The sequence below is a fragment of the Dendronephthya gigantea genome, unplaced genomic scaffold (genome assembly GCF_004324835.1).
Source record: "Dendronephthya gigantea isolate DGI-Jeju-01 unplaced genomic scaffold, DenGig_1.0 000058F, whole genome shotgun sequence".
In the NCBI taxonomy this organism is placed as follows: Eukaryota; Metazoa; Cnidaria; class Anthozoa; order Malacalcyonacea; family Nephtheidae; genus Dendronephthya; species Dendronephthya gigantea.
This window is the reverse complement of record NW_021163068.1, coordinates 558,909-677,936: the sequence shown is the minus strand read 5'-3', so window position 1 is coordinate 677,936 and position 119,028 is coordinate 558,909. Positions and strand designations below refer to the sequence as shown.

Sequence of the window (119,028 nt, the reverse complement as noted above, 5' to 3'; positions counted from 1 at the left end):
CATTATATTACTGTACCCATGCGTGAGTGAATCGCAATTTTTCCCCAACTTTCTAAACGCTTATTTCTGGCTTCAAGGCGGCACTTGACTTGAGGTAGTAATTATTACCTATAGAGAATCTACTTCTCTGCAAACTACATTATCTGGGTACTGTAGTTTTCGACTAAATTTTGGGTGAATATGAATTTTCATGCGGCTGATAAGATTAAATCTGTTTTACAATTTCTACCAATAATTTCGAAAATAAAAGCCTTCCGACGAAAAAAGCACTAAAAATAACGAATTGAAGTTAATAAGTTCATCGCAACGTGGTTTAATTAATGAAAGTAATCACCACACAAAGATTAAATTCACATCCCAATGTTTCGACACTCAGGTCTAGTGTCTTCATCAGGGGTGATCTGATGTTGAAACCTTAGTCTAGATGTCAGATCCTTATATGCTCTCAACATGACGTCATCTATCAATCAGATGTAAAATGGCAAATAGTTTCCTTCATCCCTATTTTGGGCACAAAGACTCGAATTAATATGCCTGGCTTCCAAACAACGCATTTGTCCATAACGATCCTTAGTGATAACGACTTTAGAATCGTCCACGCAATGTTATGGTTTGTTTGACACACATGTTTCACCAAGGCTAATTTTGAAATTTCTAAGGCCTTTTGATGTTCTTTCAAACGTGTGCCGAACTGACGTTTTGTTTCACCTAGATATTCCTTCTCGCAATCACCACATGGAATAGAGTATACAGCATGAGTTTTCTGCGATAAATTTCGAGTTATAATTTATAAATTCATTGTTTTCACAGTCAATGAACACAAAATATTAGCATGCATAGCGGGACAAATCGTAAGGCTGGCTAAGCTACTGCACGCGATCCTTGGGTTTGGTGAAACTATGTAAAATCGTGGTTCGTGTAAAGCGAAATTTAGTAAACACGAAGTGACCATTTTCACGGCGTCTTAGGCGTGACATCGTGTTTGCTCGATTTCTCTAATGTAATCTTTGTGTGGTGATTGCTTTCATTAATTAAACCAGAGCAGGGATAATTGCGTTGGAACAGTAAAAATAGTCTGAATACTTCATGGCAAACTCTTCTAAACCTTACGTTTAACATGAATAATATATGGTATAGAGCAGACTCGATACCGAGCAGATACGATACCCATGAAAGGACACGGAGTTGAAATATTTTATAACTTCATACCTGTCGTGCTGCATTCTACACCAGCGTCTAGAGAATGATCACAATAAGAAATCCCCCAACCACGATGAAAACAGCTTGTGATTTTGTTCTTCGCCAGTACAAGTGACGTTAAATAACCATATCTGCCCTGAACCAGAAGGAACTTCGCTCCTCTGAAGAATTCTTGCAGCATCTTTATAACCAAGTTGACGACATACAACCCTAGCATCTCTCATATCCCATCCAGAATCACAAATTGTCCCCCAATATCCATGATACGACAATTCAACACGACCAATACCTTTCGTGCTTAATGGACCTTGTAATCTTAGACCGACAGGTGTAGCTGATAAATCTGAAAAGAACAACGAAATTTATCATACAATGTAAGATAAAATTGGAATGAAGAGTTGCAACTCTTAAATGTATCCAATTATTGAATGTAATTATTCTGTAATCTTATATACCTGTTGTACTACATATTACGCCAGCGTCTTCACGATGAGAGCAAGGATCAACACCCCAACCACTGTGAGAGCAACTTGTGATATTTTGTTCTTTCCAGTGCAAGCGAGGCGAGCTAACCATACCTGCCCAGAACCTGATGTAACCTCGTCTCTTCGAAGAATTCCAGCAACATCTTGGTAACCAAGCTGACGACATACAACCCGGCATCTCTCATATCCCATGTATAATCGCAGATTGTCCCCCAATATCCATGATAGAATACTTCAACACGACCAGTACCGTTTCTACTCGAAGGCCCTTGTAATCTGATCGATACAGGCGTTCTGTAAAGTCCTTAGATAATATAAAATATTCGTGTTGTCAATCAGAGAGTGAGGCATTATAACTCCAACAGTGGAGATAAATTTCAATACGGCAATCGGTGCTTTTTCAAACTTACTTTGCCGTTTTTTTGGTCTTAACTATTTTTTGTTTGCGACGCCAGAAGATCTTGAAACGCCAGCGAAATAAGTTGTTACTTTATGGTGAATCAAATTGATTGCTGCCCATATCCATTGCAAGTCAACGGACTATAAAAGATTCATCTGAACTCTGAAGTAAATAGGCGCCGGCACCGAAAATTGGATCGTGTGGCATGAAGACCTTAACAATGCGAAAGAATACATCTTAAAATTTTTTATTTTAAATTCGACAGATTCGAAAATTCAGTTGCCAAAACGTTTTTTAAAAAGAAGCTGGAATTAGAGGTCAATATGTTGACGCTTTTACGTTTTATATTTTATGTAATATACACGCGTGAAAGCTATATTGTCATCAATTTCTTGTAATGCTAGGTCCTTTCAGTCATTCTATTCCTGCCGCAAAAATTGTATTGAAAACATATTTCAAACATCAAGAATTCAACTATAACTCCAATCGTTATTTTCTTTCACCTGAAATTTTTCGTAACTTTTTAGCCAAATGGAATATCGATCTGTATTCAGCTGCTTACCTTTTGTTGTACATTCCACCCCGACGTCACTGCGATGAGAGCAACGATGAGAGCCCCAACCATTGTGAGAGCAAGTTGCTATACTTTTTTCTTCACCTTTGCAATCTACGTCAGACAACCATATTTGCCCAGAACCAGAAGGTACCTGACCAGCAAGAAGTACCCTTGCAGCATCTTTATAACCAAGCTGACGACAAACAACCCGAGCATCTCTCAAATCCCATCCCTCTTCGCAAATAGTTCCCCAATGTCCATTGTAGAATACATCAACACGTCCTGTGCCCTTTGAACTTAACGGCCCTTGTAACAACTGCAAAATCGTAAAGGAATATCTTATAATGGTCATATGAGGGTATTTGATGGTCAAAAACTGTTATTCCAGAGGTAGGATGCAATCGCTAAGCAAATGTAAACTAACGCCTTGTTTATATTTAATTAATTTCAGTCACGATATTTCTAAAAATATCAACAACAGTCCGAATGTGCTGCTATTTTGGTTCGTTATATGGTTATAAATCTAAATAAGCATAAGCTGTAAGAAAAGTAATGAATATGATAAATTTCAGATATTTTAAAACGTAAATATTTTAAAATGTTTTTGTCCCTATAGAACAACGCGCTTCTACACTAAAATAGAAAACATTTTCCGTGTCTTTATACAGCTATAGAATGACCCGTGGGATCTTGGGAGAACAAGAAATACTGTAATCATAATAACGAGTGTGTAAACGTGTTGCTTAAGGAATTTTTGTTCTTTAACAAGCCTTTTTTAACAAGCCATGTTTCCGTTTTCACGGCTATAAATATGGAAATATCTACCAGCGAAATTTCGCCCCAAAATCTTAGTCGAGAAGTGCCAGGAAATGTATATTTTACCTATTGTAGAACATTCAACTCCAGCATCTTCGTCATGTACGCAATTATGAACCCCCCAACCATAATGAGGACAACTTGTTATGTTTTCCTCTTTCCCAGTACAAGAAACTTCATTTAACCATATCTGACCAGAACCGGAAGGAACCTGTTGACTATGGAGTGCCCTGACAGCACCTGGATAACCAAGTTGACGACAAACAACTCTAGCATCTCTCATATCCCATCCATGATCACAGATTGTTCCCCAAAATCCATGATATAATACTTCAACCCGACCAGAGCCATTGGCACTTAATGGTCCTTGTAATCTGAGTTTGACAGGTACACCAGTGAAGTCTAAGAAGATTAGTGGAATGTGTGAGATCGGCAATCCGAAAATTGTAAATAAAATTATAAGCAATACAAAACTACTTGAGCAAGTTGTTTTTTTCCATTGAAACCGAATGGCCACTCTATGCATGAGATTACTGCTTGTCTTTTCTTTATCGTGCATCCAGCAAATTAAAGCGCTTCACACCAATAATATATGGCGTAGAGTTTCGAAATAATGTCTAATCGTTTGAAACAACACTAAAGGGGCTGTTCACGTAAAATGACTTGAACGCATTGAAATGAGTGAATAACCTGATCCCTGTAATCGTGTAGTAATCCTAACAACAGCGTGTGCTTGTTTGGTTTCAAAAAGACTTTTTAGTGCCCCATAATCATCTCACGCTTCGTTGAATCTCGGGTAATTGGGCTCAAGCGAACATCCCTAACTCACACCTTTTTAGTTTTTTTATGATGAAAAATCCATGTAGACCAGGTATGAGAACTCCAATAAATGTGCTAAATTTATCATTTCTTTGCTCATATGAATGATGATTAACGCACTGTAGACCGACGAATTAGAAGTTGTTTCTCAAACTTGAAATTGAGCCAGTATCGTGCGTTATGATTGGACTATCCAGCAACGTTGGTATTCACGACAATCGGTTTAATCCCTAAATTTTTACCTGTATTTGTGCAATGAACTCCCGCGTCTTCATTATGTGAACAACGATGACTCCCCCAACCATCGTGGGAACAACTTGATATATTTTGCTCATTTCCCGTGCAATAGAGGTCGGATAACCAAATTAGGCCTGAACCAGAAGGAACATCGTTTCTCTGAAGAGTTCGAACGACATATCGATAACCAAGTTGACGACAAACAACCCGGGCATCATTTATATCCCATCTACGATCACAGATTGTCCCCCAATATCCATGATATAATACTTCAACACGACCAGCGCCATTCGTACCTAATGGTCCCTGTAATCTGAGTCTGACAGCTACACCTGTGAAGTCTAAAAAGAATAGTTGAGTGAGAGCATGAGATCAATCCGATAATTGTAAATTAAATAACAAGCAATACAAACTACACAGCAAGATCTTTACTTATTTTGAGCAAAATTTTGCTTAAAATAAGACTTTTTCAAGAACATTATTCTAGGTAAGAATTTTCGATTTTTTTTCTCTGGACTTGAATACGTTTAAACTGAATGGCCAAGTTGCAACCCCTGTCTTACAAGTATAGCGGGTACATTCTTAGAAAGTTGGTCGAATCTATGAGATTAGTGCTTGTTTTTGTACATCCAGCAACCTAAAGCCCTTGATATAAATAATATATGGCGTGGAGTTTCGAAGCAATGATCCTGGTAATCGTGTAGTCGTACTCAAAACAGCGTGTGCTTGTTTGGTTTCAAAAGGACATTTTAGTACTTCAAAATCATCTCACGTTCGCTATAACTCGAGTACTTGGGCTCATGCGAACAGCTCCTAACTCATTCCTTTTATGATGAAAATTTCTATATGTAGCGCAGGTATGAGAACTCCGTTAAATGTATTAAATTTATCATTTCCTTGCATATATGAATAATAATTAACGCACTGTAGACCGACGAGTTCGGTGTTATTTCTTAAATTTAGTTGAGATTATACCTTTATCGTGCGATATTATCTATCCAGGAACTATCCAGGAACGTTGGTATATTTTATAACTTACCTATCGTGTAGCAATGTACACCTGCCACTCCATCGGAGGAGCAAGATGTAAACCCCCAACCATCATAAGAACAACTTGTAATATTCTGTTCATTTCCAATACAACGGACATTCTTTAACCATAACGGTCCAGGGGCAGGAGCGACTAGGTTCCACTGAAAAGTCTTTGCACCGTCTGGATCATAACCAAGTTGACGACATACAACCCTAGCATTTTCTCTGTCCCATCCACGAGCACATATTGCACCCCAATATCCATGATGGAGTACTTCAACGTGACCAGTACCATTTGCACTTAATGGGCCTTGCAATCTTAGTCTCACAGGCGTAGCTGTAAATTCTTAAAGAAATAACGGAGTGTGTAAAACAAATGTAGCTGCTGTAGTTGTAGTTTTGGCTTTTCTGGTTGTAGCGTTTGTTGTCATTGTAGTTGTTGTTGTCGTTGTAGTGGTTGTTGACGTTGTAGTGGTTGTTGTCGTTGAAGTGGTTGTTGTCGTTGTAGTGGTTGTTTGTCGTTGTAGTGGTTGTTGTCGTTGAAGTGGTTGTTGTCGTTGTAGTGGTTGTTGTCGTTGTAGTGGTTGTTGTCGTTGAAGTGGTTGTTGCCGTTGAAGTGGTTGTTGCCGTTGAAGTGGTTGTTGTCGTTGAAGTGGTTGTTGTCGTTGTAGTGGTTGTTGTCGTTGTAGTGGTTGTTGTCGTTGAAGTGGTTGTTGTCGTTGAAGTGGTTGTTGCCGTTGGAGTGGTTGTTGTCGTTGAAGTGGTTGTTGTCGTTGTAGTGGTTGTTGACGTTGTAGTGGTTGTTGTCGTTGAAGTGGTTGTTGTCGTTGTAGTGGTTGCTGTCGTTGTAGTGGTTGTTGTCGTTGAAGTGGTTGTTGTCGTTGTAGTGGTTGTTGACGTTGTAGTGGTTGTTGTCGTTGTAGTGGTTGTTGTCGTTGAAGTGGTTGTTGTCGTTGAAGTGGTTGTTGTCGTTGTAGTGGTTGCTGTCGTTGTAGTGGTTGTTGCCGTTGTAGTGGTGGTTGTAGAGTTTAAACGAGTGCAGACAACTGAGTCGCTCGGTTAATAAGGCTACTCGTTAAATTGTGCATGCTCACTAATATTACAAAACTTTCCTTCAGCTTCGATGAATACTTTTACACAAAGTAATGATGCTATTTTGATATTAGTTGGGTATATGATGGCCTTAATGCATGATATAACTGAATCCCTTTTTCTATTTTTTTTATCCCCATGCCAGAAATTCTTGTGGTATATCTGAGTCTAACGATACTTCTGTTGTTTTTCAATTTAGTAGCAGGAATGATTTAGAACAGTATTTACACACTTTGTCAAGTAATATACTTATTTATTTGAAATTCTCCCTGACCAATTAAGAGAAATCAGTGTTCAATGCAATCAAATCCCCAAACCTATAATTTTTTATATAGGCTTAAAAAATCCAGGGCATGTGTCGGGCAAAAACATTCTAAAGAAAGGGCTTCAACGTATCAAGAGAACCAAATGACAACAGAGACTGGAAGTGAAAAGCAATTTAGACTGGAAAATACTAAAAACTACATGAAAAGAAAACAAAGTAGTACTTCCGTTAAAAATCATATTAGATGTGAATATAAAAATAAGAAACGAAAATGTTGAGACATAACTAGCAAGGATGATTACTTGATTAAAAAATTTTTACATAACAAATGGTAGCATTATATTCATGAACAAACTTAAATCCAATATTAATTTTATAGATTTTATAAATCTATTATATATTTCATTACTTGATGCACAATTTGTCAAGAGGCATGACCCTTAAAAACTAAACCTAAATCACCTAATATTTATGTATGTTCACAGTGTTGTAAAGATAAAAAGTCTCGTAAAAAGTTCTCATGTGAAAATTCAATGACTCCTTCACCTCTCCCGCATGAATTACAAGGTTTAAGTCGAGGAAGTATTGAGTGCTCGTGCTCTCCCTATTATGAGAGTATATATTCACCTGGGCCTTGAGGGCAAAGAGGTTACTTGGGTCATTGGATTAAAAACATTCCACAAACTCTTTTTGTTGTTCATATTGTTGTTCATATTGTCGTTCGTCGATCATTCTGTGTTTTATTTCATTAACCTCAAAACATGCCATAACTATAGCCACTTCAAAATTTTAACATTGTATTACTGTACCCATGCGTGAGTGGATCGCAATTTTCCCCAACTTTCTAAACGTTTATTTCTGGCTTTGAGGCAGCACTTCACTTGCGGTAGTAATTATTACTTTATAGAATCTACTTCTCTGCAAACTACATTATCTGGGTACTGTATTTTTCGACTAAAGTTTGGGTGAATATGAATTCTTAATGCGGCTGATAAGAATAAATCTGTTTTACAATTTCTACCAATAATTTCGAAAATGAAAGACTTCCCACGAAAACAGCATTAAAAATAACGAATTGAACTTAATAAGTTCATCGCAACCTGGTTTAATTAATGAAAGTAATCACTACACAGAGATTACATTCACAACCCAGTGTTTCGACACTCAGGTCTAGTGTCTTCATCAGGGGTGATCTGATGTTGAAACCTTAGTCTAGATGTCAGATCCTTATATGCTCTCAACATGACGTCATCTATCAATCAGATGTAAAATGGCAAATAGTTTCCTTCATCCCTATTTTGGGCACAAAGACTCGAATTAATATGCCTGGCTTCCAAACAACGCATTTGTCCATAACGATCCTTAGTGATAACGACTTTAGAATCGTCCACGCAATGTTATGGTTTGTTTGACACACATGTTTCGCCAAGGCTAATTTTGAAATTTCTAAGGCCTTTTGATGTTCTTTCAAACGTGTGCCGAACTGACGTTTTGTTTCACCTAGATATTCCTTCTCGCAATCACCACATGGAATAGAGTATACAGCATGAGTTTTCTGCGATAAATTTCGAGTTATAATTTATAAATTCATTGTTTTCACAGTCAATGAACACAAAAATATTAGCATGCATAGCGGGACAAATCGTAAGGCTGGCTACGCTACTGCACGCGATCCTTGGGTTTGGTGAAACTATGTAAAATCGTGGTTCGTGTAAAGCGAAATTTAGTAAACACGAAGTGACCATTTTCACGGCGTCTTAGGCGTGACATCGTGTTTGCTCGATTTCTCTAATGTAATCTTTGTGTGGTGATTGCTTTCATTAATTAAACCAGAGCAGGGATAATTGCGTTGGAACAGTAAAAATAGTCTGAATACTTCATGGCAAACTCTTCTAAACCTTACGTTTAACATGAATAATATATGGTATAGAGCAGACTCGATACCGAGCAGATACGATACCCATGAAAGGACACGGAGTTGAAATATTTTATAACTTCATACCTGTCGTGCTGCATTCTACACCAGCGTCTAGAGAATGATCACAATAAGAAATCCCCCAACCACGATGAGAACAGCTTGAGATATTTTGTTCTTCGCCAGTACAAGTGACGTTAAATAACCATATCTGCCCTGAACCAGAAGGAACTTCGCTCCTCTGAAGAATTCTTGCAGCATCTTTATAACCAAGTTGACGACATACAACCCTAGCATCCCTCATATCCCATCCAGAATCACAAATTGTCCCCCAATATCCACGATACGACAATTCAACACGACCAATACCTTTCGTGCTTAATGGACCTTGTAATCTTAGACCGACAGGTGTAGCTGATAAATCTGAAAAGAACAACGAAATTTATCAGACAATGTAAGCTAAAATTAGAATGAAGAGTTGCAACTCTTAAATGTATCCAATTATTTAATGTAATTATTCTGTAATCTTATATATACCTGTTGTACTACATATTACGCCAGCGTCTTCACGATGAGAGCAAGGATCAACACCCCAACCACTATGAGAGCAACTTGTAATATTTTGTTCTTTTCCAGTGCAAGCGAGGCGAGCTAACCATACCTGCCCAGAACCTGATGGAACCTCGCCTCTTCGAAGAACTCCAGCAACATCTTGGTAACCAAGCTGACGACATACAACCCTGGCATCTCTCATATCCCATGTATAATCACAGATTGTTCCCCAATATCCATGATAGAATACTTCAACTCGACCAGTACCATTTCTACTCGAAGGCCCTTGTAATCTGATCGATACAGGCGTATCTGTAAAGTCTTAGATAATATAAAATATTCGTGTTGTCAATCAGCAGAGTGATGAATTATAATTCCAACAGGGGATATAAGTTTCAATACGGGATTCGGTGCTTTTTCAAACTTACTTCGTCGTTTTTTGGTCTTAACTATTTTTGTTTGCGACGGCAGAAGATACTAAAACGCCCGGGAAATAAATTATTATTTATGGTGAATCAAATTGATTGCCGCCCATTTACATTGCAAGTCAACGGACTATAAAAGATTCATCTGAACTCTGAAGTAAATTGGCTTCGACAATGAAAATTGGATCGTGTGGGCATGCAGACCTTAAAGTGCCTATATCACTCGTGGGATCTTTATGCATTTGAAAAAAAACGTAAAAAGTTAGTTAATATATTAAAAAACGTTTTTTGATTTAGTGCAATAATTTCGAAGATACAAGCCTCTAAACTACCTGCGGTTCCTGAGTCCCAACCTCCTGGGTTTAAACACGGCTATTCAATTTGAAACTGCCTATTGTTTGCAGGAGCCTGGGACACAGGAACAGCAGGTAGTTTAAAGGCTAGTACCTTCAAAATTGTTGCACTTAATCAAAAAAAATTTTTAATACGTTAACTAACTTTTTACATTCTTTTCAAATGCATAAAGATTCCACAAGTGATATACGCACTTTAACGAATGCGAAAGATTCCATCTTGAAAAAATCTTTTTTTTAAATTCGACAGATTCGAAGATTCAGTTGTCAAAAAGTTTTTTGAAAAGAAGCTTGAACTAGAGGTCAATATGTTGACGCTTTTGCGTTTTATATTTTATGTAATATCCACGCGTGAAAGCTATATTGTCATTAATTTCTTGTAATGCTAGGTCCTTTCATTCTTTCTATTCCTGCCGCAAAAATTGTATTGGAAACATATTTCAAACATCAAGAGTTCAACTATAACTCTGGTCCTTATTTTCTTTCACTTGAAATTTTCGTAACTTTTAACCAAATGCAATATCGATCTGTATTCAGCTGTTTACCTTTTGTTGTACATTCCACCCCGACGTCCCTGCGACGAGAGCAATGATTAGAGCCCCAACCTTTGTGAGAGCAAGTTGCTATACTTTTTTCTTCACCTTTGCAATCTACGTCAGACAACCATATTGGGCCAGAACCTGAAGGCACCTGGCCATCGTGAAGTACCCTTGCAGCATCTTTATATCCAAGCTGACGACAAACAACACGAGCATCTTTCAAATCCCATCCCTCTTCGCAAATAGTTCCCCAACGTCCATTGTAGAATACTTCAACGCGACCTGTGCCCGTTGAACTTAACGGCCCTTGTAATACAACTGCAAAATCGTAAAGGAATATCTTATAATGGTCATATGAGGGTATTTAATGGTCAAAAACTGTTACTCCAAAGGTAGGATGCAATCGCTAAGCAAATGTAAGCTAACGCCTTTTTTAGATTTAAATAATTTTGAATCACGATAGTTCTAAAAATATCAACTACAGTCCGAATGTACTACTATTTTGGTTCTTTATATGGTTATATTTCTAAATAAGTATAAGCTGTAAGAAAAGTAATAAATGTGATAAATTTCAGATATTTTAAAACGTAAATATTTGAAAATGTTTTTGTCCCTATAGAACAGGAGGCTTAACGTACACTACCCTAGTACACTAAAATAGAAAATATTTTCCGCGTTTCTATACAGCTATAGAAAGACCCGTGGGATTTTGGGAGAACGAGAAATAATCATAATAACAAGTGTGCAAACGTGTTGCTTAAGGAATTTTTGTTCTTTAACAAGCCTCTTTTTTTACCAAACCATGTTTCCGTTTTCACGGCCATAAATATGGAAATATCTACCAGCGAAATCTCGCCCCAAAACTTAGTCGAGGAGTGCCAAGAAATGTATATTTTACCTATTGTAGTACATTCAACTCCAGCATCTTCGTCATGTACGCAATTATGAATCCCCCAACCACCATGAGAACAACTTGTTATGTTTTCCTCTTTCCCAGTACAATCAACATCATCTAACCATATCTGTCCAGAACCGGAAGGAACCCGTCCACTATAGAGTGCCCTGACAGCACCTGGATAACCAAGTTGACGACAAACAACCCTAGCATCTCTCATATCCCATCTATCATCACAGATTGTTCCCCAATATCCATGATATAATACTTCAACACGACCAGTGCCACTGGCACTTAATGGTCCTTGTAATCTGAGTTTGACAGGTACACCAGTGAAGTCTAAGTAGAATAGTGGAGTGTGTGAGATCATTCTGAAAATTGTAAATCAAACTACAAGCAATACAAAACTACTTGAGTAAGTTTTTGTTTTTCCATTGAAACCGAATGGCCATGTTGTAAACTCTTAGCGGACTCTGTGCATGAGATTACTGCTTGTCCTTTCTTTATCGTACATCCAGCAAATTAAAGCGCTTCACACCAATATATGGCGTAGAGTTTCGAAATAATGTCTAATCGTTTGAAACAACACTAAAGGGGCTGTTCACGTAAAATGACTTGAACGCATTGAAATGAGTGAATAATCGTGTTAATCCTAATCCTAGTAATCGTGTAGTAATCCTAACAATAGCGTGTGCTTGTTTGGTTTCAAAAAGACTTTTTAGTGCCCCAAAATCATCTCACGCTTCGTTGAATCTCGGGTAATTGGGCTCAAGCGAACATCCCTAACTCACATCTTTTTAGTTTTTTTATGATGAAAAATCCATGTAGACCAGGTATGAGAACTCCAATAAATGTGCTAAATTTATCATTTCTTTGCTCATATGAATGATGATTAACGCACTGTAGACCGACGAATTAGAAGTTGTTTCTCAAACTTGAAATTGAGCCAGTATCGTGCGTTATGATTGGACTATCCAGCAACGTTGGTATTCACGACAATCGGTTTAATCCCTAAATTTTTACCTGTATTTGTGCAATGAACTCCCGCGTCTTCATTATGTGAACAACGATGACTCCCCCAACCATCGTGGGAACAACTTGATATATTTTGCTCATTTCCCGTGCAATAGAGGTCGGATAACCAAATTAGGCCTGAACCAGAAGGAACATCGTTTCTCTGAAGAGTTCGAACGACATATCGATAACCAAGTTGACGACAAACAACCCGGGCATCATTTATATCCCATCTACGATCACAGATTGTCCCCCAATATCCATGATATAATACTTCAACACGACCAGCGCCATTCGTACCTAATGGTCCCTGTAATCTGAGTCTGACAGCTACACCTGTGAAGTCTAAAAAGAATAGTTGAGTGAGAGCATGAGATCAATCCGATAATTGTAAATTAAATAACAAGCAATACAAACTACACAGCAAGATCTTTACTTATTTTGAGCAAAATTTTGCTTAAAATAAGACTTTTTCAAGAACATTATTCTAGGTAAGAATTTTCGATTTTTTTTCTCTGGACTTGAATACGTTTAAACTGAATGGCCAAGTTGCAACCCCTGTCTTACAAGTATAGCGGGTACATTCTTAGAAAGTTGGTCGAATCTATGAGATTAGTGCTTGTTTTTGTACATCCAGCAACCTAAAGCCCTTGATATAAATAATATATGGCGTGGAGTTTCGAAGCAATGATCCTGGTAATCGTGTAGTCGTACTCAAAACAGCGTGTGCTTGTTTGGTTTCAAAAGGACATTTTAGTACTTCAAAATCATCTCACGTTCGCTATAACTCGAGTACTTGGGCTCATGCGAACAGCTCCTAACTCATTCCTTTTTATGATGAAAATTTCTATATGTAGCGCAGGTATGAGAACTCCGTTAAATGTATTAAATTTATCATTTCCTTGCATATATGAATAATAATTAACGCACTGTAGACCGACGAGTTCGGTGTTATTTCTTAAATTTAGTTGAGATTATACCTTTATCGTGCGATATTATCTATCCAGGAACTATCCAGGAACGTTGGTATATTTTATAACTTACCTATCGTGTAGCAATGTACACCTGCCACTCCATCGGAGGAGCAAGATGTAAACCCCCAACCATCATAAGAACAACTTGTAATATTCTGTTCATTTCCAATACAACGGACATTCTTTAACCATAACGGTCCAGGGGCAGGAGCGACTAGGTTCCACTGAAAAGTCTTTGCACCGTCTGGATCATAACCAAGTTGACGACATACAACCCTAGCATTTTCTCTGTCCCATCCACGAGCACATATTGCACCCCAATATCCATGATGGAGTACTTCAACGTGACCAGTACCATTTGCACTTAATGGGCCTTGCAATCTTAGTCTCACAGGCGTAGCTGTAAATTCTTAAAGAAATAACGGAGTGTGTAAAACAAATGTAGCTGCTGTAGTTGTAGTTTTGGCTTTTCTGGTTGTAGCGTTTGTTGTCATTGTAGTTGTTGTTGTCGTTGTAGTGGTTGTTGACGTTGTAGTGGTTGTTGTCGTTGAAGTGGTTGTTGTCGTTGTAGTGGTTGTTTGTCGTTGTAGTGGTTGTTGTCGTTGAAGTGGTTGTTGTCGTTGTAGTGGTTGTTGTCGTTGTAGTGGTTGTTGTCGTTGAAGTGGTTGTTGCCGTTGAAGTGGTTGTTGCCGTTGAAGTGGTTGTTGTCGTTGAAGTGGTTGTTGTCGTTGTAGTGGTTGTTGTCGTGTGTAGTGTTGTTGTCGTTGAGTGGTTGTTGTCGTTGAAGTGGTTGTTGCCGTTGAAGTGGTTGTTGTCGTTGAAGTGGTTGTTGTCGTTGTAGTGGTTGTTGACGTTGTAGTGGTTGTTGTCGTTGAAGTGGTTGTTGTCGTTGTAGTGGTTGCTGTCGTTGTAGTGGTTGTTGTCGTTGAAGTGGTTGTTGTCGTTGTAGTGGTTGTTGACGTTGTAGTGGTTGTTGTCGTTGTAGTGGTTGTTGTCGTTGAAGTGGTTGTTGTCGTTGAAGTGGTTGTTGTCGTTGTAGTGGTTGCTGTCGTTGTAGTGGTTGTTGCCGTTGTAGTGGTGGTTGTAGAGTTTAAACGAGTGCAGACAACTGAGTCGCTCGGTTAATAAGGCTACTCGTTAAATTGTGCATGCTCACTAATATTACAAAACTTTCCTTCAGCTTCGATGAATACTTTTACACAAAGTAATGATGCTATTTTGATATTAGTTGGGTATATGATGGCCTTAATGCATGATATAACTGAATCCCTTTTTCTATTTTTTTTATCCCCATGCCAGAAATTCTTGTGGTATATCTGAGTCTAACGATACTTCTGTTGTTTTTCAATTTAGTAGCAGGAATGATTTAGAACAGTATTTACACATTTGTCAAGTAATATACTTATTTATTTGAAATTCTCCCTGACCAATTAAGAGAAATCAGTGTTCAATGCAATCAAATCCCCAAACCTATAATTTTTTATATAGGCTTAAAAAATCCAGGGCATGTGTCGGGCAAAAACATTCTAAAGAAAGGGCTTCAACGTATCAAGAGAACCAAATGACAACAGAGACTGGAAGTGAAAAGCAATTTAGACTGGAAAATACTAAAAACTACATGAAAAGAAAACAAAGTAGTACTTCCGTTAAAAATCATATTAGATGTGAATATAAAAATAAGAAACGAAAATGTTGAGACATAACTAGCAAGGATGATTACTTGATTAAAAAATTTTTACATAACAAATGGTAGCATTACATTCATGAACAAACTTAAATCCAATATTTATAGATTTCATAAATTTATTATATATTTCCTTACTTTATGCAGTTAATTTGTCAAGAGGCATGGCCATTAAAAACTAAACCTAAATCACCTAATATTTATGTATGTTCACAGTGTTGTAAAGATAAAAATCTCCTAAAAAGTTCTCATGTGAAAATTCAATGACTCCTTCACCTCTCCCGCATTAATTACAAGGTTTAAGTCAAGTAGAGGAAACATTGAAATATCGTGCTTTCCCCTATTATGAGAGTATATATTCACCTGGGCCTTGAGGGCAAAGAGGTAATTACTCGGGTCATTGGATTAAAAACATTCCACAAACTCTTTTTGTTGTTCATATTGTTGTTCATACCGTCGTTTATAATTCATTAACATCAAAACATACCATAACTATAGCCACTTCAAAATTTCAACATTATATTACTGTACCCATGCGTGAGTGGATCGCAATTTTTCCCCAACTTTCTAAACGCTTATTTCTGGCTTCGAGGCAGCACTTGACTTGCGGCAGTAATTATTACCTTAGAGAATCTACTTCTTAGCAAACTACATTATCTGGGTACTGTATTATTCGACTAAAGTTTGGGTGAATATGAATTTTTAATGCGGCTGATAAGAATAAATCTGTTTTACAATTTCTACCAATAATTTCGAAAATGAAAGCCTTCCGACGAAAAAAGCATTAAAAGAACGAATTGAATTTAATAAGTTCATCGCAACCTGGTTTAATTAATGAGAGTAATCACTACACAAAGATTGCATTCACAACCCAACGTTTCGACACTCCGGTCTATATTGTCTTCATCAGGGGTGATCTGATTTTGAAACTCAGATCCTTACATGCTCTCAACATGACGTCATCTATCAAACAGATGTAAAATGGCAAATAGACCCTGCAAAAGTTGCTGCATTGTGTGGTTAGTAGCTTTAGTCCTAATTTCTCTCAATTCATTCCATTTAAATACACAATATCAGGCCAAAACAATAAATTAAAGTATGTCCAATTGCTGAGTTTTAAACATTTTTTGCCAACAAAATTGTGGACCTGCATCAGATTTAACTTAAATTTAAATGTGTTACCATATGATCAGCTTTGAACTGAATTGCTTCCTTGTGTTTTAGACCTGGTTGTAAAGAGATTTCGCCTGCCAGATGACAAGCCTGTGAAAAGTTACATAAAAGCGAAGCTGAACAATACAGAGAAGTGCCAAAAAACAAAAAATGAGTAACTGTTTTCCCTCATTGTATTTGTATATATTAGCAGATTGTTGTGTGATTAGTTTGTCTGTAAATTATTAATATATTTTATAGTGCCTGTAGATTTATATGTAGATTTACATTAATAAATTATATTGGAAATCTCAAAACATTTTCATATTCATTAAAGTCTCCAACATATTCTTAACTAGAGGATTCCTTTAGGAACTTGTAAGAATTCCAATAGGAACTTGTAGAAATTCTTATAGGATCTTATAGAAATCGATCGATATACGATCTTTTAGGAATTCCTATAGGATCTTGTAGGATTTCCTTTAAGATCTTATAGGAATTCCTATAAGATCTTATAGGAATTCCTATAAGATCTTATAGGAATTCCTATAGGATCTTGTAGGAATTTCTATAAGATCTTGTAGGAATTCCTATAGGATCTTGTAGGAATTTCTATAAGATCTTGTAGGAATTTCTATAGGATCTTGTAGGAATTTCTATAAGATCTTGTAGGAATTCCTATAGGATCTTGTAGGAATTCCTATAAGAACTTATAGGAATTCCTATAGGATCCTATAGGCTCATGGGCCAATTTCCAATAGGATCCTATAGGATATTTGAAATAATTTCCTATAGAAATTCCTATTGGGAATTTTCGTAAGGGTTCCTTCATCCCTATTTAGGGCACAAAGACTCGAATTAATATGCCAGGCTTCCAAACAACGCATTTGTCCATAACGATCCTTAGTGATAACGACTTTAGAATCGTTCCACGCAATGTTATGGTTTGTTTGACACACATGTTTCGCCAAGGCTAATTTTGAAATCTCTAAGCCCTTTTGATGTTCTTTCAAACGTGTGCCGAATTGACGATTTGTTTCACCTAGATATTCCTTCTCGCAATCACCACATGGAATAGAGTATACAGCATGAGTTTTCTTCGAAAAATTTCGAGTTATAATTTATAAATTCATTGTTTTCACAGTCAATGAACACAAAAATATTAGCATGCACAGCGGGCCAAATCGTCAGGCTGGCTACGCTACTGCACACGATCCTTGGATTTGGCGAAATTATGTAAAATCGTGGTTCGTGTATAGCGAAATTTAGTAAACACGAAGTGACCATTTTCACGGCGTCTTAGGCGTGACATCGTGTTTGCTCGATTTCTCTAATGTAATCTTTGTGTGGTGATTGCTTTCATTAATTAAACCAGAGCAGGGATAATTGCGTTGGAACAGTAAAAATAGTCTGAATATTTCATGGCACACTCTTCTAAACCTTACGTTTAACATGAATATGGTATAGAGCAGATACGATACCGAGTAGATACAATACCAATGAAACGACACGGAGTTAAAATATTTTATAACTTCATACCTGTCGTGCTGCATTCTACACCAGCGTCTAGAGAATGATCACAATAAGAAATCCCCCAACCACGATGAGAACAGCTTGTGATATTTTGTTCTTCGCCAGTACAAGTGACGTTAAATAACCATATCTGCCCTGAACCAGAAGGAACTTCGCTCCTCTGAAGAATTCTTCCAGCATCTTTATAACCAAGTTGACGACATACAACCCTAGCATCCCTCATATCCCATCCAGAATCACAAATTGTCCCCCAATATCCACGATACGACAATTCAACACGACCAATACCTTTCGTGCTTAATGGACCTTGTAATCTTAGACCGACAGGTGCTGCTGATAAATCTGAAAAGAACAACGAAATTTATCATACAATGTGAGATAAAATTGGAATGAAGAGTTGCAACTGTTAAATGCGCCAGCGTCTTCACGATGAGAGCAAGGATCAACACCCCAACCACTATGAGAGCAACTTGTAATATTTTGTTCTTTTCCAGTGCAAGCGAGGCGAGCTAACCATACCTGCCCAGAACCTGATGGAACCTCGCCTCTTCGAAGAACTCCAGCAACATCTTGGTAACCAAGCTGACGACATACAACCCTGGCATCTCTCATATCCCATGTATAATCGCAGATTGTCCCCCAATATCCATGATAGAATACTTCAACTCGACCAGTACCATTTCTACTCGAAAGCCCTTGTAATCTGATCGATACAGGCGTATCTGTAAAGTCTTAGATAATATAAAATATTCGTGTTGTCAATCAGCAGATTGATGTCAATCAGCATTATAATTCCACCAGTGGAGATAAATTTCAATACGGCATTCTGTGCTTTTTCAAACTTACTTTGTCGTTTTTTTGGTCTTAACTATTTTTTGTTTGCGACGGCAGAAGATACTGAAACGTCTGGGAAATAAGTTGTTATTTATCGTGAATCAAATTGATTGCTGCCCATATTCATTGCAAGTCAACGGACTATAAAAGATTCATCTGAACTAAATTGGCTCCGACACTGAAAATTGGATGTTGTGAGCATGCAGACCTTAACGAATGCGAAAGATTACATCTTGAAAATTTTTTTTTTTTAAATTCGACTGATTCGAAAATTTAGTTGTCAAAAAGTTTTTTTCAAAAGAAGCTTGAACTAGAGGTCAATATGTTGACGCTTTTGCGTTTTATATTTTATGTAATATACACGCGTGACAGCTATATTGTCATTAATTTCTTGTAATGCTAGGTCCTTTCAGTCATTCTATTCCTCCGCAAATATTGTATTGGAAACATATTTCAAACATCAAGAGTTCAGCTATAACTCCAGTCGTTATTTTCTTTCACCTGAAATTTTCGTAACTTTTTAGCCAAATGGAATATCGATCTGTATTCAGCTGTTTACCTTTTGTTGTACATTCCACCCCGACGTCCCTGCGACGAGAGCAATGATGAGAGCCCCAACCATTGTGAGAGCAAGTTGCTATATTTTTTTCTTCACCTTTGCAATGTACGTCAGACAACCATATTGGGCCAGAACCTGAAGGCACCTGACCAGCAAAAAGTGCCCTTGCAGCGTCTTTATAACCAAGCTGACGACAAACAACCCGAGCATCTCTCAAATCCCATCCTACTTCGCAAATAGTTCCCCAACGTCCATTGTGGAATACTTCAACACGTCCTGTGCCGTTTGAACCAAACGGCCCTTGTAACCTTAGTATAACTGCAAAATCGTAAAAGAATATCATTATAATGGTCATATGAGGGTATTTGATGGCCAAAAACTGTTATTCCAAAGGTAGGATGCAATCGCTAAGCAAATGTAAACTAACGCCTTGTTTACATTTCATTAATTTTCAATCACGATATTTCTAAAAAATATATCAGCAACAGTCCAAATGTGCTACTATTTTGGTTCGTTATATGGTTATAGTTCTAAATAAGTGGTAAGCTGTCAGAAAAATAATGAATATGATAAATTTCAGATATTTTAAAACGTAAATATTTTAAAATGTTTTTGTCTCTATACCACAAGACGCTTAATGTACACCACCCTATCTACACTAAAATAGAAAACATTTTCCGTGTTTCTATACAGCTATAGAAAGACCCGTGGGATTTTGGGAGAACGAGAAATAATCATAGCCTAATAACGAGTGTGTAAACGTGTTGCTTACGGAATTTTTGTTCTTTAACAAGCGTTTTTTTACCAAGCTATGTTTCCGTTTTCACGGCTATAGATATGATATGAAAATATCTACCAGCAAAATCTCGCCCCAAAATCTTAGTCGAGAAGTGCCGAGAAATGTATATTTTACCTATTGTAGCACATTCAACTCCAGCATCTTCGTGATGTCCGCAATCATGAACCCCCCAACCATCATGAGGGCAACTTGTTATGTTTTCCTCTTTCCCAGTACAAGAAACTTGATCTAACCATATCTGACCAGAACCAGAAGGAACCTCGCCACTACGGAGTGCCCTGACAGCACCTGGATAACCAAGTTGACGACAAACAACCCGAGCATCTTTCATATCCCATGCATCATCACAGATTGTACCCCAGATTCCATTGTAAAATACTTCAACACGACCTGTACCATTTCCACTCAGAGGCCCTTTCAATCTTAGCAATGATCCTAAAAAGTATGTATGTTTATATAAAAAAAATTGTCAAGACTAATTTCCGGTGATTTGAATTTCAAGACATTTTTACTCGTTTTGTACCCGATTGTTCAGTACACCTATAAAAATATGCTTAAACACCGCAGATGCAAAGTTGTTTAAACATCGATTTCAGTCTATTTTTGGACATTTGGGGTCAGTTGCATAAAACACTAGTTAACCTTTAACCGTAGTTAAGGACAGAATTGGCCAATCAGAGTCTTGTTTTATGCAAATGTAGTTAAAGAATTTAATACAACCGGCCCCTGGCATATCGTTTATAATTAAAACGGACTAAGTGAACTAGCACTATAACGCCTATACAGATTTTAAAAAAATTGATTTACCTTGGCAATAGTGTGATACAAAAGATAAACCAAAAAATACGCCAGTTATGACTACCAAACTCGTCATTTTGCGAACAAGTTAACTTAAAAGCAAGGAATATATAGCATTTATAATCAAAGAACGTGTCACTAGAAATACATAAAATAATAGGAAATATTGGTATACGAATAAAGATTTTATTCCTTCCTGCACTTGTGAATTATAAACAGAAACCTGCATCGATATACTTATGTAGATATACTAAGTCTTATAATTTTCTCGGGAATTAACATTGCAAATGACATTGTCATTTCTCTGGGAATTTTTGATCTCATGATACGAACGCGGGAAAGCAGAGAAGAGTGGCAATATATTTTATTATAACACCTTATCTCTTACACTATGCTCTATGTCTTGGCTATATTAAGAGCGAGAACATGGAAGCACAGATGTTGGGTATATAACTTTGATTTATCGTAGTATAACTAAAAAGGTTCCTCTTTTTAATTTTTGGTTCCAAAGCTGAAATTTTATTACATTTCAAGCAATTTTACAAGAGTTGAAAAAATCACTATCCGGTAGAAAGCGCTACCCGGCTTTCATGCAACCGCCCCAGAGCTCATTGTGACAAAAAATAGGCAAAATTATTTTTGAGTAAGTAAGGGAAGCGATAAAGGTGAACTTTGGCATTATTACGGCATAAAAGTAAACTATGGCGCTCTTGCAAATACGTTCGTGATGACAACAAGGAATTTAAATCCTATCTTAAGCGTATACGGTTTGTGAAGGCTCATAGAGTAATGCCAGGTGAACTAGGACCGCGCTATATGCTATGTTCTTCAAGAACACTCGAGAAAATCGCTTCGAAATTCGGTTTAGAAAAGCAGAATCTGATATCTCTCAGTCCAGTTAAAGCGCAATGAAGCTGACGTTGCGGTCAGAAAAGCTAAATCTATACTATAGTATTATAAAAAAATAATGAATACAAATTCGACAGGTCAGGTCAATTTATCCAACTAAAACCAGCTAGGACAAAGCATTACAAGGTCGTCCGATATTCGATATTCAACACAAACTGCAAACTTTTTGTTCATTTTCATCCAAGTATATTGCATCGTTGAAAAGAAAAGCCACTCCACTCAGTTAGAATTTCGAGTTGAAAATCAATCGCCAATGCAAATGATGACAAATTTCAAATTAAGCTTTCGTACGGTCAGACATGCAGAAATGGTGGAAAAGTTGAAATCTAATAATCACTCAAAGAGCACCGGTATTTGCAATCCTACACCCAGTATGTTAAGGGATGCTGCTTCCATTTACATGGAAATTAGCACAGTCTGGGAAGTAGGCCAGATTTTACAAATAGATTTACACAATTACTCTACCTCCCTATTTTTTTTTTACTCTGGAAGATTATCTTCAGTATAAAAATAATGGCATTTTTTTATTCTGGGAAGATTAATTATTATCTTTTTTTTTACTCCGGGAAGATTAATTATTATCTTCAGTATAAGAATAATTGCATATTTAATAGCTAAAAACAAGGCGAACATCATGGAACTAAAAGCTTTAAAATATGAAACATTTGAATCAAAATCTGGCATATTTAACCTGATTATGCTTGCGTAGATAATTATCTGCCTTTATACACGCCTCAAAACGTTATCATTTTATCCTGTGAAAAATAATCAAAATTTTCTTCTACAGTTTAATACATTTTAAATTTTTGTCGCTTGAAAATGCAAGCAAGCCAAAACGTGCTAAAAAATTATCATATGACACAGAAAGAAATACAATTCATTGATCGCACAGTCTTACGACCTGCGGCTGATATTAAATCATTGCGAGAATTTTATATATAAAATTATATTAAATGTATGCAATCACATGTTACATGGCAAAAAGTCTTATGTGAAAGCGGCTTTCATTTCTCTCTATGAGAAAGTGTTTCTTAATAAAATGTGTTCTCGTCTAATTTGAGTCAGTTCTGGACATTTAAAATTCTACGCTAAAATCGCTCTATTGCGAATGAAATCTCTCTTTGCCTTTTATCAATCAATTACTGGAAAGTAGCAAAGTACAGCCTGAACTATAAATCTAGTAGAAAGGTACATACCATGTGTTCTAAAATGCCGGTTCACGATTCCTCGATCTGTTCTCAATATGACCGTCTTGCTATATCGTTAATCACAAGCCTCTATAATTAATAAACGTAAGTAATACCAATGGTATGAAAGAAAAATATGTTCGATACGTCAGATGCGTACGGTAGATCTCGACTACGTTTTGGTTATGGATAACGCTGAATTGCATTAGATATATATAGTAAAGGTTAAAAGTAATATGATACGGAAAACTTCCTGCAAACAACGAATGTATAAAAAAACACCGTAGCAACCGCATAAGATAATCAGGCAATCCTGAAAATAAGCAGAGGAGAAAATGTTAATTACAAAAAATGATGAATGATGATCGAGTTTCAGCCCGGGTTTGTTATAAAATCCTAATAAAATCGCGCACGCCATTACATGACACGAATTTTAGCCCGGAATGAGTTTTAGCCCGGGCTGGAATTTCAGCCCTGTTTGAGTTACCACTTTCCGGGGCTGAAACTTGGTGTTGTTGTCATGTAATCGTACACAAACTTAAACCCGGACAGAAAAATTTGCCTTCACAATGCTTTTTTGTTTGTTTATTTCATTTTTATATGCAGTCATATTCCCTTAAAGGTCAAATTATTGTCATTCGGGATTTTAAAGCGCTCGAAGAATCGAAATAGGTCTACTACCAACCTTTACAAGCTCAGCCCGGGCTGAAATTTCAGCCCAGGTCTTAAAATACGATCAATGTGAGATTTGATCTCGAATGAGTCAGAATTAGTACAGTACACTAACTTCCTAACTTACAGCATGACCATGAATTTCAGTAAAAGGGAATAATCAGTAATCAAAAGTCATAGATGAAATGCGATAACACGATACTTTCATATGAATGGCATGGGTGTATCAAAAAAACTGCAAATACCATAATTTGTATGTACTTTAGAATTTCAATGACTGTGCAAATAATTACGCTACTGGGATTTGAAAATACGTATTTCTTGTTTTGAAGTACGTTCAAACTCAAATCGATACTCGTAATCTTAATTAACTTTGTGTGTTTGTTTTGATAACCCTGGGAAACGTATTTTCAAATCCCAGAAGCGTAATTAGTTGCACAGTCATTGAAATTCTAATGATGTATAATCTCGTGGATACAAATTATGATATTCGCAGTTTTTTTTATGCACCCTGTATTGTTTATTCACGGCTGTTTGTGGATTTGTTGGATTACGCTCGCTAATGGTTAAGCACACAAAGTAAAGCAAATTAATTCTTAGTTGCCAGTTTGTCATTCCTGATGACGTTAAAAAAGGGTAACTAAAAAAAAAAACCGACGCGATATTAATCATGATACCACTCTCGTTGCACAGGGAACAAGTTTCTTCCGTTAAGCTTGTTTGTACAGTGTGTCTCGTCTCTCTCAAAAAGTGGCGCTATTCATGCAGGGTGCATAAAAAACACAACAAGATCATGCATTATCATACGTACATTAGAATTTCAATAGCTGTGCAAATAATTACGCTTCTGCATGGGGTTTGAAAATACGTTACCACGCCCAATACTATGAAAACAAGACGCCTGCTTTTGCGTTAAGCCTGGTTCACACTGGCTCCTAAGAATCGTGAGTCTATTGTATTACCTACCGATGGACATAGCATTTTGTGCACAAGTGGTCTCAGGAAAAAGAATCCCAGATTCCTACGAGTTTGAACCACTGAACTTCAGTTAAGACGCTGGAAGTGATTCGGCCGTCACCCGATTCCAAGGCCGTATAATTTAATATAGATTTCTATTTGTACAGAACCGTAGTTTTTTGCTTTTTTGCCTTGTCCACTCTTCTGCCCGGGCCAATTTTACAATCACAAACATCGCAGCATACGAGAAGAAATTTGAGCAAAAAAAAATTGGAATTATTTTGGCTTCATAACGCCGCGAAAACGAAATTTACAACTTCGCTTCTTGGACATCGACTTTCGAACTTCGACATCACAGTTAATAGAAGAATATACATGGTTTGAAGACCACATAAAACTATAATACAACTCATTAACTACGTTGAGGTAGATTTATGCAAAAAATTGTTCACTTCTCATCACATGTCTATTGTATTTTGCACAGATAAACTAATAGCAATCTTATAATTGACATATTTTTCAAGTCAAGGTTGAGGAGCTTAGCAAGAAGAATGCAATTGGTAATTTGGCTATTCATCATCACATGTCTATTGTATTTTGCACAGATAAACTAATAGCAATCTTATAATTGACATATTTTTCAAGTCAAGGTTGCATGATGAGCTTAGCAACAAGAATGCCATTGGTAATTTGGCTATTTTTGGAACCATTTTTTTGTTAGAAATGAACCATTTTTTGCATAAATCTACCTCAACATAGTTAATGAGTTGTACTATAGTTTTATGTGGTCTTCAAACCATGTATATTCTTCTATTAACTGTGATTGCTCTTGATTCTAGTTTGGATGTACCAACTACAAAGTTATTCCCATTAAAAGACCAGGGCAGCCTTCTTAAACCAACACAAAGTTTCATGTTTGACACACAGGTAGAATATAATCACATCCATTCACAACCTGGTCAAACATATTGCAAGGTGTTGTTGTATTATCAGGCTATATCATCTTAGCTAGATGCCTGTGGAAACATAGGAAAGAACTGAATTGTTCTCTTTAACAATCAATAATAATTATAATAGAAGCTAGTATCCTCAGTGTTTTGAAAACTAACCTCTCGGTACACTGCTGTTTGCTATATAGCCGCTGCGTTTCTTAAGCTTTTCTGAGAATATTTGTCCAAGAGCAGAAATTCTATATCTTCATGTGGGACCGACATGATCCGACTCACCGAAAGCAGGATTTTGAAATGTATTTTGGGATTTGGAATCTGGTTCAATATTCTCTCTTCTTCTTCTCCTACGATAAGATACCGCACCAGCGCCAATGATAGTCCCAGGTATGATGACTGCTGGTGCTGCCATATATTTGGGCCATTGGGGTGCGCTCTCCGGTCCCTCACGTGACTTTTCTTCTTCTGAGAATAAAAAAACAGACTAAATGGGTGTGGTCTGTATTAAACGAAACTGAAATCTCTGAAATTCAAATTATCCATGACCTATTTTTGGAAATTTTTTGAAATCTGAAAGGAATAAAATTTCAAAAATAGTAACATCCTATGAGAAATAATTATTAAGTTACGTATAAATCACACATATTAATTTGACCCGGGACTATAGAGTTGTGAAATCACTGCTCAGCCAGTCAGTAAGACATAATCAGAAAATTCAGACATAATTAACATTCTACTCGTGATGAAATTTGCATTGTTATAAAAATCGGACATGATTAATATTTTCCTCGCGAGTTCCAAAGTTACTTACTAATATATATAATTAACTATATTACTTAAATATATCGCAAAATTAAGACCTTTTATTAATATATCAATTTACCTTTTCTTCCAAAGCATTGAACTCCTGCGTCTCCAAGATGAGAGCAAGAACGAACCTTTCCCCAACCTCCATGAGAACAATTTGATATATTTCTTTCTTTTCCGGTACAAGAAACTTGTGTTAACCATACTGGTCCAGAACGGGGAGGAAGTTTTCCACTAGAAGAAGCGTTAATAGCCTTTTTATAACCAAGCTGACGACATACAACCCTAGCATCTTTTATATCCCATCCATCACCACAAATTGTTCCCCATCGTCCGCGATAGGATATTTCGACGCGCCCAGAACCATTAGAACTCAATGATCCTTGTAACCTTAGTTCAACAGGAATACCTGTGACATCTGAAAGAGCGAATTTGAAGTCAATCCATCTGATCTGGGTATAAAAGCAACCAATCAGAAACCAGATCCTAAACAAAACTGAATTATCATTTCCTTTATTTCATATGTCTTTCAAACACGTTTGTTTTCATCCGACTGCAAATTATAATTTAAATTTTTTTTGCCCTATATAGCATTATTTGAAAGAACGAGGACAAATAACTCGACACGCGTAAAAATAATCTTTGTCGAGATGCCTAATGACGTCACCATCTAAGATTAGCTGGATAAACCTTTCCGATAATGACGTCACAACTTTATTGTTTCATATTAATGCATTTAACACGCGCGAATTTTGCAAGAGTTAAAAAAAGCCCGCAAAACACTAGTCGAAGGCGAGTTTCATTATTTCATAAAGTTCCAATTGGTCCGTTGAAAGGTCCAATTCTGGAATCCGCCAAATGTGTACCGGAATTTCGAACTTTGTTGCGAGAAAACTCACTAGTCAGTTTCTCACCTTTTGTTGCGCATTCAACACCAACAACTTCATCATCAGAGCAATGTCTATCCCCCCATCTACTAAGAGAACAACTTTCTATATTTTCTTCTTTCCCTGTACAATCGATGTATTCCAACCATATCTGCTTATAACCGGATGGAATCTCATGTCTTTGAAGAGTCCTAACAACATATTGATAATCAAGTTGACGACATACAACTTTAGCATCTTTCATATCCCATTTTCTATCATGATCACAGATTGCTCCCCATTGTCCATTGAAGAAGACTTCAACACGACCAATTCCACTTGCACTTGACGGGCCTTGTAACCTCAGTCTCAAAGCTGATTCGGAAAAGAATAGAGGAATATATCAGATGAATAATAGTTATATACTTGTAATTTAAGTAAAAAAAATAAAGCTACTTAGGATATTTAGGAAGTTACGAGGCAAAAAGCCTCGTTTCGAAAAGAAACAATAATTTATATTGCTTACGATAAAAATTTATTATAATCATCCGATATCGAAATTAGCTTTTAGATTACATCCCACTTCAAATTTCAATTGCAAAAATGTACTATCAAGGTAGTACCCACATTTTTGAGATTACATAAATATAACAACAATGAGTAAGACATAAGCAGACAATTAAAATGAATTAAAATTATTGGAATAGGGTTAACTCGAATTGGGCTATTTTGGAAGCTAAACTTCAGTTGCTCTAACTAAAAGATGCAGAACCGACATCGACTTCTACAACTCCCTTAAAAACTATTTTACCCTATGCACTTGATCACTTTTAGATGATTTACTCAATCGTTCACTTTTACTTCTATACTAAACCAGGGTTTTTTCCTGCCTGACATCAAATTTTTATACGACCATCTCTGAAGGTATCGATGTTATTGTTCCTTAAGGTATTATAGAGCATAGGTTCTTTGTGGTTAAATATATGATAAACTTTTGGCATTTCGACGCTCTTGTAAAGAGGCTGGCATTTGATACGACAGCCTCAATTTGTTCATTATTTCAAAAATAATATGTTATATAAATAATATGTTTAAAATTGAAAGTAGCTGAATACGCCAGTACGTTGATGACGTAAGAAGGAGGAACTTCGGCCCATTTGTTTCTATTTCTCAGACGAAGCCAATTAGAATGCCCACAAATGCAAAATGGCAAATATTGTACCCAAGATTTATTTGTTCTGATTGGTCTGAAACGATCGAAATGCCTCCTTAACTTGTTTGCTAACATACAAAAAGGCGCTGTTACAATGTACAATTTTCCTTACAACTTGGAATCAAAGTTGTAATTGAAATGTCCGTTTTTTAAAGACCATTCGAAATGCTAAGAAAACGTTAGCAGATAATAAGAAATGTTCGTATTTAACAACTTTAGATGCCTCACGAGTAGAATTGCATTCCGAGTTGTAAGGAAAGCTGCATAGTGTAACAGCGTCTATCTCAGTTGCACACTTCACATCATCCCAAATTTTCTACATTGAACTTGTTAAGTTTTCACTACTGAAAGGGTTGCCTGAATTGACTAAAACCCAGAGCATAGAAAATTGCTCGTCATGTGGATCACAAGGTCACAGGTCCAAGGTCAAAGCATCACAGACAACTTAAAGAGCGATAAACTGTATGATTTTGCAATAATGCAAGCAGTATACCTTAACTAAAAGTAAAACTAAAAATACAACAAACACTAGTAATAAAGCGGTAAATTTTTTTCTATTAATTTTTGGAAATCTTATATATAGACCTCATACTACAGTATAACACTGTTCACGGATGAAATATTTATTAAAGTTACTATCACTTTAATTATGCCTTTAATTTGTGTCAAAAAAATTCTGCATTTTAAAGTGAAAAAGAGAGTGATGATGACTTTCCTATAGTGTGTAGTTAAGACTTAGATCATGTTTTGTGAGACCACCTATACATAGTGGTGGAGGGTCCACAAAACATGATCTTTCCCGAGGAGATCAGTCAATAAGTGTTTTATTATATAGCAAAGTTTCAAAGGAAACAACGGGTGAGGTTCAAAGGTCAAATGTCATGTATGTGACGTACATCATGACTTCCGGTTTTATTAACCCCAGGTTGTTAAAGGTATTTACACCCGATCAAACTGGTTCAAACCTGACAATAAAGATTTTGCGGTAAACATTCGATTTTCTCGTGATGTAGTTTTTAACCAATCAGATTCTGGAAAAGATGAACTTTGAAACTTGCTATAAAATAATACAATTTTCATCCTTGCTCATCCCAAGTACTACCACCGCTTGTCATACATTAATAAACTCCGAAAAATAGCACAGGATTTCCAGTGTCTTGCATTATATAATTTAATCGTATTACACTCACGAGACAGCAGCACTAAGAACTAAAACAACATTTGTATTCACGACAATCGGTTTGATCCCTAATCTTTTACCTGCATTTTTGCATTCAACTCCCACGTCTTCACGATGTGAACAACCATGACTCCCCCAACAATCGTGAGAACAATTTGTTATAATTCGCTCATTTCCCGTGCAATTGACGTACGATAACCATATTTGACCTGAACCAGAAGGAACCTCGTTTCTCTGAAGAGTTCGAACAGCATCTCGATAACCAAGTTGACGACAAACAACCCGAGCATCATTTATATCCCATCCATCATCACAGATTGTTCCCCAATATCCATGATATAATACTTCAACACGACCAGTGCCATTGGCACTTAATGGTCCTTGTAATCTGAGTCTGACAGGTACACCAGTGAAGTCTAAGAAGAATAGAAGAATGTGTAAAATCAATCCAGAAATTGTAAATCAAATTACAAGCAATACAAAACTACTTGAAGAATTTTTGTTTCTCCCTTGGAATGGCCTAGTTGTGAGATTACTGCTTGTTTTTTCTTTATTGCACATCCAGCAAATTAAAGCGCTTGACATTAAAATATATGGCGTAGAGTTTCAAAGATATGTCTAAGATATGTCTAATCGTTTGAAACAACACTAAAGAGGCTGTTCAGGTAAAATGACTCTGACGCATTGAAATGAGTGAACAACGTAATCCAGGTAATCGTGTGGTCATCCTAACAACAGCATGTGCTTGTCTAGTTTCAAAAGGACATATTAGTGCCTCAAAATCATCTCATGCTTCGTTGAATCTTGGGTAATTGGCTCATGCGAAAACGCCACGATGCCCTGTTTTATAACTTACCAATCGTGCTGCAATGTACACCTGCCACTCTATCAGAGGAGCAAGAACTTAACCCCCAACTATCAGAAAAACAACTTGTAATATTCTGTTCATCCCCAAGACAACGGACATTTTTTAACCACAACGGTCTAGAAGCAGGAGCGAAAAGATTCCACCGAAAAGTCTTTGCATCGTCTGGATCAGTATAACCAAGTTGACGACACACAACCTTAGCATTTTCTCTCTCCCATCCACGAGCACATATTGCACCCCAATATCCATGATGGAGTACTTCAACGCGACCGGTACCATTCGCACTTAATGGGCCTTGTAATCTTAGCCTCACAGGGGTAGCTGTAAATACTTAAAGAAAAAATGGAGTGTAAAAAGCCATTGTAGCGTTTGTTCTCGTTGTAGTGGTTGTTGTCGTTGTCGTCGTCGTCGCTGTCGTTGTTATCTTCGTTGTTGTTGTTGTTGTTGCTGTTCAACATTTTGTACTCTATTAATTCAATAAATACGGTTGTTTAATTTTAAGCTATAAGAATATATATATATATATATATATATATATATATATATATATATATATATATATATATATACACCCATTTGCAAAAACGTTGGCCGCAGATAGATAGATAGATAGATACTCGAAGTCTAATTAGAATTGCATATGAATACATTTGTATGGGATTTCAATCATATTACACAACATATGCAATTCAAATTAGATTTCGGGTATCTATCTATATCTATCTGCGGCCAACGTTTTTGCAAACGGGTGTATATATATATATATATATATATATATATATATATATATATATATATATATATATATAAGAGCTGAAATAAATCATAATTCCGGGGGAAGGGCACAAACCGGTACCTGAAATGAAAGTCTTTAAAAAAATGTTAAAACTTCATATTATTCTAAGACGTTTTTAACATTTTATACCTGTTGTACTGCATTCTACGCCGGCGTCTTGAGAATGATCACAACCGTAAATCCCCCAACCTGGATGAGAACAGCTTGAGATATTTTGTTCTTCGCCAGTACAATTGACGTTATCTAACCATATCTGTTCTGAACCAGAAGGAACCTCGTTCCTCTGTAAAATCTTTGCAACATCTGGATAACCAAGTTGACGGCATACAACCTTAGCATCTTTCATATCCCATCTGTAATCACAGATTGTCCCCCAATATCCATGATAAAATACTTCAACACGACCAGTGCCGTTTTTACTCGATAGTCCTTGTAACCTCACTGTCACAGGTATACCAGTGAAATCTTAGAAGAACAGTAAAGTGTCTGAGATCTTTATAGTCATATATTCGTTTAAACATCCTTTTGATCGCTAACTTTTTACCTGTTTTTGTACATTCAACTCCTACGTCTTTTTGATGCGAACAACGATGATTTCCCCAACCACCGTGAGAACAATTTGTTATATTTTGCTCACTTCCGGCGCAAGAGACCCCAGATAACCATATTTGGCCTGAACCAGAAAGGACCTCGTTTCTCTGAAGACTTCGAACGGCGTCTTGATATCCAAGTTGACGACAAACAACCCTAGCATCTCTTATATCCCATCCATAATCACAGATTGTTCCCCAATACCCATGATATAATACTTCAACACGACCAGTGCCATTCGCACTTGATGGTCCTTGTAACCTCACTGTCACAGGTATACCAGTGAAATCTTAGAAGAATAGTGTGAGATCAATACAGTATTGTTAATGTAAATGCTTGAATGAGTTTTTTCTTTTCATTGCATGGTATTACCTTGAAAGTGAATACCGACAGCAATGTTGTAATATCTATCTAAGAGTGGATTTTCATTCAGTGCAAAATGTCGCGCGATCGTATTTTTGCGATTGCTTTCTTTTTGAATGTGCTTTGACAAGCTCATCTCTTGGTATTAGTACGGGCTGATTGTCTATTTGCAAAGGAAAGCGATCGCAAAAAGCCGATCGCGCGACATTTCGCACTGAATATAAAAATCCGCCTTCAGAAAGTTAACGTTTCAGTAATTAGCGGTAACATCTTTTGGTACTCTTTCCGGCATTCATTTTAGAGCTACATTTATAAAAATAGCCATCAAATTTGTTATTCGCGTTCGGAGAGAATATGGCGATTAGGGTTGACCATATTTATGTTCTCTTCTCCCTGAACTCTTTTTTTCAACTCGGTTTTGTTTTGGTATTATAGGATAAAGAATAAGGAAAAATCATCAGCATTCTTGAGATTAAATTATTGAACACAAATTACAACAACGTTTAACGAACATGCATTTGATTCTTATTTTTTTCACCTGTATTCGTGCATTCAACTCCTGCGTCTTGATGATGTGAACAATGAGTTTTGCCCCAGCCATTGTAAGAACAATTTGTTATATTTCGCTCATCTCCGCTACAAGAGACGTACGATAACCATATTTGACCTGAGCCAGAAGGAACATCGTTTTTCTGAAGAGTTCGAACGACATCTCGATAACCAAGTTGACGACAAACAACCGTAGCATCTCTTATATCCCATCCATCATCACAGATTGTTCCCCAATGTCCATGATATAATACTTCAACACGACCAGTGCCGTTTTCACTTGATGGTCCTTGTAACCTCACTCTCACAGGTATGTCGGTGAAATCTTAGAAGAATAATGTGAGATGAATACAGTAGTTATGTAAATACTTGAATGAGTTTTTGCTTTTCATTGGCATCAGGTTGAATCTGAATAGCCATATTGGAATATCTATCTAAGGGTGGATCGATTTCCATTCACTGCAAAATGTCGCGCGATCGGGTTTTTGCGACTGCTTCCTTTTCGATTGTGCTTAGTCAAGCTCATCTCGTGAGAGTAGTACCGCCTGATTGTCTATTTCTCAAAGGAAACGATCGCAAAAAGCCGATCGCGCGACATTCCGCACTGAATAAAAATCCGCCTTAAGAAAGTTAACGTTTCAGTAATTAGCGGTAACATATTTTAGTATACTCTTTCCCGCATTCATTTTATAGCTGCATTTATAAAAATGTCGATCAAATTTGTTATATGCGATTCGGAAAGAATATGGCGTTTAGGGGTGATCGTATTCATATTCTGTTCTCCCTGAACTCTTTTTTCAACTCCGTTTTGTTTTGGTATTATAGGATAAAGAATAAGGAGAAATCATCAGCATTCTTGACCGTAAATTATTGAACACAAATTACAACAACGTTTAACGAACATGCATTTGATTCTTATTTTTTACCTCTATTTGTGCATTCAACTCCTGCGTCTTTATAATGTGAACAATGTGTTTTGCCCCAACCATCGTAAGAACAACTTGTTATATTTCGCTCATCTCCGCTACAATAGACGTGCGATAACCATATTTGACCGGAACCAGAAGGAACCTCGCTTCTCTGAAGGGTTCGACCGGCATCTTGATACCCAAGTTGACGACAAACAACCGTAGCATCTTTTATATCCCACTTGCGATCACAGATTGTTCCCCATCGTCCATTGTAGAATACTTCAACACGCCCTGTGCCATTTGAAGCTAATGGCCCTCGCAACCTTAATGGAACAGCTGTGGAATTGTAGAAAGATCATTAAATCATGATGATGGTCCAATTTGGAATTGCTGTAATGCATTGTGTTTATTATTCAGTGGCGTAGCCAGCCTGACGATTTTGTCTCGCTATGTAAATCTCATGTTGTTGTAATTATTCATGTCTTTAGAAATTCATTGTTTTCACAATCAATGAACACCAAAATATTAGCATAGCAGGACAAATCGTCAGGCTGGCTACACTACTGTTATTATTCATAATCTTGTTTTTTAATTTCCTATCTATATTATACATCTAAGATCATATCGTTTTGATATTTCATCTTATTGACATTATGTCGTTTTGCAAAGACATAAGTAGGAAAGTAGGAAAAGTAGTCGATATCCGAGTAAGAAAAGCTATCACACTATAACTACAAATATTCGCAGCATAAATATTAGAAAAGTATCATTTCACGTTTAATCCCTTCAGCCTTTTGAATTTTTAACAGTTACTGAAGATGTAAAGTTTAGAATTTAGAAATTGTAACTGAGCCAGAGACTAATAAACTTTGTGCTTATATTGCAGCTGAAAAACTGGTGACGTGAACTTAGTGATGACTATAATTTGATTTCATGTTATAGTAAATCAGCTTTGATCTCGTTTGACTCATCTCGTAATCATTTAAAGGCTTTCATAGTGTTAGTTTTGAAACACCTACTTGTAGGCAAGTTTAGTCCTAACACCTTGACGCCACGCTATCTAACGCTTAATATCAATCAGCATGCTCGTAAAATTAAATGCCTGCGGGCAGTAGATAATAGTAAAATTGCGTGACTCAAGGAAGATCAAGGCACTATTCAACGTGTTACTCCTAGTAAGAGGACATCAAAATTTATGTCGGTGGATTTAGTATAATTTAGAAATTTCTATCCACGTTCGTTTGTGTACTTGTTTCGGTTTCACGTTCTACACGAAAGCAATAAAGTCAACGTCGGTGCGCGTGGAAACCAAAGTAAGTACATATTGATCTTTCTTCAGTACTAGTACAATTGTTTGTTAGTTAGGTTACTTGTAGCTTGCGTTTTAATTTGGTATTCTGAACTGGTCAAATGATTTACCACGTACAGATTTAGACTTAATTATAGTGTATTCGATAGATTTACTTCTATTCATATAGTCGCATGTTTTTTATGATACTGCACGAACAATGAGTTATTGTGTTAATATTAAGTACTAGATAGATATTTTTTGCATTGTCATGTTATTTAGTTCGAACCGATTTCCACGATTAACAATTGCCACAATTCTGTGTCAATTCACGTCTATCAAACCCACGAACGTTTGGATTAAAGTTATAATATTTTACTTGTTCGATACTCAAATTCTGTCGAGTTCGATTTGTCTGCGCACCGTTCAACCCAAGTGTTGTCTCATTGGTTATCGCTAAGAGTTAATCGTTTCGTTCTACCATTGGGATTAACATTTAAGTTCGAATTTGTTTCACACTGAAAGAATTTGAAGAATTTACCTCTCGTTTCGTGCTCCGGGCACTGAGAAGGAATGCCAGTTATTTCCTGAGAACTTTATCTTAATTTAAAACGTCAAAATCACTCAACGCGTCTTAATGGACTCGGATATTGAACATATCATGGATCAATTAAAAAAGGCGAGAAGTATTGCAAAAGGAAACGTAACGCGAAAGGCTAATAAAGTCAATGAGATACTGACATCATGCGACAATGTCGATTCTGTAAAGGAAATTGCTAAGGAACTAGATGAAGTTTTAAAACATTTCGAAGTTGCGCATGAAGCTTACCATAATTTGCTCAAGAAGAGCATGAAGTCGAGGAATCTAAATTGTATTTTAATTCGGTTAACGAACTCGTTTCGGAGCATAGGACGAAAATTCAATCGTGGCTTGAACAACCGGCTATTCAACTTGGGCAAGAAAGCCAAAACCAAATTCAACCAGAGGATTCTATTTCCACTGCCGGATCACACAAGTCGTCGCGTTTTCAAACACGATCAATCGCTACCTCAGTTAGGAGTTCGTCCAGCGCAAGGGCAAGAGCTGCCGCAAAACAAGCCGCGCTTGAAGCGAAAGCGAATGCGCTTAACAAACTGCATGAACTTCAATTGGAAGAGCTCAAAATAAAACAGAAAAAATCCCAAGTCGAACTTCAAGCAGAAATAGCTGCCGTGGAAGCAGAGAAACATGTCTATGAACAATCTGAAGCTAGTGATGTTAACTCCAACCGATCTGCCCGTTCGCGTCACGTTGCGGCGAAGTCGATTCAGCAACACGTCCGCGCAAATAAACCGCATCTCTCAAACCACATGCTACAGAGAATAGCCTACGACAAAGGGAAGCGTTCAATAGTCAGCAGCTAAACCCGACTACTCCGGAGTGGACTCCAGCCAGTGCGCTCCCTCATGATCACTCGTTCCAGCGTCTAATGGAAACCCAAGACCGCCAGAACGTTGTTCTTCAACAGATGATTCAGCAACAGATGCAAGGTGTAACAGCGCTAACATTACCACAACCTACCATGAAGATCTTTAACGGAGATCCTATCGAATATTGTGACTTCATCCGAAGTTTCGAACATCTTGTCGAAACGAAAACGCCAAGTTCCAGCTCCCGCCTCTATTACCTAGTACAGTACACGTCTGGGCCGGCCCAGGAACTCATGAAGAGTTGTTTGTCCATGGAACCAGAGAAGGGTTACAACGAAGCAAGACGTTTACTCAAGGAAAGGTACGGACAGAGTTTTCGAATAGCTGCAGCGCATATAGGAAAACTGACAGAAGGACCACCAATCAAGGCTGAAGATGGAAATGGGCTTCTCCAGTTTTCAATCCAACTGACAAGTTGCACCAACACCTTGAAAGAAATCGGCTCTGACGAAACTGGACCATCCCGAGAACCTACGAAAGATTATTAACCGCTTGCCGTTTGGAATGAGACTGAAGTGGCGGGATGTTGTCGATGGGATCGTAGCTAAGCAAGGCCGAGATGTCACGATAAACGATGTCACAGAGTTCGTAACGGTTAAGGCAAGAGCAGCTACCCACCCAGTCTTCGGGAAGATTGTGAACGAAAACAAGGGAAGACAAGAGGAAACAAAGGGAAAGAGAACGCATGACAGGAGAGCAAACGGCTTTGCAACCCAAGGAGACCAGAAAGCGGGTGGCAAAGACCAAGACGGCAGGACATACAAGAATATGTCCCTGCAATGAAAACCACTGGCTAGCTCGTTGCGGAAAGTTCAGGAAGATGTCACTTGATCAGCGAATGGAATTCGTGAAGAACAAGAGACTTTGTTTGAATTGCTTCAACGCTGGACATTTTGTACGCTCGTGCCCTAAAGAGAGTTTCTGTAAGATAGAAGGATGCACCGGTAAACACTCAACGTTTCTACATCCCAAGTCTACACCTAATGATCACGAAGACAAAAAACCCCTTTCAAATCAAGCTACAAAGGAAGAAATTGAGGGATCAACGAATTCTGCCAACAACGGTTACGTAAGGAGATCTCCAAATAGGGAACAGTTGAAGAAGTCCTCGGTCACGGGTCTAGCTGTAGTTCCGGTTCGAGTTAGAGTGAAAGGTTGCACCGAAATGGTAGAAACCTACGCGTTCTTGGACTCTGGCTCAAACACCTCCTTTTGTACAGAAGGCCTTTTGAAGGCATTGAACAACGAAGGAAGAAAGGCGAAGTTGTCGCTGACAACGATGCTCGGCGAAGGTGCCCCAGTTGAATGTTCTCTCGTCGAATGGATGTTTTCGATCTGGATCAACGAAATCATGTCGATCTCCCTAAGGTTTATTCAACCAAGAGCCTGCCTATTCGCGCAGAATGCATTGGGAGGCAAGAAGATATCGAACGATGGCCATACCTAAAAGGCATAACAATTCGACACATTGATGCTGACATAGGCCTCCTTATCGGTAGCGACGTTCCAGAGATGCTACAGCCTGAAGAAGTACGGATGAGCGAGAATGGGGGTCCTTTTGCCACAAAAACAATATTCGGATGGGTTCTGAATGGACCGCTGGGTAGAGAAGATGTCGACGTCCCGACAGCAAATCCCGTTCAAGCAGACAGCACACTGGAGCAGCGCTTCGAAGAGTTTTGTAATATGGAGTTTAACGACGTGAACCGTGAACTCGAATCGACTATGTCACAGAATGACAAAAGGGCTTTGAACATAATGGAAGGGTCAGTAAAGTTAGTGAATGGACACTACGAGATTGGTATGCCTTGGAAAAATTTCCCACCTTACCTGCCTAATAATATGCCTCAAGCCCAACGACGTCTAGGATCTCTTAAAAGGCGACTTCAACAAGATCCATCACTTCTGGAAAAGTACAAGAAGTTTATGGACAATCTATTCTTGAACGACTATGCAAGAAAGGCTACTACACAAGATATCGGTCCGCTGAAATCATTCTGGTACCTTCCCCATCACCCGGTGTTCCACCCGCAAAAACCCGAAAAGATTCGCGTCGTGTTTGATTGCTCTGCCAAGTACCGTGACACCTCGTTGAACGACCAGCTGTTACAGGGGCCGGATCTTACGAATACGCTCGTTGGCGTGTTAACGAGGTTCAGGGAAGAACCGGTGGCGATGATGGCGGACATCGAGGCGATGTTCTATCAAGTACGCGTTCCTTCAAGTGACTGCGACGCCCTCAGGTTTCTGTGGTGGCCCGACGGCGATCTCTCCAAAGACCCAGAGGAGTATGAAATGCGAGTGCATCTTTTCGGCGGAGCGTCATCACCAAGCTGTGCCAACTTTGCACTCAAGAGGACCGCCAAAGATAACCAGGCTGAATTTGATCCTAAGGTTATTGAAACCGTAGAAAGGAACTTCTATGTCGACGATTGCCTTAAGTCAGTTAGCGAAGAAGAAGAAGCTGTTAATCTGTCACAGCAACTACGTGAGCTGCTGGCCCGAGGAGGTTTCAAGTTGACGAAATGGCTGTCGAATTCAAGAAGGGTCGTCGAAGCGATCCCCGAATCTGAAAGAGCATCTATCGTCAAGAACCTCGATTTCAACTGTTGGTCTGTCGAGCGAGCTCTGGGAACGCAATGGAATATATCATCCGATCAGTTTGGCTTCAGCATCGTTATAAAGGACCGTCCTCCCTCGAGAAGAGGCATATTGTCGATCATTAGCTCGGTGTACGATCCACTCGGGTTCGCCGCCCCGTTTGTATTCCAAGCTAAACTTATCCTTCAAGACCTTTGTCGCATGAAGCTAGGTTGGGATGAAGAAATTCCCGAAGAACATCTCAATCGCTGGCGATCGTGGCTCGAAGAACTGCCAAAGTTAGAGCAACTCGTAGTCGACCGCTGTTTTAAATCCCAAGATCACGGAGAGATTAAAACAATCCAACTACACCATTTTGCAGACGCCTCGCAACACGGTTACGGCGCTGTATCGTACCTGAGAATCGAAGACGAAGGTAATCAGGTAAAATGTTCTTTCGTGATGGGCAAGTCCAGACTTGCACCGATCAAACCACTTACTATCCCAAGAATGGAGTTATCAGCTGCAGTCGTAGCGACGAAATTAGACGGAATGTGCCGACGAGAGCTCAGCCTGCGTATCAATCAATCCTTCTTTTGGACCGACAGCACGTGCGTGTTACGGTATATCGAGAACGAAGACAAACGATTCCAAACATTTGTAGCGAACCGAGTCGCTGCTATTCACAACTCGTCTTCCCCGTCTCAGTGGCACTATGTGAACACAGAGCTCAACCCCGCGGATGATGCGTCGAGAGGAGTTCAACCGGATGCCCTCGAACGATGGATTAATGGTCCAACGTTCCTTTTAAAGCCATTCGAAAACTGGCCAACGAGACCAGCCGACTTCAATAACGCTGAAGATACAGATTTAGAAGTGAAGAAGCCTTCTGTTTGCTCGACAGTCGCCAAAGAATCCGATGAAAATCCTATCGATTCGATCATTGAACGCTTTTCATCTTGGAATCACCTCAGAAAAATCATGGCATGGATCCTTCGATACAAGACCAATTTGCAACGTCAGATCAAAAGACGAAGGGCCGGGGAGCCAGTAGCGAACGACTCCAACGGTACATATACTCCCATCGATGTAGAGGAGCTACGGAATGCTGAATCTGTGATTCTAAGGCACGTACAGAAGAAGTGTTTCGAGGAGGAACGAAAGATTCTCCGCGAAGTCAACAGCGAAACAAGTCCGAAGGACGCAAGGGCGCTAAAGAAGAGCAGCAAAATTTTCAAGCTCGACCCAATCTTGAAACATGGGCTCGTATGCGTTGGAGGTCGCCTAGATCGAGCACCGATTGGTCAACAAGCAAAGCACCCAGTTGTTTTACCGAAGAATCACCACGTCGTAACGTTGATCGTGAATCATCATCACAATCTTGCCGGGCATTCTGGTTTAGAGTATACTTTGTCTTTAATACGTCAGCGTTATTGGATCATCAACGGCAGACAGACGGTACGCCGGGTGCTCAACCGATGCATTGGATGCAAGAAACGACAAGCGCCTGTGAGTCAACAGAAAATGGCTCATCTTCCGAAGGATCGAACAACACCTTCCAACCCCCCTTTACATACACCGGAGTAGACTGTTTTGGCCCGTTCGAAGTGCGACGTGGACGAGTGACAGTGAAGCGCTATGGCGTCCTCTTCACGTGTTTGACGACCCGTGCTATCCATCTTGAAGTCTCAAGCTCTTTAGACACGTGTTCTTTTATCAATGCCCTGCGTAGATTCATCTCGAGGAGAGGCCAACCAGACGAAATTCGATCGGACAACGGAGGAAACTTTGTAAAGGGAGAGAAAGAGCTACGTGAAGCTGTGAAGAAATGGAACCAATCACAGATCAACGAATTTCTTCTACAAAAGAATGTCAAGTGGACATTTAATCCTCCCACTGGTTCCCATCATGGTGGTGTCTGGGAAAGGTGTATCAGAACCACACGAAAGGTGATCAAGGCTGTGACCAGAGAACAAATCCTGGACGACGAAGGCATTAATACATTGATGTGCGAAGTCGAGGCAATCGTAAATGGACGACCAATCACCAAGCTCTCCGATGACCCGCGCGACATGGAACCTCTGACCCCTAACCACCTGTTGTTGTTGAGAGCCGGGCCCACACTTCCCCCCACAACTACCACCAAGCAAGATGCATACAGTCGGAGATGGCGCCAAGTACAGTACTTAGCAGACGTATTCTGGCGCCGCTGGATCAGGGAATATCTTCCAACTTTGCAGGTTCGGCAGAAGTGGAATAAACGACACAGGAACTTCGCAGTCAATGACATTGTGCTGGTCCTGGATGATAAGACACCACGAAACTTCTGGCCACTTGGACGAGTTCTGGAAGTTTATACCAACCTCAACGATGGTCTCGTACGCTCCGTGAAGTTGAAGACAAGGACGAGTGAGCTCATACGACCGGTGAACAAGATTGTGTTGTTGGAGGAAGCTGATGACAACCAGAACGATAAGTAGACTCTATAACATGCATGGACCTAATAGTCACAATTAGATCAATATTGTCCAGTTTGTCTCTAGTAGATAATCTGTGTTTTGTTTCAAAACTTTATGTGTTAGAACTATAGGTAAAGGCTGCTCATGGTTCCGCCTTTAAGGGGCCGGAATGTTAGTTTTGAAACACCTACTTGTAGGCAAGTTTAGTCCTAACACCTTGACGCCACGCTATCTAACGCTTAATATCAATCAGCATGCTCGTAAAATTAAATGCCTGCGGGCAGTAGATAATAGTAAAATTGCGTGACTCAAGGAAGATCAAGGCACTATTCAACGTGTTACTCCTAGTAAGAGGACATCAAAATTTATGTCGGTGGATTTAGTATAATTTAGAAATTTCTATCCACGTTCGTTTGTGTACTTGTTTCGGTTTCACGTTCTACACGAAAGCAATAAAGTCAACGTCGGTGCGCGTGGAAACCAAAGTAAGTACATATTGATCTTTCTTCAGTACTAGTACAATTGTTTGTTAGTTAGGTTACTTGTAGCTTGCGTTTTAATTTGGTATTCTGAACTGGTCAAATGATTTACCACGTACAGATTTAGACTTAATTATAGTGTATTCGATAGATTTACTTCTATTCATATAGTCGCATGTTTTTTATGATACTGCACGAACAATGAGTTATTGTGTTAATATTAAGTACTAGATAGATATTTTTTGCATTGTCATGTTATTTAGTTCGAACCGATTTCCACGATTAACAATTGCCACAATTCTGTGTCAATTCACGTCTATCAAACCCACGAACGTTTGGATTAAAGTTATAACATTTTACTTGTTCGATACTCAAATTCTGTCGAGTTCGATTTGTCTGCGCACCGCTCAACCCAAGTGTTGTCTCATTGGTTATCGCTAAGAGTTAATCGTTTCGTTCTACCATTGGGATTAACACATAGTTTGCTAGCTCTGGAAAATGGTTGTTTACCTTAAATTTGTAAGTGGCTATTTATGCATGTAATTCTAGTATAGTTACTGACTGAATATAGCCAATTCTGATATGACTATTCAATATTTGTTTTCGTTTTATCAAATGCGTACCAGGCTACTAATACGAATTCATGCATTTCTTGTTTGTGTCAGGAGCAAACACATGCTTCATGCCTGTATATAATAAACTTTTTATTAACCTCGCTTGTTCGGTCTTTACCGAGATATATCGCACCTCGATCTTTTTGTACGAACCTCGATCTTCGAGCTCGGTCTGTTCAAGAAGACCTCGGTGCGATATTTCTCGGTAAAGACATCGTGCTCGGTTAATAAGAAGTTATTATATATCGTAGCTATGTTATAAAAGAATTATACCACTCGTTCTCGTCGTATATGACGTGATGGGGTGATTCGAAAGCCGAAAGCTAAGGCTCCTGATATTTGAAAATACGTAAGAATATCGATATATATGATGAATAAGTCCAGTTATATATACCTGCTTTTAAACATTCAACTCCGGCATCTTCATCATGAGAGCAATAACTACTGACCCCCCAACCCCTGTGAGAACAATTTGTTATGCGTTGTTCTTCACCAGTACAAGTGAGATCCGTTAACCATATCTGTCCAGAACCAGAAGGAACATCACCACCATGGAGTGCCCTGACAGCACCTTGATACCCAAGTTGACGACATGCAACCCTAGCATCTTTCAAATCCCATTCATCATCACAGATTGTACCCCAAGCTCCATTGTAAAATACTTCAACACGACCTGTACCATTTCCACCCAGAGGCCCTTTCAATCTTAGCAGTGATCCTAGAAAGTATATTTATTTATAAAAAACTGTCAACACGGGTTTCCAGTTAATTGAATTTCGAGACATTTTTACTTTACTTCACATTGTTCAGTACACCTAAAAAAATATGTTCAAACGCTGCAGTTGCAAAGTTATTCAGAGGTCGATCTCAGTCAATTTGTTTGGACATCTGAGACCAGTTGCATAAAACACTAGTTAGCCCTTAACTGTAGTAAGGACAGAATTGGCCAATCAGAGTCGTGTCTTATGCAAAATGTGGCTAAAAAGTTTAATATAACCGGCCCCTGGTATATTGTTTGTGAACTAATACTATTACGCCTATAAAGATTGTAAAAAAAATGATTTACCTTGGCAATGGTGTGATACAAAACTTACACCAAAAATTACGCCAGTTAGGACGACCAAAATCGTCATTTTGTGAACAAGTGAACTTAAAAGGAAGGAAATATATAGCATTTATAATCAAATCACGTGTCACAAGGAATACATAAAATGATAGGCACACTAAAAAAGATTTGATTGCTTCCTGCACTTGATAATTATAAATAAAAACCTGGATATGCTTATGTAGACACTAAGCCTTCCCGGGAATTAACATTGTAATTGACATTGTCATTTCCCCGGGAATTTTTGATCACATGATACGAACGCGGGAAAGCGGAGAGGAGCGGCAATATATACCACTTATCAACCGAATTTGAGGTCCGTACAAGACAAATATCAGGACGAGGTCTTGACAGTACGGACCGAGCGATAGCGAGGTCCGTACATAAAAGACCGAGGTCTGATATTTTTCCAGTACGGACCGAACGTATTCGGTTAATAAGGGATTTATTATATGGCATACAGTATTTAGTTTATTTATTTATACAATGCGCTGCAGCATTCTTGCCGGCTCTTTCGCCAGCCATTCGCCAAGCAAGCACTGAAGTGGCTTCTAACACTTTTGTTTTTTATTCGTTAAATAAGAATGATACAGTAATATAAACAAAAATCAAAGATGAATAAATATAATATTCACATGCACCAAATAATGCTGTTCTTCGTCCATTCTCCGTCGATACTTTTCGTGTCAAAAATAAAAGTGCAAGCTTGTTTTTGTTCAAAAATATGAGAGTTGGACCGTTACTACGGCAATGGTCTAATACTGGGGGATTCCAGACCGGCAAAGAACTAATCAGCGCACGCCATTTTAGTCACGAGACCGCGTGCCAATATAATGAATTTTATTATAACTTTTATTATTACAATTCTATTATATCACTTTAAAATCGCAAGATGTTGGGTATAACTTTGATTAAATCGTAGCATAACTCTAATGGAGGTTCCTCTTTAATAATTTTTGGCCCCTGAGCTCCTTGTGACAAAAAATCGGCAAAATTATTTTGAGTAAGTAAGGGAAGCGAAAAGGTGAACTTTGGCATTAATACGGCATAAAGATAAACTATGGCGTTCATGCAAATACGTTCGTAATGACAACAAGGAATTTAAATCCTATCTTAAGTTTATAAAGTTTGTGCAGGCTCATAGAATAGCGCCAAGTGAACTAGCACCGCGCTATATTATGCTATGTCCTTCAGTTTAGGAAAGCTTATACTCTGACATCTCTGAGAAGATGAAGTGCAATGAAGCTGACGTTGCGGTCAGAAAAGCTAAAACTATATACGTGTTATGAAAATTTATTCAATGCAAATTCGACAGGTGAGGTCAATTTATCCAACTAAGAACCAGGACAAAGCATTATTAACAAGGTCGTCCGATATTCGATATTCAACTCTTTTTGTTTATTTTCATCCAAGTATATTGCATCGTTGAAAAAAAAAGCCACCTCACGCCGTGATTTCAAGTGGAAAATCCATCTCCAATGCAAATGAGGACAAATTTCAAATTCAGCTTCCGTAAGGTCACACATGCAGAAGTGGTGAAAAAGTTGAAATCTAATAATCGCTCAAAGCGTACCGGTATTGGCGATCTTACACCCTTGGTATGTTGAGGGATGCTGCTTCCATTGTGATAAATCTATTTCTAAAATCTAGCCTATTCCCCAGACTTTTTTCCCTGTATCAATGTTAAATAAGTTTTATTTTTTTTCATACGCGAGGTATAGGACATCTTTTACAACAGGTTAACTAAAGTTCACTAATGTTCTCTTCTTGCTTCGTTCTTCTCTTCTCTTCAAATATTCGTTGTTGCTGTTCTTGTCTTTGGTCGTTGGTTCGGTAATGTTGAGCTTCTCCAACGTTTCATATGCTTTTTACTCCGCTAGTCCACTCTATTCGTCCACTCTATTCGTCCACTCCGTTAGTCCACTGTGTTTAGTCCACACCGTTAGTTCACTGAAAGTTCTGTTTGCTGCATGCGCGCTATAATAAAATTTGAGGGGATCTTGAAGACGCCCTATGCAAGGTGGCGTGATTCATACTATCCAATCAGCGTTGTAGGTTACAAGTGTGGGTCGCCGTTAGAAGTTCGATCCAGCTCTCATATTTTGTTTACTTAAGGGCGTTGACGCACTAGTCGAGTTGGTCTTTTGCTTAATCGATCATTGTTAAAACTTGTTCACAACTTAAAACATTTATCATTAACTTAAAGTACAATTACCAAATTATTACTTTGTGAACCGTATCTGAAACTTATAAACTATTTTACTAATAATTTTATCGAATTAAGCTTTCGTGACGTAAGACTTCAAGTGCTTAACCAAGCAAAATATAACAAAAAAATGATTCACACAAGGTGACATGAGGTGAGGGCTGTAACCTCATGATAGGAAAGGGAATTTTGTGATTCCGAAGGGTCATAATATAATTATTTACTTTACACGTCATTTTATGAGACATGTTCTCCAAGTAATTTCCTCGTCGATATTGGCCTTCTATTTTTTAACAATGTTAAATTACACTATATAATATGCGCATTTCATAACACTAATATTCTTATACCGAAGATAATAATTAATCTTCCATAGTAAACAAAATAGGGAGGTAGGGTAATTGATATATAATAGTTACAAACAAGGTGAACATGATGGAATTATAAGCTTTAAAATATTAAAGATTCGAATCAAAATCTGGCATAGTTAACCAGATGATGCTTGCGTAGATAATTATCTGCCTCTATATATATGCTCCTAACGTTATCATTTTATCCTGTCAAAACTAAACAAATACTCCGGCGTTAATCGAAATTGTCTCAATTTTCTTAGAGTTTAATACATGTTAAATTTTTGCCGCCAAAAACTGCATGCAAGCCAGCCAAAACGTGCTAAAAAATCATCATGTGACACGGAAGCAAACACAGACAATTCATGTATCGCACATGGCCTTACAATCTGCCACTGATATGAAATCATTGCAGGAATTTCATATATAAAATATTACATGCAATCACATGTTTTATGGCAAAATTGTTATGTGAAAGCGGCTTTCTTTTCTTTCTGTGTGAAAGTGCTTCTGTAAAATGAGTTCTGGTCTAATTTGCGTCACTTCTGCATGGACATTTAAAATTCTATGCAAAAATTGCGATAGTTAGATCTTATAAGAAATGTTACCGGACAATCTCTCTTTGCCTTTTATGAATCAATTACTGAACTATAAATCTAGTAGAAAGGTACATACCGTGTGTTCTAAAATGCCGGTTCACGATTCCTTGATCTGTTCTCAATATGACCTCTTCGTCGGGACCGTCTAGCTATGTCGTTAATCAGAAGCCTCTATAATTAATAAACGTAAGTAATACCAATGCCAGGAAAGAAAAATATGTAAGATACGTCGTACAGCAAATTCGTACAGTAGATCTCGACTACGTTTTGGTTATGGGATAACACTGAATTGCATTAGATATATATATAGCGACGGTTAAAAGTATGCAAATGCAAAAATTCCTGGAAACAACGAATGCATAAAAAGTTCCGTAGCAACCGCATAAGAGCATCAGGCAATCCTCAAAGGAAGCAGACGAGAAAATGTTAATTACAAAATATGATGTAGATTTCTTTTATTCTAAAATTGGTTACTAATATCCAACAAACTTAAGCCTAGTTCACACTTGTTTGAGGTCACTAGTGCGCGAATTAAATACCGATTGTTCGGAGCTAGTGTGAATCTGCGTAAAGGCTAGTTTCCACTGAGGAAAAATCTCCTTTGGATCTGAACGGACAGGAAAATTTCCTTTGTCGGTGAGTTCTCAGGCGGGGTTTATACAAAGGAAGCTTTCCCGTCCTGTCCGATGCAAAGGAGAATTTTCCTGAGTGGAAACTATAGCCAGTAATAGCCTTTAGCCGGTTTCCCACTAGCGATAATTTTCGCGCGAATCGACAGTTTATTTTTGTTCCAGAGACCAGAGCTCTCAACTGCAACCATTTGGAACAAATTGCTCAAATACAAAGGAACAAAGTCGCTTCGCGCGAAAAATATCGCTAGTGCCGTAGTGTAAAACCGCTCTACAGCTTGGCACTATACTCTACAGGTCGAGACTTTTAATTCATAAATGCTCTAGAGATCAATGTGAGATCTGATCTCGAATGAGTACAGTGCGGTAACTTCTTATTAACTTACAGCATGACAATGAATCCAGTAAAAGGGAATAATCGGTAATCAAAAGTCATAGATGAAATGCGATACTTTCATGTATGAATGGCATGCAATGTTCGTTGCGTGGTAAACACTACATATTGTTTGTTATGCGGTAACTTCCTAACTTACAACATGACAATGCATGAATTAAAGTAAAAGGGAATAATCAGTGATCAAAAGTCATAGATGAAATGCCATACTTTCATATGAATGGCATGCAATGTTCGTTGTGTGGTAAACACTATATATATATTGTTTGTTATGCAGTAACTTCCTAACTTACAGCAATTCACTGAAATTCATTGTCATGCTGTTAGAGCATGACAATGAATTTCAGTGAAAGGGTATAATCAGTAACCAAAAGTCATAGATGAAATGCGATACTTTCATATGAATGGCATAAAATGTTCGTTGTGTGATAAATACTATATATTGTTTTGTTCACAGCTGTTAAAATGAGCTTCACAGGAAGGCTAGTTTTGCCTGTAAGGGCTAGTTTTCACGTCGCATTACATGAGAAATGTCATGGGAAGTGAGAAATGTTACTGCATGGGGATGGCTTGTTCTCAAAAGCCACATTAAATAGCTTCTTTGGAAGTCGTTTACTTATTACGATGTCCAAAACCATAGTCAGACAAATTTTTCAATACTGATAATCAACAATCGAATGAGACCCTGTTTACACTAGAACCAAAGTTTCCGGATTCATCACGAAAGCGGAATGTTTTAGTACCGGATTCATGTTGCTGTTTACACACGCAGCAACGAACGCGATAGAAAATGTACTCGGTTTTAAGCCGTATCCGGAAACTTTGAATCCGTAAAAGTTTGTGGAAAATTCGTATCCAGAAACATCTGAATCCGGAAAATTTTCTTGTGTAAACGCTTTGCACGACGAATCCGAAGAAATTCAATATGACGACCAAACAATTCTCCAAGAACAAGTAATGTGAGTGTAAACGGACAAATCCGCATACAGAGACAACTAAAGTGTAGTGTAAATACCTGACGAATCCGATACATGTGTGTGACAATTAATGAATCCGGATAATTTTACAAATCCGGAAACTTTCGTTCTAGTGTGAATGGGGTCTGAATCACTGAATGTTATTGTAGAGCTACATGTAGCCCTACTTAGATATTACGCATATAATTATTTTATCATATTACGCTAGTCTTCAATGTATGACCCATGTAAACAGCCCCTGAATTGACAAATTTTGCCCAATTCTACAATTTAACTGGCAAACATAAAACATAGCCATTTTCAAAGACAATGATAATGCACCCGTATCATGATAATGATAATGTTAAAACTAATATAATAAAGGTTTACACGTGGAGCGAATCAACATTTTGCGACAGCCATTATTTTGACAGTATGTTAATTTATTGGGTAACGCTCGCTATTAATGGTTTAATAAGCATACAAAGTAAAGCAAGTTTTTTCTTCGTGGCCAGTTTGTCATATTCATGACGTTCAAATACGTAACTAAACAAAACCGACGCGATATTAATCATGATATCACTCTCATCGCACAGGGAACACGCTTCTTTACTTAAGGCCATGTTACACGGTGCAATTTTTCTTGCAACTTGCAATGCAATTCTACTTTTAGGCGATGTAAATTAGCGAAGAGTTCTCAAAATGTAAGTGTAAGAAACGCCATGGAGTGTAATAAAGACAAAAGTTTGCTAGTTGCCAAATTTACATCTCTCAAAAGATGAATTACATTGCAAGTTGCAAGAAAAATTGCACCGTGTAACAGGGCCTTTAAGGTTGTTTGTACAGCGTGTCTCATAAAAAAGTAACGTCACAAAAATTACGCTTCTGCTTGGGATTTGAAAACACGTTACCACGTGCAATACTATGAAAACAAGACGTCTGCTCTTGGGTTCTTGACAAGATTGTCAACCTAGGTTAATATCGTACAACGCACGAATCAATAATGAACAAGCATGATGAATGATGATGTATGCCTCGCTCTCTTTCTTGCCTCCAAGCTAGGTTCATGGCATGGGGATAAAGGCTGCTTTCCAGTTACGCGTTTTTTATACGTGCACGTACACGCACGTAAAAGTCTAAATCCTTATACATGTTAGCTTTGAAAAAACGAAGTGAATAAATCAAAGGAACTTAGTTTTCCGCATATTTTAGTATGCACTTGTAGACCTGGATGTTAAATAATAAAAATTTAGAAGCATTTCAAATTTTCCGTGCATGTACGTGCGTATAAAAAACGTGTAAGTGGAAAGCAGCCCTAAATACATATTTCACATAATTATTCGTATATAACTATGAATATATGCAAAACCTTTTTTAAACAAACGAAAATCACCATTCCTCGTACTTTCTTTAATGCAAAATAAGTTTACGAGTATTAAAGTTAATTCGATAAAGTATTATTATTATTATTATTCATAATGTGACAATTATAGTACGGACGTGCTGATTGGTCGAGAAGCGTATTTCCTCAACTGCATGTATAGAAACACTGGACTTTTTCCGCCGAACTTGACAAGCAAAAGAAATGTAATCAGAATTTGTTATTGAATCGAATTATAATATTCGTAGGATATCTTTTTTTGAGTTACATAATCAAAGAAATAGAAAACATTTTTCCTGTGTTCATGTGCAGTTATAGAAACGGCCACGTCTCGTTCACTTCGCTCTTATGGAGCGGAAATCCACGGTTTCGCTGTCTTATTGTTAATTATCAAAAAAATATATAACCTCAGCTCGTATCAAAACAAACTGAAAATGATTCGCACTACACTACATTTTTTAAGACAACATTAGCAAAGAATCGCAAGCGCTGATTTTAATCAATTAGTGTGACGTAACCGGCGTTATCTGCAGCTTCTCCTGACTCGTGATAGTTTTGTTTGAGACCGACATGATCCAACTCCCCGTAAACTGGATTTTTAATTGTATGTTCAGATTTGGAATCAGGTTCAATATTCCTTCTTCTTCTTAACCTTTGGCGAGGATAAAATATCGCAACACTAGCAATGATAATCCCAGCGATGATGACTGCTGGTATGATCATAAATATAGGCCATTCAGCTGCTCTCTCCTGTTCCCCACGTGACTTTTCTTTTTCTGGGAATGAAAATAGACTAAACGCGTGTGGAATTTGGTAAGTGATTTGGAGGAGGTGTGCATATATACAGGGTGTATAAAAAAAAAGTAGACAATTTTGAAATGTTTAGAAAACTATAAATTTATCAAAATATCTCATAGATTTGTGCTAGTATGGGTACTTTGGCATCTTCAGGTCATTCTAACACTAAAAACAAACAGAAAAAATAACCTCGAAAAATGGAAGAGCGGTTTCTGGAAGCATCATTTTGAATTGCTTGTGCAAACATGAATGAGAGGTTTAAAATCCAATTTGAATTCAAGGGCTGAACGTTTGGGTATTTGTTTACAAAGAATCGAAATTTCAGAAATTTTGATGAAAATTAAGTCAGCCGCGCAACTGCGTAAAAGTGGGCTTTTTTCCGTTTAACTCGCAGCTTGAGTAACTTTTTTCACAACACCATTGTTAGTTTAATCACCCGAGCAATCACTCATGCATGAAATCATTCGTGCATGAAAATTTTGATAAATTTATAGTTTTCTTAACATTTCAAAATTGTCTACTTTTTAAGATACTCCCTGTATATATATATATATATATATATATATATATATATATATATATATATATATATATATATATATACCGTATATATATATATATATATATATATATATATATATATATATATATATATATATCGTAGTCACATGACTTTAAATAAATGCAATGTTTACCGCCAGGGGAACAAGTGAAAAATTGTCGCCCCCTTCTTGTCATAACAAAGTAAAGTGAGTTTTTTTTAAATGAAATTGTTGTGTAACATGTATGTTTTTGTTCCTATATAACAAAACACTTAATGTACACTATACCTCGGGAAATAATGACTCTCGACTTCAATCTCGGGAAACATTCAAACCCTTGGGAAAACAAAACTCACTATTTCTCTCGAGAGCATACATTAAGGGTATAATATATCTCATGTATCAAACAAAATTCAAACCTCAATAATTCAAATTATCTTTTTTTTTAATTTTCACAGCTTTAATAAAGCAATATCGACTAATCTGAACGAAAAAATATTTCGAAAATATTCAAATATGCAATATTTCAAAAATCACGCATATTACAAAGTTACTTTAATAAATATATTTATAACTGTATTAATTAAATATATTGCAAAGTTAAGAATTTTTAATAATATATCAATTTTACCTGTTTTCCAAAAACATTGAACTCCAGCGTCTCCAAGATTAGAGCAAGAACGAACCTTTCCCCAACCCCTATGAGAACAATTTGCTATATTTCTTTCCTCCCCGGTACACGAAACTTGTGTTAACCATACCGGTCCAGAACGGGGTGGTAGTGTTCCACTAGAAGAAGCCTCACTAGCATCTTGATAACCAAGTTGACGACATACAACCCTAGCATCTTTCATATCCCATCCATCACCACAAATTGTTCCCCATCGTCCGCGATAGGATATTTCGACGCGCCCTGAACCATTAGAACTCAATGATCCTTTTAACCTTAGTTCAACAGGAATACCAGTGACATCTGAAAGAGCGAACTTGAATTTCAGCTGAATGTTACCAATGTGAACCAATGTTAACCAACCAGAAACCATGTATCCTCAACAAAACTAAAGCTAGATTTACCTTTTCGATATTTACGTCACAACTTTATTGTTTGAAATTTGCGATGGATTTAAAGTTATACTATCACAAGACAAATGCAAAGATGCAAATAGCCCTCTTCTATACACATAAATTAAAAAGGCAAATATGTGTTTAAATAAACAATTACTTATAATGGCTTCCGTGTTTGGATGGCCTGACCAAAACACACGGGAATGTTGCGAGAGTTAAGTTCCAAAAAGCGAATTAAATTTTGTTTTTACGTCATAGTTCCTGTTTCTGCCATTTTTTCTGTTTCTGCATTAGTTTCTGCCATACATAACTACGCGAACCAGGGTTTAAGTTAAGGCGGATTTCCACTTACAGCGAAATCGTTCGCTAGCGAAATATTTGCATATTTTCTTTTGAATTCGAAACAGTCAAGTCGAACTAATTTATTTATGCTGTTAAAATTCAAAAAAAAATATGCGAATATTTCGCTAGCGAACGATTTCGCTGTAAGTGGAAATCCGCCTTTACCCACTATAAAGTCCCGTCATTGTCGAAAATCGTTGTTGGCTGCATGTGTACATTTATCTTGGAGAAGCCGAGTGATCGGGCATTTTGATTACTGAGGGGATCTGTTTCAAGAGTTCAAAATTAATATATCACGAAAACGGCGTTCACAACTTGTTCGCTTCGTTGATGTTTCTTACTCGATTCACGGGGTTCTCAGTTTATATGCTGTTTGCTAATGACCAGAAAATTCGGAAAAAATTAACATTCTACTTCCGACGAAATTTGCATAATTATGGTGTTAAACTATATCCTCGTGAGTTTATCAATATACAAAAAATACTAAAACTCAAAAAATATAACTTTTAGCAGGTAAGTAATAATTGTTTAGGTCAGTTATAATTTCCTTGATTCCTGGTTGCAGAACAAGTTACTCCAAATATTTCGAGGTAGATTTTGGAATTTGGCGGATTGCAGAAAGGTCCAATTCTGCAATCCGCTTACTGTCCGGAGGAATTTCGCCCTAAGTCGCGAATAAACGCCCTAATCAGTTTCTCACCTTTTGTTGCGCATTCAACACCAACAACTTCATCATCAGAGCAATGTCTATCCCCCCAGCTACTAAGAGAACAACTTTCTATATTTTCTTCTTTCCCTGTACAATCGATGTATTCCAACCATACCCTTTTATAATTGGTTGGAACCTCGTGTCTTTGAAGGGTCCTAACAACATATTGATAACCAAGTTGACGACATACAACTTTAGCATCTTTCATATCCCATCTACTATCATGATCACAGATTGCTCCCCATTGTCCATAGAAGAGGACTTCGACACGACCAATTCCACTTGCATTTAACGGGCCTTGTAACCGCAGTCTCACAGGTATAGCGGAAAAATCTTGAAAGAATAGAGCAATTGATGAGATATATGATCGTAGCAAACTTTAGCAAGATCGCTTAATTTGTTGGTAGGTTTATATATTTATATCTTCATGTTTATGTATCATAGGACAATAGCGTACAAAAAAGATCAATCGGACATAAAGGCCACGTTACACGGTGCAATTTTTCTTGCAACTTGCAATGCAATTCTACTTCTAAGGCATGTAAATTAGCTTGCAGAAGTAAAGTGCATGAAGTGTAATAAACACAAAAGTTTCGTTTTTCCCAAATATACATCTCTCAAAAGTAGAATTGCATTGTAAGTTGAAAAAAAATTGCAAGATGTAACAGGACCTTAAGGACCTTAAGACAAATATATCTTTTTTTATTAGCTGTGTCGTGTATTTTGCCGGGAAAAAGTTTAAACATAAAATCTTTTCGGCGTACCACTCAAATGTCAAAAATCGTTTATTTTACCTTTATTCTTTAGATTTTTTTGTATTGTATTTGGTGATTGCAAAACAGTAAACGCCCCAATACCTCAAAGTCCGTTCTACGCTTTGTTAAATTTCAATAACCGCGCTCATGTGAACCGCCCAAAAATTAAAATTTCTAGTTAGCTAGACATTCAGCAAAACGATGTGGGTGTGACATGTATGTGGCCAAGAAAGGTCGATCCGGAAAACCGTTTGGGAAGAAAGATGACCATCCGTCTTAGAGATAATGGTATTACAAAGATATTACTATTTTTGTGATGAGCTTTTGACTTGATCAATGCACTTCGAAACACTACTTAAAAAAATTCGGTCCCAGAGCTTAAGAGCCCCCACAGACATTTTGACGGCATCCAGGGTCGGAGGTTCAATTAGCCAAGCGTAATGTAAGTGCTGATTTCTTTTGTACACAATTTTCCCCACCCTATGGAAGCATGAATATATGCATACCCTTCTCCTTTAATTTGGCGGTGCAGTAACAGCCATCGCAATGGAATTTCCCTCACGCAGGGTTTGTTGATAACAGACAGTTTGGAAAAGAATCATATTAATCATTCTTCTGCGTGGTGGTGATGCATAATTTTAAATGCATGGCATTATAAGGCAACATTATAACATAATCGATTTTATTTGCATTCTGATATAAAACAAGTAAGTTAGCTTATAGGTACACACGTAAGCCTTGCAGTATTAAATACTTAAGTGGTACTTACAAGCTAATTTACTTAATATTAGAATTGATTTTGTTGTTATTAGTCATACTTGCGGTTAAACATTCAACTCCGGCGTCTTCATCATGAGAGCATGAATGATTTCCCCAACCATCGTGTAAACATTGTGTTATGTTTTGTTCGTCCCCAGTACATTCGACGTTAGACAACCATATTTTCCCAGAACCAGAAGGAACCTGGCGACCGTCAAGGGCTCTGGATGCATCTATGTAACCAAGTTGACGACAAACAACTCTAGCATCTCTCATATCCCATTCATTATCACAGATTGTTCCCCAGGTTCCATTGTAGAATATCTCAACACGTCCAGTGCCATTAGCGCTTGAAGGACCCTGTAATCTCAGTTTGGCAGGTAAAGCGGTGAGATCTAAAAAAATCGGAATCGTGATTCATGAATAGTGATTCAAAAAAGTTTCAAAAAACATCGTACTGATTTACTTGCGTGAGAAGGCTGGGCATGACCGCAAGATTTGGCTTCAAATTTCCGGCCTTCTTTAAGTTCAATGCTGTATTATTCACGGGTGGATCCAGCACTAGTGCACTAATTTGCATTACAAAACAAGACGGTTATTTTTAGCAGTTTTCTTGTGTCATGCAAATTAGTGCACTAGTGCTGGATCCACCCCTGGTATTATTAGAATATTATTTTGTTTCGCTTAGCTTGTCATGCATCAATCAATATATAACGAAAGATAGCATAAATCTATGTCAACTGGTTTGCTATGAAAACGGCGTCGGAAAGTGTTAAACTATTCTATATATGAGACTCGCTGATAATTAGTTATATAAGAAGTAAAACAACATTTACATTCACGACAATCGATTTGATCCCAAATCTTTTACCTGCATTTGTGCATTCAACTCCCGCGTCTTTATCATGTGAACAACGATGATTTCCCCAACCACCGTGAGAACAATTTGTTATATTTTGCTCATTTCCGGTGCAATTAACGCACGATAACCATATTTGTCCTGAACCAGAAGGAACCTCGTTTCTCTGAAGAGTTCGAACGACATCTCGATAACCAAGTTGACGACAAATAACCCGGGCATTATTTATATCCCATCCATCATCACAGATTGTCCCCCAATATCCATGATATAATACTTCAACCCGACCAGTGCCATTGGCACTTAATGGTCCTTGTAATCTAAGTCTGACAGGTACACCAGTGAAGTCTAAGAAGAATAGCGGAGTGTGTGAGATCAATCAGAATTGTAAATCAAATTACAAGCAATACAAACTACTTGAACACGTGTGAAACCGATAGCCATGTTGTAACTTCTGTCTCACAGGTATGGCGAATAAATTCTTAGAAAGTATGCGAAATATATGAGATTACTGCTTGTGTTTTCTTTGTACATTCAGCAACCTAAAGCGCTTGACATATAAGGCGTAGAGTTTCGAAGAAATGAACCTGGTATTTGTGTATAGTCATTCTGAAAACAGCATGTGCTTGTTTGGTATCAAAAAGGACAACTTAGTGCCTCAAAATTATCTCACGCTTCGCTATATCTCGAGTAATTGGGTTCATGCGAACAGCCCCTAACTCATGCACCTTTTTTTAATGATGAAAAATTTCCACGTAGGCCAGGTATGAGAGCTCCATTAAATGTATTAAATTTCTCAATTCCTTGCACATATGAATAATAAATAACGTACCGTACACCGACGAATATTCGGTGTTATTTCTCTAATTTAATTGAGAATATACCTTTATCGTGCGATATTATTGGACTATCCAGGAACGTTGGTATGTTTTAAAACTTACCTATCGTGTAGCAATGTACACCTGCCACTCCATCGGAGGAGCATGAAGTAAACCCCCAACCATCATAAGAACAACTTGTAATATTCTGTTCATCTCCAATACAACGGACATTTTTTAACCATAACGGTCCAGAGGCAGGAGCGACTAGGTTCCACTGAAAAGTCTTTGCATCGTCTGGATTATAACCAAGTTGACGACATACAACCCTTGCATCTTTTCTGTCCCATCTACGAGCACATATTGCACCCCAATATCCATGATGGAGTACTTCAACGCGACCAGTACCGTTTGCACTTAATGGGCCTTGTAATCTTAGTCTCACAGGCGTAGCGGTAATTTCTTAGGGAAATAGCGGATTGTATAAAACTATACAATGTAGTTGTTGTACTTGCAGTTTTGTTGTTTTTTCTAGTTGAAGTGGTTGTTGTCGTTTTAGTGGTTGTTCTTGTTGTTATTGTTGTTGTTGTTGAGTTGGCTTATTTTAAAACTTTTTATACCTGTTGAACTGCATTCTACGCCAGCGTCCAGAGAATGATCACAACCGGAAACCCCCCAACCAGGGTGAAAACAGCTTGAGATGTTTTGTTCTTCGCCAGTACAAGCGACGTTATCTAACCATATCTGTCCTGAACCAGAAGGAACCTCGTTCCTCTGTAGCATCTTTGCAACATCAAGATAACCAAGCTGACGGCATACAACTTTAGCATCTTTCATATCCCATCCATAATCAGAGATTGTCCCCCAATATCCATGATAAAGTACTTCAACACGACCAGTGCCGTTTTCACTTGATGGTCCTTGTAACCTCACTCTCACAGGTATACCAGTGAAATCTTAAAAGAATAGTAAAGTGTCTGAGATCTATATAATCATATATTCGTTTAAACATCCTTTTGATCGTTAAATATTTACCTGTTTTTGTACAAACAACTCCTACGTCTTCATTATGCGAACAACGATGATTTCCCCAACCATGGTGAGAACAACTTGATATGTTTTGCTCACTCCCGGTACAAGAGACCTCAGATAACCATATTTGGCCTGTACCAGAAGGAACCTCGTTTCTCTGAAGACTTCGACCGGCATCTTGATAACCAAGTTGACGACAAACAACGCTAGCGTCTCTCATACTCCATCCATCATCACAGATTGTTCCCCAATATCCATGATAAAGTACTTCAACACGACCAGTGCCATTTTCACTTGAAGGTCCTTGTAACCTCACTCTCACAGGTATACCAGTGAAATCTTAGACGAATATAGTGTGAGATCAATACAGTATAGCTAATGTAAATGCCTTGAAGAGTTTTTGCTTCTCATTGGTATCACTTTGAAACTGAATAGCCATATGCAATCTCTGATCGCGCGATCGTGTTTTTGCCATTGCTTATTTTTCAAATGTGTTCAGTCAAGCTCATCTCGTGGGATTAGTACCGCCTGATTGTCTATTTTTCAAAGGAAAGCGATCGCAAAAAGCTGATCGCGCGACATTTTGCACTGAATAAAATCCGCCTAAAGAAACACCCTCCGCAAGTTAAAATGAGCTAACCACTTATATATATATATATATATAACCACTTATATATACCATATATATATATATATATATATATATATATATATATATATATATATATATATTTTTTTTTTTTTTTTTTTTTTTTTTTTCTCCCTGAACTCCTTTTTCAACTCCGCTTTGTTTTGGTATTATGATAGAAAAGGATAAGTCAGATTTACCTGTATTTGTGCATTCAACTCCTGCGTCTTCATGATGTGAACAAGAAATTTCCCCCCAGCCATCGTAAAAACAGCCTGTTATATTTCGCTCATCTCCGCTGCAAGAGACGTACGATAACCATATTTGGCCTGAACCAGAAGGAACCTCGTCTCTCTCAAGGGTTCGAACAGCATCTCGATAACCAAGTTGACGACATACAACCTTGGCAACTTTCAAATCCCATCCATCATCACAAATTGTTCCCCAGGTTCCATTGTAGAATACTTCAACACGACCAGTGCCATTTGCGCCACGAGGCCCTTTCAATCTTAGCAATGATGCTAATTTAAAATGTATATATATTTATAATATGTATTATAGATACGCGCGTGCTGATTGGTGAAAAGCGTGTTTCTATTTAACAATTAGACCACGAGTCCGAGTTGTCTATGAGCGAATAGTCAACGAAGGCGAAGCCTTCGCTAGAGGCGAGTTGTCTAAATGTTTTAGTATACACCCTGTACCTAGATATATAAATTTCGAGAAAATAATCGATACACTGCAATTACACCGAAAAATAATTTGATTAATTCAATTTTATACGGTCGCGCGAGTGAATTTTTCCCAAACGTGCACTATCACGAACAGCAGACGATGGTTGAGTAGCCAATCAGAATGTCGGATTTCTAGTAGACAATAGTCGGGTGTATATTAAAACTGTATAGACACACGGAAATTTTCCCGCCGAACTTGACAAGCGAAGCAATGTAATGAGAATTTGTAATTGAATCGAATCACAATATTTGTTCAAAATCTTTTTATTGAGTTATATAATAAAAGAAATAGAAAACATTTTTTTCTCTATTTCTATACAGTTATAGAAACACTCAGTTGCGGGAATTTGAGAGAACTGGTTATTTCGAGTTCTCCCAAACTCCCACGCGTGTTTCTGCCCTGTGTTCTAACTGTATAGAAACATGGAAAATGTTTTCTGTTTCTTTATTAGTATAAATTTCGAGGTGACTATTGATTTTCCTGCATTCTGATTGGTCAAGATTAGTCAGGATTGGTCAAAAAATTTGAAGTATTTCTATTTTTTTATGAAGTTATGGTGATTAATATTTAAACACCTCGAAATTGATATTGAACAATTATTAGTCGCCTCAGGCTCTGTGATTACAAGCTTATATTCACTTTGCTTTCCGGCGGCTCATGCAATTACCTTCGCAATGGTGTGATACAAAACTTAAACCAAAAAATACGCCAGTTATGATGGCCCAGCACCTCATTTTATCAACAGGTGAATATAAAACTAAAAAAATGAAATAGCATATGATGAAAGAACATGTCACTTGAAGTAAAAATTTGAAATTGTACATCGAATAAAGGATAAACTATGGCATTAGAGAACCATGTTTCCATGGCCTGTATTGTTTATAATGAAGAGTCAGGGGCCTGTTGTATAAAAGACTAGTTAACTTTTCACTGTAGTTAAGGACAGGCTTGGCCAATCAGGGTCGTGTATTTGTGAGTTTACTAGGATTTAACTATACAAATGTGTTAAATTAGTTATATACAACCGGCCCTGTGTATGCGAAACTTATCGAGAAAGTATGAAACAGTTAACTCAAATGCTGAGCTTTGAATTCAAACAAGACACCCTTTGAGGCACTAAAAGCTCAGATACTTAAGCTCAGATAAAAATAGGAAATATCAACCTGCATGACGTGGATGAAGAACTGATTATTGCCACAAAATGCATGCATGGGTAGATATGATTTTCGGTATTTCGCAATCACTAATTACTTTTCCTTCTAAGCTTGATAGTTTCGGCAAATAGTTAATGAAGAAATAGTTTTAGTGTCGACCATTTTGTCTAAACTGTCGTTCCTAGGTAAACAGTGGATTCAGGCAAACTTGTAAAGTTTATGTAGCATCTTATTAGCCCAAGCGAAGCCAAGTGTAACCTTAAAAACATGCAAGGCTGGTGCGAGCTCTTATTTATATATGTCAATCTACTCAACCGTCATTATAAAAGCGCCGGCACAACCTAAGCTAAAGAAGAAGTTATTATAAAATATATATTAAGGAGTAAGTTAGTACTAAGCAAGATAGTGAACGAACGGAGTAAAAGTCGTATTTAACGTTAAGAAGCTCAACAAGCCATGAACAGACAAAGAAGACACGACAGAAAACGACGAAGACGTAGGAAAGAGCAGATCAAGAAGCAAACATTTTAAGAACAGTAGCTCCAACATTGTAAAGATCCCTACCTCGCACATAAATCAAACATATTTATATAACAATTGTGTTAAAGTCATTTGTTTTGATAGTCAAGCCTTTATGCCTCAAAACGTTATGATTTTATCATGCCAGTAATCAACAAATAATCAAATACAAATCTCATACAAATCTCAACCTTCTTGCATGTTATATAAGTATTATAGTTTTTTGCAAGCTAATCCGGCAAACGTACTTGAAAAAGGATTATATAATATGACAAGGTAACAAACACACTTTATTAACTAAAAAAGCACGAGTAAGAGTCACTGTTAAAAGTCTCAAAGGGCACCTCCACAAAATCTACATAAGTCCGATGTGGATCAAATCTGGACATTTTGGATGAATAAACATACGCTGAAAGAAACCCCAGAAAAATGCGGTGCTTAGAATTAACGCACGAAAAAACCTTGATTACAGTGCTGTCCTGAAATAACCTAACAAAACCGCGGTTAGCCTAGGTCAAACCTCGGTCTGATCACGGTTGAAGCAAGGTCAGACCGAGGTGCAACCGCGGTGAGACGGAGGTTAAAGCTCCGCCAAACTTTGCCTGACAAACATTTCTTAAGATTTTTTCGATATGATTATTGTGTTGCCGTTCATAACATTTCGCTCGATCGCAACTGAACGGCCACTGCGAAGGTATTTCTTCCCTTGCTTTTAGGAATCGTTGACCCAAATATTGAAAAGTGCAGACTGAGAATATAATTCTAACAGATATATTTGTACATACCGTATATGATTTATCCGCGGGTTCACGATTCGCTGATCTGTTTTAAATATGACCTTTCCGTCTGGAAGTCTAGCTTTGTCGTTGGCGAGAAGCCTCTATAATGACTATTTTCAACGGTATTACTTTTATTGGTATTATGAAGTAGCCAGTGAACGATCCTTTTAATATATCTGATCTCGTCTAGGATTTGGTATGGAATAACGCTGAATGGAATCGATATTTGTATTTAGTGAAAGTCAAAAGTAATATGAAACGAACACTTCTTGAAGATCAAAAAGTATAAAAAGTACCCTAGCAACCGCATAAGCCAGGCAATCTTCAAGAGGCGAAAAATATGTTGTTTTAATTACAAAATATATATGTTAGAACCTTTCTCTGAATTTTTTACAAGTAACAACTATTAACTGAACTTAAGTTGATCCTACAGATGGGATGGGGGATAATTATAAATGCATTTAGATCAGTAAAAATCTGCCTGGAATGAACCAAAGTACCGTGCGGTAATCCGATTCATCATTCACTCACTGCATGATATTGAATTTCAGTTAAAAGTATACATCAGTTTTAGCATAGATAAACTATGATAAAGCGGGCTATCATATTCTTGAAAAGGCATGCAATGCCTGTTGTATGGTGAACTCCGTATTCTGTTTGTGAAGTGACAACCCCGAATTCTTGGAATTAAACTAAAGCAGTTTGTGTTAAAAGACAAACAGGAAGCGGGAATGCAATTTTAGCAGACAATCATAACATGCATAACTAATATGTGTGTTTTACCTGTGCATATTGCCATGCAATGTTGACCGTATGTTGATTTGCTTGATTTTGAATGATCTTACGCTAATGCTTAAGCACAAAAAGTATTAAACTTTTAGTGACCGAGGCGTGGTAGTCATGCGATAAAAAAGTCAGCAACTCCAAACAAAACTTCGCGATATTATGGTGCATGATATCACTCTAACGCACAGAGAATATGTTAAATGTAAAGTGCAGTTGTTTGATTGATCTTTAGTTTTCGCAAAATACAAAGGTTGTGGCGAGAAACGATTTGGCAGAAAAATATGACAGTGATTTTAAAAAGCATACGCGTCTATAGCCACCGTGTAAGCGCGTGGTTCTCTAAGGCACGTTTCAGACGTCAAATTTTTCATGTGCTTAACGTAATGTTGATGAGCTAAAGTATTTTTTAAGCTCACTTGTGTTGGAATCAGCACATGAAAAGTTTGAATTCTGAAAAAGGCCAGACATTAACGAGGTTCAGTGGCGTAACTAGAACGATAATTGGGGGGGGGGGGGGAGTATGTTTAGTCATATATTCAGTTCTGCCCGATAGATTCTTATTGCATTAAGAAATTGCGCTTACTGAAAAATAGAAATCTAGCTATTTAGCACTTAGAAAAAGAAATCCGTCGTACAGAACCAAGCGAATTATGAATAAACAAACCTGCTCTCTCCTTTTATAGGTGAAATCATCTCGCAGTACGGCAAGCATGGTTGACTAATATACAAATCGTGATAATATTTATAATATCAGTGCATGCATACTGATATGCGCTTTTGTTATCTTGGCACTGCAGTGTTGTTGTCCTAGTATAAACGGTATAAACTTGTAGTGCATGGTTGCACTATAGCTTGTATTCCTCCATGGACTATCCAGTTATGAGTGTAAAAATATTGCTAGAAATAATGAAGTATAATGTATAGTATTCAAATCGTATGTCTTGACAGCACCTATAGCTGTTTTGACTACATGGCGTGAACTTGGTTCTCACCCAAGATAGCAATGAATAACCAATATTGACCCCTTTAGCTCCCCTATCATTCCATATTTAACACGTACTGATTTCAATGCAGTAAGCTTGCCTTGCTCCACGGCATTCTCTCAAAAATTAAGATTACCTACGACTGTCTATGTTGCGACTGTGACTAAGGAATATATGGAAAAAAATTTTGTCGCCGTCTCAAGTTTTCACTAATACGCTAAAAAATGCTTTTAAATAATCTGGATTGGAATTCTTAAAAAATCGTCATACGACACGGAAATAAATGTGCCTCTAATCTGCAGCTGATCGATATTTCAAATCCTTTAAACCCTTTCAAATCCTATATATCCTAGCTGTTAACTCGACTGCATTTAACTCGATTTAATTCGAGAGTAGCTACATAACAAGACTTTCGGTTTAAAATTTAAAATCAGTGCTATACAGTTCTGAAATCTATAAGAGATGTCTCAACTCTCAAGTCTCAAACGAACTTTATCGAGTACGGTACGGTACGGTATAATCCGATCAATTCATGCCCTGTATAGCTTCGTGGATTTTTTAAACAGTTCATATCAGACCTAAGCCTATAGTTAAACCGTGGTAATCCGCGGTATATATATATAATTAAAAGCAACCTGTCATACTAAAATAAAATTGGCCAAGAAACACATTAGCTTGAATCAACTGAAAAACTTGTAGCAATCATATAGGTTTTTTATCAAAATCAAAATATAATAAAGGCCTATAACATTTAGAGTGCTTCAGGTTTTTTAAATGGTCGCTATGAAGTGCTAAATTACATCCTCTGTGCTTGCTTAATTGTCCTGAACATATATATTCATGAACCACTTAGCTTCACGCATCTCATCTCAAAGACTTCATTAAGCTAATGTCAGGGATCACAAAAGGTAAAGCCATGCAGTTTTTAACAGAGAGCTCTAAATAGACGAGAACAACAGTCAACAAATAACACCGGGTGGCGCAAAAAGAAGGTTAACCTGTTTGATTGAGTATATAACTCAAAACAGATTAGCCTTTTTTCTGCTTAAGGTTCGAGTAAACGTTTCATTTCAAATGTCTAAGCCACAGGGAATGTTTTAACAACTAAAAAGTGATAACTGTCATCTTCAGAGCAAAAGGTTTTTCGCTAGTATTTGGTATACGTGATTTAGGTCTCCTGGTATAATAGCTGTTTCTTTCTGTTATACCCTTTTTATTCGTCGATAATTACAGCATTTGCTGATCATTCAAGTGAAAAGGGAAATCATTACAATGATTTCCATTTCAATTACACGTTTTTAATTTACAAAAGAGGCAACTTACATTCAATTTAGCCTCCTCCACAGGCATCTCTTATGTAACACATAATTATTCCATTTAACGAAAATCGATAGCGCGAAACGAATTGACCATAACAAAAAAGATGGCGGATGTACATTTTACCAGAATGCATTGCGGTCAGAAATCGTTTAAAAAAGCGAACTGACCTGTTTTAAAGGACAGGCATAAAACAGAAAGTTATTTTCTTCGCTGTGTTAAAATTTCACATCGTTAGCAGTTCTTCTTGCCATCTTTTTTCACTCAATCATTCTTAATGCCCGCAATGCATTCTGGTAAAATGTACATGCCGATATCTTTTTCGTTACGGTCAATTTCAATAACATTTTTGAAAACTGGTTTACCATTGTTGCACGAGCAATACGATTACACCAAAATACATTTACACAACATTTTCATTAAAACGCTTTAGCATCGTATTAAGTAATTCCTTGAGCGGGTATAAATTACGATGTTCAGCTGCCGCATCTTGCTCTGTTTGATCCACTTCGAAACATTCAACATGGTTGAGCGACTGCAAAGAATGAGGATTTCTCAAGACGATAGGAATAGGCTGGTCCCTTCTTCCGAAGATCCGAATCAAGATTATCTTGCCATGGCAAAAACGTACGTTTTAGGTATCAATAGATCTACAGCACGTACAATAGTTCGAAGATATCTACAGCAAAATAGGGAAGACGAAAGGCCACGCGTTGGCCGAAATAACGTGAAAGAAGATGTTGAGATGACGATGTGTTTAGAAGAAACTGTCAACGAAAACCCTACGTTAACCCTGAAAGCATTGAACTCAGAGTTACATCACCAGCTACCGGAAAAGCCTTATATTCATGATCGAACTATTGCTACTCATCTTCGTGCGGGTAACAGTTTTTATACATAATCCAGCCGGAAAACACGTGACCACGAGGCGACCAATCACCACTAGGCTAAGCGCTAATTACGCAAAAAGTAACTTAATTAAAGAGATAAATTTGGAAAAATGTGCTATTTTCTTCCACCCCTGTATAAACCGGATTGTACTTATAAATCAGTGCGGCTCGTTCTTCCTTTCCAGACGAAAAGCGGTTCTTGTTATATTTTGCTTCATAAACAAAGAAATTGGAGAAATATTGACTTAACTCAATTGACGCGTAAAAATGTGGAATAGCTTTTTCGCACGCCCACTCAAAGGGAGGCTTTTCTGGGTGCCATTGCGTAGAATAAAACGGATATTTTCTTGCTTCCATCGTCGAAACAAACTCTAAACCTCGTCGATCGCGATTTGTTGTAAGAACTCTGTAAAACTTTCTTAGCTTTTTACTTTCTCTGAATGATTTCAGTGGAATCGATAGTTCGTGAAAATGCGTGGTGATCGACGTCCCGTTGAACAATTTCAACCGTTCGCCGGAAATATCCCGGAATAGTTTACTTTTGCGGTAATTTTTTGGAATATTTAGAGGTGCTGTCATGTTAAGGGAGTCAGTCCGGATACGAATATCTCTGTTGTCATTCACCAGCGTCGCAAGGACCTGGTGTCCAAGACATATGCCCATTATTGGAAAGTATCCTCCCTCGTCGTACGTCGCTTTAGCTAACTCGAATATGGTTCGGGAAACGTTGGCGAAACCCGAAGACGTAATATTGACTATTCCGCCTGGGAAAACGGCACCATTAATAGAGTAGAATAGCTTTGTGGTTTCCGTCTTTGTTAGGTTATTGAATATTGGAACGACACGCGCGCCTGATGCTTCGAGAAACTTCACGTACGATGCTGAGATGTAGTTTCTACCACGACCTTCAAACGACATGTTGAAAGTGGATTGGGCTAAGATTCCTATTATAGGCCTGCTGGTTTGAATCTCACGTCGAATGCCGTTACCATACGTGAACAGAAACAGTAAAATCTGTACATAAAATATCGCCATTTTTTTAATCTGAATCGTCTCCATGACTATAAAATTGATCAAAATATTGCTATGAATCTCGCAATAGAATTTAGTAAATATAATATATCAATATATATTAATTGTGAGTACAGTCTTGCAGGTGGAATACAAGTGGTCTTTTCAGCAATCGCAAACTTTTGTCATATATTTTGTCATGTATGCAAAAGCTGTTATAATCTCCAAACATGTTAGCTGCCTGAGGATCACAGAGAGCGACAATGTTAGTAGAAATTTTAGTAGCCTGAGAATTGCCGCAAAAATAGCCTCGAAAATATAATTTATGGCCCCTTTAGATTGGGCCGGGGGTGTAAATTTGATTCAGGAAAGGTGTACAAATTATGCTCGCATATCCGACTGATTTCCTTTGTATACTTCATCGTTTGACCGACTGGTTGTAAACATGAATATATGGAAATACACCCGCCCCCTTAATTTTCTTTGTCATTTCAATTTTCATAAAGAATATTTCTTAATCTAACAGAGCCGTTGTTAGACCTCTTAATTTCGGGGGAGGGTGATATTCATATATTTATGTTTATGTACCGTGGAGACAATAACGTTATGCATGAGAAATTAGTCAAGCTTAAGACGAATATTGAATATAAACCTGCGCACCAATTAAGCTTCTAGCTACGGCCCCATCATCGTATACAGGGTGTCCCGAATTTGTTAGTATAGCCACAAATGACTTTTATCACCTCAAGCACCATGACCTTCGACATGTCCTTAATTCTTTAGCAAATTATTAATTTTTGTTGGCCTGTCTAAATACTATTTTATATTTAGCATTGTATAAGTTGCGTTAGTCCCCACAAGAAAAAGTTCGCGAACAAGTTATTCAAATTTTAACAATATGTCATTTCAATAGTTTTGGTGTTTTGGGGACACCCTGTAGAGCGGATACTATTGGTTTACCTGGTTTTCATTTTGTGAAACTGACAAACGCGCTCTTTTTAACTCTCATGCACGCAGCGATAAAACTAAGGGGCTGTTTAAATTATGGGAGCGACGCTGGCTCGGTCAGCGAGACATCCGGGTAGACGGGATGAACTTTCCTCTGTTTCATTTAATCAATTGTCATAACACAATCACTACGCAGATACATGTACAATAACAGGCAACGAAAAGGAATGGAGGAGAGGAACAGAGAAAATGAACAGAGAAAAAGAACAGAGGAAAGGAACAGATGAAAGGAACAGATGAAAGGAACAGAGGGAAGAAACAGATGAGAGGAACAGAGGGAAGGGACAGAGGAAAGGAACAGATGGGAGGAACAGAGGGAAGGAACAGAGGGAAGAAACAGATGAGAGGAACGGAGGGAAGGAATAGAGGAAAGGAACAGAGGAAAGGAACAGATGAGAGGAACAGAGAGAAGGAACAGAGGGAGGGGACAGATGAAAGGAACAGAGGGAAGAAACAGAGGGAAGGAACAGAGGGAAGAAACAGAGGGAAGGAACAGGGGGAAGGAACAGAGGGAAGGAACAGAGGAAAGGAACAGAGGAAAGGAACAGATGAAAGAAACAGAGGGAAGAAACAGAGGGAAGGAAAGAAGGAATGGAACAGAAGGAAGGAACAGAGGGAAGGAACAGAGAAAGGGAGAAAGGAACAGAAGGAAGGAACAGAGGAAAGGAACAGAGGAAAGGAACAGAGGGAAGGAACAGAGGGAAGGAACGGAGGGAAGGAACAGAGGAAAGGAACAGAGGAAAGGAACAGAGGGAAGGAACAGAGGAAAAGAACGGAGGAAAGGAACAGAGAGAAGGAAAGAAGGAATGGAACAGAGGGAAGGAACAGAGGGAAGGACCAGAAGAAAGGAACAGAGGGAAGCCGGAACAGAGGGAAGCCGGAACAGAGGGAAGGAACAAAGGAAAAAGAGGAGTGACAGAGGAAAGGAACAGGACTTGCGTCCCATTGACATCTGACTCCAACATTATATCTAGACTTTGCCACTGTCTTGTTGCCCAACAAGCGCAATGATAACTTTCTTTATATGAGAGAATTTCATCCCGCTGACCCGCTTGCCGGTATAGAGATTATTTACATGGCTTTAGTTGGCTATGCGTTAAATGTACGTTGCCACCGATTGTTCGTCCTTAGTCATGTAGTGTTCAAAACTATAAAAGAAACGCGGAGAAATATCTTCCACCTCGGTTACCGGGCCTGACCCGTTTGGAGTGCTTATATGAGAACCTTTTTATCCCCCTAAGCACAAAGTATCTATCGGGGGCCAGTTGTGTAAAAGACTAGTTATTTTTAACTGTAGTTAAGGGCAGAATTGGCCAATCGGAGTCGTGTATTTCTGAGTTATAACTGGCATTAAATATGCAAAATGTAGTTAAATAGTTTTGTAAAATCCGCCCGAGAAGGACAACGTGAGGGGGTGACTGCTTCCATTTACGGTACTTACTGAGTCACGGAAAAAGCAATGGGGTTGCCTTTCTGATAAGTATCCTGTGCCCTAAGAGAGATCTCGCCTCTTTCGAGCGGGATTTCGCCAAGTGGTCCAGCACGCTTGATCATAAAAACGCATAATTTTGTCAGGAATTGTATTCATGGCGAGATCTCGCTAAACGGGCCAGCCATACGCCCACGGCTCCAATATAAACAGCCCCTAAGGCCATAATGATTGATATAGAATATAAACTGATGTTTGGGCACTAAAGTCCAGAATAATTTTGCCCCAAAAATGGACGGTTCACTGAATCTGGGGAGATTTGACGTATATAACATCCCATGTGTGAATAGGGATGGATTTGACTTGCAGAGAAACCGTTCGCTTGCGATTAATTTTAACAGCGAGCATTTTCGCTCGAAGTGACATTTTACGTCTCAGTGCAGAGCTCTCAACTGCAACCATCTGAAACAATTGAAATTGCTCAAATACGAAAAAATATTTTCGCACATCGCCCGAAAAATATGGAAAACCGGCTTTAGTTGCTGTTTGGAAGAGTGAACTCTTATAAATTTTATTAATTTACTGTAAAGAGCTGTGTGTTTCAAATTAACCGTCACTGATGCTTAGATATACTTTGAATAAAATTCATGTTGCCTTAAAGAGGCTTCTCGCTGCCACTGTTGATTTCGCTAAAATATTAATTCAATAAATAGCGAAGACTTTTCTCGTATTTGACACATAATTCAAGAAGTGTACATTATGTCGGAGTAATTACTTCATGACTTGCCGTCCGTTAAAGTTTTATCAGTTAACAAATTTGTAAAATGTTAGTTACGTTTTTATGAATATAATCATTTAATTGAAAATATAAATTTGGGAGAAAATGTTAAATTCATCTATCCCAGTAAATATTGGATTGTAATTAAAGATTAATGCGGCTCTTTCTTCCACTCCTGACGAAAAGCGGTGGTTGTTATATTTTGCTTCTTTTACAAAGAAATTTGAAAAATATTGACTTAACTCAATTGATGCTGGGAAATGTGGAATGGCTTTTGCGAGCGCCCACTCATAAGGAGACTTTTCTGGGTGCCATTGCGTTGAATAAAACGGATATTTTCTAGCTTCCATCGTTGAAACATATTCCACGCCTTGTCGATCACGATTTGTTGTCAGAACTCGATAAAAATTTCTCAGCTTCTCATTTTCTTGGAATGTCTTCAATGGAAACGACATTTCGTGAAAATGGGCGGTGATTAACGTTTGATTGAACATATTCGCTCTTTCTTGTGTCATATCTCGGAATAATTTAGTGTCGCGGTAATTTCGTGGAAGATTTAGAGGGGCTGTCATGTTATGGGAGTCGGTCAGGACACGGATATCTCTGTTAACTACAAATGCCGCAAGTATCTGGTGTCCAAGACACATTCCCATGATTGGAAAGTAACCTCCATTATCGTACGTCTTTTTCGCCAGCTCAAATATTGTCCTCGAAACGTTAGCGTAACCCGAAGACGTAATATTGACTATTCCACCTGGAAGAACAGCACCATTAATGGAGTAGAATAACTTTGTAGTTTCTTCTTTCGTTAAGTTATTAAAGATAGGCACCACACGCGCGCCTGATGCTTCAAGAAACTTCACGTACGATCCCGGAAGGTAGTTTTTACCCCGCCATGCAAACGACATATTGAAAGTGGATTGCACCATGAGTCCTATTATCGGCCTGTCTGTTTGAATTTCACGCCGTGTTCCGTCAGGAATGGCGAAAACAAACAAAAAGGACAACAATAAAAGTTGTGGATAAAATATCGACATCTTTTCATCTAAATCAATGCTCTTTGCGATGAGCAACCTTGTCCGAGCAATTGTGAAAATATAATGTCGGATTTAATATTTCATGTTCAAATTTGAAAACCAATTTAAGCTCACTGGTGCAATACAAGTGGTTTATTCAACTTTTACAAACTTATGGCAGGTTATAACAAGCTTGTATATGCAAGGAATTGAGGATAAAAGTGGTCTAAGGGGGTTATTTCTCCGACCTCCTCAAGGCTTTTATAGGAAGTAATCATGAGGAAGCCTGCAGACTAAAACTAGGTCTCAAAAAGTAATCGTTTGAAATCCAAGATGGTGGGTAACAGAGCCACACATAATTATTGCGACCTCGCCAAAATATACTTGTCGTGCTTCACATTTCTTTTGAAATTCTGCACAGCGGAGAACGTTTTTAACGCAGAAAAATTTACATATATCAACAGCGACATATTGATTTTATAGAACAACTTCTTTAGTTGTCCTGTTCCACTTGACTGTCTTCGAAAAAAGATAAATCTTCCGAAAGGACTATAAACAAAACTCGTTGTAAATAAAACTGCATACTAAAGGACCCGTACGCAGTGGCGTAGCCAGCCCGACAATTTAGTCATACTATGCTAATTATCTGGTGTTCATTGACTGTGAAAACAATGAATTTATAAAGAAATGAATAATGGTAATAACATAAAATTTGCATAGCATGGCTAAATCATCAGGCTGGCTACGCCACAGCATGCTCGCATCATCTTGTCATTTCACTGACATGTGATCAATGTTCGTCCGGCGTAAGCGAGGAAGATGGAAAATGGACAAAGATTTTTATTTTTATTGTTGTTATTATTTTTTTTAATTCGTCGTCAAATATGTGTCGTGGCACAAAATATATTTTAAAATTATCATCGGCTAATTTGTATTCAGGGATTGCCTGGACCCACAATGCGACGCTTGCATGTGGGCGTGTTTATCCGCGCTAAAATGTTGGTCTGAAATCGTTGTGGTGCGCTTATCAATTTGGCGGCACAATTGTCTAAAGGCCCTGTCACACGGTGAAATTTTTCTTTCAACTTGCAATGCAATTCTACTTGATACGTAAATTAACGAAGAGTCTGGCAAAATGTAATTAGAAGGAACGTCCATAAACGTTTCGTAGTACCAAATTTGCATCTCTTAAAAGCAAAATTGCATTGCAAGTTGCATGAACAATTGCACCGTGTGGTTATATTTTCTATTCATACGCGAGATAGCGGGTAACTATAAATAGTTTATTTACTGTTCTTAGAGTAACCGTTTGTTTTATGGATTCTTCTTCGCCTTGAAATCCTCGTTGCTGTGTTTTGTCTTCTTCGTCTGTCGTTGTCTAGTTCAGTTTTCTCAAACGTTTCATATGCCTTTTCTACGTTGAGACCACTCACTGAACTAACTACTAACTAATTAACTTATGACTTACTAATAATTAACTTACTTTTTCTCTTACTTACTGCTCAGGTTGTGCAGGCTTTTTTATAACGGTTGAGTCGAATGAAATTTTATAGTTAGTGATTAGATTCACATAAGAGTTTGCATGTGCCTGAAGCATGCGTATTTTTTACCGTGACAGTTGAACTTGGCAATGACATACGAGATTTAGTCCAAAAAATTTTTACAGGATGTTGACCCATGAAGCCTCGTGCGTGGAAGGAAAAGTAATTAATGACTGCAAATAGGCGAAAATTGTAGTTACCAATGCGTGGTTTATTATTTCATGTGCAAATTTTAAAACCAATTTAAACTCACTGGTGCGATACATGTGGTTTATTCAACTTTTATAAATTTATGGCAGGTTATAAGAATTATAATAATAATAAAAAGAAAAAGAATAGTTTATTAATTTACACATATTCTTGCACAAATTGTGAAATACAAAAAAGTTTTCTAATAATTAATTCATATTTAATAAGTAAGAGCTATTCTATATTTACAATAGACAATTAGAACGTTAATTCTATAACCTATTGACCAACGGAAATATATATATTTACAAGTTAAGTCACCATCCAAGTCGCACTTAGGTGTATGACCATAGGCCGTGCTTGCTGGGAAAAAGCTGTTTTATCAGTACCTGTCAGTCCGACATTTAGCCGTTGTGTTCTCAGGGTAATGCACGTAATAACACTGTCTTCACGTGTAGGAGGGACTAAATGATGGAGGCGGGAGTCAGGGTCCCTAATATTTTTTAGGAATTTGGAGCAGATTTCCGAGCGTCTACTATCGAGTCGGTTACAATTCGCTATTGTTAATGCGTCGCTGTAATGAAGACCGGGAAATACAATGTCAATGCGCATTACTCGTTTCTGTACACACTCTATCTTTTTGCAAAGATATTCTGGAATATTATTCCCCCACACCACGCAACAATACTCGGCGAGTACTGATCTCACCAAAGCGTAATAAATGTGAACCAATTCTTTGGCTGGAACCCCATGCAGCTCGTTTAAGGAACTAGATAATATGTAGCCGTTTGCGATGCTTAATTTGGCGATAACTCCAGTAACATTGGTATTCCATTTAAAATATCCATCATAGTGAGGCCTAACAATTCATGAGAGGATACTTTCTCTAGAGGGACACTGTTTACCATTAGAGGGGCAACATTCGGTTTATGTTGTAGTGGGCATACAAGCATTTCCTTAGGTCTTATTCTCATCAGACCATGTTGCAATTATACCAGATCTGTTTGCAAGTTGGACATTGACTCGGCTTTAATAATTTCTCACAGTGTCACGTTATCTACATACTTCCAATGCGGGCTGGTTGTAATTGGAGACTTTACCGCAAGGTCGTTGATCATTAACGCGAAAAGGATCGGAGCAAGTTTAGTTCCTTGGGAAATCCCGGCATTGTTTCGCTCCCAATTTGAAACAAATGAGTCAATTCAGACTGCTTGACGTCGATTACCAAGAAAGCCAAAAAGTCAAGGAATAAGCAATCTCCGGACGCCCAAGTCAATCAGCTTTTTGATTAGTAAAATAGAATGGTCAATATGATCAAATGCTTAACTAAACTTAAGGAAACACACTCTAAGATAATGTCCCGGTTGATGTAAAGATAAGAGCCAGTTTTCAAACGTGTCCAAGAGACACTGAGACAATATGCAGTAGATGAGCCCTTCTGTGAATCGATGTGTACATGTTACATGTTGAACACCTTCAGACTTCAATCAACAGCTTCATGGCAAAATCGTCTTGAACTTTTGCTATGAATGGAGCAAGAGCAATTGTTCTAAGATCTCCGTCGTATGTTACCGGGGTGGCTTTTGGAATTGGTGATAGATAGGAGTCATTCCATAACATAGGGAAGTATTGAATATTTCGGTCACAGGTATATAGCCACTCTGGTGCAAAGTGCTTCCAGATCCGGTTTGGAACTCTGGTCCCATAGATTTAAAAGGGTTCATTTCTAATAGTCTCCTGCGTGCGTCGATAGACTTATAATTAATATAACAGGTGGCTAATATTGTGCTGGCAAATATGCTCGTAATAAGTTAGTGTCCAATACGTGGAAAGATCTGAAGCGACGGAAATATAAAATTTGTTCACGGCTACAGCCAAACTTGGCCCAGAGATACATTTCCAGTTTCGTCCTCGTAACTGATTGATGTATCCCCATCTGTTCGACATTTTATTAATAATGTTCCACCATTTACAAGGGTTACTTTACCTAAGGTGGTGCACGTCTTCCCTATAGAAAGCTTCTTTTCTTTGAAATATAGCTTTGCGAACTTTATTTCGTAAATGTTTCCAAAGTTCTTTCCAGGTGATCTCGCGCTCATATTTCAGCCAATCAGCGCTCAGAAAGTTTGTGAAAATAGAAATCCATTCTGCAGTGTTAAATCGATTATATCTTTTATTATTCTTGATGGAACCATTCAAAATTTTGTGATTATGTTTAGTTATAAGAACTTTACCTATGATATAAATTTGAAACCGAAATAAAGTATATTTCCCGAGATATTAAGTTGTTTCAACCGAGAAATAGATTTTTATATGACAACTAGTCCTAGTCCTTTCCCGCCATATCAGATCACCTGGTTATTACCCGTATGATAGGCACGCCGTCTGTCGAAAATTAATTGCTTGATTAATTTAATTTATTTTAATAACTTTTCCAATGTAACAACAATAAATTGACACGGGAGCCGCAACAGCTAGTTGCCCGACCGGCGGACCGAATAATTACTTAACACAACAACAAAGCACAACATAACAAATATATAACAAAGAAACAAAGTTAATATAACACCTGGGGCCGGTTGTATCAAGCCCGTTTATAGCTTAAACGGTCGATAAGTCGAAATTAAATAACACTTTTACATCTCTCTTAAGGTGGCTCGATACAGTTTCTCGAATTTTTTTTGGGCTCATTTTAAACAGGGATATTAAGCACCTAAATATTTCACTATAAGGCTAAAAGTTAATATGCTTTGCAGGAAACATATCTAGAGCGGAAATATTCTCAGAACGTTTGCCTGGCACCCGTTACCATGGCAAAAGAGACGTTTCAAAATGGCCGCCGAACAGGTTTTAATCGTATTTATATCACAAACGAGTTCGGTGACCCCCAATTTTTTTTTCATAAAACGTTTACGCCATAAATGCTTTATCTATAAAAAAGTTTTAAAAAAATTCTAAATGGGATTTTTTTTCTATTTACAAAAAACGTTATTTTTTCTTATTAAAAAATTCCCCCATGTTAGAATTTTTTTAAAACTTTTTCATAGATAAATAATCTATAGCGTAAACGTTTAATGCAAAAAAAAGTGGGGGTCACCGAACTCGTTTGTGTTATAAACACGATAAAACTTTATTTGGCGGCCATTTTGAAACGTCTCTGTTTCCATGGTAACGGGTGCCTGGCAAAGGTTCAGAGAATATTTCCGTCCTACATATGTTTTGCAAAGTATATTAACTTTTAGCCTTATAGTGAAATATTTAGGTGCTTAATATCCCTGTTTAAAATGAGCCCAAAAAAAATTCGAGAAACTGTATCGAGCCACCTTAAATGAGTCAACTTGAATATTATGCACTGAATATGTAGTTGTAAACAGTATCTTTGTATTAAGGTTGAAAACATTTAGTTTGCTTGTTGAATAAAACGATAGACTCGATTTCTATTTTGAACTTATCCACCGTTTAAGCTAAATGGGCTTGATACAACCGGCCCCAGACAAAATGGTGGTCGATTAAATTGTATTCAGATGATATTGGTTTAATCTTCCTGGTTATACGTTGCTGCTTACATTTTTCTTTATTAAAAGTCCGACCAGATGTAGATGAGCAGTGTTCCAGCTTTTTGAGATCTTCCTGAAGTAACGTAGAATCCTCCTGGCACCTAATGTTATAGAGAACAATTTCGTACCGTCAACGAACATTGCTACTTGGGACGTATTGACTGATTCAAAAAGATCATTAACATATAACAGAAACAGAACTGGTCCAAGAATTGATCCTAATGAACTCATCCATGGTTTATCGGTATTATGAATTTGGACTGATTTTTCAGGGAAGAAATGATCAACAGTCATCTCAAAATCTGTCATGTTATCGACGTTGGCATTTTCTCCTCCGTCACTAAGCCAACTACGCAGACCAGTCTTCCGATCGCATCTATTGGTGACCGGGGGAAACGTTTTAGATGACGTTTATTTGAAATTTGGTTACTGATTCCAGGAAACCGACTTCCGTCCATTGCTGGATTCCAAAAAATAATCGGCGGATCCTATGGGAGCTTTAGATTCTGGTTTACAGTAGAGCTCACTGAAACTGGTTATTATTCGATCCAAAACAGACGTACAGCGAATTGAGCTATCGACTACTTGTTTAAGGTCGTGAGGTCGACACCCACTGAGTGAGTACAGAGACCCTGGGTACGAGGTTGGTGAAGTAGATTGAAGTAAGTCTTCCGTATTTAATTTATTGAAGTAACCTAGAATTACTATACCGCAATTTGAATAATTATTTTTTACTTTGTCTATTGTATCGACAATATGGTGAGTAAAGCCACGTTTACACTTCAGGCCTTCTAGACGTGGCCTGGACCAGGTCTAGGACAATTCCAGGTAATATGTGCCCCGCCAAGATTTCTTCGGTAATCTACTCCTTGTAGTCGCCAAATGCAAGTCAGACAAATGCAAGTCATAAGTTTGCAGTAGCTGAATAGACCACTTGTCCCCCTCCTGTGTGTTGGTTTAAAAAAGGAATATTTTTACACTTTTTTGGCGAAGTTGATCGTCGAGAGGACACGATTTAGATACCAAGATGTCGATATTTTATGCATATTTTTTATTGTTTTTCTCGTTATCTGTCTTCGCCATTTCTGACGTAACACGGCGTGAAATTCAAACAAACAGGCCGATAATTGGACTCATGGTACAATTCACTTTCAACATGGCGTTTAAACGCCTTGGTCAAAACTACATCTCGGCATCGTACGTGAAGTTTCTTGAAGCATCAGGCGCACGTGTGGTTCCTATCTTCAATAACTTAACGAAAAATTAAAAGAGACTAAAAAGTTATTCTACTCCATTAATGGTGCTGTTCTTCCAGGTGGAATGGTCGATATCACATCTTCGGGTTACGCTAACGTCTCAAGGACAATATTTGAGCTGGCGAAAAAGACGTACGATAATGGAGGTTACTTTCCAATAATGGGGGTGTGTCTTGGACACCAGATCTTTGCGACATTTGTATTTGACAGAGATATCCGTGTCCTGACCGACTCTAATAACATGACAGCCCCACTAAATCTTCCACACAGTTATCGCGACACTAAACTATTCGGAGAGATGAGACAAGAAAGAACGAATGTATTCAATCAAACGTTAATCACCGCCCATTTTCACGACATGTCGCTTCCATTAAAAACATTCCGAGAAAATGAGAAGCTGAGAAATTTTTATCGAGTTCTGACAACGAATCGTGATCGAAAAGGCGTGGAATATGTTTCAACGATGGAAGCAAGAAAATATCCGTTTTATTCAACGCAATGGCACCCAGAAAAGCCTCCTTATGAGTGGGCGCTCACGAAAGCCATTCCACATTTTCCAGCATCAATTGAACTAAGTCAATACTTTTCAAATTTCTTTGTGAACGAAACAAAATATAACAACCACCGCTTTTCGTCAGGAGTGGAAGAAAGAGCCGCACTAATTTTTAATTACAATCCAGTGTTTACTGGAACAGATGAAGTTAACATTTTCTCCCAAATTTATATTTTTGATTAAACGATCATTCAATATATAACCTAATTCTAATACTGAACTTCCCCGCCCGGACATTTTTTTTCTTGCAGTCCTAATTCGTATTTTAGCGTTTCCTGCAATCTGATTGGCTACGCGAGTGGTCCGTATGAAGCCGTACGGACCGCGCGAGATTTAAAAGCACAGAGCCAACGCTAAAATATGAATTCGGACCGCAAGAAAAAATAAATCTATTATTTATCAGTTTAGTCGGTCCGTATAGGGAAATATTTCCCTCGATCTCAAAAACGTCCCACGGCCTTCGGCCTCGGGCTGTTTTTGAGACCTTGCGAAATATTTCCCTATACGGACCTCAATTCTGGTAAATAACATATATATAATTACTTCCCATAGGGATAGTGGCTTTGCCCATTTATTCTGCTAATGTGATGTATTGTGATTTAATTGTTTACTTTTATAGGGAAAGGTTCACACATTGCAACCATGAAAAATAGACAAAAAGCATGCGGCTAGATAAAACTTTTACTCATCCTAAAGAGCTAGTAAACCAAACGTTTTAAGGTTGAAACATTTCATCCTTCTTATCGGTATGGCAGTTATCATTCGCTCATTATCATCCGACGGTTTAAGAACAAAGAAACGACACTCGACAGACTTCGTTTCGACGCGATTCTGCGTACCTTTTATCTATCATCACGCTTCATACTTAACGCAAATGGTAGTAAATATTGTGTAAAAAAACAAAGAAAGAAACAAACGAACAAAAAAACAAAGAAAATAAACGAATTTTCAAGCAATGAAAAGATCGGATAAACCTATTTCTATCACTTTCTATGGATAAACCAATGGGATAAAGAAATTTCACAAGTGGAAACACACCAAATTGAAACTGGCGGGAAAAGTTCAAAATGGCGGATATTAAACTCGACAATGTCAAAATTGCTAAGATGAGTTTGGAGGCAAATCGTCTTTCTAGTTTCCAAAACTGGCCTTTTCAAGACGATGAACGCAATAATATTTGTACCGCGGAAAAGGTGATTTATATTACATTGTATTCACATACGTTCTGACCGAAATTATGTTGGTTTATACTTTATTTAGTAAATTGATATATAAACATCTTACATATTGATATATTAGATATTCTGTATTTTTATGCCGTTTTACAAGACTACATTTTGTACTTAACTCATCCGAACCTATTAATCCTTGATGCCTCTGGAAGACTTCCCCTAATAAAACTCTTAGCTCTGAGGTTTATATATTAGAATATATTATAAGTATAATATATCATACCTGACAATAAATATCTTTTACCCATCTTTATATCAATAGGTTTTGATTTACAAGCATCACAGTCCATCGGCTATATGTTAGCCTAGCAAATTTTAATACACCTGAACCATAACACTGTCATTTAGAGAATTTATGTAACATGCTGCCAATTGCAACCTCAAATTTTGGTATTAAACAGCTAGTCATTCAACTTTTTAATACTGCACTGCAAAGCTGGATACTTTCACACTGAATTTTTATAAACCATATAGAAAAACAGGATGATGTTAGATGTCAAATACTTACACAAAATTTTGAGAATACAGTTTTGTGAAAATGTAAAAGAACCCAATTTCTTAGTTTATTAACCAGGGTCCAGTTGTTCAAAAGGCATTTAACTTAAATGACAGGTATGTTCAAATATAGGAAAGCAAAATTATAGGAATTATATGTTCAAATAGGGAAGTAGCTGAGCTAAAATATTGCAATGTAGATAGTGTAATTTTTAATGGAAAATTATACACATTTAAAGCATTAGATGTAGGTTTAGTGATACACAAGATGTATGAGAGTATTTTGAAACTTTGTTCAATCCACCTTTTGAACAACCAACCCTAGTTCTACAGTTTAAATTTGAGGGTAATTTACTTCTGTAGTCTAAGGACGTAAACTTCATCCTGTATATTAGATAATAGATCAGTATTTTCCTGAATCAACAATTATGGGCATTCAGGAGCATTGTATTTGAAGCCTGCATGGTGTATGTTTCCTTAACTGGCAAAAATTTGTATATCATCCACACTTAGGAGCAAATTCGCAATAAAAACTTGGATTTAACATTTGAAGATATTCAACAAAACATTCATGTTCAGCCAAAGACATCCTCAGACTTGTATACTGTAAAATTTGACAACACTTATTCAGATGTAGAGTAGTGAGTCACAATAGAAATATTTTGCCATTGTGTCTGCTGCAATTTAAAAAATACAATCACGAGTGAGTTTTTTTGAGATTCCCTTGTGGCAATATAACAAGAGAGTTGATATTTGCGGGCATAAATATGTTTTTGTCCCGACTCTGAACTCATTTTAGCCTGAGCGTGGTGATGGTTAAAATGTGTTCTGAGTTGGGCCAGAAACACATTTATGAAAGCCCAAGAACATCAACTGTATTACTATTATATTAACTTTAAGAGGGCAATTTTTGTACAAAAATATATGCAATTGGTACGCACTTTAGTCAATCTTCTGATAATTGGCTTAGATATCAGCGGCCAAAAATATATTTCATCTTGGGGAGGGGGGGTTGTTCAATGAATCATTTGAGGAATTGCTCAATTTTGCTCCATGTTTTTTTTGGCAAAGAACCAATTGAGGAATTGCATACATTTTGCAATGATAAACCAGTCTTTTCCGAGGCAGTTTTATTTTCCTATAAACAATACTGAATACAGTTAGTATTACTCATAATTATTCATTCAGTATTAATCATAAGCAGTTGAAGTGTTTTTGGTATTTGATCCTAATGATGATCACAAATATTTAGATGGCTCAAGCTGGATTTTACTCATGTAACAACGATCAATCGCCGGACTTGGTGCGATGTTATGTTTGTTTCAAAGAATTGGAAGGTTGGGAGCCTCACGATGATCCGTGGTAAGTCAGTTGTTCTGTGAGCTAGTCAATTCATAGAACTGCGTACAGGCTTCATTTTTTTATCTCAACCCGTTTGATGCTCTAATTCACAGGAGTGAGCACCTCAAACATTCTGCAAACTGTTCCTTTGCGAAGAAAGGCAAACCCGAAGGAAAGCTAACCGTGGAAGAATTCGTTAAAATGGAAATGGAGAGTCAGCAAAACAGGATTGTATGTTTACACGGAAGCAAACTACATGTTATTCACTTTTGACCCAGTGGGTGACGATTGTACCAAGGCGTAGTGGTGACTAATAATTACAAAAAAAATACAATTTTGTAGAGCAACTGCTCACAAATGCTTTTAGCCAGGGGCAACCTTGTCCTGAACTGCTTCCAGTGACCCCGCCGTTTACCCTCGTATCCATTTCAATGGTGCTTTGCTTTTCTTAGCTTTAAACTAACTTATTGCTTTTAGGAAATACTTATGAATGAGAAAGTGAAACACGTGGAATCTTGGTCAGATCACGTGCTTGATGAATTGATGAAATTGGGCTCTAAATAGTACGTGCGGTTATTCAGTTGTATAATTCAACCAGGTATTCGGGATTCAACCTTCCATATTGCCAGCTACTATATGTGGAAGTATAAAGAATCAGCCTTTATACTCGGATTATATGCAAGATACTTTATGAATCATGTATATAATTAACAGAAAATATTGTATATCACTATATAGCTAATATTATGACCGTTCCCAACATTTTCCCGGGATGTGTTTTATTCGCATAGTTCGTCTATTAGACGAATTTGAATGGTAGTTCGTCTTAACGCATCTTCCATCTAACGCATCGTGGTATAAATACGGATGGGGACAAAATATGGAAAATTTATCATAAAACAGCTCTTTTGCACCCTTTTTACCCCATAAATAATTTCTGTGCTATGCACATTCGTTCCCAATATTCACGGGCATTTTCTAAACGCGTGATTCTGTTTCGTTCGACATATATTCGTCTAGGTAGTTCGTTTTTCATACTCAGACGTATGTATCATTTGTTCAGACGGATAATCCGTCTCTAGTATGGATAGGACCAATTATGCCGAATTCATTATGAAGAATTGCACGTTCGTTCGTATTCACGTTCTTTCTGTAGCTCAGAATTTCACGGCTTGTTCTCCAGAGGTGAACTTAGTTTAATTGCCGAATGTAAGTTTGAACATTTTTATTGTCGACTGTGACAAATGATGTTGTAGTCGCGTGGCGTGCAAAAGTGGACCTTGATTTACTGATCAAGATTTTTGACAGCGCACAATTTTGCTTTCTATCTTCTTTATTTGCGTTGGGCTCTACATTTTTTCTGAATGCATACAAGTGATACAAGCTATAATGTAGGTAAAGCTACAGTAAATGTTTATAAATCATGGAGTATATTGAATAAAAAAACCCATTGAACCATTAAACCATGCATACAAGCTACATTAGCTTTTTATGTCTTGCAACACATCACATATCCTTTGAAACCATAACTTCGTCTGGTCCAACTAATTCCCCAGCCAGGCTTAAATCCAAGATGAGAGTGTAGGGTACATGGTTTATGTGGTGAGTTACCTATATGTAAAGAGATGTGAACCAATTCAGGGGCCGCGGTTGTGCAAAAGCCGGTTCGCTTAACCTTGGGTAAAGGCAAATCTTTACCTGATTATTTTTTTAAATTTCTTGTTTGCAAAGTTCATAATCTTTCCTCGCAAATATTTTCTAGACCGATAGAAGTCAAATGTTTTAAAACGAACAGTGGTTTAGAAGCACATAAACTGAAAACTCTTGAGTAAAATTAACCCATGGTTAGCGCTAACTTAGCTTTGAACAATTGGCTCCATCATTACATAAAGATAACGGCTAACTCCTTGTTTTTAGACCCATATATAATATACGCATACATAGAATGTAATTCTTGATTTTTACAATCGAATGCAGAAAGATTCAACACAAAATTTGAATCGTTTTAACGCTCAAATTTTCCGTTCAATTTAACTTAGCATGTTTTTTATCATTTGAAATATGCATTCTTATTTTACGGAAAGTTTCTTTGCTTAAAACCCGGGCACCCCCAAAATTAAATTAGTCGTGTTTAAAAGGTTGCGAGTCCCGTTTACACTACACCCAATTTATTGGCCTGGCCCGGCTAAAATGGGTACCCGTGCCCAATTTTATTAGTGTTCAGTCTACCAAAACGAAGGCTAGGCACTAATAAAACAGGCGGGTACCCATTTTAGCCTTGCCGTGCCCATAAATCGAGTGTAGTGTAAACGGCGCTGTGATTTTTACCCATTTACACTACACTCGATTTATAAATTGGCACGGCTAAAATTGGTGCCCTTTTTGTTAGTGTTCAGGCTACCAAAACAAAGGCTGAGCACAGACGAAATGGGCACGGGTACCCATCTTAGTGCGTGCCGTGCTGATAAATCGAGTATAGTGTAAACGGGGCTTTGAAGTGTCGTCCAAACGGCTTATGGGCACTTCTTTGTTCTTACCACAAATGATGTGATACCGTAATGTATAACTTAACACTTAACGGACAATCTATTTGTCGATTCTTACCAATTTGCAACCATTCGTTTGAGCTGTCTTTTACAGGCACCCAATGATCTCCATAAAGTGGTCCGCCGTAAGGTGTACTGCCTTTACATATGTCGTGGGAAGCGCAGAGTTGTTTTCCGTCTGTTTGGCAGCTTTTGGCGGCTTCCTGATACAAAATCTTATTCGAGACTGCCTTTATCACAATACCAGCGTCTAAAAGATGATAATTTCATTCATGCATACCTGCTGAATGGTAAATTTCAATACTTGCTAAAGCTATGTAGTCAAACCTTTTTTCTTGCAGCAGAACAGGTTCCCCTTATAGCCTCGGGCAGTGTTTTTTAACCCCCAGGATGGTTTAAAGCCTAGGGAACTGTGGAGGACGCATGGGACATGAATGGAATTTCCTGAGAATGTAAACAAATAAAAGGAAATAATTAAGGAAATGCACGAGTTTCAGTGGAATTTATATTTATGATTTATAAACTAGTGCGCGTTAAAAAAGTTTAACGCCCGGTTACAAGGAGCATTTTTTATGCAAATCTGCAGTGTAAATTAATTAGTCTTCAAAATGTACCTTGGGAAACCTCCATGGTTGTTGCGTGATAAACGCTTTCTTAGTTGGTAAATAGTAACTTATTATTGACCGAGCGTGAGGCCTGTACTGTAAAATATCAGACCGAGGCTTTTTAGTCAGAAAATAGGATTTTGAAAAGCAATATAACAATAAAAATGAACCTTGATAGTCACTAAAGAACCAATAAACTATTTTTCAACTTTTTCCGCTTACCAATCTGTATCCATTCGTTATAACTGTCAATTACGGGTACCCAGTGATCACCAGAAAGAAATCCATTGTGCGGTCTGCCACCTTTGCATATGACATTAGAACCGCAAAGTACTTTCCCATCGGCTTTACAAATTGCTGTTGCCTCTTGGTAAGAGATTGTGGGAGCAACCGTCTTTGCATTAATCGTGTATTCGGCATCTGAGATATACCAAAGAACCATTAGGTTTAACTATACTTTTAAAAACATCTCCCTATTACCTATTTCTAATTGCCGTCTTACACTTGCATGTGTATAGTTCTAACCACAGTTATTAGAATATACATGGTTTGGAGACTAGATGGAAGTACAATACAGCTTATTATCTATGTTATTGTCCAGGTTTATGCAAAAAATGTTCCTTATCCGTCACATGTCTATTGCATTTTTGCCCAACTAACCAACAGCAATGGCTTGGCTTAGTTCCTCAACCGTGACTTGAACAACATATTAATTCAGACCTTGCTATTGAATTATTTGTTCAAAATACAATAAACACGTGACGAATAAGGAACAATTTTTTGCATAAATGTTCCCCGACATAGAGTTCTATTGTATACTGAATACCATACCCATCATCATATTTCAAACACACAGACACTATCACTGAATGAGATTTGTAGGAAAAGGTATATCCAATTGTCAAATGAACTGTTCAATGCGAAGAGAAACTGCTGTAGAAAATCCTTTATTTATTGATAAGATAGTCAAATACCAGCTGCATGAACAGGAAGTCGATGACTACATACAATGTCAATGAACTTACATTGACGCGTCTAACTCCGATTGGGTTGAAACGTTGCCAAAAGCATGACGTGTGCAGGTATTTAGCTCGGCTATATTTTCGTACTACCTGACATTTTGCAGCCAAACTTGAATGCTGTATAATTATGCTAATTTCAGTACGCTTTTTAGGCGATTCTTCATTACAATGTCAAAGGCTTCGCGAGCGCGGGCGTTTAGAGTTATAAAGAAAGTTTAACATTTAAATAATACTTATGAAATCAACGATTGATTTTATGTATATAAGTTGGATCCTGTTGATGATTTGGTGTGTTTTCTCATATAAAATTATATGTTTCCTTCGCTGGAAATAATTTCTGTCATGGCCATAGATTTGCGACTTGGGGAGCAAATTTGTATGAGAACCTAGCAAGCATGCATATATCGCTTTTGTAGCAAAGCGGTTCAAATTGTTTAGCTTTTCATAGAGTTTTTTTACCAGAAAATAATAATTTCATTCGTAAAACAAATTCGGTATTCGAAACTGGCAGTCCTTAGGCTAGCCTTTATAAAAATGTGATAACATGTGTATAGTTTCTAACCTGTGCATACCACTATGCCGTTTGAGTATCTCAAAATTCCAAGAAAGAATACATAGCCATAGGTGAATACCATACCCATCATCATATTTGAAACACACAGACACTATCACTGAATAAGATTTGTAGCAAAAGGTATAGCCAATTGTCAATTGAACTGTTCAATGCGAAGAGAAACTGCTGTAGAAAATCCTTTATTTATTGATAAGATAGTCAAATACCAGCTGCATGAACAGGAAGTCGATGACTACATACAATGTCAATGAACTTACATTGACGCGTCTAACTCCGATTGGGTTGAAACGTTGCCAAAAGCATGACGTGTGCAGGTATTTAGCTCGGCTATATTTTCGTACTACCTGACATTTTGCAGCCAAACTTGAATGCTGTATAATTATGCTAATTTCAGTACGCTTTTTAGGCGATTCTTCATTACAATGTCAAAGGCTTCGCCAGCGCGGGCGTTTAGAGTTATAAAGAAAGTTTAACATTTAAATAATACTTATGAAATCAACGATTGATTTTATGTATATAAGTTGGATCCTGTTGATGATTTGGTGTGTTTTCTCATATAAAATTATATGTTTCCTTCGCTGGAAATAATTTCTGTCATGGCCATAGATTTGCGACTTGGGGAGCAAATTTGTATGAGAACCTAGCAAGCATGCATATATCGCTTTTGTAGCAAAGCGGTTCAAATTGTTTAGCTTTTCATAGAGTTTTTTTACCAGAAAATAATAATTTCATTCGTAAAACAAATTTTTAATGAAAATTTACAACTATTGTAACTGCTTACCATTACAACTTGAATCATTAATTATATCTTTAATGTAAAACAGTTCTATATGCTTTAAAGTAAAGGCCTTGCTCCAGATTCTTTTCAAAATTGGGCATGCAATATTGGACAGAGATTAGACTCTGCGAAATGTGAGTTACTAAGCTGGAAAAACTGGAGTAGTATTCAAATATATAGCGTCAAAAAACCACGATTAAAATAAAGACGAATCGGTATGTTATGGTAGACGTTATGTGCATCTTTAACTGCCTTGGCGAATTAGGATTCGTTTCAAATACAGTAGATGATATCTTCCACATTTTACACCATAGAAATACGAGAACGTGTGTAATCTGGGTAATATCAATTTTAACTATATACGTGTGAGACAATGAAACCTATTGCCACAGACATGCATGTCAATCATTCAATGCGAATTCAAAATCGCAATTCATCATCAATTTTATAGCCCAATTTTATAGCCTACACTCAATTTATCGGCACGGCTAAAATTTGTACCAGTACCCCCGTACTATTAGTGTTCAGGCTACCGATATGAATGAATCAGTCAAGTTATTCATAATCAAATGAATCATATGAATGTTATCATTGCGATAGATTGGTGGGCGACAAGTGGCAAAGTCTAGTTATATTGGGCTCAGGTGTCAATTGGGACGCAAGTCCTGTTCCTCTTCTCTGTCACACCTATGTCCTCTGTTATTGTACATGTATATGCGTAATAATTGTATTGTGTTGTGACAAATGATTAAACTTAAACTTACCGAAACAAAAGCCAAGCACACATGAAATGGGCACGGTACCCATTTTAGCCGTGCTGTGCCAATAAATCGAGTGTAGTGTAAAAACGGGGCTTAAATCAATGATGCCAAATAATTGGATTGTAAAACTAAAACTAGGCAACCAAAGATCACGCGCCTGCATTAAACATTTTACTATTCCTTGTTAGTTCCCATCGATTGTATGCAGCCTTTCAGATGGAGAATGTACATGGGCGAGAAATTTGCGTACCATAAATTAAAGAACCTGACGCAAAACTATGTTCATAACGGCTTAAGCGAGAAGCATCGTATTCTTAACATGTTACACATTTCGTTGACCTAGAAGAGAAAAAGTAATTATTGTATAGAAAAGGAATGCGGACTGAACAAAAACACGAAAGTCAAAAAAAACAGCTCAACAATTTAGGGAAAATATATTGTGATAAAAGCAGAAAAGAAGGATTTTACACCCTCGTAATTTCGTTTAAACTTTTTGCTAAAGCCTCATAAACAGTAATCGCTATATTTTCCCAATGTCTATCATAAATAATGACTAGCTCCGGTAAAAAGTACGTTATGTACCATTTTACATGAAGTATTGAAAATTTGCTTAGTCTAAAAAATGTAAACAAATGTCGATATATGTGATGCAAACAGTTTTAGCATGAGATATACTTACTACACCAACGCCATAATCCACGTGAGCACAACCAATGATTAACGTGTAAATTGCAAGAACATACACTTCGTTAAAATCGACTAAAAAGACGGCTATGTTAATAAATATTAAAGGAATTAACATGTAGTTGAATATTTCACATTTCTGATGGCTCATCGTACTGACTATGAGGCGACACTAAAAAATAGAAAAAAAACATTTTACTGACTATAGATTCAACAGTCTTTATAAAATAACGTGTAAATAACGCGTGTTCTGATTGGTCGAAGCCCGTATTTGGATCAGGCCATCCAAACACGGAAACCATTAAGTAATTGTATAATACCATATGTAGCCCAATACTCGTGTTCCGCGCGCGTACACGCTACTCAGTGGTCAGGAAATATTAATTTATCCTAAGGTTGGCAACTTTATCACCAATTATCAATAATATATCACATACATACATGTCAAACTTCGATAAAAACTGAAAAACTACCACAAAATGCTGCAAAATTAATAAATATCGAAGTTTGACATGTATGTATGTGATATATTATTGATAATTGGTGATAAAGTTGCCAACCTTAGGATAAATTAATATATGCTGATCACTGAGTAGCGTGTACGCACGCGGAACACGAGTGTTGGGCTACCTATGATAATACTGGTTACTTTACCAGTGCCATACAATTTCAAGCGCGCATTGCGTGTGATTGAAGAACAAGAAGGAATTTCATTTTGAACAAATCCGCATACTTGTTTACATTTTTCAGGCAGAGCCAATCAGAATTCCTAAATTTTTAATACTTTATGTAAAATGGCAAATGATGTAACTTTTTACCGGAAATAGTCAAGATTTATGCATTCTGATTGGCTTACTGAAAATGTAAACAAACTATGTTGGTTGGTCTAAAACGAAACCCCCCCTTGTTGTGTGATGGTAGTTGATTATCAAGCAATTTTGAGTTGCGATATCGCGCTGCTTAGAAGCGATTTTGTTTGTAAGAAAACCTTGCCGCTTCTTTTTGCTTCTTTATGAAACTAAATCGCGGATATTCCCCATCGACTGTCATTGTGAGGGACTGATATAAGTATTTCTAATTTTTCATTATACAACCAGTGTGAGAATAGGGCGATGTGGTGTGGGAAACATGCGCGACGGGGAAATCAGCCATAAATTAAGTGGTATAGTTTGAATCTAAAATCGCTAGATTTAGTTTGAAAACATGGGATATGTACCAGTATGTACCTACCTAAAATGAACGAGTTTTGTGATTGGCCTTTTATAACAATAGTGAACACTCCGTGTTTATGATTCGTTCTTTTAGAAATCAATTTCTATAGCTCATTGTGTTTTATTGTTAACTGCAACCAATAGCAAAGCTTGTTCATATAGGTACGTACCTACCCAAATGTACTGCATATATGTTGGATGAAAATCTTACGGAGAAGTTGGAATGGTTCGCCGATTAAGTCCGAAAACTCTATTCATTCTGTCTGACATGTTGCAAAAAACAACACAAGTTTTATCGCATGATCATGAAGGTGTTTTCATAATTTCAAAAATCACACCCCCAGTCCCCCGCACAGTTGGGAAATAGCTTTTTATCTAGTACTTACAGTAGCATTTGAGAAAACAATTCCTAAAGACGTGAAAAACAATCTTGGATGTGCTTGAAGGATATTGCTTGGGGAATACCAGGCCCAGAGTGTGAACAACGAAAGACATGTAAACAGTGGAATTCCAGGTTTTAGGGCTTCTCCTAACGACAACCCACGATCTGTCTTTTCAACCTTAGATCTGTATAACAAAACCACATTGTTACCTCACCCCGCCTCGGGCAAGATGGATTTATCGGTGGGTCAGGGTGGCAGATTATGATTTAGTACGTTATAATTACACTTACATTACGTATCTCACCTGTAAATATTATATAAAGATAGCGGGAAAAAGCAGCAAAAGAACGATGCTGAAATGAAATATTTTCGTCAGAAGTTATTTTAGTCTGCTTTAATGTAGTACTGTACTCTACAAACATGCTGGTCTGATCAATTTTTACGCGTGTACTGAATGGCTTTTCACTGTTTGATCGCTTTTATGGATGACATACTCTTTACTCAGTATAAACTAACACAAAATTTCCGTCTATTTGGAGTTTTTACTGACGTTTTTTTAATTTAGGCGGTTTTCAACGAAATTTCCCGCCGATGTCACATGAAATTTGTCAAAAATATCCCCCCTCCCCTCCCGCACGGTCGAATTGTCGAAAGTTAAAAAATATTGTGCAATCGAAAAATTCCGCGAAGTGGAAAACACCGCCCTGAATACGGAGACGCAAATTCACTTATTCCAACGTTACGTCATGTAGCAACTTACAATGTGCAATCCATTTAAAGACATGTGTGAGGTAGATATCCTTATACAGTGGAAACTTCCAAAAATTGATACCAAAAAAATGAGCGCTTAGGTAAATACCAAGCAGCGTCTGAATAAAAATAAGCAGACAATCCTTATAAGAGGAGAATGTTTTGTAGATGAAACTTTTACAACAGTATATCAGGGAATCAGTCGGTTTATGACAGATCATTGGTAATGGTAACAGTCAACGAGTTAGTCTGTTTCATCCAGTTTATTGGTCAAATCAATGAGTCATTGAATTTTTGTCAGTAAATTGGTTACTGTCAGTATGGTGTCACTTTGTTTTATACAACTAGCTGGCTCCTGGTTGCTAGGAAATTAGTTGTTCAACATCAGCGAAAAATTAATCCATGGTGATCTAGCCGGGGGACTGTGGGGGAGAGTAGCTTTACCAGGTGGTGCACTTTCCCACAAGTGTCACAATCAATGTCAAGATAGTCAGTATGAACTGGTAGATTTTGTGAGGAATATCTATGGTCACAGTTGGAATGTATTAGACAGCTGGTGAGTTTGTTTGCAATTATAGCTAATACTGTGTGCGTACATACCAGCTGACTGAAATCATAAGCCCAAGGGAGAAACAGTACTCCAGTTATATATTTCTCCCAGTGAGCCACATAGAATCCTATAAGTATCACCACAACAATCCAATGATACTCCCACATGGTTAAGGACAGTGGCCCCTGGCCAAATATAGAGAATACACATACTCCAATCAACCATATTGCCATACTGTCTATACCATGGTCAAAAAGCTCCCCCAGTGGTGAACTGAAAAGTATAACAATAAGTATATGAGCTGACATGGCGAATCCTTCAAAGGACCGCACGTGGTGATCCAGGCGAATCTTGCAAAGGCTTTCAGGAAAATTCTTCAATCATTGAAAAAATGACAAATTGTCAAAATATTGCAGCGCACATGTTAATCTTTTTATGCAAATAAATAGACTTAACCCATTGGCTTGAAATGAACCCAGCTTTAGCATATTTTACTTTATATAATGCCAGATTATTTGACACATTAGTGGAAAAGTATTGGCAATTAAGAGATGTCGAATAAAACTGTCTGTCCATGTCACTTGTAAACCTATGTGCTCTACTTTAGTATTTTATTCTGTCTTATATATGCCAGACTGGATGCAATATTTTATCAACTCTTCCATTAAGGCAAACATGATAATGAAGATCTTATTTTATTATGGTCAATTTTAGACCAACCTGCTGTTTGTTCTCCTCGCTTGTTTACCATCACAGCCATCTAGGGTGTGTGCAGAGAAGTGTGCAATAGCAATATAGATCCAGATCCACTGTGGTATGTTATACTGTTCGTGATGGCCATTACGAGACCCTGCAGCTACAAGGTATGGGTCATAATAGCATAAAACGATAAAAATGGCGACCGTCAATACCCACCCAAGAAATGTCATGACATTAGGTGCTAGCCATGTTGGAAATATCTACAGAAACAAAGTGCTTATTTAAAATTTGCAAATTCTTGTAGTTGTCATCTACCAAATCAATAATCTAACTGGCAAGAATATCCAACTACATATAACTGGATCATCAAGATCTTGAATAGGGTACGTAAAGTATGGTACGTATGTTATTACAATACAATATGTCTAATCCTAGTTATTTCAATATTTCACTAAAGCAGAAATAATGAAATATTATAGTATTGTTAATTCTGTTTATGATATGTTGAATGGTACGTTTTGTGTGACCATTAGGAACTTGACAGTGTAATATTCTGTTGTGAAAAGGTTTTGTTAACAGAAGCTTTTGGTGTAATAAATGCGGGAATGTGCCTTGCATGGTTCTTCCAAGGCACTTTGCTTGCACTTTGCCCATTCAGGGTACAGAATCAGTATTGTGTTACTTGATCAATATACCACAATAAAAAAATGAAAGCATTGAAAATGCATTGCTACCTAAATTATACAATACAAATATTCCCTCTAGCGATAGGAATTTCGTTGATAATGTATACAAGACCACATAGTTTAGATATTTGTGATTCAATTCAAAGGCCACATTACAAATGTACAAACGGTTAATAATTAATGACCTCGATCAGGCCATTTCAAATACTATCAGTTCAACCACTTGCACACGATATGAAACAGGAATTCATCCAGAAATTAGCAATCCCGTAAACATTTCACTTAAATTTATCGAGAAATTTATAAAAATCTACAAAGTGTTGCTTGAGAGAGCTCACCTTGACCGCATTATTCCAAAATGGATGCATTATGTACACGGCTAGTGGGCTTGTGTCCCTCGAGGAATACTATATGCAAAGATTTGTGGTTAGTCAGTGAAAATGCTAAATATATCGTTCAAAAATATTCCAACCTTGTATCGTCTGAAGCCGTCGAGTTGAGCGGCTGTTAGATACGACCTTGCCATGTTTGACAGTGTTTATAGAGTAATAAATATAGTACAAGGATTCACAAGCGAAGGGCGTTGCGCAAGAGGATAAATGTTCCGGGGTAAAATATTGTAAGGGGACATTTTCCGGGTTAACAGATTTCCGGTTGATATGTCATTGAAACGTGGCGGCGCATCCTTTGTTGCATTGATAGGGGTTTCCCCGAAGAAGAGCGCGTACTTGCAGCTTGCTTTCCTATTCCTTTCCTTTCGTGGCGATAAAAACAAGAAAAACGTGCAGTACTTGCCGACCAGGGGGACAGCCCCAAAAATTTATCATGTTATTAAAAAGAAAGTATCAAAATTCTTTGTTCTGCGTAAAAGAAACAGCATCAAATTAAACTCGCTAAAATTTCAAATATTCAAAACATGCCAGATTTATTTAAATACAGGGTCATAGCTACAGGCTTTATTGGGGGAGGGGGATCGTTAATAACCTGATTATATACCCTTAAGATTATATCTTAAATCATTAGCATTTATTTTTGGCGCATTTCTCGTTGACTTATACTTACGACATTTTACGAGCAATATTACGAGCGTAATCCGAAGATAAATATCAATATTCAGATAAACTGAGTTACCCGCAAGTAGAAATGCTGCCTAAAAGTACGATGTCAGTGTTCCCCTTGCAAATCTCGTTCTGACCCAGAGTAAACATGTTCAATTCTTTTTATACGACAGTGTTCTGGAAATTGAACCCAGAAGCCAAACACACGCGTTTTTAACAAATAGGATTCCTCGATTTTGTAAAATATGCAAGAAATCTTTTCACCTTCAAGAAACACGTTTGGCCCCAAACATGGACACTGATTTTGAAAGCCAAACGAAAAGGAGGGAAACCGGAGTGCCCGGTGAAAAACCCTCCAAAGACAACCTGAATTTCAGGTTACCTTCCCGGCGGTCCGAATTTGGTATTTTTATTTAGAAATCGTCCTCAATAACAGTTCAGTTTTTATCTATAATTTGCCATTTCAGTACCTAAACTTAGTCCCAGGAATTGCATGATCATGCAATTCTTGAGCTTCGTCAATTGGATCCTGCCGGTGGTGGTCTAACGTACGCAGCGCGCAAATCGTCGGTTACAAATAGCAGGCTGTTACAAATTTTTATTGAGCAGCGCTTTGTCCGACAATGGCAACAAAAATTATTTCACTTGTTCAAATGATCATGTTTTTCTTTAAATCTGGCATTATGGTGGGAAATGCTTCATATTCACGGCTTGCATGCTTTTTTTCATTTGAAATCGATGTAGACAACAACACTCTTCTCTTAAGACATGCACCATTTATCTTTTTTAAATACGTTCTGGATTACGGTTGATCGAAAATGGAGGAAATAAACGTAATCGGGCTCAACATGCAACGTACTTAATATGGCTAATCAAGAATGTCCCTTACCTTTAGCATCGTATAATTACTTTTCGTAAACAATGTACCGAGTTTCACTTGCTTCATTTCAAACAATTCTGTTCTTCTTCAACAACACATCTCGACGGTGGGGCGTGAAAGGAATTAAAAAACATAGTAAGTGTGTCAAAATGCAAAGACTCTTTAAAGGGTTAGCTTTTTAGGTAAGAGTGTACTATACAATATTAACTTTAACGCTGTACCCCTAACTTAAACACTATACCCCTAGATAACCCCGCCCCCTTCATTATTTGAGTGTATTTATTATCCAATGCAATATATCATGTACTATAGGGTTACGTTATATACGTTCTTGTAAAAACTTCATTAAGTTAGTCAAAATGATTAGATTACGTTTATTTCCTTCATGCTTGAGATTAACCGGAGTTTCAGAGCTTCAACTGGAATCCGAAAAATCAATACCAAGGAAAGAAACAGAAGAGTGCTAGTGTCTAAACATCAAACGGTCATTTTTTTCTTCATTTCAAACTTCAATGATTCGAATTTAAATCTTGTAAGACTGCAGTATAATTTTTTTATGCCATTGACGAACGTCTTTCGAAATCGGTCGCGTTATAACAGGCTGGACAGAGAACTTATACAATCATATAAGTGCTCGCGATTACATTCGTATTAATCTAAAATTAGGCCAATACGAATTCGTTTTTTTTCTCGTTGTGCGCGCGTCGCCCATTCTAATTGCATTTTTTTAGTTTCATTTGAATGCTTTAAAAGCCACCATGCATCCTTTTGCAGCTTTTACGTCGTTAGAATTCACACGCATTCACACAAGTGACAAAACTAGGAACTTTTTGTCGAGAAAGGTCGAAAAACGGCCTCATAAGAGCTCTAAAATTTTTTTTTGTTTTCATGCATAGTCGAATAGATTGAAATGTCACTTGATTTGTGAATATACGAGGTTAGACCACCACGCAGGAGACACCAATCCCATGCACCATGCACATGCATGCATTACTCTAATTAGTATACCTATAATATGTACCTCAACCAGCTTCTACTTGAACACCCGTCTCGTCGCTCAGAATCCGATCCTGCGATGATCTTTCATCATCTGATCCCGCGACGATCGTTCATCATTTAATTCTGCGACGATCCTGTAACATCTGATTCTGCGACGATACTCCATCATCTTATCCTGCGATGATTCTTCATCGTCTGATCCTGCGAAGATCCTCTTATCATCTGATCCTGCGAAGATCCTCTTATCATCTGATCCTGCGACGATCCTTCATCACAAAAATATGATATCATTAATTTCCAAGTCACAAATATAATTTAGGTATAAAGCATTCAGTATAAAATGATCACTCAAAGCCTTATTACAGACCTTCGAAATCGTCTACGCCACTCGGCCAAAGCCTTCGCATTGCGCACGCAAATACAAACGGTCATGCATGTTTTGAAAGAAATATTAATCATTTTCTTCATAGTCCCGAGAAAACTAGAACACTCGACTATTATCTCCGTCTAGAAATACAATTTAATTGTCATGCATTTTTGTGTTTTAGGCGCTCTGACAGCGATATTTTTTGTCCGGACTATTGTCGTTCAAGATGCAGAAAATACAAGTGATGGGGCCCCGAATCACTTGTATTTACTCCGCATGCGCTTGAAACGACCAGACACATGCAAAAACCGCAATATGAAAAGTTACAAATCAAGGAGGTAAACAGAAGAGTGTACAGCATATCTCAACCAAAAATGCCAAATCCCATGCATATTTTACCCATGCAAATTTTCACCGAAAATGAGTTTTGTATTTGCGTGCATTAATGTCCAAAGGGCAGGTCCGACGTCTCTCCACTGCGACGATTCTTTCATTCTAGAAGTAAGAAAACCTTGGTAAAACAAAAAATTCACGGCTCTATAAAGTCTATAGTAAAGTGACTTTCTTTCCGAATTTTTGTTTTGTGGTAAAACTAATTGACATGGCAAGCAAAAAAATCCTCTACAGCACGATAAGTTACTTTGGAAGTAGAAAACACGCTCCGAACTGCGAACGATAATAGCAGACTGAAATAACTCAGCACATATTCATGAATATTAAGTGCGGTTGCCTTTTTTCTATCATATTGATTTTGATATATAAATACAACAATACCTATTACTCGCTTCGAGCAAGCGTTTGTGTTTCGCCTTCCATATCTTTCGCCACCATAATTCGTTCTGAGATCAAACAAGAAAGATAAAACAAAATCAAGTTGACAGCTCGCAATTGCATCTCACTTTTTGAATCGAAATATACAAGATAGAGCAGTGAAAATCAGCAAGAATATGCTTCCAGTCGCTAATGTTTTCTGGCTATATTCAAATCAACGACAGCGATGAGTTAATTTGAAAAGCCAAAGATCAAACCAACACATTCTTTTAACTAACCATGGCCATGTACCTGCATGAGCAAGATTCTTCTAACTTTTCCCTATGACTTCTTCGAGTGATCCTTCCTTTACTAAGTCTGAGTTTTCTCCTCGAATGTAACTCCCTTATATTGCCTGAAGAACCATTCGAACGGACAAATGACTGTATGCGTCGATGACACTTAACAGTAAAGGCGGTAAAGCATGTTTTAGGCCTAGTTCATACGTCGCATTTTGGTCGCGTTGAATGCAATTCAAACAATAGATTATGAGATGATAAACCTCATTTAGCCTCATTATCATCTCATCTAGCAATAGATAAATGAGGCATCTCAATTGATTAACCATTGCTTTAAACGTGTTTGGCAGATTTACATGGAATAAATTAGTCAAACAAACTTTTGCTGTCTCAGGGTAATATGTTTTGCATACTCAGTCCATTGTTCGTTGCAAGTAATTACCAATAAAATTCTGCTCCGTAGATCAATGGACGCATGATTGTACAGCGCGCCTTAAAAAACCAAAACTATTGAAACAACCTATGTTAAAATTTGAATGACTTGTTCGCAAATTTTTGCTCGTGAGGATTAACGCAACTTATAAAATGCTAAATAGACCTACAAAAATAATTTAAAATTTGCTGTCGAAGGTCTCCGTAAGCATTGTAAATTTAAATATTGTTATCCACCTATTTTACCAATTTTGCAAATCTCGCCTCCTTTTCAATTATTTTAACCGAAATCAGTAAGCTAGATTTATGAATTATGAGCCCGATTCCCCGTTCTCCCTTTTAAAGATAGCCGTGTCGGCTTCCGACAATTTTGAATGTTTCGGACAGGTGCGTGTAGTCCCGCGCGAAACGCCTCGTGAGATTATTCAGTATCACGCCTGTAACATAAGTTACATGCATGTACACAACGAAAATTGTCTGGTCATGTGGCACAAATACTAATTTTCAACTTTCCCAAATTTTTACTACCCGTGATATATATTTCTACTTCATATGTGTTAAGATGATCCTACAATTTTTTAGTTACCAAAGCGTATTTACAGCGTCATGATCAAAACATAGTCGATTTCTTTTGAAACTGGTCTATATTAAAGTGTTGTTATAATGAAGCTTTATGCCATATTTAAAAGCAGTCTAAAAATAAGCGTGTGTGATCAATGACAATGCTTCTCGCCCTATATTAAGTATGCAAATTAATTATGTAATCCATATGATTCAAACGACAAAAAATTACAACGAAATTTATCAATTCAATTTTATCCACTTTTGAAGCAACTCTTGCTTTGTATCTTAGATGGTAAACGTGATTCTTTGAGATTAGTGTCAAGTTTCCAGGGCATCAATCACAGGCTTATGACCTGGAATAATCTGGAGAACAGAAAGGAAAATGTCTTTCGCTTTTTTCGTATTTCCAACATCGTTGTGAGTGTATCCTAAGACAGAAAGGATAAGAGCATATTCTGGCGCTGATCGATACCGTTTTACCTGCTTCTCCATTTGCTGTACTGATTCTTGTGCATTGTCGACTTTATTCAATTTCAAGAACGCAGGAACCATTTCATGATAAACGAGAATCTCCAATGGTAAGATCAGTTTGCCTCTGGCTTCTACTTCACGTTGAAGATAAACGCTAATCAACAAATTGTCTACGGACGTAATCGTGATCTTCGTCTCAGATTTCTCATCCAAAATATTTTGAAATTGGGTGATAGCTTCTGCAAAACGTCCCTGTCTGCAAAGGAACGAACCAAAGGCTCTCGCAACAAAAGAATCCATTTTTTCTTCTTTCAGACGAAGTTTATTAAAACACTCTTCGGCTTCCCTCATCCACCTTGTGTACAAAGCCTTGTCCTCGTTTAGAGCTGTCATCGCTTTCACCTGATAAAGCTCAGCAACGGCTGCCGCCAAATCTTTACCGTGACTGTAATCTTCGTCCATGCCCAAACAATATTCATAACATTCAATTGCGCCATCTAACCTTCCTCGTGCACACATAAGCGTTCCTAATGTTTCGTAAACGTTATAAAAGTCTCCAATTGTCCACCGTTTAAGAATGGCTTTTTGTGTGACAAATGGTTTGTCAAAAATTCCTTCTTCAGCATGAATCATCTCGAGAACATCAATATTTAGATCTTCCTCCGTGTCACCCTTTGAACCGGTGGACAAACTGACTAAGGGAAGGGTGGGTGAGTCGATATCACAACAAAAAGATCCATCGAGCTCGCCCGACAACCACTCGACTGATGTCTTCTCGCTCTGGTCCAGGGCAGGTGTCCACTCATCAAGCTTGCTGTACAGTATATCAAGATCGCTATCGGACAGCGGAAAAGTGGTATTCTCGAGTTTCAAGAAACATTGATCGTCAATAAGGGTTGCTAACGCTTTTTGACAGGAACCCAAAACATACTTCATTACCGAAGAACTCTTGACAAATACTTCGACCTCCTCTCCTTTCTCTGATAACTTTTTGCAAGTGGCCACTGCTTCCTTCTTCCTCCCCAATGCGACACAGACGTGCACCAGTAAATTGTAAGCCAAAATCCCCGCCGTTGTCACGCATTCACCGTGGTCTTCGATGTATCTCTTTATGCCGGGACTGCATAAGATGCGCGAAGAATACGAGAAGGAAATTTGAATATCCCAAAGTTCATCATTCTCTGAAATTATCCTCCTCAGCACTTTGTCGGCTTCTTCAAAACACTCCTGATCATAGAGAAGGCCGACGTAGCTTATTTTAAGAGGAATGTTTTCTGCACTGTCTAAACCAAGTTGATAAAATTTCTCAGCTAGGTTTCTCTCCTCGACGGTGCCTTTTCCCGTGTTTTTTATGGACTGGCGTCTGTGACAATGTCCAAGCAAAGTTGTTATCGCATCGCGAGCTTTCTTCACATCCGAAAAATTCCCAGTGCAATCTACGACACTCAGCGCTCTCTCGTGTAGCATAACCGCTGCTTCCTCTCCTCCACGGTCAACGTAAAGTTTTGCCACAACCTCGAAAAATCTGGGGAGCATATTCACGCCATCTGTAATTTTCAGTAATATCTGCATGCAGAGTTCAATCGTTTCTTCAAATGCTGTGACATTCGACTGTGTGAAATGTACCTTCGCTACCGTGATTGCATCTAATAATTCCACGAATTCCTGCTCCATGGAGATTGTATCTGGGAGCCCCGATGCTAAGAATTTCGAAAGAGACTTTGCTAACCATATTAGGGCAGCATTGTTGTCTCCACACAATATTTGAGCCTGTCCAATCCAGGAATAGAGGCAACAACATATATTTAAATCATCAGCATCCAGATCAGTATCGTTTACATCTTCATCTTCATCGAGAACGCAAGCTATATCTTCAGGTATATCTTCAGGAGGCTCATCAACCACATCGGCTATTTTTTTGCACTTGTCTACCTTGTGTAGAAGGGTAAGTGCTGTAACCAAAAACAGATCGGTATCGTTAACGTCTGCTTCTTTATTGAGAACGCCAGCCATATCTTTAAGAGACTCAACAATCTCATGCGCTATTTTTCGCGACTCGTCTACCTTGTTTAAACGGGAAAGAGCTGTAACTAAACATCGTCGAAGTTTATAATTCAACTTCACATATTTTACCAATTCTTTTGGCCGCGTGCTGCAGTGCAGCATCTCGATAGATACAAGTCCTCGTTTGCAGATGGAAACCACTTCTTCAAGTTCGTGATCCGCAGTTGCTAAACTCATCAAACATTGGGCAGCTTGTGAAAACAACTTCGTCTGAAGGGGCAGAAAGTTCTCTTCTTTCGATACAGAAGCGCCAAACAAATGCATGCCCTCTTGACAGGTCTTCCAAGCAGCTTTATAATCATCGCAGAGCATATGACTTCTCGCTAATTCTGTCAAAACTTCCAAATGTTCTGTTTGGACACAAGGTGTTTTTGCCTCAGCATAACAATTAGCTGCGTCGACAAAACATAGGGCTGCCGTGCGATAATTTCTCTCAGACATATTGCAATCCCCTCGCCTTTTAGAAATTTTAGCTTTAGTTTGTGGTTGAGAGGGAAAGGAGTCGGTGAGATGTAGGTACACCAACATCATCATTGATTCGTGGCTTTTCTTCGCCTCGAGTGCTTCATTGAACAAATATTCAGCAGGATCGATATTCTCTGGGCAGTTATTTTGGAAGAGAGACACGACAAATGGCTTTAAACGTCCACGAATGGTTCTGGATGCCTGCAAAATATTTCCAGTCTTTAAATCGCTATTTACATTCTCAGCCAGCTTGTGCAACATATCTATTCTCTCTTCGAAATTCTGGGTTCTTTTTGATTGCTTTTTTTTCTTTGCCATTATGTTCTGTGTTTCTGTTGCGACAATTTCTTCGCAAAAATCGAAAAGCAATGAATCGAGATCCGAGTTTCCATCATCTGAGGGTAAAAACTCAAACAGCTTCGTTGTTACATTATGCACAACGCGCCCGATGATGGAGTTTGCGGAAAACTGTTTCGCTTCGCGTGAACTCGTTTCTTTTTTCTTTGCTGTTATTTTAGCGTCATCAGAGCGTGTAACAACTGACGATACTGCTTCAACAAGCTGGTCTGTAGCCCCAGGGAAGGCTAAAGGTGCTAGGTCGTTGGCGATCAACTCTTGAGTATGCCTGGAATAGGGGTATAATGTGAAAAGGCGTTTTGCAAACGCCGCTTGCAATTCATTCTCCGCAGTACTTTCCCGCTCGGCTGCATTGAAAAGTTCATTTGCGCGTTCAAGAGCATTGTACGCATGTAACAATTTGTCCAAGGACGAATACAGAACGAATGCTGACCATAGGCACATCCCTGCATTTTCCTTAGGGAAATCCTGGTATTCAACCAGGTCAACAAAATCCAGAACACGCTCGGTTATTTCTCCTAACAGCGTATTGTCTTTTACGTTTAAATGTAACCGAGTTAGTCTGAGAAGTAGGTCTGGGATGTGCGAATAGTTTGTACCTGATTCATTCAATTCCATCTCAATTCTCAACGAGCGTTCCAGCAAACTGAAAGAGGAGAGGTGATCCCCAGAATGCCATTTTGTATCCGAAAGTGCGGTCAGGGCGGCAGCCTCAACTTCACGTGTATCAACATCGATACTTTTGCATATCTCCAACGCTTCAAGCAAGAGTTTCTCTTCTTCCTTGACAAAATCAAATACACTATATTTTGATGCCAGGAAGACCAACATGAAAGCGACCATGCCATTTACATTCCCAAGTGAGATTTGATGTTGGAGAACCTCTTCAGCGCGGTCGTAGTGAACCCGCTGAGAATTCTGTGTCTTTTCTGAGGACAACGGGACATCAGAATCCATTTCATTTGTCACATTTGTCATATCCCCAACGTTAATGTGCAGCTCGGATTCGAATAATGGAGCATTTACTAGGGCACTCGACTTCTTGTAGTTGGCTAGTGCCTCCTCATAAAACACAAGGGCATGATCGGCGTCACCCAGAGAGACCCAAAGCATCCCAATCCTCCTTATATAGTCGCATGATTGCCTGTCTCCGGTGACCTTTGAGGCATACTTCCATGCTTCTTTCAACAAGCTTTTCACCTCTGTTGAATCACCTTTTCCAAACATTATGGTGGAAAGCTCAAACAAGCACTCAACAATTGCGCACGTATTTTCATTATCGACCAGGAAACAGTCCAGAGCCTCCCTATAGAAGGGCTCTGCTTGTAAAGGAAGACCTTGTTGAACGTAAAATTGTCCGAGAAATTTAAGATACTGAGCTTTGTGGCGCGCTTTAAGCTCGGAATTGGGGTCTTCGAGGCTCCTTTTTATCAGAAGTACCGCATCCTCGTGTCTTCCAAACATGAAAAGGTTATCGGCAGCAGCAGCACAGGTTAGAGGCACTTTTATGTCCAAGTTAGTTATCCTCTTTAAACACTCTTGCGCAACCATCGAGGAGTTCAGCGCTTTTTCTGACTCATTTAAAGCGTTCCAGGCAATCGCTAGCATACCATGAGTTATGCATTCCAAAAACGACTCTCGCTTGAAACTGTCACTTTTTAAAAGTGCTAAAACGTCCTTGAAATAGGAAATAGCTTCCTCATTGTGGTTGGTGTGGAGGCAGAGGATTCCTACCATCATTTGATTTTCGATCAATTTTTCGTCGCTTTCACCATTCAGGGACTTGCGTAATTGAAGAAGCTCTTCGTAATAAACTTTACCTTCCTGGTACAGGCCTAGATTTAATGTGATTATTCCAAGATAAGTTAACGTTATCTTGGTTTGTGGGTTGTAGTTAGAAATGAAAAGAGTACGTTCCATCGCGAGTGCTCGTTGTAAACACTGGTAAGCTTGCTGAAAATTCTCTTGTTCAATCAATAAACCACCGAGCTCGTTTAACAATACAACGCTCTGAGTGGAAATGCCTTCTTCTTCTACAAGCATCCCGAGATAAGCAACAAGTTTTTCCAATTCTTCTCGGTTTACTTGCTTATCAGTCATTCGCATAAGGCTGAAGTAAGTCGGCAAGTCCGCGGACTGACCGACGATCGTACAATGATCGGCAATGTGTTGAGCCACTTCTAAATTTCCTTGGCAAACGTGGAAGACGCGCAATTGTTCCAAGACCCTAAGTAATTCCCATCTGCTATCTGGTTCATTTTGCATTGAAATAATGTCTATCGGCGGAACGAAGTGCCCATTTTGATCGACATTCCCTTCTGGAAGGCCATGCTTCTTGCACAGTCTACGAATTAAAGCTTCAAGTTGTTTCTCTACGCGGAGAGCCATTTCCGCACTCCTGTCCAATTCCAGCTGATAATAAAATGTGCGAAGTTGCATCTCTACATCTTCGGGGTTTTCTTCCAGTGCATTTTCGTAACACTCAAGAGCTTTCTCGTACTTCAGGATACGACTATAAACATGACCCCTAACGGCGGGAGAGCAGTCAAAAAACGTCTGTTCCGCAAACGAACTTGAATTGTTTCCGTCCAATATACAGCATTGTCGAATAGCTTTGTACAAAGGCGTTGCAACGAAGAAAATGTGAAACAGTTCTTCTTCATTCAGCAAACAATAAAACGTTTCAAAATTGCTTGCAATTGCCTCATCTTTATCAATGGTGTTTGCAATGACCAGCTCTCCCTGTTTTCCGGCTTCAAGGTACGTTTTTATTCTCAGTTCGAGAGCAATGCCTGCTGCACTGGCTAAATTTTCCCGGCCTGCAGATGTGATTATCCCGTTCCTTTCAAGCTCATCGAGAATCTTGAATGCCCCGTTCACCCTGATCCCGAAGAATGATGCAAGACCTGCAAACACACGATCCACTAAACGATAAATCTCCTTTTTAACATCGTACAGTTTGCCGTCTTCATGCATCTTGTCAATGCTGGGTAACATCTTTTCATAGCGCGAAAAATCCTTTCGAAGTCCAGCCATTCCTCTACACACCCCACGACATGGAGGATTCCCGGTAGAAATATAGTTGTCATGGCAATTACTAAGATCACACGAAGAACACAAATATTTTTCCAGCTGTGCTCTGTATTCCTCGATCAATTTTGTTTGCCCATTCGATTCTAGTGGAGCAACAGTTAACAGAATATCTGCAAGATTTGGATTTTTTTGACACCAAGAGTCGCTCTGGAACTCTGCCATTTTAGCCGGGCAATGAATTAACTCGAAATCTTTTATGTTTCCCAACGGAGTCTTGCATGCCTGTGGAAGGAATCCGTCAAAGGATATCCCCCTCGGTGTTACATTGTCGTAAAACCATTCACCGCTCAATGCTTTGATACCCATGCTTGGTAGAATAGTTTCCCCGAGGTTGATTATCTGCGGGAAAAGCAGTCTTAGGTTAGATACATTGCATATCTTGCAGAATGATAGACCAACTTTTCAAGTAGGTAACAAGAAGGGAAAAAATCACCACAGCTAAGAAGGGAAGGGCATATTGGAATTAGCATAATTGCCAAGTTTGGCTGCAAAATGTCGGGTAGTACGGAAAATATAGCCATGTAAAGTGTGTGAAGTAATCAATTTTTGTACACTTCTGTATTACGGGCGAAAATGTGTAATTAATTTAATTACACTCTTTCGGCTAAGAGTATACAAGTTCGCTTGGCTATATCTTCGGTACACTTTACAATATTTCGCAGCCAAACTTGGCAGTTTTTTTTGCTTGAGTCAAAAGTTGGTCTATTATGCGAGTGATCCATTAAGACAGATGGATTTTGGCTAGGAGGTTGACTGTACCCTTGCTGGTATGCCAAAGACTCATCCTAAATGCTTTTCAAGGAAGTATCCACCTGATCTAGTATACTGCAAATTGACTGGAGGAGATTTGAAGTTCAAATTGATCAATGATTTATTAGATTTAAACACAAATTTACGTTTCCCCTTTAGGTGTACATCCTGACGTTAGACATGCAAAATTATCAAAGCGAGCCCTACCTCATAAAATATCCCTAGCCACGTTGCCACGCTAAAAGCCTACAGTTTTTATACCGACAATGAAATGGGATTCATTTACTTACCTGTAAGTGAACCAAGTTCGTTAAATTACGAAAGAACACTTTGCATTTCACTTCCTCTGAACTTATCAATATGGCCCATTCAAGATCGGAGTATGGCGTCATTTCGTCTCGGGCCAAAGACCCCAGAACAACAACTTCGTAGTCGCATGGCGGATCTCCTAACACCTGGACGCATTGACTGATAACTCTGCTCAGGAAACGTTTCACTCTTGATGATATTCTTTCACATAACTTCCTAATTTCCGATGCCCGTTCAACAAATTTCTTCTCCGGCTTTTCGTGCTCTTGGCTATCGTAGGCTGACCTTTTCTGTTTCAACGATTCCAAATATTCTTTCGCCTCGTCTCGTAGTTCCTCCAGCTCCTTCTTGTCAAGTTCTGAGTCAAAATCACATCGAAGTGGATCTCCTTCAGCTGATAACACTAAGTTGTTTTCAATACCCAGCAGTCGTTTAGACACCGCTTCATTGTCTCAATCAAGCAATCCGTGCCGGCACGACCTTTCTTTATGCAGTTCTTCACGAAGTTGTACAGCGCCCCTGCTTGAAGAAGAAGTCTCTGCTTTTCTAAAGAATTCCCAGTAATTTTCGCTGCTTTCGTCTCCAAGACTTCCCCTAGGCAGAAATGTGGCTGCCAGCTCACCTCAGTCGACCTGTTCTCTAGTATTTGCTTTCGTACGGCTTGAGAACAGTGTTTTTCAGCAATATCTAGCTCCGCTCTAGACAAAGCTTGTTTCGCCATTGCAACCAATTCGGCACTTGTGTGCTAAAAAATGAAGCATTAATTGTTTTAAAAACGCTGCCTTTTAGTGAAACGAATTTCTTTTTATTTCGACGAATAAAAAGATATCTTTCAGCAGAACGTGTTTTACAATTGACCGTAACGAAAAAGATGGCGGCATGTTCAAAATACTGCAGAGCTTGATCAAAGTTCACATTAAATGTAATAGTTTCGCCCCTGACTACAATGTGAAGTACTAATTTTTTTGAAATTCGTGGCGGCATGTACATTTTACCAGAATGCATTGCAGGCATTAAGAACGATTGATTGAAAAAAGATGGCAAGAAAAACTCTTAATGACGTGAAATTTTAACACAGCGAAGAAAATAACTTCCTGTTTTATGTTTGTCCTTTAAAAGACGTCAGCGCTTTTTTAAACCATTTCCGAGCGCAATGCATTCTGGTAAAAGTACATCCGCCATTTTTTTGTTATGGGTAATTGAAGTAGCTGGACGAACACCATCAACTAAATGCATAACAATTTCATTACCTCGACGGCAGCTTTATTTTGTTCGCCCAGCATTCCTGGAAAGATTACTGTTCGAAAGTCTATTGAGAGAAAATTAAGATTATTATTATTAATTGTGAAATTCATGAATAATTAATGAGTCTAACTTGCAATCATTGCGCAGTATTTTGGTCACATGTATACATCTGTAATTCTCCATAAAGGTCTCATTAATTGTTAATAATAATTTTGTTAATTAGTAACTTCATAACTTTGTTACACACATGTCCTAATATGCATTAAGCTTAATTTGTTAATTTCACAAGCACGTTAAAATACGAACCGAAAGCTTTGCAGTGTTACATATCGACGTGGTGTACCTACAAGCTAATTTACTTAACTATTAACTTATTGAACAGAATGGAATAACTATATAGAAAATAAATATATTCTTTTTGAGAATAAAACCTTGCTGTCGAAAAATACTGCAGGGTTGAACAAAGTTCACATTAAACTACAATGTGAAGTGCTAATTTTTTGAAATTCATCAAATTCTACCCGCATTGTTTAAGTATACTCTATGATATTTACCTTGCTGTTTTGCTTGTAAATATGACCTTCCCCCGTTCAACCATGGCAACAGTTGCCTGAAACCTAGTAAATTGAACATTGACATTCCTAATTGCAATTATAGCTAATTAATTGATTCCATGCAATCTTGCCTGCTATTTTATAAATTTCTCTTATATAATTTGAAACCTGGCCAGAAATTTGATACAGTCAGCGGTTGTTGTATTATTAGATTGCGGGCGCACGCGAGAATGACGTAACCTTGCTAGGTTTTGCTTAAGAAAAAAGTAATTTACAAGTATATCATTCATATCAAATCACATTGCATAACAAGAAATAAAATGCTAAATGTTTTGCGCAGTGGTGTAGCCAGCCAGACGATAGAATTTTAACAATTAAAGCAAAGTTATCATAATTATTCATTCCTTTAGAAATTGATTGTTTTCCGAGTGAACAAACACAAAAATATTAGCATAACCAGGAGTAGGCCTTCAGATTAGCTACGAGAAAAATCTGTAACGCCATTTGAAACCAGTTTAAGTTACAGAACGTTGCGTATTTTTTACACATATCGGGTTGATCATTATTCGGACTAACAAGACTTTTGGACACGAAAAGGTTGTAATATGACGATATTATACGGACCTAAACTTGTCACTCAACGTTGTTGTACAATTTCAATAACATATGGAACCAGCTATTTGAAATAGGTCTTATCTTGCCTCCTTGTGAAAATTGTTGAAAACTTGGTGAGAGAATATCAAACACGAATGGGCAAGTAAGGTAAGCCGTGTTTTTCTTGTATATTTCTCGCGTTTTGACTGTGCGAATAAGCCTCATTGTATATGCGCCTTTAATGCCTCTCGCCATGTTGTATTTAATTTCTGGTCGGGTGATCCAACAGATTGAAGCAAAGATTGCATCAACACGTCAGTGGGTTTTTTCAGGGATTTCACAATTAAGGTAAATTTACTTCAAATTAACTACCACCAGGGAGGGAGGGTCAGTCCTAACAGGATATAAAAGTTTTAAAGACAGGATTTACAACTAGCAGTAATCACAGATTAGTGATGTGCGTTCGAAATGTGTTGATTTCGGTTAACGATCATTAACAAAAATGTTAACATTATAAGGTCACAGGCTCGATCACAGCGTATGTGATACAAAAGGTTACCCGCAAAATGAGTAATTTAACAACAGTGATGGCTGTCAAAGTAGAGCGAGCACATGGTCTCCAGTTACTATGGCGACACATCAGAACGAGGCAAATCTGACATCGCAAATCTCGATATGACACGGCTAGGAAGCGTTCTCCTTCTTCGAACGCAAAAAGTTCTTTGAGGACAGTAGCTTACATGACTTTTATAACAACACATATATAGACAAAGCACGTGCACTGAAAACGAAAAATAAGGCACAAGTAGGCGTAAATAATATAAGTGCGTTGCAATTCTGTGTGGAATCTAACACGTAATTAAAAAATCCCACAAATTGCATAAACCCGCGAATTGCTTTTGAAAGAATTCTAGTATGTATTTGAATGTACTTTGATACTTCGGTTTTCAGGGTCACGTTGAGCAAATTTTCCGCGTGAGATCTGCGTATACTTTGTCATGTTATAAGATTGTACGACTGTACCGACTATTCATGCATGCATCGAGGTCAGTGACTAGGACAAGCATTAGCCAGATTTAAATCGAAAATGTATTTACATAATTGATAAATAACGTTACCAAACTGATTTCTGTGCCGCCTACGGTACAATATAGAATTTGCAAGCTTCGTATATCCTGCTACAAACAGTTTCAATTCTAAATTGATGCTTTTATAGGCTAATGTTATTTGCTCTATACTGACCGTCATCTCTACTTCTCGAGGGTGTCTTTGAGCTGCATGCCATTTTGTCTGCAAGAATTTGAAGAAAAAAAGTAAAACACCAGTTTCATAGTCATGTGCAAATCATGGTCATGGTCACGTTCATGGTCAGTATTACTATTATTATTTTTAAGTCTTTATAAAAAATAGTTACATCTGGGGCCGGTTGTTCAAAGCTGGGTTAGCGCTAACCCTGGGTTAAATTTTACTCCGCTGTTTTGGTTTATATGCTTCTGCACCGCTGTTTGTTTCAAGATTTCACAAAAGAAGACTTCTACTGATCCACAAAATATTAATGAAAAAAACATGTTCAATTTCATAGAAATATTGATGTGAAAATTTGAGTTAACCCTGGGTTAAGCTAACCGGCTTTTGAACAACCGGCCCCAGACGTGTAACTGTACAAAATCAAGCAATAATTTTTTTTGACTGTTTACAAATAATAATCTGACTGATAGTTAAGACTTATTAATTTACTGGCTAAAATAGTCAAAAAGACATCTATTTTAAGCCGTTCGTTTAAACCATTCTGTCTTCATATATGCAGGTCATGGCCATGGTCAAGTGCAGGCCATGATCATAGTCATGTGCAAGTCATGGTCATAGTCATGTGCAGGTCATGGTCATAGTCATGTGCAGGTCATGGTCATAGTCATGTACAGGTCATGGTCATGGTCATGGTCATAGTCATGTGCAATTCATGGTCATAGTCATGTGCAATTCATAGTCATAGTCATGTGCAAGTCATGTCATAGTCATGTGCAAGCCATGGTCATAGTCATGTGCAAGTCATGGTCATAGTCATGTACAGGTCATGGCCATAGTCATGTGCAAGTCATAGCCATGGTCAAGTGCAAGCCATGGTCATAGTCATGTGCAAGTCATGGTCAAGGCCATGGATTATTCCTTGTTGAAATTTGTTTCGCTGAAGGAAGAAAATGTGCTGCAAGTTGGGACCACGCCCTTTTTTCTAAATGGTTCCGGCAAGCCCGCATGCATGTAGATTGTTTTAAAGGTCACTAACTGGATGTGTAACATGCAATACATTGGGTATTTTCCTTTACACCGAAAAAACTACCCTCAAAATATGACCGATTTAGCCATTTTGGCCGTTAAAAGCGAAGTCCCCATAACAGCTAATATCCGGCATGAAAATGGTAGGTTTTCAACCCACGGCAAACGACCCACCCTTAAAAAATTTCGATTGAGTGGTGCTACGTCACACTATGACAAGCTGTTCTAAAAAGGTATTTTGATGCTGATAAATACTTCCATGCCTTAATCCAACTCATCATGAGAATGTTGTAACTTGTGGACTATAATAATAAATCAAGCTCCACTGTCCTAAAGGTATATGCCGAGGCGTAGGAGCATACGCGATCTCATTAGTACGTCTTTCTTCGGTTTCTGTATTGCTTCAGAATTTGGAAGACCCATAGACTAAGAGGACTGTACAATACTGATTAGAAATACTTTCCTACAACAATTCCAACATCGCCCGACAAGGTAATCGACTCAAGACGTAAAGTACGGTCAATGACAATGAATGAGTAACGACTTACCAACCGAGACTTCAACAATATGATTGCTTCGTTTGTGAAAACAACTTTAATCCCCTTTTCCCTTCGCACTTGTTAAACAATCTTCTACCGGCGTTTCTAAAAAAAACACACTATATAAATTCTGAATGAGAGGCCAATGCCACTCAATGTACCCAATCATCTAACATTCAGTTATACCTTTTGAACACACAATGATTCTGGCCATTCGGACAAAATGCTTTTATTTACAGTCGTCACGCAATATACCAAACTATCATTACAATATGGTTTCGATTTCATTTTCGATAGGTCTGAGTGAAATTAATAACTTATTCGCAGAAAAACGAAAGCACATTGCATGAATGAATGAAATATGACGATATTTAGAAGGTATAAACCCAATATTCATAAGAATAATGGAATGTAAAAATGATACCGCCAAATAGTAAGACATAAAATAAAATATTTAATTTTGGCTTCAATTTGTTTCAAGGATAGCGACCGAGTTGCCGTTTCACTTAACATAGATTGTTCAAGTCAAGGTTGTTATACCAAAACACGTACCCTTCTTGAATTTCATTTTCATGACGTATGCGGAATATAAACTAACTCAGTTCGGATGAATTTAGACACCCTAATCTCTAGGAATTTCTTGGCAATGTAATATTCACTTTTCCATTTGGACTTATGGGGTCATGGAAGGGACCTACTTGAAGAGGTCATATAAATAACACATCAAAATCAGCAGATAGTCACATCTTACTGATAAGCCGCACTTGTAGTATAAGTCAAAATACTAGGTCGCGTCGTTATCTCAAACCACTCACCCATGGCAACCGCATACTTTTCGAATTCCTTGTTTTTAATTCTCTGTTGTTCTCTGTTGTCTTTAGACTGTCTAAATTTTACATATTACTATTCTGTCATAATTCTGAGCTTTTTTTGGATTAGGATGTGCAAAAGAATCGGAGAAATGCCCATTATAAGATCTTAACGATGAGCGTTGCCGTGAGCGATGCGATAATATATCATGCAGATTATGAATGTTTATGTAACAAATCAACGCATATCGTCTAAAGCCTCGATTTTGAAGCTAGATATATCAAAATGATCCTAGAAATGTGAACTAAATCACTGTAACCAGTTTCCGTTTGCCTTTTGGGCAACATTCTAAGGATTAGACCGCTTTGAGGTATAATATGTAATAATAAATATATCGTAGAGGTTTAAAGGATCTTATAAGACCATAGACTAAGAGGACTATACTGTCTACACAATACTGATTAGAAATACTTTCTACAACGATTCCAACCTCTTGCGACAAGGTAATCGACTTAAGACGTAAAGTACGGTCAATGACAATGAATGAGTAACGACTTACCAACTGAGACTTCAATAATATGATTGCTTTGTTTGTGAAAACAACTTTTATCCCCTTTTCTCTTCGCACTTGTTAAACAATCTTCTACCCGTGTTTCTAAGAAAAACACATTATATAAATTCTGAATGAGAGGCTAATGCCACTCAATGCACCCAATCATCTAACATTCAGTTATACCTTTTGAACACACTATGATTCTGGCCATTCGGACAAAATACTTTTATTTACGGTCGTCACCCATGCAATATACCAAATTATCATTAAAATATGGTTTCGAATTCATTTTCGATAAGTCTGAGTGAAATTAATAACTTATTGGCAGAAAAACGAAAGCACATTGCATGAATGAATGAATTATGACGATATTTAGAAGGTATAAAGCCAATATTAATGAGAATAATAGAATGTAAAAATGATACCGCAAAATAGTAAGACATAAAATGAAATATTTCATTTTGGCTTCAAATTTGTTTCAAGGATAGCGACCGAGTTGCCGTTTCACTTAACATAGATTGTTCAAGTCAAGGTTGTTATACCAAAACATGTAGCCTTCTTGAATTTCATTTTCATGACATATGCGGAACATAAACTAACTCAATTCGGATGAATTTAGACACCCTAATTTCTAGGAATTTCTTGGCAATTTTTAAAAATTTATCTCTTTTCCATTTGGTCGTTTGGGGTCATAGAAGGGACCCTTGCTTAACATAGAATATCTTCTGCAAGTATTTCGGCTAAAGATACCGGAATACCACCAAACGATAGCGCTTGAAGAGTTCATACAAATAGTATATTTAAATCAGCAGATAGTTAAAAGCCACATTTGTAATATAATTCAAAATACTAGGTTGCATTGTCATCTCAAATTACTCACCCATGGCAACCGTATACTTTTCGTAATTCCTTGTTTTTTTATTTTTTCGTTCTCTGTTGTCCTCAGACTGTCCAAATTTTACGTTTTTATTCTTCTGTTATAATTCTGAGTTTTTTTTGGATTAAGATGTCCAAAAAAATCGTAGAAATAGCCATTTTAAGGTCTAAGCGATGAGCCTTGTTGAGCGTTGCTAAGCGCGTGCTTAGTGCTTGTTCAGAATCCGTATTGTCACGCAGTTCAAAAATGTGACAAAAGTCTGTGATGCACCACTTCCTAAGGTCTATTTGACCGCAAAAATCGATTCCTGACGTAAAATTGGACCAAAGGGGTCAGTTTTTCCGCTTTTTTTCCCCGACATTTTGTTGAATCTGTTTATTATTGTGAAATGCTTGCCGTGAGCGATGCGATAATACATCATGCAGATTATGAATGTCTATGTAAAAAATCAACGCATATCGTCTAAAGCCTCGATTTTGAAGCTAGATATATCAAAATGATCCTAGAAATGTGAACTAAATCACTGTAACCAGTTTCCGTTTCCTTTTGGGCACAATGCTTTGAGTTATAATATCTAATAATAAAAATCGTAGAGGTTTAAAGGATCTTAATTTCGAGTGGAATTATACACACTTCAAACACACTTGACTTTGAAGTGTGTATAATTCCACTCGAAATTAAGATCCTTTATTTAAACCTCTAGAATTTACCTGCATGGAGTGAAGTGCCAAAAATCATAATCGATTTACCCTCGCCAATTCCCGGCATTGCCATCCTATACACATTAACCACGTTTGCTCTTGTCAGCTACCCTACATGTAGCTCAGTGGCAAGAGCATTGCGGCGGCATCGCAAAAGCGTAGGTTCCGGATTCCTGCCGTAGGACCTATAGTTGACTCATTTTTCCATCAACTGTTCCTGGCTTGAATTTGAAATGTGTATAATTCGACTCGAAATTAGGATCCTTTAAAAATCTAGAATTTACCTACATCGAGTGAAGTGCCCAAAATCATAATAAATGAATCGCATGCATTTTAAAGTAAATATTATAGTGAATTTGCATACAGAACTAAAAAAATCTATCTATTGAGGACAATTTCCTCTTTAAAATGGTTCAATTTTTATTAAAATCGGTCAAGTATTCGCGCAGGAGACGCATATTAAAACTGAGCCGACCACTTTTAAACGTCATCTGATCAGCCGGAAAAGAGTTTTAAAACAAAAATACAAATTACTTTCACTATCGTATTTGCAGGCCTCTTTCTTCAACAAATATTTATTTTCTCTTTCAGAGAAGAATTTTCTTTGTCCTCCATGTTTGCTTAATTTATTAACTATAATTGCTCAGGCTTTGGCGAAGTATATTTTTTTCGAATATATTTCAAATTTGAGGTGGAATTCAATAATCTAGTGATGACAAATTGAAGTTGTGATAACAGATTGATTTCACACCAAAATAATAGAAATAGATTATGTGGGGAAATAGATTATGTGCATGGTAAGTGTAGATTTTTGGAAATCCCTTTAAAGAAGCATTTCCTACATAATAAAGAGTTAAATGCTTTTTGCTAAAATGGATTGCTTTAACATACAGTCATTATAAAATGTTTCAAGACAAAGCATTTACAATGTTTTGTCTACCACAATCTCATTTATAGCTACATTACTTTAAATATAATGATACTGGCGTTGATGTAAAGTGAAATGTGTGAAATACGCCGCCAAATAATAATGTGAAAGTTTTAAGAATGTTTATTTGAAGATATGGCTGTATTATACCAAGTCGTAAAGGCAAAAGGCTCCGACAAAATAATTTTGTTTTATGTGACGGCGCAATATGGCGAATTCTTATTATGCAAACGTCTTATTATGCAAAATTGTTTCGCTTTCATGAAATTAAACAGTATACTCAGTAAACGAAAGCACGTTGTTTTGAACGAAATATGCAACATCAAAAGGCAAACACTACCAATAAAAGTAAACTAAAGAGTGTTAAAAGATTACACTAAAATTCCTTCAATTTGGTCCAGGATTGGTTCAACAAAGGGCCGCCGGAATTATCCCTTCTTTTCACATAACACAGAGTCTTTGCATGTAATTTTCGTGACGGTTGCAGTTAAGAAGACTTGTTGTAAAGCATGCCAAGTGTGTTGCACCTGCGGAATTTGAGAACCACTGAGCGGATACGCGAGAACGGCTTTGCCCAATAAATTTGAAAAAGATATGAAAACGACGACATGACGCGTGGCGTTTAAAATCCCGCCTATGCACCCACGTTCCCTCGTATACAGGGGTATTATTTAATTGATTCCCAATCGATATTTTAACATAAAATATTTGCTGACATAAATATTTTAACGTTAAATATTCTTCGGTTTTCAAATTCTTTGGCATCGTGTAGACGGGTCCTTAATTACGGTTATACAAATATTCATTTCGCTGCATGTTCCACCCGAATGAGATTAAATTTAGAAAATATTGAAAAACTAAAATTTGCTGTCGATGGTTATGGTACGTACATTATGAATTTAAATGGTACTGTCTATCCATTTTTTTTAACAATTTTTCAAATCTTGCTTCCTTTTCAAATATTTTAACCGTAATCAGTAAGCTAGATTTATGAATTATGCGCCGATTCCCCGTCTTCCCTTTTAAAGATAGCCATGACGGCTTCCGACATTTTGAAATATTTCGGACAGGTGCGTGTAGTCCCGCGCAAAACGCCGCGTGAAATTATTCAGTATTACGCCTATTGACATATTTACATGCATGTACACAACGAAAATTTTCTGGTCATGTGGCACAAATACTGATTTCCAACAGGTTTTATGAAATTTACTACCCGTGATATATATTTTTACTTCATACGTTTTAAGATATCCAACAAATATTGCAGTTACCAAAGCGTATTTACAGCGTCAAACATAGTCGCTATCTTATGGAACTGATCTATATTAAAGTGTTGCTATAATGAAGCTTTATACCATATTTAAACAAAAGCAGTCTAAAAATAAGTGTGCGTAATCAATGACAATGTTTCTCGCCCTATTTTAAATTTGCAAAATTAATGATGTAATCCATATGATTCAAACGACAAAAAATTGCAACGAAATTTATCAATTCAATTTTATCCACTTTTGAAGCCACTCTTACTCTTACAAATCTTCTGGTGATTTTTTTGCCCCGTTTCCCCTCATCCGACCTCGCAGCCGGTGTGGCACATTGACCTACATTTTTCGTCATTTCATTGTAATCTTTCAAATGAGTCGCGCGTGCTTGTATCTTAGATGGTAAACGTGATTGTTTGAGATTAGTGTCAAGTTTCCAGCGCATCAATCACAGGCTTATGACCTGGAATAATCTGGAGAACAGAAAGGAAAATGTCTTTCGCTTTTCTCGTATATTTCATCAACATCGCGATTTCCAACATCGTTGTGAGTGTATCCTAAGACAGAAAGGATAAGAGCATATTCTGGCGCTGATCGATACCGTTTTACCTGCTCCTCCATTTGCTGTACTGATTGTTGTGCATTGTCGACTTTATTCAATTTCAAGAACGCAGGAACCATTTCATGATAAACGAGAATCTCCAATGGTAAGATCAGTTTGCCTCTGGCTTCTACTTCACGTTGAAGATAAACGCTAATCAACAAATTGTCTACGGACGTAAGCGTGACCTTCGTCTCAGATTTCTCATCCAAAATATTTTGAAATTGGGAGATAGCTTCTGCAAAACGTCCCTGTCTGCAAAGGAACGAACCAAAGGCTCTCGCAACAAAAGAATCCATTTTTTCTTCTTTCAGGCGAAGTTTATTAAAACACTCTTCGGCTTCTCTCATCCACCTTGTGTACAACGCCTTGTCTTCGTTTAGAGCGTGCTTCATCGCTTTCACCTGATAAAGCTCAGCAACGGCTGCCACCAAATCTTTACCGTGACTGTAATCTTTGTCCATGCCCAAACAATATTCATAACATTCAATTGCGCCATCTAACCTTCCTCGTGCAGACAGAAGCGTTCCTAATGTTTCGTAAACGTAATAAAATTCTCCAATTCTCCACCGTTTAAGAATGGCTTTTTGTGTGACAAATGGTTTGTCAAAAATTCCTTCTTCAGCATGAATCATCTCGAAAAAATCAACATTTAGATCTTCCAGCACCTCCTCCGTGTCACCCTTTGAACCGGTGGACAAACTAACTGAGGGAGGGGTGGGTGAATCGATATCACAACAAAGAGATCCATCGAGCTCGCCCGACAACCACTCGACTGATGTCTTCTCGCTTTGGTCCAGGGCAGGTGTCCACTCATCAAGCTTGCTGTACAGTATATCAAGATCGCTATCGGAGAGCGGAAAAGTAGTATTCTGAGCTTCAAGGAACATTGATCGTCAATAAGGGTTGCTAACGCTTTTTCACAGGAACCAAAACGTACTTCATTACCGAAGAACTCTTGACAAATACTTCGACCTCCTCTCCTTTCTCTGATAACTTTTTGCAAGTGGCCACTGCTTCCTTCTTCCTCCCCAAAGCGACACAAACGTGCACCAGTAAATTGTAAGCCAAAATCCCCGCCGTTGTCACGCATTCACCGTGGTCTTCGATGTATCTCTTTATGCCGGGACTGCATAAGATGCGCGAGGAATACGAGAAGGAAATTTGAATATCCCAAAGTTCATCATTCTCTGAAATTATCCCCCTCAGCACTTTGTCGGCTTCTTCAAAACACTCCTGATCATAGAGAAGGCCTACGTAGCTTATTTTAAGAGGAATGTTTTCTGCACTGTCTAAACCAAGTTGATAAAATTTTCAGCTAGGTTTCTCTCCTCGACGGTGCCTTTTCCCGTATTTTTTATGGACTGGCGTCTGTGACAATGTCCAAGCCTAGTTGTTATCGCATCGCGAGCTTTTTACATCCGAAAAATTTCCAGTGCACTCTACGACACTCAGCGCTCTTTCGTGTAGCATAACCGCTGCCTCCTCTCTTCCACGGTCAACGTAAAGTTTTGCCACAATCTCGAAAAATCTGGGAAGCATATTCAAGCCATCTGTATTTTTCAGTAATATCTGCATGCAGAGTTCTATCGTTTCTTCAAATGCTGTGACATTCGACTGTGTGAGATGAACCTTCGCTACCGTGATTGCGTCTAACAATTCCAGGAATTCCTGCTCCATGGAGATGGTATCGGGAGCCCCGATGCTAAGAATTTCGAAAGTGACTTTGTTAACCATATTAGGGCAGCATTGTTGTCTCCTGACGATATTTGAATCTGTCCAATCCAGGAATAGACAACAACGTATATTTAAATTATCACCATCCAGAACAGTGTCGTTCACACTGCATCTTCATTTAGAACGCCAGCTATATCTTCAAGTATATCTTCAGGAGGCTCATCAATCACATCGGCTATTTTGGGGGGCTCGTCTACCTTGTTTAAAAGGTAAGTGCTGTAACCAAGATCGGGTAGTATCGTTCACCTCTGCTTCTTTATTGAGGGCGTCAGCCATATCTTCAAGAGATTCAACAATCTCATCGCTATTTTTCGCGACTCATCTACTTTGTTTAAACGGAAAAGAGCTGTAACTAAACATCGTCGAAGTTTATAATTCAACTTCACATATTTTACCAATTCTTTTGGCCGCGTGCTGCAGTGCAGCATCTCGATACACACAAGTCCTCGTTTGCTGATGGAAACCACTTCTTCAAGTTCGTGATCTGCAGTTGCTAAACTCATCAAACATTGGGCAGCTTGTGAAAACAACTTCGTCTGAAGGGGCAGAAAGTTCTCTTCTTTCGATACAGAAGCGCAAACAAATGCATGCCCTCTTGACAGGTCTTCCAAGCAGCTTTATAATCATCGCAGAGCATATGACTTCTCGCTAATTCTGTCAAAACTTCCAAATGTTCTGTTTGGACACAAGGTGTTTTTGCCTCAGCATAAAAATCAGCTGCGTCGACAAAACATAGGGCTGCCGTGCGATAATTTCTCTCAAACATATTGCAATCCCCTCGCATTTTAGAAATTTTAGCTTTAGTTTGTGGTTGAGAGGGAAAGGAGTCGGCGAGATGTAGATACACCAACATCATCATTGATCCGTGGCTTTTTTTCGTCTCGAGTGCTTCATTGAACAAATATTCAGCAGGATCGATATTCTCTGGGCAGTTATTTTGGAAGAGAGACACGACAAATGGCTTTAAACGTCCACGAATGGTTCTGGATGCCTGCAAAGTATTTCCAGTCTTTAAATTGCTATTTACATTCTCAGCCAGCTTGTGCAACTTATCCATTCTCTCTTCAAAATTCTGGATTCTTTTTGATTGCTTTTTTTTCCTTGCAGTGATGTTCTGTG

General features: G+C 37.8%; 8 protein-coding genes, 1 long non-coding RNA gene and 3 pseudogenes across 10 annotated transcripts; 4 read left to right on the top strand and 8 right to left on the bottom strand.

The window, feature by feature from the left end:
• Window positions 1–3,301: 3,301 nt before the first annotated feature.
• Window positions 3,302–34,014, bottom strand: LOC114529922 (deleted in malignant brain tumors 1 protein-like). Its single transcript, XM_028551488.1, has 14 exons — window positions 33,984–34,014; window positions 32,823–33,158; window positions 31,875–32,210; window positions 31,460–31,795; window positions 13,640–13,978; window positions 12,605–12,940; window positions 11,850–11,920; window positions 10,693–11,026; window positions 9,355–9,690; window positions 8,905–9,240; window positions 5,553–5,891; window positions 4,519–4,854; window positions 3,524–3,859; window positions 3,302–3,330 (listed from the first exon to the last, which is right to left on the bottom strand). The coding sequence occupies exons 1-14, from the start codon at window positions 34,012–34,014 to the stop codon at window positions 3,302–3,304; spliced, it is 3,831 nt and encodes a 1,276-aa protein (XP_028407289.1).
• A 2,487-nt stretch (window positions 34,015–36,501) lies between these two features.
• Window positions 36,502–36,990, top strand: LOC114529921. Its single transcript, XM_028551487.1, has one exon. The coding sequence runs from the start codon at window positions 36,502–36,504 to the stop codon at window positions 36,988–36,990; it is 489 nt and encodes a 162-aa protein (XP_028407288.1).
• An 849-nt stretch (window positions 36,991–37,839) lies between these two features.
• LOC114529895 lies at window positions 37,840–42,358 on the top strand. Its single transcript, XM_028551469.1, has 2 exons — window positions 37,840–42,026; window positions 42,284–42,358. Exon 1 carries the CDS (start codon window positions 38,015–38,017, stop codon window positions 40,667–40,669), a length of 2,655 nt encoding a protein of 884 aa, XP_028407270.1. The 5' UTR covers window positions 37,840–38,014; the 3' UTR covers window positions 40,670–42,026; window positions 42,284–42,358.
• Window positions 42,359–50,500: 8,142 nt separating this feature from the next.
• LOC114529894 (scavenger receptor cysteine-rich domain superfamily protein-like) lies at window positions 50,501–61,786 on the bottom strand. Its single transcript, XM_028551468.1, has 11 exons — window positions 61,755–61,786; window positions 59,964–60,053; window positions 58,762–59,082; window positions 57,937–58,272; window positions 57,522–57,857; window positions 57,025–57,363; window positions 56,096–56,431; window positions 55,284–55,619; window positions 53,702–54,043; window positions 52,226–52,567; window positions 50,501–51,030 (listed from the first exon to the last, which is right to left on the bottom strand). The coding sequence occupies exons 2-11, from the start codon at window positions 60,028–60,030 to the stop codon at window positions 50,750–50,752; spliced, it is 3,036 nt and encodes a 1,011-aa protein (XP_028407269.1). The 5' UTR covers window positions 60,031–60,053; window positions 61,755–61,786; the 3' UTR covers window positions 50,501–50,749.
• A 4,022-nt stretch (window positions 61,787–65,808) lies between these two features.
• LOC114529920 lies at window positions 65,809–66,783 on the bottom strand (annotated as a pseudogene).
• Window positions 66,784–67,777: 994 nt separating this feature from the next.
• LOC114529918 lies at window positions 67,778–68,708 on the bottom strand. Its single transcript, XM_028551486.1, has 3 exons — window positions 68,505–68,708; window positions 68,095–68,313; window positions 67,778–67,837 (listed from the first exon to the last, which is right to left on the bottom strand). The coding sequence occupies exons 1-3, from the start codon at window positions 68,706–68,708 to the stop codon at window positions 67,778–67,780; spliced, it is 483 nt and encodes a 160-aa protein (XP_028407287.1).
• A 1,229-nt stretch (window positions 68,709–69,937) lies between these two features.
• On the bottom strand, window positions 69,938–71,004 carry LOC114529991 (annotated as a pseudogene).
• Window positions 71,005–77,229: 6,225 nt separating this feature from the next.
• LOC114529917 lies at window positions 77,230–78,245 on the top strand (annotated as a pseudogene).
• An 870-nt stretch (window positions 78,246–79,115) lies between these two features.
• LOC114529954 (baculoviral IAP repeat-containing protein 5.2-like) lies at window positions 79,116–82,358 on the top strand. The gene is made up of 4 exons (XM_028551521.1): window positions 79,116–79,255; window positions 81,042–81,151; window positions 81,244–81,361; window positions 81,608–82,358. The coding sequence occupies exons 1-4, from the start codon at window positions 79,130–79,132 to the stop codon at window positions 81,692–81,694; spliced, it is 441 nt and encodes a 146-aa protein (XP_028407322.1). The 5' UTR covers window positions 79,116–79,129; the 3' UTR covers window positions 81,695–82,358.
• Window positions 82,359–82,375: 17 nt separating this feature from the next.
• Window positions 82,376–86,156, bottom strand: LOC114529953. Of its 2 annotated transcripts, none has more exons than XM_028551519.1 (5): window positions 85,866–86,156; window positions 84,504–84,701; window positions 84,004–84,120; window positions 83,735–83,926; window positions 82,376–82,741 (listed from the first exon to the last, which is right to left on the bottom strand). In XM_028551519.1, the coding sequence occupies exons 1-5, from the start codon at window positions 85,948–85,950 to the stop codon at window positions 82,620–82,622; spliced, it is 714 nt and encodes a 237-aa protein (XP_028407320.1). In that variant the 5' UTR covers window positions 85,951–86,156; the 3' UTR covers window positions 82,376–82,619. The 2 variants fall into 2 exon arrangements, with proteins under 2 accessions (XP_028407320.1, XP_028407321.1); XM_028551520.1 differs by lacking the exon at window positions 85,866–86,156 and adding an exon at window positions 85,113–85,236 and having other exon boundaries at window positions 82,378–82,741.
• Window positions 86,157–86,647: 491 nt separating this feature from the next.
• On the bottom strand, window positions 86,648–92,959 carry LOC114529987 (ethanolaminephosphotransferase 1-like). The gene is made up of 9 exons (XM_028551562.1): window positions 92,852–92,959; window positions 92,718–92,786; window positions 91,715–91,953; window positions 91,045–91,267; window positions 90,455–90,563; window positions 89,999–90,047; window positions 89,698–89,878; window positions 88,096–88,272; window positions 86,648–87,755 (listed from the first exon to the last, which is right to left on the bottom strand). The coding sequence occupies exons 1-9, from the start codon at window positions 92,903–92,905 to the stop codon at window positions 87,699–87,701; spliced, it is 1,158 nt and encodes a 385-aa protein (XP_028407363.1). The 5' UTR covers window positions 92,906–92,959; the 3' UTR covers window positions 86,648–87,698.
• Window positions 92,960–105,732: 12,773 nt separating this feature from the next.
• Window positions 105,733–111,897, bottom strand: LOC114529985. Its single transcript, XR_003687719.1, has 6 exons — window positions 111,813–111,897; window positions 110,453–110,548; window positions 108,873–108,920; window positions 107,037–107,099; window positions 106,488–106,546; window positions 105,733–105,982 (listed from the first exon to the last, which is right to left on the bottom strand). It is a non-coding gene; the product is annotated as an uncharacterized LOC114529985 (long non-coding RNA).
• Between the last annotated feature and the right edge of the window lie 7,131 nt (window positions 111,898–119,028).

What these genes read in the sequence shown, in the direction of transcription:
- LOC114529987 (XM_028551562.1), bottom strand. Translation starts at nt 92,905, where the DNA reads ATGGCAAGGTCGTATCTAACAGCCGCTCAACTCGACGGCTTCAGACGA. An exon ending in ACGGCTTCAGACGATACAAG is followed by an intron (nt 92,787 to 92,851) that starts GTTGGAATATTT and finishes CTTTGCATATAG; the next exon opens with TATTCCTCGAGGGACACAAG. An exon ending in TGGATTATGGCGTTGGTGTA is followed by an intron (nt 87,756 to 88,095) that starts GTAAGTATATCT and finishes TTTCTCTTCTAG; the next exon opens with GTCAACGAAATGTGTAACAT.
- LOC114529921 (XM_028551487.1), top strand. Translation starts at nt 36,502, where the DNA reads ATGGAAACCCAAGACCGCCAGAACGTTGTTCTTCAACAGATGATTCAG.
- LOC114529954 (XM_028551521.1), top strand. Translation starts at nt 79,130, where the DNA reads ATGGCGGATATTAAACTCGACAATGTCAAAATTGCTAAGATGAGTTTG. An exon ending in GAGCCTCACGATGATCCGTG is followed by an intron (nt 81,152 to 81,243) that starts GTAAGTCAGTTG and finishes TCTAATTCACAG; the next exon opens with GAGTGAGCACCTCAAACATT. An exon ending in AGAGTCAGCAAAACAGGATT is followed by an intron (nt 81,362 to 81,607) that starts GTATGTTTACAC and finishes TATTGCTTTTAG; the next exon opens with GAAATACTTATGAATGAGAA.
- LOC114529895 (XM_028551469.1), top strand. Translation starts at nt 38,015, where the DNA reads ATGCTACAGCCTGAAGAAGTACGGATGAGCGAGAATGGGGGTCCTTTT.
- LOC114529918 (XM_028551486.1), bottom strand. Translation starts at nt 68,708, where the DNA reads ATGTTGGAGTCAGATGTCAATGGGACGCAAGTCCTGTTCCTTTCCTCT. An exon ending in TTCCTCCGTTCTTTTCCTCT is followed by an intron (nt 68,314 to 68,504) that starts GTTCCTTCCCTC and finishes CCTTCCCTCTGT; the next exon opens with TTCTTCCCTCTGTTTCTTTC. An exon ending in TTCCTCTATTCCTTCCCTCC is followed by an intron (nt 67,838 to 68,094) that starts GTTCCTCTCATC and finishes TAAATGAAACAG; the next exon opens with AGGAAAGTTCATCCCGTCTA.
- LOC114529894 (XM_028551468.1), bottom strand. Translation starts at nt 60,030, where the DNA reads ATGAGGTGCTGGGCCATCATAACTGGCGTATTTTTTGGTTTAAGTTTT. An exon ending in AGTTGAATGCACAAATGCAG is followed by an intron (nt 55,620 to 56,095) that starts GTAAAAGATTTG and finishes CGATTTTTTTAG; the next exon opens with ATCTCACCGCTTTACCTGCC. An exon ending in AGTTGAATGTTTAACCGCAA is followed by an intron (nt 54,044 to 55,283) that starts GTATGACTAATA and finishes TATTCTTTCAAG; the next exon opens with ATTTTTCCGCTATACCTGTG.
- LOC114529922 (XM_028551488.1), bottom strand. Translation starts at nt 34,014, where the DNA reads ATGGACGATGGGGAACAATCTGTGATCGCAA. An exon ending in AGTTGAATGTACAAAAACAG is followed by an intron (nt 31,796 to 31,874) that starts GTAAAAAGTTAG and finishes TGTTCTTCTAAG; the next exon opens with ATTTCACTGGTATACCTGTG. An exon ending in GGTGGAATGTACAACAAAAG is followed by an intron (nt 9,691 to 10,692) that starts GTAAACAGCTGA and finishes ATATTATCTAAG; the next exon opens with ACTTTACAGATACGCCTGTA.
- LOC114529953 (XM_028551519.1), bottom strand. Translation starts at nt 85,950, where the DNA reads ATGATGATGGGTATGGTATTCACCTATGGCTATGTATTCTTTCTTGGA. An exon ending in TAACGAATGGATACAGATTG is followed by an intron (nt 84,121 to 84,503) that starts GTAAGCGGAAAA and finishes TTACATTCTCAG; the next exon opens with GAAATTCCATTCATGTCCCA. An exon ending in AAACGAATGGTTGCAAATTG is followed by an intron (nt 82,742 to 83,734) that starts GTAAGAATCGAC and finishes CTTTACATATAG; the next exon opens with GTAACTCACCACATAAACCA.